General features: G+C 35.8%; 13 protein-coding genes across 23 annotated transcripts; 7 read left to right on the forward strand and 6 right to left on the reverse strand.

Moving 5' to 3' along the window:
* The first annotated feature begins 2,789 nt into the window (after positions 1-2,789).
* Positions 2,790-46,885, forward strand: LOC123682287 (slowpoke-binding protein). Of its 6 annotated transcripts, none has more exons than XM_045620840.1 (6): positions 2,790-3,093; positions 3,164-3,234; positions 37,006-37,191; positions 38,021-38,321; positions 39,688-40,166; positions 45,055-46,885. In XM_045620840.1, exons 1-6 carry the CDS (start codon positions 3,046-3,048, stop codon positions 45,158-45,160), a joined length of 1,191 nt encoding a protein of 396 aa, XP_045476796.1. In that variant the 5' UTR covers positions 2,790-3,045; the 3' UTR covers positions 45,161-46,885. The 6 variants fall into 6 exon arrangements, with proteins under 6 accessions (XP_045476796.1, XP_045476795.1, XP_045476794.1 ...); XM_045620839.1 differs by lacking the exons at positions 2,790-3,093; positions 3,164-3,234 and adding exons at positions 26,000-26,362; positions 41,887-41,932; XM_045620838.1 differs by lacking the exons at positions 2,790-3,093; positions 3,164-3,234 and adding exons at positions 26,000-26,362; positions 41,887-41,932 and having other exon boundaries at positions 46,625-46,885.
* On the reverse strand, positions 46,665-52,866 carry LOC123682289 (fibroblast growth factor 1-like). 2 transcript variants are annotated; one of them, XM_045620843.1, is made up of 4 exons: positions 52,711-52,866; positions 48,302-48,442; positions 47,667-47,770; positions 46,665-47,615 (listed from the first exon to the last, which is right to left on the reverse strand). In XM_045620843.1, the coding sequence occupies exons 2-4, from the start codon at positions 48,420-48,422 to the stop codon at positions 47,430-47,432; spliced, it is 411 nt and encodes a 136-aa protein (XP_045476799.1). In that variant the 5' UTR covers positions 48,423-48,442; positions 52,711-52,866; the 3' UTR covers positions 46,665-47,429. The 2 variants fall into 2 exon arrangements, with proteins under 2 accessions (XP_045476799.1, XP_045476798.1); XM_045620842.1 differs by lacking the exon at positions 52,711-52,866 and adding an exon at positions 49,113-49,339.
* LOC123682288 (fibroblast growth factor 1-like) lies at positions 50,184-52,616 on the reverse strand. Its single transcript, XM_045620841.1, has 4 exons — positions 52,260-52,616; positions 51,195-51,415; positions 50,718-50,824; positions 50,184-50,666 (listed from the first exon to the last, which is right to left on the reverse strand). The coding sequence occupies exons 1-4, from the start codon at positions 52,364-52,366 to the stop codon at positions 50,472-50,474; spliced, it is 630 nt and encodes a 209-aa protein (XP_045476797.1). The 5' UTR covers positions 52,367-52,616; the 3' UTR covers positions 50,184-50,471.
* A 191-nt stretch (positions 52,867-53,057) lies between the features above and the next one.
* On the reverse strand, positions 53,058-58,870 carry LOC123682264. Its single transcript, XM_045620802.1, has 14 exons — positions 58,513-58,870; positions 58,149-58,310; positions 57,590-58,030; positions 56,898-56,977; positions 56,741-56,843; positions 56,638-56,677; positions 56,557-56,579; positions 56,365-56,404; positions 56,270-56,310; positions 55,487-55,807; positions 54,718-54,829; positions 53,813-53,831; positions 53,406-53,467; positions 53,058-53,229 (listed from the first exon to the last, which is right to left on the reverse strand). Exons 1-14 carry the CDS (start codon positions 58,826-58,828, stop codon positions 53,184-53,186), a joined length of 1,806 nt encoding a protein of 601 aa, XP_045476758.1. The 5' UTR covers positions 58,829-58,870; the 3' UTR covers positions 53,058-53,183.
* A 1,061-nt stretch (positions 58,871-59,931) lies between these two features.
* On the reverse strand, positions 59,932-67,342 carry LOC123682265 (glyceraldehyde-3-phosphate dehydrogenase 1-like). 2 transcript variants are annotated; one of them, XM_045620803.1, is made up of 5 exons: positions 67,174-67,342; positions 66,615-66,856; positions 63,539-63,806; positions 61,649-61,879; positions 59,932-60,256 (listed from the first exon to the last, which is right to left on the reverse strand). In XM_045620803.1, exons 1-5 carry the CDS (start codon positions 67,223-67,225, stop codon positions 59,997-59,999), a joined length of 1,053 nt encoding a protein of 350 aa, XP_045476759.1. In that variant the 5' UTR covers positions 67,226-67,342; the 3' UTR covers positions 59,932-59,996. The 2 variants fall into 2 exon arrangements, with proteins under 2 accessions (XP_045476759.1, XP_045476760.1); XM_045620804.1 differs by lacking the exon at positions 67,174-67,342 and adding an exon at positions 66,946-67,103.
* Positions 67,343-67,750: 408 nt separating this feature from the next.
* Positions 67,751-68,568, forward strand: LOC123683516 (60S ribosomal protein L19-like). The gene has a single exon (XM_045622606.1). The coding sequence runs from the start codon at positions 67,860-67,862 to the stop codon at positions 68,436-68,438; it is 579 nt and encodes a 192-aa protein (XP_045478562.1). The 5' UTR covers positions 67,751-67,859; the 3' UTR covers positions 68,439-68,568.
* A 162-nt stretch (positions 68,569-68,730) lies between these two features.
* LOC123683514 (glyceraldehyde-3-phosphate dehydrogenase 2-like) lies at positions 68,731-71,198 on the reverse strand. Its single transcript, XM_045622605.1, has 6 exons — positions 71,075-71,198; positions 70,532-70,563; positions 70,179-70,420; positions 69,850-70,117; positions 69,225-69,455; positions 68,731-69,160 (listed from the first exon to the last, which is right to left on the reverse strand). Exons 2-6 carry the CDS (start codon positions 70,542-70,544, stop codon positions 68,901-68,903), a joined length of 1,014 nt encoding a protein of 337 aa, XP_045478561.1. The 5' UTR covers positions 70,545-70,563; positions 71,075-71,198; the 3' UTR covers positions 68,731-68,900.
* A 740-nt stretch (positions 71,199-71,938) lies between these two features.
* On the forward strand, positions 71,939-74,799 carry LOC123683513 (U3 small nucleolar RNA-associated protein 14 homolog A). The gene is made up of 2 exons (XM_045622604.1): positions 71,939-72,938; positions 73,305-74,799. The coding sequence occupies exons 1-2, from the start codon at positions 72,069-72,071 to the stop codon at positions 74,727-74,729; spliced, it is 2,295 nt and encodes a 764-aa protein (XP_045478560.1). The 5' UTR covers positions 71,939-72,068; the 3' UTR covers positions 74,730-74,799.
* A 660-nt stretch (positions 74,800-75,459) lies between these two features.
* Positions 75,460-102,444, forward strand: LOC123682020 (probable ribonuclease ZC3H12C). 3 transcript variants are annotated; one of them, XM_045620394.1, is made up of 4 exons: positions 75,460-75,803; positions 98,427-98,623; positions 99,412-100,249; positions 100,359-102,444. In XM_045620394.1, the coding sequence occupies exons 1-4, from the start codon at positions 75,579-75,581 to the stop codon at positions 100,977-100,979; spliced, it is 1,881 nt and encodes a 626-aa protein (XP_045476350.1). In that variant the 5' UTR covers positions 75,460-75,578; the 3' UTR covers positions 100,980-102,444. The 3 variants fall into 3 exon arrangements, with proteins under 3 accessions (XP_045476350.1, XP_045476352.1, XP_045476351.1); XM_045620396.1 differs by lacking the exon at positions 75,460-75,803 and adding an exon at positions 92,254-92,559; XM_045620395.1 differs by lacking the exon at positions 75,460-75,803 and adding an exon at positions 92,566-92,724.
* A 636-nt stretch (positions 102,445-103,080) lies between these two features.
* On the forward strand, positions 103,081-107,971 carry LOC123683462 (wiskott-Aldrich syndrome protein family member 2). Of its 2 annotated transcripts, none has more exons than XM_045622525.1 (3): positions 103,081-103,308; positions 104,549-104,938; positions 105,550-107,971. In XM_045622525.1, exons 2-3 carry the CDS (start codon positions 104,603-104,605, stop codon positions 106,810-106,812), a joined length of 1,599 nt encoding a protein of 532 aa, XP_045478481.1. In that variant the 5' UTR covers positions 103,081-103,308; positions 104,549-104,602; the 3' UTR covers positions 106,813-107,971. The 2 variants fall into 2 exon arrangements, with proteins under 2 accessions (XP_045478481.1, XP_045478482.1); XM_045622526.1 differs by lacking the exon at positions 103,081-103,308 and adding an exon at positions 103,478-103,754.
* Positions 107,972-108,497: 526 nt separating this feature from the next.
* On the reverse strand, positions 108,498-109,425 carry LOC123683463 (U6 snRNA-associated Sm-like protein LSm3). Its single transcript, XM_045622527.1, has 3 exons — positions 109,167-109,425; positions 109,002-109,109; positions 108,498-108,867 (listed from the first exon to the last, which is right to left on the reverse strand). The coding sequence occupies exons 1-3, from the start codon at positions 109,185-109,187 to the stop codon at positions 108,691-108,693; spliced, it is 306 nt and encodes a 101-aa protein (XP_045478483.1). The 5' UTR covers positions 109,188-109,425; the 3' UTR covers positions 108,498-108,690.
* Positions 109,426-109,542: 117 nt separating this feature from the next.
* On the forward strand, positions 109,543-115,097 carry LOC123683461. The gene is made up of 6 exons (XM_045622524.1): positions 109,543-111,702; positions 111,909-112,056; positions 112,111-112,359; positions 113,082-113,407; positions 114,425-114,703; positions 114,769-115,097. The coding sequence occupies exons 1-6, from the start codon at positions 110,009-110,011 to the stop codon at positions 114,827-114,829; spliced, it is 2,757 nt and encodes a 918-aa protein (XP_045478480.1). The 5' UTR covers positions 109,543-110,008; the 3' UTR covers positions 114,830-115,097.
* Positions 115,098-117,330: 2,233 nt separating this feature from the next.
* Positions 117,331-118,425, forward strand: LOC123682515 (40S ribosomal protein S26-like). The gene is made up of 3 exons (XM_045621161.1): positions 117,331-117,486; positions 117,663-117,840; positions 118,228-118,425. Exons 1-3 carry the CDS (start codon positions 117,484-117,486, stop codon positions 118,389-118,391), a joined length of 345 nt encoding a protein of 114 aa, XP_045477117.1. The 5' UTR covers positions 117,331-117,483; the 3' UTR covers positions 118,392-118,425.
* The last annotated feature ends 442 nt before the right edge of the window (positions 118,426-118,867 follow it).

Here is a 118,867-nt window from a genome sequence, read left to right on the forward strand (position 1 = left end):
TTGGGACGGAGGATAAACTGCCCAAGTTTCGGTCTTCGAATAACTCAGGTGTAAAGGTTAAGATAGCATTTTCCATTCACGACTAAAAGATCTAGGTCGGCTGTCGCATTGTTGCTCAGAGCTTGGAAATTCGATCCATAAATATTGAAGGTTGGAAACCCAGACACAACAAAGAGAAATACTCAACGCAAATTCAATCATGAAATTAACAAGGTAAAATTCCCCAGAGTAATAACACCAAGGAAGCAAAATGATTCATAAGTGTCATTGAAGTGATTATGTATTAGGATGAAAGAAAATCACTAACTTCACCGTGATAAATATTTTAAGTTATCGTGTAATATTACCTTAAGGATGAATAGGGAATTATGTTCATTACTCCCTCTTCCCTAATTGTGAAATATCCCTGAGTAATAACATCACGGAAGCAAAATGAACTGATTCATAATGTCATAAGTGTCATTGAAGTGTTGGGATGAAAGAAAATCATCAACTTTTACTTGTGAACCTCCAAAAATTGTACAACTAGTTGCAGTTATCTACTTTGATTACAACGATATGTATATACAATATTGGGGACTATAAATAGGGAAGGTTGGGACGGAGGATAAACTCGGTCTTCGAATAACTCAGGTGTAGATAATAGTTCAGATAGCATTTTCCATTCAGGACTAAAAGATCTAGGTCGGCTGTTGCATTGTTGCTTGAAGCTTGAAAATTCGATCCATAAATATTGAAGGTTGGAAACCCAGACATAACAAAAAGAAATACTCAACACAACATCAATCATGAAATTAACAAGGTGAGATTATAATATGATGATATTGTGTTTAATAGAGGTAGAATTATTGCCTACTGTGATGTTGGTATATTATATCGTGAAATCGGCAGCCATATTAATAGCATTTATCGTATCATCAATTATTATGATCCTTTCTATGTTTCTACTTTATTCATAATTATGGGGGACATAATATTGAAGCATATGGAAGAATTCTTCAGTTTGTAATAATACATTAGTTACCAATTCATTATACCATCATGGGAACCTAAGTATTAATGGGAATTATTTTCGATTAATAGCATTTTCAATTTTTTGACCATTTCCAAAATTGAAGGTTATTTCTTTGTTGTTTACCACAAGGTCCTATCTTTTGGCTTTATTGCTTCTAATTTCGTATGATTCAGCAGGTATGATTTCCAAGCTGTTCACTTGCACTCTTCACGTGATTCGGTGATTCTGCATATTATGTGATTGATTGAAACTTATCTGTTAACAAATACACTAGTGTTTGGCAAATTCCAGAACGCAATTGCAATTTTTTTCATCAGATTTTCAACTAAATGTCCTCTTGAGTCTCATCCTCCCAGCTCTGGCAGATCTGAGACATATCCACCAGCATTGATAATCTGCCGCTGAGGCTCATTGCTCTCAAATACCTATGGGGAGGCCTCCATTAGTGAAAGAACGTGCCGAGAGTGGTTTCGACGCTTCAAGAATGGTGATTTTGACGTCGAAGACCAGCATGGCGATGGAAGAGAAAAGGTTTTCGAAGATGCAGAATTGGAGGCATTACTTGATCAAGGCTCGTGTCAAACGCAACTAGAATTGGCAGGATCATTGGGCGTGACGCAACAAGCCATTTAAAAACGCATGAAAGTCATGGGAATGATTCAGAAACAAGGAAATCGAGTGCAGTACGAGATGAAGCCGAGAGATGTTGAACGGCGGTTGTTTGCTTGTGAAGAGCTGCTTGCAAGGAAAATACGGAAGGGATTTCTGCATTGCATTGTGACTATGGAAACATGGGTTCATTACGATAATCCTAAAACCAGAAAATCATGAGGATATCCCGGCCATGCTTCCACGTCGAAGGCCAAACCGAATATTCACGGTTCCAAGGTCATGCTCAGTATTTGGTTGGACCAGCTCGGCTTAGTGTATTATGAGTTCTTGAAACCGACTGAAAAAATCACAGGCATTGAAATACAAACGGCCGCAATACAACGAGAGACATGATAAAGTGATTTTGCAGCATGACAATGCTCGACCCCACGTTGTGAAAGTGGTCAAGACATACTTGGAAACATTGAAATAGGAAATCTTACCCACCCGCCATATTCTCCAGATATTGCTTCCTCGGACTATCACTTGTTCCGATCAATGGCACCCGGCCTGGTTGACCATCACTTCCGGTCTTAAAAAGAAGTAAAAAATTGGATTGATTCGTATGATGACCAGTTTTTTCAACGCGGGATTCGTACGCTGCCCGAAAGATGGGACAAAGTAGTGGCCAGCGATGGACAATACTTGGAATCATAAATGTATAACCAGTTTTTTACAATTAACCCCTCGAATTTCGGAAAAAAAACGGCGGAAGAAAAGTTGTACGTCTATGTAAAAAGTTTATATGGATGTTTTTAGTTTTTTTAATTTTTCCATCAATGTTCAAATGTTGTTACCTGAATAAGTCGATTTGCAAGCTCTGCTTTGTAGATACAAAGCAGAGCTTGCAAATCGTTTCGACAGATGTCGAAACAGAAAATTAACTTGAAGAAGCCTCAGCATCGGCGAAACAATTATGTACTTTTTTTTTAATTTCACAATTTTAGAATCACCTCTTATATTTTTCCTCCTGAAAAAAATCTCTATTATTACCCTCCAATTTTTCCTCCTTGCCATTTACATGTCCATTGTAGTATAACGCCGCATCAATGAAAAACCCTCAACCCCCCGCTGCCTACTGCGCTAGCGCAGCCACTTGTTTATCGACTGGAGCCAACTCCAAAAGCAACCACACTACACCAAAACTCCAAGCGTGACGGCAGTTTGTTGCGTGTCCTCCTCTTTTCATATCAGTTCCGGCTCGTATCCAACTGGGCAACTATTTGTTTAATGCGGCCCTTTACCAGCTAATTTTTCATCGAGTCAGGCAAACGGGAAATTGGCCGTCACCGACGCGTCCGTAGGTTTATGGCCGCTTTGACGCGAAAAAAAATAGTTTCCGTTGATATTTCGGCAAGATTCGAACATGAAAAGTGAAAATGAAAGTCCAACCAAAACAGACCGTGCACACGGATTCGAATTCGTGGGTGAGTTAGGATTTTTTTTTGGGTATTTTTGGATTGGGGTTTTTGATTTTTGTTTTCGTTTTTGTTTCAGCTTTTTGGAGGATGTGTGGTTTTTGGATTGGTGATTATTGGGTTGGCGCTTCTTCTGATCCGGAAGTGTAGGTGAGTGGAGAATTTGCGTGAATGGAATAGCAGTGGCGGATCATAGGATTGGGGGAATATATTAAAAAAAAATGAGAGAAGTATTAACGTTAAATCTAGAGCTTTTGAGTCATTGATGCGTCATTGGAGACCGCGAAAATGTATAATGGTGTATGAGGTTTCCAAAGGTGCAATGAGCGGTCAAAACTCCAGACTTCACGTCTATATTCTTGAAAATGTTTTCTCTGAAATATTATGTTTTTTTTGCTTTGTTTTGTGCTTCCTTTTCTTCCGCGGTTTTTTTTTTCGAAATTCGAGGCTTTATTGTAGGAAACTGTTATACATTTATGATTCAAAGTATTGTCCATCGCTGGCCTCTACTTCCTCCCATCTTTCGGGCAGCGTACGAATCCCGCGTTGAAAAAACTGGTCATCTTTTGTAGCGATCTACGAATCGATCCAATTTTTTACTTCTTCTTAAGACTGGAAGTGCAGGTCAGCCAGGCCGTGTGCCATTGATCGAAACAAGTGATAGTCCGAGGGAGCAACGTCTGGAGAATTAGGCGGATAGGCTAGGATATCTCATTTAACGTTTCCAAGTATGTCTTGACCACTTCCGCAACATGGAGTCGAGTATTGTCTTGCTGTAAAAATCACTTTATTTTGTCTCTCGTTGTATCGCGGCCCTTTGTGTTCCAATGCTCGTCTCAAACGCATTAATTGCGTTCGAAAACAATCGCCTGTGATTGTTCCAGTCGGTTTCAACGACTTATAATACACTAGGCCGAGCTGGTCCCACCAAATACTGAGCATGACCTTGGAACCGTGAATATTCGTTTTGGCCGTCGATGTGGAAGCATGGTCGGGATATCCCCATGGTTTTCTGCGCTTGGGGTTATCGTAATTAACCCATTTTCGTCTCAAGTCACAATGAGATACAGAATTCCATTCCGTCTTGGCCATGCAAGCAGCTGTTCACAGGCATAACCTACTAAACACAAACATCATTTCTATATTGGAAAACACTATACCTATAATAGGTATATACAAAATCTCAACCCAATCGTACTTATAATCATATATTTGGGTTTTTGTTTTCCAATATTCTTCTTGAACTTTCTATTATTTGGATAAAGTATAATCGTGGGTCTATAAATGGAAGAAATTCAACATTTAACTGATAAATATTTTCGGAACTATTTGAACGGTTTTACTGATATTCACTATTCAGCATTGACAGGCAGCTGATAAAAATGCATTATTTTTGAACCTAATATTAAAATCAACTGTAACAGTGGCGTGCGTAACTATACTGGTATTTCAATAGTTTTTCAAAACGGAAATCCTTGATATACCGATTAGTATATAACACTGAAGTACCTCCTCTCCTACAATAAATTATTCAGAAAAAAACAGGGTATCTATGAAGAAAACAGCAGTATTTTTATGAAGGTGGAGAAAAGTAGTTTTCTCATTTGCTGGTAGGTTTTAAACTTAAGAACTGCTGGAGAGATTTTTATGATATTTGTGGCATTCCGAATGGTAGATAAAATAACTATCAAAACGTTGGATAATCCACGAAAAAAAAAGGAAAACCATAAAGAGGCTACGCCGTTTGCTGGAAATTCTGATAATTCCAGGAACCAAGGCCAACTTTTTCAACCTAATGAAACCTTAACAACCGATGTCATTTTGCAGAATATAGATTGACTTCAGTTTGACAGACATTATGTTCTAACAGAAAAGTTGTTCTGAGTTGGAAAGAAGGTAAAATCATTATTTCGATAAAATATTCTTGGATTATGCGAAATTCAGAAGTCACATGTGTTAGAATTCAATATTATATAGCTCTATTTGTTAAAAAATGGGAGTCTATCGGGATTAGTTTTTTTTAATATCTCTGAGAGCCAAAAAACAGGTGGGTCTCTTCACCTAACGAGCCGCCAGTGTTCAATAGTCTAAATTCAGGTGTGGTTTAACTGAGTAATAGAGGAACTTCTATAGGGAATATTACAACTGAATGACATAATAAACCAACATGGGATTGGATGATTAAATAACACCTACATGAACAGACGTATGCAACGTTTATAGCACAGTCAAGGACTAATTTCAGGTTATAATTAAATTGAGTGAGAATGCTCAGCAAATTAATGCATTTGTCACGTTCACTAGGAGAAAGATTTCATATGTTAATTTTTTTAACAAGTACACGTGCGTGGTATATAATTTTCACTGATAAAACTTGTGGAATACATTTCAATTCATAGGATTTTTCATTAGATATGATACATTTCAAAATTGTTATAAAGACAACTCTGTGTGTTATTTTTTGACATTTCTTATGTCATTTGTGTTGAAGAGATCATGTCATTTAATTGATGAAAATATACACGTTTCAACAAAGTTAGGAAATTGTTGAATGATGAAAATGATTATAGGTTTATATTTTATACCAAATGTTACACTATTTTCGTTTCACTTGAGATTCGGCTTCGTTATAACCTTAATTTTAGAAAATGCCCCATATAAAAACATACCAGAGTCGTATCGTTCCAATAACTCAGAAGTTTCATAACTTTCCCTTTTTTTTCCTCTTATATCTCTTCCCTTCCAATTTCGTGAGATTTAGCACCCCTTCATTGCTTACTGTGTTGTTTTGTGCCTCTTCCTACGTAATAATCTTTTGTTTCGTTCAAGATACATAATTTCATATTTCAGGTTGTTCTTCTTTCAACAATTTTCATGTAAATATTACGCTAACAAACTCCCTAATCAAGAACTCATAAATTGTCAACCTTCAATTTCGTAAATTCAATTTCCATGTTCTATAGACGATCCTTCATCGAATAAGCTTTCGAACTATCGTAATCGACTAAAGTTAGATATTGCTCTCATAATCGAGCCGAAGCTTCAAAGCTCTTGTATTAGTACTTCAATTTCGCCCAAATCTTCATCGTATCCATCCAATCAGTCAGGCCGTGCTATATTGAATGAGCAATCAAAATGGGATATCCATGTGATGAATAATCAGGTTATACTTGATGTAAACGTGTTAATCACGACAATTAGCTCAACTAACCTGCAATCAGCGAGCTCTCTGTCATCTCCGATTCTAATATTTGCAATTTGTAACAACCCTCAACGTTTACCAAAAGATACGTTCATTCTCATGGTGTTTTCAGAGTTGACGTTTTGTGTGGAATCTGAACGTAGATTGGAATTTCGGATCTATGCATTCTCTCATTGCTAAAAACCAAGAAATCAAATTCAAGAAATTCTTTTGAGTATAAATCATGAAATTTGTGGTGACAAAAAGCAATTAGATATAATGTCTGTGTCCAGCCGGAATTGTCGTCACAATACTTAATATAAATGTACCAGCATTAATGTAACAATGGTCTTTCGTGGTAACGGGTGTTTTTTTCAAGGTATATAACTTTAAGTTGGCATAACTGTTCAAGATGGCGACCGATTTAACAGCTGTCAAGTGATTTGTTCTCAGTTTGGTTTGGCAATTCATCATGAATAGACTCACGCCTGAACAACTCTTGCAAATAGTGCAATTTCATTTCGAAAATAATGGTTCTGTGCGGAATACGTATTTTGTTAAGCGATGAAGCGCACTTCTGGTTGAATGGCTACGTCAACAAACAAAACTGCCGCATTTGGAGTGAAGCTAATCCTCAAGTGTATGTCGAAACACCGTTACATCCAGAAAAACTGACTGTTTGGTGCGCTTTATGGGCTGGTGGAATCATTGGTCCGTACTTCTTCAAAAACGATGATGGCCAGAACCTTACAGTCAATGGTGATCGGTATAGAGCCATGATTACTGACTGTTTCATTCCTGAATTCCCAACATGTCACACAGCTCGTGCCACAATCGATTCATTGACAGACACGTCTGGTGACCGCCTTATTTCACGTTTTGGACCTGTGAATTGGCCTCCAAAATCTTGTGATTCAACAACGCTAGACTACTTTTTGTTGGGCTATGTAAAGTCATTGGTCTATGCGGATAAGCCACAAACCCTTGACCATTTGGAAGACAACATTCGCCGTGTTATTGCCGATATACGGCCACAAATGTTGGAAAAAGTCATCGAAAATTGGACGTCCAGATTGGACTACATCCGAGCCAGCCGTGGTGGTCATATGCCAGAAATAATATTTAAAATGTAATGACACAAGATTATCTTACGGATAAATGAAATTAATGTCAATCGAATAATCCATCGTTGTTTTATTGCAGTTTAAAGTTCTATAGCTATAAAAAAACACCCTTTATTTACATCTTGTAATAATTTACAACAATCCTGAAATTTGGCATTGTCTAATATGCATTGAGTATTCTGTGCATCTTGGAATTACCCGAATTCTCAGGTAACATTGAAACAACAACATCCATAGAAAACTAATACTTTCACCAACTAAAAAAATTTCTATTTTCCTGTCAAATTTCACATGGATACAGAAAGTTTATCCAGTTGTCTAAAATATTGTGCTGGCTCTTTTAGTGGAATTCACAGTGTTTTTCATTCGAAATACCCAATTTCAAGGTTAGTCCTTCTTGTCTTAAACAAATGACCTTATTTTCGAATGCGATAGGAGAACGCTCATTATTCTTATTTTATTCATCGGATTTCCGCATACAAGTACAGTTTCAATTACAAAACAACAGCGAGTTGGTGTGTTGAATAATGTAGTAACGCTCTATGTATGATATTCGCAGATTATTCTGTACATGTAACAAATTGGCGAATGCGCGAAACTCACGATATGCAGTTTGTTCTTTTGGTTCTAAAATTAGATCCATTTCTCTCGTTTATATTGTGTCCTGAATAAATTGTAGGATATTTCAAGAGGAAAATGAACCCCAAGCGAGTAATCTCAAGAATAATATTTCTGAGAACTTGATGTTAGAGAATATAATATTTTAGCTACGTGATTTTTGACTGTTGCAATGGACACCATATATATTCGAAATATACCTACTGATGAGGTTTCATCATTAAACATCCCTGTTACGTTGTCAGAAAAACTAATCTATGCCAATGATATTGCTCTTGTGTTTCGTCATTCTGATTTCGGTGTTATTGAAAATACTTCAAATGAAGATTTAATATTTATGAAATTTTTTTTTCCTTGAGAGGCGTTTATGTCCTAATCCAAGCAAAACAGATCCAAATATCTTGGAGTTAAACTTGATTCTTCATTGAATTTCAAGGTCTACTTGGGAAATTTGCGTTTGAAATTGAAGACGAGGAATAATATCCTTCAAGAATTAGCTGGTTTTTCATGGGATGCTGATGGCAGCACTTTTCGTGAGGTAGCCTTTGTCTTGGTTTTTTCTGCTACTGAATACCTACTGTTAATAGTAAGTAAGTACTTATGTTCATAAAACATTTCTATGAAAATATTATCAGTGGAACCATTAGATCCACAACTTCACATTGGAAACTAGTACTATCACATATAAAGGGTGTTTTTTTTTGAGCTATAGAACTTTAAATTGCAATAAAACAACGATGGATTATTCGGTTGACATAAATTTTATTTATCCGCAAGATAATCTTGTGGCATTACATTTTAAATATGATTTCTGGCATATGACCGCCACGGCTGGCTCGGATGTAGTCCAATCTAGACGTCCAATTTTCGATGACTTTTTCCAACATTTGTGGCCGTATATCGGCAATAACACGGCGAATGTTGTCTTCCAAATGGTCAAGGGTTTGTGGCTTATCCGCATAGACCAATGACTTTACATAGCCCCACAGAAAGTAGTCTAGCGGTGTTAAATCACGAGATCTTAGAGGCCAATTCACAGGTCCAAAACGTGAAATTAGGCGGTCACCAAACGTGTCTTTCAATGAATCGATTGTGGCACGAGCTGTGTGACATGTTGTGCCGTATTGTTGGAACCACAGCTTCTGGACATCATGGTTGTTCAATTCAGGAATGAAAAAGTTAGTAATCATAGCTCTTTACCGATGATCATTGACTGTAACGATCTGGCCATCATCGTTTTTGAAGAATTACGGACCAATTATTCCACCAGCCCATAAAGCGCACCAAACAGTCAGTTTTTCTGGATGTAACGGTGTTTCGACATACACTTGAGGATTAGCTTCACTCCAAATGCGGCAGTTTTGTTTGTTGACGTAGCCATTCAACCAGAAGTGTGCTTCATCGCTAAACAAAATTCGCGCGATACGTATTCCGAACAGAATCATTATTTTCGAAATAAAATTGCACTATTTGCAAGCGTTGTTCAGGCGTGGGTCTATTTATGATGAATTACCAAACCAAACTGAGAATGAATCACTTGACAGCTGTTAAATCGGTCGCCATCTTGAACAGTTATGCCAACTTAAAGTTATATACCTCGAAAAAAACACCCGTTATTAGCTGTAGTGTTTGAAATTAACAATTTTCGTATTGCTCTTCCTCAAAAGAATATAAATACCATTAAACTCTGACACTGATAAAAGTTTCCGTCCATCAAGTTCCCAAGTAAGACTTTATCTCCAGAACTGTTCAGTTATATTCACTCCGTAAATAAGAAACGCAAAGAAAATTCAATTCTGAACTCAATTCCGCGTTCTTTTTGACATCTCCTTCTCTAATGACTTCATTATACATCTTTCCCTCGGTGCCCTGAAACTCCAACAACACGATTACAACATACAAACGCAGGCCAATCAGGACTAAATTGAACAGGAAATGTTTGTTTCCAACTTTCACCACTCCAGGACACAATCTGCATTGTCCCTATACGGCAAACCCTTCGGGCAAGAACTAAACTACACACAAACCTTGACCGACATTCTGCGATCTGCAAATGGGTCAAGAACTCCAGGAAGCTGGCCCTGGGGCTCAGCAGGAATATTGTTCAATTTACCCGGCGACCCAATCCTGAATTTTCCCGAGGGTTCGAGGCAGTTTTCCTGTCTGCCAGACTTACCCTTTTCTTCGGCTTTTCCGATAACGCGTTTTTCATCGTTCAGGAGGATCTGAGGGAAAATTTAACCCGGGAAATGGGCTGCATTCGAGTTTTCCTCGGGAAGTTCGAGCTGCAGTTATTCTTGAGTAGGTAATTACTATTATAACTTGGAAAGAACTGTGGTTAGAATCTACCAATATCCTTTTTTTTTTAATTTTAGGAATAGCTATTTTAGTTGATTCGAGTATTCTATGAGATGGGAGGAAATAATTATTATATACCTTTGTTTAAAGTCTAAAATTTAATATATCGTTTCAATAACTCAAAAGTTTTATAACTTTCACCCGTTTTTATCCCCTTAGTATTATTACTTTCAATTTCGTAAGATTTGAGACCCCTTTATTATATAAGGTGTACAACTTTGCTTCCGCCGTTTTGCAATAGATGGCTGTAGAGCGGTAAGTGGTAGTCGAAATAAATAGATCGTAGATGTCATACAATAAGCTTAGGTATTTGTAAACATAACGCCATCGAAATATAAGTCGATTTGTGTCTGCATCATGAAGTTATTTTCGATTAAACATGTCAGCTTACGATCCAAATTCTCGTTATTTGCGGGAGGTTTTAATTTTCTGCTTTAATATGAAGAAATCTGCGACTAAGGCTCATCGAATGTTCTCAAATATCTATAGTGAAAGAACGTGCCGAGAGTGGATTCAACGCTTCAAGAACGGTGATTTTGACGTGAAAGACCAACATGGTAGTGGAAGAGAGAAGGTTTTCGAAGATGCAAAATTGAAGGCATTACCTGATCAAGACTTGTGTCAAACGCAAAAAGAATTGGCAGGATCATTGGGAGTGATGCATCAAGCAATTTCAAAACGTCTGAAATTCATGGAAATGATTCAGAAACAAGGAAATTGGGTGCTGTACGAGTTGAAGCCGAGATATGTTGAACGTCATTTGTTTACTTGTGAACAGCTGCTTGCAAGGCAAAGATGGAAGGGATTTCTGCATTGCATTGTAACTGGAGACGAAAATGGGTTCATTACGATAATACCAAGACCAGAAAATCAAGGGATATCCCGGCCATGCTTCCACCTAGACGGCAAAACCGAATATTCCTGGTTATGTCCATTATTTGGTTGGACCAGCTCGGCGTAGTGTATTATGAGTTGTTGAAACCGACTTAAGCAATCACAGGCGATCGTTATCGAACGCAAATAATGCGTTTGAGCCGAGCATTGAAAGACAAACGGCCGAAATACAACGAGAGACATAACAAAGTGATTTTACAGCATGACAATGCTCGACTACATGTTGCTAAAATAGACAAGACTTACTAGGAAACGTTGAAATGGGAATCCCTACCCCACCCGCCGTATTCTCCAGACGTTGTTCCCTCGGACTATCACTTGTTTCCCAGTTTTCTACAATAAAGCCTCGAGTTTCGGTGGAAACAAAGTTGTACGCCTATGCATATTGTATTGTTTTTTGCCTCGTTGGAGATAATTCAATATTTCTGCGAATCCCATAAAAATATGACCATAACCAATTCCCAAATCAAGAACTTAAAAATTATCAACCTTCGATTTCTTCCATTCAATATCTGTGTTTTGCGGACGATGAACAATCATCGAATGAGCTTTCGAACTATAGTAAGTTACACATCGGTTTCCTAATTGAAACGAAGCTTTAAAGCTCTTTTATTAATACTTTAATTTCGCTCAAATTTTCGTTGTTCCTATCCATCTAATCAGTCAGGCTTTGCTATATTGTATGAGCCATCAAAATGTGATATCCACGTGATGAACAACCAGGTTAAATTTGGTGTGAACGTGTTAATCACGACAATAAACTCAGCTAACCTGGAATTAGCTAGCTCTTTGTCATCTCCAGGACAAAAACTGCAGGAAGCAGACCCAAGGGCTCAGCAGGAATATTGTCCAATTTACTCGTCGGCTACATCCTGAATTTTCCCCAGCTTTTCCGACAGTTTTTCTTTCCGCTCGACCAACTCTTTTCTTCGGCTCCTCTGATAATGCGTTTTTTCGTCATTCAGGCGGATCTGGGGAAGAATTCAGCCTGGGAAATGGGCTATATTCGAGTTTTCCTCGGGAGGTCGACGGTGCAGTTATTCCCGAGTATGAAGCGTTAGCGAGTTTTCCACCGAGCTCGTGAATGTAGAAGAAAGGGAAAACGATGAATTCCAATGGCTTTCGAATGTGTGGAAGTAAGAATTATGATGGATGAAATGGTCTGGGGTATTCACATTGCGCGGAAAATGATCATAAGCGAGCATTTGGCAAGAAAGGTTTTTGGGTCATTATTTCTGTTGATATCTTCTGGAATCGGTCGAGGAGAGAGATAATTCAGCATTTGTTTGTTTTATGGTTGTTGACTTCTAAGATATTACGTGTAAGCAATTTTTTTCAGTAGTAATATCCCTAGGACATTGATGACAGACGAGATGATTTTATGACAATCAAAAGCTGAGGACTGTTACCAAGGTACGAGCTTGAGAAATTTGTTGTAAAATTATAAGACATTTGTGAATGCCCGAATTTTTCGACAAAAAATTTATGACTTTATTAAAATTCAACTAAACGCTAGATTCGTTGCTGTTCTTTACTATAGATGAAAAGAGGCTGTCACGGACAAAAAAGTCAGTAAAGTTCACAAAATAATTTTGAATGAACGTAAAGTGAAGTTGATCGAGATAGGAGACGTTGTAAAGATATCATCTGAACGTGTCCATCATATGATATGGGCAAATAAGCGAGGTAAGCGGCTATATCTCATCAGGATCCACTCATCGTAGAGACTTGCGGTGAAAATTTTTACCACCAAAGTGTACAAGAAAACACACTGGAAAATGTTTTGAAGTTCATACCTCTACCGCTAGGGGGCGTAATAGCTACCGTCGAGTAGAAAAATGAATTTTACTCGAAAATGTTTCATATGAAGTTGAAGAAGAAATATCATCACTGTAATCCTTGGAAAATTCGATATCTTTTTGAATTGCCACTTTCGATTTTACGACATCAAATGAGGGTAGCTGAAACGGAGAAATCTGACTGATTGAAATGCCTCTAACTTCAGTTTGGCTCAACATTTTTGAGCAAATTAGATCTCGTCTGAAAGGTGCTGTTTCATCAAGTCAATGCGCCGTGTCACAAATAAATGAAAACAATGCAAAATTGGGCTTCGAATTGCTTCTGCATCCACCGTATTCGCCAGATCTGGACCCCAGCGACTTATTCCTGTTCTCAGACCTCAAAAGAATGCTCGTTGGAAAGATATTTGGTGCCAATGAAGAAGTAATCGCCAAAACTGAGGCCTATTTTAATGCGAAAGACAAATCGAAAATGTTGTAAGATCGCTATAATCGCTGTATCGCCCTCGAAGGTAACTATGTTGAATAATAAAATGGAATTTTTCCAAAAAAATGTGTTTTAATATGGTAGACCGGGGACTTTTCAATTGGCCTGTTATGTCCATGATAATTATAGTTTGACATAGTTTTTTTGGAAGAACATCGGATTTATTTATATCATGGACCGTGATAGCGACTTAGAAGTACTTACTCTTCCAGAAATAAGGAAGGTGGCAAAAAAGATTGATTGTCAGAAAATGTCGAATGTTTTATTCGCATTGAGAATAATCACTTTGCTGCCTTGGCAGGAAAAGTAATACACTGCTGATTGATATGTGTCTGCAAAATCAATATTTGCTGTCAATCGGAGAAAAAATTATTTTTTCAAAGTGAATTTTCACAATTTGAAAACGTTGTTCTGGCGTTGAACGATTCTTTAGGGATTGCCAAACCTTACTGAAACGAAATGTCAACACAGTTTGACAATCTCGACTTTCCAACCATAGACAACTACCATTGAAACTTTTCATGCATGTGAAAAAAACACTCTCGTTAGATTGTCGCCTGGGAAAGTATCGCTTTTACTACTAGACACACAAAGTAACATTTCCATAAAGCCACCATTTATCTGAGCAGTTTCTGGTCGTAAAATTCTTATCACTCGAAAAGTATTCTTAATCGGTCGCATGTATCACCTCATTTTCTTCAGCGCTTACAACCGAAATTTCTGCATACAATATTCGCACCCCGATAAAATTTAATAGCCACAATATCAACCGACGCACGACCCTTTGATCTCACATTCACTCTGGGTTTTTTTCGTGAAATCGTCGCATAAATTAGGATCGCGCGTTTTTTTAATCTGGAAGGTTGGCACTATGTATTTTCCAATGGAATTTCCATAAATTTTCCATCCCTTAGTGCCCCCCCTCCCCTCTACACCTGAAGCTCGCGATCCTGTTTGTTCGTCGATTTGGACGTTCATTCAACAATTCGACCTTCGGAAAGAATGAAATATCTGTTTATCACGTGATCCTGTAAGAGGTTTTGATTGGCGATGCGCATGGCATCCCTCGTATGTCGTGTCTTGCTGGTGACATGCACTAATTTTTTTTTTTCGTCATAGGGGAGCTTCTTTGTGGTGGGCGAAATATCGACTGATACGTCACTGTCGACACTGATGGAAAATATTGTTTTCTCTAATTCTGTGGTTATTCCGTTCATTCTTCCACATTTTGTAGAACAAAATCGTGCGAGAATATATCAGAAACGCACAGTTTTCATGGTTATATTTTATTATTCTGTGTTGGTACTCCGAACTTTCCGCCACGTCTTTAACTGTCAATTCATCAATTTGCCTTAAAGAAATCAGTTCTGCCAACCAACATTTTTCAATACAAAAATCACTAAATGATATTTAGGGAAATATTTCATTAATTTCAATGAAAATGCAATGAATTAGAGAAAATAATGTATAATACTCGTACAGAAGGCTCATTCTACCACTCGTTCATTCCAAAACTCGCCACTTCGTGGCTCGTTTTTGAATTTTGAACTCGTGGAAGAATATCAATGCCTTCTGCACTTGTATTATAAATAACTATTATGGGTCAGAATATTACTGTCTCTCTTAGGAATTCATCAAGATAAGTAGCTTGACATTTTAACCAACTACTTGACTTGAAAATCAAGCTCGTGAAAAATGACATACTTGAGCTTGACTTGACTTGATTTTAGATATTTATTGCTTGACTTGATCAAGCTACTTGATATTACTTGAGCTTGATATACATGCGTAGCAAGGCATATATTTCAGCAATCTCGTGGGCGATTAGACTGAATAAGGGGATTCTTCGAGCGCCGAGAGACTGAAGCATTCGCCAGTGTGACTTTATTAGTAGTTTTCTCACATTTCTATGAAATATATTAGTAGATTTTGGTAAATTCAGAAATATCCTTACAAATCTTTCTCAGCAGTTAAATGAGGATTTTTACTAGAACATTTGCTTATTTACATAGCCATCGAGTGAAAAATGTGCTTCGTCGCTGAAGAATATTAGATGGGAAAAATCGTCATCCAAACGTTGTTGTTCAAGCACCCAATCGCCAAATGTTCTACGTATTCCAAGTATTTCTTAAGTTCTTGAACTTTAAAAGCATGTAGATGCAAAATACGCCTCAGCGTGCAGTAAGAGAGGCTCAAATGTTGTGCGCGCCAAGGATTGGATAAATTTGGATCTTCTTCAACACTTTCACTCACGGCAGCAATATTTTCTGTCGAACGTGTTTTTTTATGATATAAGTAACAGATCCAGTCTCTTCGAATTTTTCCACCGTCTTACCAACTGTATTCGCATAATCTACCCGTAATGCACAAAACTACAGAATCATTATTTTCGTAGTAATTTTTACAAGTTCCACACGTTCAGCATTTAATGAACCATCAATATTGTCAAATGTCTAACATTCAACTTTACATATAACGCTTCAGATGACAGTTCTGTTCGACATGTCATTGAAAGATGGCTGTGAAATCCGAGGCGAATGGAAAATTTGCGTTTAATGAAAGTAGCGTTTGTGCATGCTAAAAGCCCACCCTTTTTCTGGAAAATCTGAATTCAAGTGCACCCAAACTGAATAACTATACGAAATTTCATCAAAATCGGTTGAGAATTGTAGAAGTTATGAACACGCACACCGACAGACAGACACAATACCAAATTTACTCGGGTTGGACTAATATGAATGAATTATGAAAACATCTATCTTCGCTAGACTCAGAAACAATTCCAGTATTCCCTCAAAATTAATTCACGTTGAATGTTGTGTGATTCGTCGACTGTCCACAGCTCAATAAGAGGCTGTAAGAGCTGACACTCAAAATTTAATTTACCTCGCGCTGAAAAGTAGGTACACAGCGGAATGGATTCATCAACAGCTCTATTGAATCAGTTCAATTCCAAACATTTTCTCGTTTGGAAAATAGCAGGAAGTATGCTGCAGTTGGTTCTTCAGTGTAAACTGAAGGGATAGCAATTAGAATTCAGCCTCATCCAATTTAACTTTGGAGTTTGGAAGCGTAGAGAGTTAGTTCTGCCTGCAGCTAGTCTCATGAAAAATGCGAAAACGTTAGTTAGGCTTCAACATTGCCGTACAAATGTGACTGCAATCATGAAAGCCTGAAAATTTAATACTTAGTTGCGTGTTTCACTTTTATATCACGAAATATCCTTACTTTCATGAAAAAGAACAATGCAAATCTCATTTGGTAGTGTACTATTTTAGTAGAATATCGTATACTCGTAAGGTGTAGTAAAAATAAAACCATTATTATTGAATGAAAAACAATTCTTTAATTACCTAAGGAAACGCTGTTTTGTTCGATAACTTGTTGCCATTTTGAAGGTAATACCTTTATGCCTCTCTCATAGAAGCCTTAGTCCTTATTGGAAATAAATTGAGACAGTCGATTTTCACAAGCCTATGCTCAAGCGAATTTTTCACCTATAAAATTGTTCGCCATGGACAGACACAGACGGAAATCACTTTGTGCCAGGTCCATACTATAAGATGGATGCTTAAGAACCTCACAACCAAGCTCCCGGAGCTTTTGGCTAGTCACTATCGATATGTGTGTGGCCTGGTGTTGTCCTGATGGAACACAATTCCTCTCCTATTGGCCAAAGCTGGACTGTTCTGGGCGATTGCTTCCTTCAGATGGTCCATTTGTTGACAGTACAGTTCCGAGTTAACAGTCGTGCCATAGGAGAGCAGCTCATAGTAGATAATTCCCTGCTAATCCCTCCAAACACACAGCAAAACCTTCCTGGAGGTCAATCCTAGCTTGACCACCGTTTTCGCTGGCTCACCGCGTTTCGACCACGACCGTTTTCACTTGACGTTGTCGTAAGTAATCCACTTTTCATCACCAATTGCTTCAAAAATGAGTCGATTTTGTTGCAATTCAGCAGCGATTCGCAGATGGAAATTCGGTCCATGAGGTTTTTTGGCGTTAACTCGTGTGGTACCCATATATCGAGCTTCTTCTTGAGACCAGCCTTATGCAAATGGTTCCAAACGGTGTTTTGTACAATCATTAGCTCTTGGGCAATCGAAACAGTGCTTAAATGAGGACGGACTCGACAATGTCCATGATTTTATCTTTGACATCAAAATTACCGGAACACAATCGACAAAACCAAAATTCCGTGTGATTGGCTGTCACTGCATAAAAAAAAACAAAAAAACAAGTTGCAGAATGGGCTTCTATTTCAACACGAATGAGAAATTCGACTTTTTTCAATATTCGAACTTTTACTTACTGATTGGAGTAAACAAAATTGTAGGATATGTTTCCATTGTATACTCCCACGGTAACAAATTTAGATCGCCATCCACTCTTGCAAAAAAAAGTTCTTGAACAGTTGCGAAATATTTCGCAATATTCAAGAAAGTATATAAAATACCGTTGCAAAATGAACACTGCTTTGAATAGTAAAAAAATATCACAGCCTAAGACAAAAACTAATTATTAAAGACTTAAAATTAACGTTTTTTACATTTTCAGCCGCCTGGCTTGCATTTTCGCCTTTATCGAAGAAAACTGTAAAATAATATAGTGTATTTTCTTTCTGCTAGTGTCCTTTTTTGACGTGCGCTCAAACTTAACTGAGTCAACTAATCACAAAATTGTCGGAAAAGATTTTGTAGTACGCCAACTAGTGGAACGCGATCGGACACAAGACACAATGCGAGAAACACATAAATGAAAGCTTCTATTGGAAGAATAATGTTTTTACTACACCTATTATTACTTATGAGAGAAATTATACAGAGAGATTTTTTTGAGTTTAATCAGTCAAAAATCTCGAAAAGGAAACATTATTCGTTAATCACAAATGTGCACTGACTTAGATAAAACAATTAAACAATTTCTAAAAGATGTTGAAGCGTGTTTCTTTTCGTGATCACATGACATAACCTACTGAAAACAAATGACATAAGAAACTTCAAAATATAAAAACAGTGTTGCCATTTTAAATTGTATTAGTCTTATTGGGAAAACCCTTCATAACAACAGACCTCAGTTTAAATCAAGGAAGGCTGTACATTCCAGAATTTAAACTGTGAAAATTTTAATTGAAGACGAAATTTTACCCAAGGTTAAGTCAAAGGTTCATCATTGAAAAAAATTAACCAAAAACCATCACTCATCTCCAACCTCCCAGAAGACGAAGCAAATTAAACCGAGATGATGAATATGTTTACTTACCCTTCAACATTTTAAAATAATCGCCTTCGTATTCTTCTTCACTACCTTGGGAACTTACTTAGGAAAACAATTTCCAAATCCTCTCCGCCTACATAGATGTGGTTCAATGAATAATTCCCAACGTAAAACATTTCCATAATGGCAGTTGTTGGCGCTTTCTACGCAAAGTTTCACGGTTAACGGTCCAGAAGGATGGATACATCGGCATTGAATTCTGACGAGGACGCATCCTCAGGGTGAAATTTCGTGATTAGGGTAGGCGCATTTCCTTCGGTTCGGAAAGTCCCGAACTTTTCTTTTGTTCGGGCAGATATACGAGCCTGTAGATTTGCTATAGTTTGTTCGGACATGGGGTCGTGGAAGGAGATCGATAGAAGAGAGAGAACCAAATTTAGGTCCTCAGAAACATCAAGGAATTTTGAGAAATTTGCTAGCCCTTTGAATTTTGAGCCGGGAAAAGTCTCAAATGATTAGGTTGGACTTATTAAAGTGTTCCAAGCGAATCCGGGTCTAATTTAGTTATACTGGGTTATCCATGTCGTGATCTGGATTTCACAACCCTGTTTTAATGTCATATGTCAAGCAGAACTGTCGTCCGAAACGTCATATTACCAACCTTTAAACGATACGTCTCAAAATTTGATAGCAGTCTGACCATTAGTTCGTGAGATATTGCGTTGTGAGTATAGCTTCTTTTGTTATTTGAAAAAAAAGGAAAATAAAGAATTTGTTGAAGCAAAATCTTGACTTGATGAAGAGTTTCTGGGTCTTCACCAGGAAAATCAACCATCATTGATTGGTATGCTGAGTTTAAACGTGGTGAAATGAGTACCGAAGATGGCGAACGCAGTGGAAGCCCAAAAGAGGCTGTCACCGACGAAAAAATCAAAAAAGTTTACAAAATAATTTTGAATGACCGTAAAGTGGAGTTGATCGAGATAGCAGACATTGTGAAGATATCATCTGAACGTGTACATCATATCATTCACGAATATTTGTACATGAGAAAGCTGTGTGCAAAATGGATGCCGCGCGAGCTCACAATCGATCAAAAGCATCAACGTGTTGATGATTTTGAACAGTGTTTGAAGCTTTTTAAGTGAAATAAACCTGAATTTTTGCGTCACAATGTGACAATGAGTCCACTCGACAGTTAGCTGAGTTGACTGCACACGATAAACCGAATCCAAAGCGAGAAAAAACATAACAGTCAGCTGGCAAGGTTATGACAACAGTATTCTGAGATGTACAAGGTATGATATTCATTCATTACCACCAAAAGGGCCAGTCCATCAACAGCGTTTATTATATAGCGTTATTGGATCGTTCGAAGGATTAAATCGTCAAAATACATCCTTCATTTGAAAAAAAAGTTGCTGTTTCATCAAGACAATGCGCCGTTTCACAAATCAATGAAAACAATGGCAAAATTGCATGAATTGGGCTTCGGATTGGTTCTGCATCCAACGTATTCGCCAGATCTGGCCTCAAAAGAATGCTCGTTGGAAAGAAATTTAGCGCCAATGAAGAAGTGATCGCCGAAACTGAGGCCCATTTTGAAGCGAACGACAAATCGTACTAGAAAAATGGTATCGAACAGTTGGAAGATCGCTATTATCGCTGTATCGCCCTCGAAGGAACTATGTTGAATAATAAAATCGAATTTCGCCAAAAAAATGTTTTTTACTATGGTAGACTGGGGACTTTTCAATTGGCCTATATTCTAAATGAAAGTCTGCTTTATTAAGATTCAATTTCGGAACCACACAATGGATAATCCTTTATCTGTCTTATTGAGTAACGAGGTACACTTCATGAATCTGGATACAGAATGTTGCAGGTCTTACAGCCCAATAAAACATATTATTAGATCATTGATGGGCATCATAAGCGTATCAGTTTATTGAAACGAACGTTTTACCTCAACTTTAAATCCTTCTGTCAAATTCCTCTCAAGTATTCATTAATTTTATTAAGAATAAAGTCGAAAAATTGATATCAAGGAACCCAGCGAATAACTTTCAAACAATAATGAATCTTATTTATAACCTAGTTATTGAATCAACTATTATTGACATAATTCATTTTTTTGGGCTCAATTGTAGTTCATTTTAAAATCCACCACAGAATTTAAACCAAAATCATAGAGTTAATCGGTGGATATAAGTTTTATACAGAGTGCTATGGAATTAATTAACTTCACATCGAAAATGTTAATATCGCGATGCGAGTGTTCGGAACATTTTTGATTGATGAATAACAGAACAAATGTTTAATCATCTCATAAAACGCTTTGAGGCGTATACGGTAATAATCAACTCCACGAGTGGAAAGTTATAATTTCCCCTATGAAATTCCAATCGGCGATATAACGAAATTTCGTATTCCCGATATTCCCAGAGGTTGCGCGAACTTTGCTCGCATAATCCATTTAACTTTACCATACCTCATCATGGAATTTTCAGGCTGACATTGAAGTTGAGTCACGTGATATGAGAAGCCCCTACGCTCGTTAACGTGAAAAGAATAACTTATTGCTATTATACACAGTAAATATTGATGAATAGGGGATATGGGAGGAACAAATTGGTCGACGTTTCTTTGTTATTATCTTTTTCTTTCTCACTACCTCGAAGAAAATCCGAGTTTTCAATCAATTTTAGATATACGTAAAATACTTTCACCCTTGAAAACTAGAAGAATTTTTTCAAGGACTAACAACAATAAAATTCGAAATTATTTTCAGGAGAATTCAAAACGCACTTTCAAGCCGCGCGGTGAATCATATAATTAGGAGTACCACAGGGGCCAGTCTTAGGGCCAATAATATCGATAGAGAAACAAATTGAGCAATTGGAAGCTTTCTATGAAGAAGCTTCGACACCATAAACATTGAAAGTTATCACGAGATTCATCGAGATTATTTCCTTGACAGCAGACAAGTACAAAATGAGAGAAGACTGGAAACGAAAACGCATATGAAATAATAAGTGAAAGTACTCTTGAAGGATTCGAATTTTCTCTCCTCGATAAAAAAATGGTTTCCAAGAAGAATCATACAATTTAAAATAATTAGCAGGCCAATTGAGAAGTCTACCATAGTAAAACACATTTTTTTGGAAAATTCGATTCTATTATTCAACATAGTTAACTTCGAGGATGATACAGCAATTATAGCGATCTTCCAACTTTTCGATACCATTTGTGTAGTACGATTTGTCTTTCGCTTCAAAATAGACCTCAGTTTCGGGGATTACAACTTTATTGACGCTAAATTTTTTTCCAGCGAGCATTCTTTTGAGGTCTGAGAACAGGAAAAAGTCGCTGGCGGTCAGATATGGCGAATACGGCGGATGAAGAAGCAATTCGAAGCCCAGTTCATGCAATTTTGCCATCGTTTTCATTGATTTGTGACACGGCGCATTGTCTTGATGATACAGCACCTGTTTTTTTCTTCAAATGGGGCTGTTTTTGAACGAATTCATCCTTTAATCGATCCAATAACGCTATATTATATATAATCGCTGTTAATGGTCTGGCCTTTTGGAGGTAATCAATGAATCTTATACCTTTCGTATCCCAGAACATAAATGCCATAACCTTGCCAGCTAACTGTTTTCTCGCTTTGGATTCGGTTCATCGTGTGCAGTCCACTCAGCTGACTGTCGATTGGACTCCGGAGTGAAATGATGGAGCCATGTTTCATGTATTGTCACATATCGACGCAAAATTCAGGTTTGTTGCACTTAAATAGCTTCAAACACTGCTCAAAATCATTAACACGTTGTTGCTTTTGATCGATTGTGAGCTCGCGCGGCACCAATTTTGCAAACAGCTTTCCCATGTAGAAATATTCGTGAATTATATGGTGTACGCATTCAGATGATCTTCACAATGCCTGCTATCTGGATCAACTTAACTTTACGGTCATTCAAAATTATTTTGTGATCTTTTTTGATGTTTTCACCGGTGACAGCCTCTTTTGGGCGTCCACTGCATTCGCCGTCTTCGGTGCTCATTTCACCTCGTTTAAACTTAGCATACCAAACAATGATAGTTGATTTTCCTGGTGCAGACCCCGGAAACTCTTCATCAAGCCAAGATTTTGCTTCAACTATATTTTTCCCCCTAAAATCAATATTTTATCAGCTCACGGAATTCTTTTTTTCCATCTTTTTTCAAATAAAAAAAGTTACTACACTCACAACGCAATATCTCACAAACTAATGGTCGGACTGCGGTCAAATTTTGACACGTATCGTTTGAAGGTTGGTACTAACTAAAAATCATATGAATTTAATACTAGCACCACCATCTGTGCATCAGACCGGGAACTTTTCAATTGGCCTAATATAATGGCAGCACTGTCTATTATTCAATTGTATTTGTGCGTAAAATTTATTCACTGTTTATTGTTCATCCTTGAAAATTTTAAAGTTTTTTTTTAAAGGACTAAAGACGATGAAATTCTCAATGATATTCAGAAGAATTTTAACGCACTTTCAAACCACCCGGTGAAACATATAATTAGAAGTACCACAGGGACCAGTTCTGGGGCCAATAATATACTATTCTCACTAAGTTTCGCATGAACAACTAAAAAATTAGAGATATTTTGGCAAAATGATAGCCAACTCTTCCAAGAGAACGTGCAGACAGAATAATCTAAGATTTCCGTTGAAAATATACCCCAAGTGATCGTAAACTGGTTGTATCTTATTTATGGGGCAAGCATGCCCCATCTGAGTTACCCCTTGAGAAATCGAAACTGAAAATGTGTAATCAACTGGATTCCTTCACTGCAGAGATTCGTGTCTAATCGAAGTTTTACTCTCTTCCCTTCCTATATTTCGCCCCACCGAGAGTAATGAGTCAAGGTTCAACTGAAAGAAATTGATATTGTTGCTTCCAGGATTTCAATCACTGCGATTGATTTTCACGTTCTTCCTCCGGGATTGGAACATGATTATTTGGTAATCGATATCCTGTATTTACAGGGTAAGATTTTATATAGGTTTCGTTGTAGAATACAATAGAATTCAGACAGATAGGAGATTTGAAATTTCGAATTTTTCAAGGCACCGCCAGTGGCATGCCAATTCTTTTTTCATCGGTAGCTTCAAGCTTGAAGAACAACCGACCTTAAAATTGTTTTGAGTGATCTCAAACTGAAGATGCGTGAGGTAGGAGTGGATATAACCGAACAAACTAAAATTAAATCAATCCAATCTACGAAGATTCCTGTGAAAAAACTCTCAGAAATTGCGTATCACATACAAATATAATTTTTCTTTGCATTTGTTAATTGATTGTAATAACAACTATTGAAATAATTAATATTGATATGGTTTGTTTTGCACCACTAGGCAATGAATATGAAATATGTATATAAGTATGTATTTTATATCGTTGTATATTTATTAAGCAGAATATATGTTCAGTCCACCACAAAATAAATACAATTCATGTTATGTTTATTATATTTTCACATTATTTCTATGCAGTATTTATCTTCAATTAACTTGATTTACGTTTTTTATTGGCATCATTGCTAGCCTAGCACACATAATCCTCACATATGTATAGCTAGAGATGCTTCGTGTTGATGTCAAACATTTTGAGGTAAAGACAGAAAATTATTGAGTGACATTCTTGGAATTCTTACAAAATTCGTAAGAACCAAGAAGAAAATCAGAACAATGAAATTGATCATCATTTTCACTTCAAATGATGCCAACTAACTTCGTAACAAGAAACAATATATTCATTCCATTTTACAGAAAAAAATTGGCTGGATTGACGAGTATACTGCAGTTTTTATGCCATGAATATATGTAGGTCGAACTGTCAGTTCCTATTTGCCATATTCCTACTGAAGCTCTGGTTCCTTTGTTCTTACCCTTCAATGTTGTCAAGTAAGCAGTATAAATGCTGTTCATAGCATTGATTGATTGACTGCTTTTATAGAGAACCAGCTCACCAGAAATTCCTGATAACTCGATGTGATAACATTTGATTTACGTTCTATTGAAACTTATATTGATTTTAAAACGGATTACGTTTCGAAGTGACCTAATAAAATTTAATAGGGACAAAATGGCGAATGCGCATTTTATGTTTTTTCCTATGGAACACTCTATGTCTTATTAATTTTATCAGATTATATGGCACAAATTAACCCAAGTTTGTTTTAGGCTTCATATGCTTAAAACTTACCGTTTTCGAGATATTTCGATTTCTCATAAATTGAAAGATCTTTGGAACAACCTGACTTGAAACCTGACTATGTTTCAGATCAGAACTCGATGTTCGAAAAACGTTTTTATTTGAGTGGTCTGTGACGATAATATAGGGGATATAACGATTTTTGGATGAAAATTTAATTTTTTCCCAAATTTCGAGTTCGAATTTCCTCAAAACTGTGAGGTCTATACGCAAAATTGGTGAGCGGTGCCAGAATTGACAATCCCTGATTAGCCGAAATTCGATCTCACCGGAAAAATTTTTCATCGAAAAATTTTCGTAAAATTTTCCATAGAAAATTGAAAAAAATTAAAAGTTCCTTCATGGGACTATTGTACCATTTCATTGATTGATTCGACTATGTAGATCACGAAAATATTTGCAGTTTGACGATTAGTACATACCTTTATCTAATCTAGTAACGAGACGTGAACCATTGGATGTTTTGTAATCAGCTTTATGTTTATTCAAAATGAATGGAGTATATTGTACCAAAAATTTGCATTCTAAATTAACAAAACCATTAGATAAATACGAATAAAAACAAGCTTTTTACATTTCATTTTCATTCTATTTTTAATCTCAACACTGTACACATAGAATATGACCTCAGAAAAACAATTCCAAAGCTTTTATAAACGAGAATAACTAACCAAATCGCAACCTCTCTTCGAAAAACATTACTAATGGATAGAGGCCAACAAAACAAACAAGTACATATTCACATGACCGTATATCAAGCTCTCCAATCTCGTTTGCAATCAAAAACGCTAAACCGCTTTTCCTAAACAGAAAAATGTAAAAGCACGCCGCTCTCACGGGATTCCACTAATCGATAATCCCTCTAACAGGGAATCCCCACAAAAGCAGAACTAATTACAATACAACGAATCACAGTAATTGCCCTAACAGGATGAAAAGAAAAAACCATACAACGCGCATCAGTTCATATGTTGTTCTTCAAGAAGAAGCACTCCGTGCGACCTCTAAGTGCGCCAATGTTCAACTTGTACCAATCGGTCAACAAGAAGGAGCAGGATGAGAAGGAATCCAACGTGATCGGCCACGACCGTTGGTACCAGGAGAGAACGTCGAGGTCCAGCCTGAGGAAGAAGAAGAGACCACCGAGGAGAGCACAGAGCGCTGCCGAATTTCCGTCGCAGACGTTGAACGCTGCGAATAGGAGGGCTGCGTTCAGGACTAGGAGTCAGAGTTCTGAGAATAAGGAGGCTGAGAGTGCGGTAGCTCCTTCGACGAAATCTACGCCTACTTTGACGGATTCTTTCGCGAAATTGTTGTTTGTCAAGAGGTATGTTCTGTATGTTGAGTAGAATAGGCTAGATGCCAGATTTTTAAATCTCCTTAAATGTAGAAATACGTCTACTGTTTCCAATAATACCTCATTTTGGCAATAAATTCATATTTTTAAGCTGGTATTGTTTTAATCTAACGCAAAAATGCTAATAGGTGTCATGGAGTCTACTTATGACGTAATAGCTATTTTGTGTAAGCAAAATCTTGATTTGATGAAGAGTTTCCGGGGTTTGCACCAGGAAAATCAACCATCATTGACTGGTATGCTAAGTTTAAACGTGGTGAAATGAGCACCGAAGACAGCGAATGCAGAGGACGCCCAAAAGAGGCTGTCACCGACAAAAAAATAAAAAATGTTCACTAAATAATTTTGAATGACCGTAGAGTGAAGTTGATCGCGATAGCAGACATTGTGAAGATATCATCTGAACGTGTACATCATATCATTCACGAATATTTGTACATGAGAAAGCTGTGTGCAAAATGGGTGCCGCGCGAGCTCACAATTGATCAAAGGCAACAACGTGTTAATGATTCTGAGCAGTGCTTGAAACTGTTTTAGTGCAATGAACCCGAATGAATGAAACATGACTCCATCATTTCACTCCGGAGTTCAATCGGCAGTCAGCTGAGTGGACTGCACACGATGAACCAAATCCAAAGCGAGGAAATACAAAACAGTCAGCTGGCAAGATTATGGCATCAATATTCTGAGATGCGCAAGGTATAATATTTATTGATTACCTCCAAAAGGGTCAGACCATTAGCAGTGATTATTAAATAGCGTTTTTGGATCGTTTGAAGGATGAAATCGTTAAAAAACTGCCCCATTTGAAGAAAAAAAGGTGCTGTTTCATCAAGACAATGCGCCATCTCACAAATCAATGAAACAATGGCAAAATTGCATGAATTGGGCTTCGAATTGCTTCTGCATCCACCGTATTCGCCAGCTCTGGTCCCAAGCGACTTTTTCCTGATCTCAGACTTCAAAAGAATGCTTGCTGGAAAGAAATTGAGCGTCAATGAAGAAGTGATCGTCGAAACTCAGGCCTATTTTGAAGCGACAGACAAATCGTTCCAAAAATGGTATCGAAAAGTTGGAAGATCGCTATAATCTCTGTATCGCCCTCGAAGGCGACTATGCTGAATAATAAAATCGAATTTTGCCAAAAAAATGTGTTTTACTATGGTAGACCGGGGACTTTTCAATTGGCCTGTGACAAACATTCAAATATAATCAACAGAAGAGTAGAAACATCACTTGGTTACCAGCAATAGAGCTACCAAAAACGAAACCTCTCAGAAATAGAGCTCTCCGAAGAAGAGAGTATCAGCATCAAGAGAGAACCGTCATTCATATCAGAGAAATCCAGCGTCTAGTTAGAATCCATGACCTGAAAACCTTTGAAGATGCTCACTGGTTATACCACAGCTGAAACTTGACTTTTCCATTTTTGACGTTATTGGCTCGGTTATTGGTAATACGAGTAAACTATTCAGAGTTCACAGTGATCTCAGAATTCTACTATTAAGTTGAAGCATCTACATACTGCGTTGCGCCTGCCAGCGTTCAATAAGGTGCCTGCTATGTCGTTTGTTTGTAATCTTGAGTTGAGTTATGCGGTACTGATGATCCCTAATAAGGGTGAAACCGGTATATCGCTACTCTCCCTTGATGACATGCATTCTCCTTGGTTTACTTTCGATTATGGTTCCTATGAAATAGCGTGGAAATCTTCTGTTTGACAATGGTTATGTTGATGGCATTTTTGTTGATACAATAACCAGATAGATAATTAATATCGTATGATATTACACACTTGGAAATCGTAATTATTTTTCTTTTTGTATTACCTTCATTCATTACCAAGTGCAGGTTTTTATATTATTTATTATCTACATTCTTCTGGAATCTTTTGAACCATTTCGACCACAATTATCTCATCTTCAGCATCTAAAGGTACCAGAAAAACAGCAGCAACAACCGCCAACACCAGAAAACAAAACGTACGCATAACAACGTTGCACGCTTGCCAACTTGCGAACAATTTCAATTAACCACATCTGAGGGAAATTAATTCTATCAGCGTAATGGAAAATGTGATTCAGCCACTTGGTGTAATTAGGTTAATGGAGGGGTGATGGACTCGGAGCTTTTTCACGTCAATTGAGGGCGGCACATTGCTTATTGGGCACAAAATAACGAGATCTCATCGGCGCTTATGACGTAAAGGAAAGCGAGAGAAGTGGCCAGATGGGGACGTCCCGGTTTCTTCATCCTCTTGTTTTAGACCCCGACCTTTGTTTCCGGAGGTGCTTCCGCTTCATATTCCGAGATTGATCGACGATTCACACCCTCGTATCTTGGAAGACGGGAGATCAGGGTACACATCGGTGGGAAGGAGGGGAACTGGATAAGTGTTTTGGTTCGTTATTCGAGTTTGGAAAGCTTTGGAATTGTTCTAGAGGAAGAATGGTTTTAAACATTATTTCTGTTCTTGAGAGAGCTCTACGTTTTCTTGATATCAGGAGGAGAGAAGTTCGTGCAGATCATTCAGAGTTTGTTAGGTGGCTTTAAGGTGATCTTCGTTGTTGGATTCTAGACCTGGTGGTGGATTGAAAATCTCATTGAAAGGGTTTTACAGGGTTTATTTATTGTTTTGAAAACAAAAATGCAAAGTTGTCTTTATTCTTCTTCAATAGTTGTAGTGAATTGAGATGAAATTAATTTATACATAATACTCCACTCGGTAAGAACCCTTAAAAATTCGATTTCATTCGTCAACACCTTGGTCAGCTTCTCCAACTTTTTAATTCCTTTTCTGTAGAAAAATTCATCGTTGCTTTCGAAAAAAACTTCAAATTCGTCAATGACTTTCTCATTAGCCTCAACTAATGTCTTGCCTTGGAGCTCCTCTTAACCGTTGTTGTCGATGGAGCAGATTCTGAATAACAGTTATTAAGCCACCATTTTGCTTAAACAGTATTTTTCCCCATCAAAAAACCGTGTTATATCAATACACCAAACTATTTTTCATGCACAGAGATCTTTGAAATATTGCCACTTGCACCTAATCTACTGTTACCTTGAGCTTCAATTGTAACAGCGAATATTTTTGGAAAGAAAGGTATTTAGAAGAAAAAATAAACTATAACTAGTTGTCATACATCCGACGTTCGTCCAGAAGTGCTGTCATACTAACAGAAGATTCAAGAAAAAGCAGATGGTAACTCCTTGAATTTTTTTCAATTATTATATTAACAAATCAGTGAAGTATTGTCCATGGAAGAAGGCTACAACACCTTAACTTGTGGTTCTTAAAATCGGAACAACTTTAGGATGTAGCATCAAGGAAGATAGTGCAGATCTTTGAGACTTTGCTGTCCAAAACGGTGTCATACTGTATAGATCTCAGTTGACAGCAAAGTCTCAAAGATGTGCACTAATTTCCTTGGTCACTTGGTGATACATCCTTCAGTTATTCCAGATTTAAAAACCACAAGATGAAAAAATACTAGTTGTTAGGCATTCTATTTCAATATGTTGAAATGAATGTAAAGAACAGCAATAGAAAGATGCAAAATATCAGATTTCCAAAAAGATATCGACAAATGAAAACTACTTCAATGCCTTCCACTTCAAAAATGTCATGCCAGAAGAGCAAAAACAAGCTAGTATTCTATTATTCAAATTCAAAAATATTTGTAGGGATCCAAAAAACACCTCACTTTAAAAGCACTTCTAGATGTTGATCAACTTTAATAGTTAAAGCTTTGAAATCTTTGGATGTTGCCTTGAACTACAAAGTATGCTGCTAGATCGTAGATTGGAACTAGATCATACAAATTGCAAATTGAAGTTGAGAAAGAACACTTCAAAAGGTTCAGAAAATATAGAATACATTCAAATATATGTTATATTATACACATATTAAAATATTATACGCAAATTTGAAATAAGATTTGATAATGCAGAATTTAGATTGTCAATTTGGAAATTTCAACTTGAAAAATAATATGTTCATGATGAAAAATAATCTATTGAAATCAGAGTCGAAATACCCTGTACTACCAACATGACCACTCATGTCACCCATTCAAAAACCTCCTAAAGTGTCCACAGAAGCTTTCACTTCGAGAATAACTGCACCAAGGAACACTGAACGTGCCACCGTGATAAATTACTCTCGATATCAACTTGTCTCCTAAGAAATTTCCCCTCATTCGTCTCTTTCGACAGACAAGGTTTGGAAATTAAATTACAGAGTAACCGAAATTGGAATTGAGTTAAGCGAGAAAGAAAAAACATATCTTGAAATAATAACTCTCTTCTTCTTTACTGTATCCCTCGAGTTGGAGAAGTTTGGATGGTTTCCATCCCGATGTCATTACAATAATGCAATTTGTTTGGAAGTGGCGTTGGTATTGGTTTTTAATTTCTTTTCTGGTTTGAATCTTTCGAGTTTGGTTTAAAGATGTGGGTGTGGGATGAGATACTGAAACTCAAAGTTGAGAGCCTCTATCGATTCCTTCGAAACTATTCGAGTTAAGTTAAATTTCGTACCAGAATACTAAAGACTGAAGAACTTGGTGTAAAAAAACTTGGAATGATCAAAGCCACACCCCTAAGGGATCTGTAGAAAGGCTTTGCTAACGGTCGAATTTCAAACGGCCTGAATGCCCATAAAACTCGGCATTTCATGGCGAAGAAGAGAATTGATTTCAGTCCAGTCTACAACTACAACATATGTGCAACACTTGCACCGACAACGAGAAGAGTGAAGATTTTCACATCTGTTCCCGAGACCGACGAAAAAGTACCTGCAACGACCCAAGTGGCCAGCGACGCTTAAAATCGATATGATCTAAAAATCATCTTCTTCACACATTTTTAGTGGGTTGGAAATAAATTGAATAAGTGTTATTATCCTATTCTTTTATTTTCGTAATTTCTCCTTGGCCGTTAACTACTTTAGTCACAGTATAAAGACCACAACCCACATTCATTAATTTGTCATAGAAAATTACTGATTGGATGAAATTGGATCCATCGATTTATGTTTGTAAAAATGAAAAACTTTTTTATGAAATTTGGGACTTTTCAAATTAATTCCGATGTCGAAATTGAAATCCACCCTTACACGGAATTGGGTGAAGCCTGAATCCAGAAAATCGTTGAATTAAATTAAATCTCAATTGGAAATCGATCCAATACCTTCCAAGCTGTGTGCCCACGCGATCTCTAAAGCACGTTCTGAACGATTATCGAATTGGAATGCGTTGTCCACAGTGAAACGCGCTCGGATATTGCTTTACCCCTTTTTTCATTCTATTTATAATTGAACCAAGAACGCAATATAGCTTTTTGCATAATATATTCCCTTTCTTAAAGCGAATTTACAATTCTGCGGCAAGAGTGAAATAAGATTTGATAAAGCGCAATTTGTGATTGTCAATTTCGAAATTTCAAATTGAAATAAGGTTATACTACCTTATAATATTGAAGTGAATGAATCTATTCGAATACCTACTGATAGAGGATACTCTAGACTCTCTAGAGTCTAGGTTGTTATGTGTCTATTGGAATAAATGAAAGAATACATGTTGTGTATGATAGTCAAACTACTTCAATACTTACGAAAACAGAGACATTTTGGGAGATATAGACAATAATAGTTGTTTTTTAAGAGTTTGTTTGAATATTAATACAAGACAAAAATTATTTTTCATAATCTGCTAGATAATTTCAGAATATTTATTTTTTAAATATGATTTCTGGCATATGTCCGCCGTGGCTACGAGTTACATAGTCCTAAAAGTAATAAACATAGATAGAGGGAGCATATGTCATTTTCAGTAAGCAAATTTTGTCCCCAACTTGAACTATCAAATTTGACATGAAGCGCGCTGAAATAAAAACATATAAGTGATACGATATTTCACTCAATTCGCGAGTTTCCCCACAAAGAACGCACTTCTTATGTCCCATAGTGATTCAACGTTTCATATCAACTCAAAATATATTGAAATAAATACCTTAATGTATCAGATATTCAGAAAACAAACTTCAAGCGCGCCAAACGACGTGAAACAACCGATGACACTAGGGGAGCAAAAGTTGACAAATCTTGGATTTCAGCAGGTAGATACAGAAAATAATAAATATTCTGCTTATTATAAATTCGACAATTAGGAAAAATATCGGATTCCAAATATTCAAATTTGCTTATTTAATCGGGAATCACTCAAATAAATATACTTCATTCAATATAATATACATTCATAACGATATAGTAAAATTGTGGATTTGAAAATGTATCACAATCCGACAACGTAATCTTACCATGTTTGGGACATGTAAAATTGCGTATACTTCTTCTACCTTAATGGATCAGTCCAATTTTTCATTACTTTTTCCAATTATTCTGGCTGTAGGTATATGACCAACACCATTCTCATGTTTTTTTCGATGTTTTTAGTTATGCTGGTATTGAAATGGGTTATAAATGGTATCACTTATTCAACTTTGTTCTGTTTAGAATATGAGATACCTATACCAAAAAAGTTAAATCAACTCGTATAAAAAACCAGTGATCTCGAAAATTCATCGCTCCCATTCATATAATTAAAATTCATTCTAGTAAATTCAGAATATCTAGTCAACATCCATCAAACGTTTGAATTGAAGTTGTTCTTCCAAGTCACCTCCCATACAAAACTCATGAGAACCCCTGAATGAAACATCCAGACCAGCCATGAGTAAACTTCAGGTGAAAACAGAAGCAGGAAAGGTCGTATCCCTATGGATGAAATAACGATGAAAACCTGGAGTATATCCCCCATACAAATAGAATTCATGCATTTACTTCACCTCCTGGAAAAACATGAAAGGGATATTCCATTTCTAGATGTTTAGCAAACAATGCGGGGCACAAGAAACTCTCGACCGAAGCTCTACTGGACACGAGATATTCCTATTTCGAAAATTAGGGAACGTGTCCTAAACAGACTTCCATTATAATGGAACTGGAAAAGTTGAGTAGATATGAATGCTGTATTATGTTTACGTTTACCACTAATTTCTGCTCCATGCAATACCCTGCTGCAGATTTATTAAAGCGAAGGAAGGGTTGGTTAAATAATCGAACTTTCTCTATTTCAGTACTAAATGAGTTCATAACAGTACAGAAAACAGTGCTGTAATGAACTCATTACAGCATTGTTTTCAGTAATAACTTACGTTTTGTGGTTGTCTACCCTGACTTCCGATCCTATCAAATTTCAACACACGTCAATTGTCAGTATAGTATAATTTGGATATACTGAAATGATTTGCAACATAATTCGCAATTTCTTTTAATTCTGGTGGTGTTAAATCGATTTCGTCAGACATAATTCACGAATTTATTGCGTAATTATGAAATATTTCAACATTTGTAACGTAAGATTCAGATTCAATTTCCGTAATCTGTCAATTTTGGTAACAGTCACACCAACTGCTGAAATACAGTACAAAAGTCACTAGATTGTATAATCTGAATTTTTCATTGAATTTCGACAATATTTCACAAAACTTGACTGAAATAGAGAAAACATCGTCGTAATACTCGTTGCAGAAGGCAATTCCAACACTCATGTTGTTGGAATAGGAGCCCATTCTGTAACTTGTTTTAGAATACACTATTAAAGTTCTCAAGCTCTTGAAAAAATACCCATTAGAACACACCTGTCGCATTATGGATTTAAAACATAAATGCATTATTCAATGCATGAATTTCCCTGACATGCATGTAGGTATCGATAAAAAATCATCCATTAATGATAGTCATTATTCCATGATTTCATATACATAAAACAGACTAGTTATTTCAAGGTCGACGAAAAAAATTGTCAGACATATGTTAACAAATTGACTTTCAATGTATTCCTTAAACCTCTATGTTCCATAGATCATGAAATGTCAAATTCTTATTCTTTATACTATTGGCTGTCGTCAGAGCCCTCTCCTAATTTATATTTTTCTCTCGTTGTCTATCGAATGTGCGGTAAGAGCAATAGCTTCTGTCGTCTACATCAATTTTTCATGGAGTTCCAATTTTAGACGTCTATTGATTGCATCGCTTTGTCCGTACACCAATACCAAACACACTTCGATGGCCGCATTGCCGAACACATTTCAAATTAGATTTTAGTTCGAAGGAAAGCACGTTCGGTTGCATCTTTTGTCACAGAATGGTTTTTTTTTTCGATATTCTGCTTCAATGTTCAATTTTTCTGATGACGATATCAACACGAAATTTTCACAAACGATGTAATGGCTATTCTATACAGGATGTTCCGGAATTGGAGATACAAACAAAAATTACAGATACCGTGTTAGAGAGTTCTTTTTTCAAGTTTTTTCTCATATACATACCTTTCCTTCACAAGATATTTAACTTTGATTCATTTCATTTTTTCTAACTACCAGTGGTCCACCAAGAAAATTTCTGGAGGAAAGATCTACACCCTGCAGATCTTTCCTCCGAAAATTTTCTTGGAAAACCACTGGAATTTAAAAAAAAAATAAAAGAGAAACTTTGGTCTAGAACACTTTTTGGTTTCTTGTAGTTTTGTCATCTGCTTACCGATTTCGAGAAAACATTCAATTCTCTAATCCAAATTATTATAAAGATCTAGTTAGTAAACTGTGATGAATAAATTTATTATAAGTTTTGATACTCATTTACTCAATATGTAGCGGAGATTACTAAATATTCGATAAACTAGTATAATCATAAAAAATAGGACTACAAAAAACAGCCTATATCTCGAAAAAAAGCGTTTTCAAGCCAATGTTATAGGACTTTTTTCTCAAAATTATCCAATATATCTCTCATTTTAATTTGAACATCCAATTTAGGAACTCCATGTATATATATACGAAATCTCAATCAAATCGCATAACCATGAAAATATTAGACATTTCTTTTTCAATATTCTCCTTGAATTTTCTATAATTCTGATCATGTGATCATCTTGAAATTCTGCAGGTAACTTAGAATTGTTATTTCACACCAACACACAACTCTGTCAGATCCATGATTTCGGAAATATTTGGTAATTTTTTCAATATTTTTCCTGAATTTTCTATGGTTCTGGTAATGAGATTAACATAAAATTTCCCACAAGTTTTCAAATTGTTATTCAATATCCAAATGCAAATTTCATCTCGATTATAATTATAATATGAAATTTTCAGTTTACCTTTCGGTATATGTAGATGATTTTGTTGGGAAATATGAGAGTTATTTGCCTAAAAATTATCACAAAATCGGATATTATACCGTAAAGATCTCAGAAGCTAAGAATCGAGTGAAATGTAGTTTCTGTAAAACTTCAAAAATCATGAAATATTAAGGGAACAACGGTATTAAATGAAAAAAAAAATTTCCTAATCGGTAAGAAATATTTTTTTCGACAATCTACGAAATAACTCACATTGGGGGCTGCATCACATATTATATTATAAGAGACACTCAATCTCTCGACAGAAAAGATCATCTCACAAACAGAAATAGGGGGAAGAATATTTGATTTTTTTGTTATCTCATTCTTCAGAGTGGGAATCGAAAAACATTCCATAAATAAATGTCGGTTGAATCCGTTCAGGCTTCACTATATTTATGTCTTTATATCCTCCAATCGATAGAAAAAGGATACCCTATATGTTTTTACAATGGCTCTCCGAAGAATATCCAACTGGATTCGAAACTGATCAGTTTTCAGAGAAGTTTGTAGTGAATTTATCATTTCTGCGATTTATTCGACTACGACATGTAGTCTGTACCATTTATAGAATTTATCAATATTGTCCATATGACTAAAACAGCAAAATTAATGAATTTCCGAATCTTCAAATATTCGGTAAATAAATTAGATATTTTAATAATTTTGTGGGAGGATATAAATTATATACAATATCTGCGAGTCATTATTAAATACCTGTTGATCTTAAAATAAAAAAATAAGGAAAACGCATAATGAACAAGCGCTCAAAAGCTCTTGAATTCACACTAGTGCTTTCCAATTTCTTTTTCGATATTAGGCTCGCCATCAACAGGAAACTTTGCACGAAGCTTGAAAATGTTATTCTATATAGGTATACACGAAAAATTTTAACTGTATCTTATCCTCAGAGTAATAAACATAGATAGAGCCCCCAACATGAACTATCAAATTTGACATGAAGCGCGCGGAAATGCAAACATATCAGTGACGATATTTCACTCGATTCGCGAGTTTCTCCACAAAGAATGCACTTCTCATGTTGCATAGTGATTCAACGTTTCATACCAACTCAAAATATATTGAAATGAATATTTATCTCGAATTTTTTTTGTTCTGCTTACGCGATCAATATAAGATTTCACACGAGGCTATAAATTGTCATTTCACATCCAATTGTAAATTTTCATCTCGATCGAATAATATGCTGTCTTAAAATTGAAAAGAGTCCAATTTATCATTTGAGAACATCCTGTGTGTTCAAAAAGCAAGTAGCTCAATAATAATCCCTGAAGAATTTCCCGCATCACTCATGAAACATTCATGGAAAAGTTTCGAAACTTCAGAATCTTAAATGAATTCTTTTTCCAGATCTTCGTCAACACAAAAACATGAATATAGCGCTCTGAAGACAGATGGCGGTTGTGAGAAATATAGACTGGAGAAACAAGCGAAAACCGGCACCTTCCTTGCCTGTAAGCAATACTTAGCTGATAATGACAGATACGAGCTGAATGGTCAATTGTGCAACCTAGGTTCAAGAGTAGATAAACATTGGTAAGTTGGAAAATTCATAGAAAATCTGTAACGTTTACAATAATATATCTTCCTACTTTCAAAACTCAATTCCATCGTTGAAATGATTTCCTCAGCTAGAAAATTTCCATATTGAGCCTTTCGCAGCGATTCCTTGCTCAATTACAATCTTCAGGTCGTCCAAGATGATGTTTGAAAATCTCGGCTTTAACTTTACAACACATATGAAACTTACAAGGTCTTAAATCTGGCGTCTAATGAAGCCGCTCTTGTGAAAAGATCATCTGGCCAGGTAAAATCTCCTAGAAAAAGGGACGTAAAAGACGAGCTATGAGTGCTATAGTACCATCTCAATGGAACCTGAATCAAGCTCAATCAAGCTCAACCAAGCTCTGAAGGAACTCCTCGGTTTTTGGACGTGAACTCTTCAGTATATATCACAATACAAGTCAGAATTCACGACCTCCTTAAGAATTAAGTTGATGCCTATAGATGAAGTACCCCATCAAACTTTTGATCTTTTAACTGGAGAAAAGTTATTTAGTGAAACTCCCGAGGATTGACAATTTCTCAAAAATAGCAACGTTGCTTGTTTCTTAATACAACCTGAAAGATAGAAGTGAACTCCCTCACTCATTCACAATATTTCAGTCTGAGTTGTTGAAAGATTTAATGATAAAAAATTATTAATTTCATTAACCAAAGAAAAAATTCAAATATTCAATGTATATAAAATAACACTGATAGTACTGGATGCTAGCTCATGTCCATCTGATACAGTTAAAATAGATGGTAGGGGCCAAACTATAAAAAGACACCTTCGACATGACAATGATGGTTCTTTTCCCAGGTTTACCGTCCAAGATAACGTACTTGGTGCTGAAAGACTTCTCGTCCTTCTACCATTGCCGTCCACATGTCCTATTCTACCGAACGAGAACAACAAGAGGAACCTATTGGAGTTGTTCAGAGGCCTTCAACATCCCTACATCCATCCAATTTTAGATATCGAATTCTGGGAAGCTGGAGCAGGTCTAGTTATGCCTTTGAACCCAGACGGTAGCTTGAGAGATCTCATATACGGCTCTCCTTGGCAAGAGGAGTACAGTGAAAAGTACCATGGTAGAGGGGAAGGTTTACCTCTGAAAACGGTTAGTTAGAGATTTGTAGAATTCAATGAAGATTATTTGGAGAAGCTCTGAATTTTTATAAGGTTTCCTTCCAGAACACCTATTCACTGTACGTTTCAATTTATTCAATTCTTATTTCATTGAGTTAGATGACAAAATATGATTTCAAATGGTTTCTGCAAGGTTGATGAAGGTGTTGTTCAACTGAGAGAACTATAACTTAAGCAGCTTTGAGAAACTCAATTTATAGTCAACAATGGATTCAACGTCTGCTTTGTTTACATTTCACCTTGATCAACCTCGTATTGAAGTTAACAGCAACTTTAGAAAGAATCGTAAATATTGAGATGTAGGAACATTTTATCAATTACTTCTGAAGGGTGTTTTTTTTAGCTATAGAACTTTAAATTGCAATAAAACAACGATGGATTATTCGATTGACATGAATTTTATTTATCCGCAAGATAATCTTGTGGCATTATATTTTAAATATGATTTGTGGTATAAGACCGCCACGGCTGGCTCGGATGTAGTCCAATCTGGACGTCCAATTTTCGATGACTTTTTCCAACATTTGTGGCCGTATAGCGGCAATAACACGGCGAATGTTGTATTCCAAATGATCAAGGGTTTGTGGCATATCCGCAGAGACCAATGACTTTACATAGCCCCACAGAAAGTAGTCTAGCGGTGTTAAATCACAAGATCTCGGAGGCTAATTTACAGGTCCAAAACGGGAAATTAGGCGGTCACCAAACGTGTCTTTCAATAAATCGATTGTGGCACGAGCTGTGTGGCATGCTGCGCCGTCTTGTTGGAACCACAGCTCCTGGACATCATGGTTGTTCAATTCAGGAATGAAAAAGTTAGTAATCATGGCTCTATACCAATCACCATTGACTGTAACGTTCTGGCCATCATCATTTTTGAAGAAGTACGGACCAATGATTCCACCAGCCTATAAAGCGCACCAAACAGTCAGTTTTTCTGGATGTAACGGTGTTTCGACATGCACTTGAAGATTAGCTTCACTCCAAATGCGGCAGTTTTGTTTGTTGACGTAGCCATTCAACCAGAAGTGCGCTTCATCGCTAAACAAAATAAAATGGACGTAGTGCGCGATACGTATTCCGCACAGAACCATTATTTTCGAAATAAAATTGCACTATTTGCAAGTGTTGTTTAGGCGTGAGTCTATTCATGATGAGTTGTCAAACCAAACTGAGAATAAATCATTTGACAGCTGTTAAATCTGTCTCCATCTTGAACAGTAATGCCAACTTAAAGTTATATACCTCGAAAAAAACACACTTTAGAAAGTAATTGAACTTCTATTCGTTGTTTTTATCAACACCTTGCAGCACACTGTTAACCTCTCTGTTTCCAGATACAATGCCTTGGTCGCCAGATTTTGGAGGGTCTCCTCTTCCTCCGAAACCGAGACTACCCCCCTTTCCATCACCTCCATTCTGGCAACGTAATAATCCAGAACGGAGTCGCCCGAATAGCAGGCCTGGAGAACACCCTCTTCGGCCTCCCTCCAAAACCTCCAAGTCCCTTCGAAACCATAGCCTTCGGCTACTTGCTCTACGAGATGGCCTCGGGCTACGAACTGACTGCACCTCCAACCGCCGCCCACCTCCAATTGGAGTTGGAGAGGTCGCCGAAGGTTGCAGAAACGATAGACCTGATTTTCCAGAATCCCAGGCCGCCCACGTTGGAGGAAGTGATATACAGCGAGCTGTTCAGGGGGGTGGAGCTCAGGGAGTTGAGAGGGGCTGCTATTATCCAGAATAGGCTGTCGCCGGAGGTTATTGAGCTGTTGGAGGTAGTGAGGAACCCTGTGCCTCCTTCGCCGGTGAGGCGGTAAGTCTGACTTTAACTCTTTTGATTTATGTTTTGATTTTGTTTGTTTGTGGAAATTCAATATGGTGATGGCTGGCACTGATTAGTGTTTGAGGATTGTTGTGTTGTTGAATGATTCAAATACAACTACTAAATCCAAGATTTCGAAGGACTCTTAATAAAACACAGAAAGTGATTTTCCTGCTAGGTTATATAAGTCAGTTTATTCAAGCTATCTTATCATCCAAATGATAACCTTGGCAGGCAATATACATATTGAGGATTTCGTAGAAGTTTTGCAAGACTGTATCATCGAACTGTAACTTTGGGGCTATGGGAGGGAGTTCTTTGATGATGGTATCGATGTTTGTCTGTTGCCCAATAATGGAAATATCGCTTACTAACACACCTCTTGAGAGATTTGAGGGAATTTCATTGCTGGCATCTACAAAATCGAATTGTAAGAGTTGAAGAATCACCTGGCAATAGTCATCACACTACTCCCACTCTCTTGAAAACAATTGGTGGACAACCTTGATCTTCTACTGGTGCATTCCTTCCTCCACCTTTTGGATTCAAATGAAAGCAATAAAGCCCCATAGGGATATACACATCTCATGGTACTGAGATACCTAGGTCAATTCAACACATTAGATACGAATGTTTTTCCAAATCTTGATATTCTAAAACTCATTTTTTCGATACTTTAGTCTATTGAGCCTCCCCTCAGAGCTATTCTCTCCATAACGTAATTTACAGCTCGTCTTCCAGTTCCAGAGTTCTAATGAACTCCAATATCTGGGATGACTTCAAGGAGGCTAATTCTTCACTTCTACAAGTTTCTTGTCCGGAGCAGATTTTGCGTTGGCTTGCCATGGCGAGGCATTCCGTCACCAGGTAATCCGGAATTTCTTCCTCCTTCCCTCAGAATCTGCACTCGTCATTTTCTGTTGGACCCATTCTCATGAGGTGTTTCCTAAGGCAGCAATGACCTGTGAGGAATCCAGCAGGTGTAGCATATTTTTACTAAGATACTTCTTGGATCTCGTAGAGTCAAAGTTTCGAGGAACTTTTTGTAGTGATCCAAACCAGGAAGATTTCGCCAGAGTATTACTCTTTCGTTTTCTTCCTTCTCCTGAAACTCTTTCTTGTAGATACATTTGTCATCGCCACAGAAAGGTTCCGGGCCGATGAAAAGAGTTCGTGCTCCTTTTCTGTCAAGTGTGTTGGCCTCGTCATTCCCTCTAATTCCCGAATGGCCGAGAACCCAGATTGAAAAGACCTTGTTATTCTTGGGTTCTCTTAGGAACTCCCATACCATCTTAGAATCGATGATATGTGAGTTCAGTGCTTTTCGATACTTAAAACTCCTTTTGTCTGAGGTGAGCATAGCTATAAACCAACAAGAGCAAGTAATTATCCCAGGGCTGTCTTCATCTGGAATTCAACCTCAACTAGTAAGATCTTCCAAGTCTACAAAAGTTGACTAATAAAAACTACTAACAACCTCTCCATAAACTGCCTTTGGAATTGGAAATCGACCAAAATAATGTTTGGATCATTAAATTATGAAAGATTAAGATATGAAGGGCATTTTATTGACACTGAAACAGAAAATCAATAATTCGAAAATGTTGAAGAGTTCTTCGAATCCAGCCGTCATGTTGAATCTCCCAATCAGATCAATCTTTTCCACTGATATAATTAGAATTAAATGACTTTACGTTTTGCATGCATTTAGTCGACTTTACGAAGATAGTCTAGCACCTTGGTTCTCGTGAAAATGGGTGAGATATTTTCGCAATCACCCGCTTTAAAAACAACTGCTTCAACCGATTAGGCCTAGTTCACATTAGCCTGCTACCCGGCTAGAAATTACCCCCACGCTTACAGCGATCATCCGTTAAACGTTGAGAGTTGGCCTGTTTCGAGATTAACGTGAAACTGGAGCTTGTTTGGGTAGACTTCAGGAGGATTTCTTACTTCAAGTTGGACAGCGGCCAATAAAGAAAAACGATATAATCGGAAAGTTTTGGAGTCTTGTGTTTGGAGATCGGAAGGAGAATTATTGCAGATGAATATTTCAGAGATGCCAATATTTATTTATGTCGCTGCCACGTGTTTGCTTCGGTTTTTCCACTTCACAAGAGATGAGAGGTGCTTTGAAGTATTGATCTCTAATCATCGATGTATTAGTTACAAGGAGATCGGTAGAAGGATGGGAAATATCATTAAGAAAATTCGCACCTTTGGTTTACTCTCATTAAAGTCTTTGATGAACATTGATCTCTAATCCCGCTGGAAAATTTCTCCAAGAAATATGATGTTTTTCAGTAAAAACAGGGCGAGAGATGGAAACTTGATCATTATTGAGTTCAAGCATAAAAAAATAACTTCAATTCCTGTTCAATGCAAGTTTTCAAAAATACGGTAAAATCTCCCAATATTTACCTATGATTCCGATATTCTTCCCTTTAATCGTAGTTTTTAGATCTGTTAAAGTTGGTATAATAAAGGGTATTTTTTTTAGAGCTATAGAACTTTAAATTGCAATAAAACAACGATGGATTATTCGATTGACATGAATTTTATTCATCCGGAAGATAATCTTGTGGCATTACATTTTAAATATGATTTCTGGCATATGACCATGGCTGGCTCGGATGTAGTCCAATCTGGACATCCAATTTTCGATGACTTTGTCCAACATTTGTGACCGTATATCGGCAATAACACGGAGAATGTTGTCTTCCAAGTGGTCAAGGGTTTGTGGCTTATCCGCATAGACCAATGACTTTACATGGCCTCACAGAAAGTAGTCTAGCGGTGTTAAATCACAAGATCTTGGAGGCCAATTCACAGGTCCAAAACGTGAATATAGGCCGTCACCAGACGTGTCTTTCAATAAATGGATTGTGGCACGGGCCGTGTGACATGTTGCGCCGTCTTGTTGAAACCACAGCTCCTGGACATCATGGTTGTTCAATTCCGGAATGAAAAAATTAGTAATCATGGCTCTATACCGATCACCATTGACTGTAACGTTCTGAACATAATCGTTTTTGAAGAAGTACGGACCAATGATTCCACCAGCCCATAAAGCGCACCAAACAGTCAGTTTTTGTGGATGTAACGGTGTTTCGACATACACTTGAGGATTAGCTCCACTCCAAATGAAGCAGTTTTGCTTGTTGACGTAGCCATTCAACCAGAAGTGCGCTTCATCGCTAATGTACGTAGTGCGCGATACGTATTCCGCACAGAACCATCATTTTCGAAATAAAATTGCACTATTTGCAAGCGTTGTTCAGACGTGAGTCTGTTCATGATGAATTGCCAAACCAAATTGAGAATAAATCACTTGACAGCTGTTAAATCGGTCGCCATCTCGAACAATAATGCCAACTTAAGGTTATATACCTCGAAAAAAAACACCCGTTAGTTTGTATCTCATCATTCAGAAAAGATGATCCAATATGCGTACAGCCAAATCTTCTCGTCGTTCTATTGGTTGTAGCTGTTTTACGATGCACATCTTGTAAGGTTGGAACTTCAAATCGATCCTAACTGCAATAAGCTTCGTAAATCGCTTGAACAAAAAGTCCTCCATATGGTATACCGATGGATCAATATTAGAAAGATTTTTGTATCGGGTATATGGGCCTAAAATGTGGATCTCTAGATACCTGGGAAGTGAGCCCTCTTTCTTGCAAATCGAGACACTAGCTGTCTATACTTGCGCCCAAAAGAAACCTTGAAGGGACGCGTATTTACATCACTACGAATATCCAGGCCACACTGAGATCCCTGGAATCATATAGCCAGGGGTCTCTACTGACATGGGAGTGCCGTAATACCGTGAAGCAACTGGCTACAGGGAATAAAGTAACTCTACTATGGGTACCGAGACATTGTGGTATTGAAGGAAACGAAAAAGCCGATGAACTTGCAAAAGGTGCATCAAGTTTAACACATGTTTGTCCTGAGCCCTTCTGTGGGCTTGGAAAAGATCAATATATGCAGCGGTCCAACAATGGGCGAAGGACAACAGAAAAACCCTCTGGGGAAACACTCCGGATCTTGCTCAGGCAAATAAATTTGTGGTGCTTTCACCTACCTATACCAGGAAGCTTCTGAAGCTACCACGAGCTGATCTTCGGGTAATGGTGGGAATACTGACAGAACACTGTCGGTACCAATACCTTTTGTACCGCATGGGTGAGTCAGCAGATGAGGTTTGCAGACTCTGTGGAAAGGAGGTAGAAAAAGCAAAACTCATAGTGTGCAAATGTCCGGGGCTAACTGGCCTAAGAACTATACTCATATGGAAAAGTCAGTTTTGGATACTCACGAAGTAATAGCCAAGGCTCCTAAAGATATCGTTGGTTTCGTTAACCATATCGACGGCCTCCCTGGTTTTGTATGAATAGGTAGAGTTAAGAACAATAAAGATCAAATTGGTCGTAGTTCGCGGAAAGCTAGCAGAGCCGCAACGACCCAGATTCAGTGAATAATAATAATAATTCTAACTCAATATTATTTCTCCAAAGTGATCAAAGATCAAGGCTTGTTTCACTCTGTTGATGTTTTAAAGTTATAGTCAATGTTCAGGCAAGTGGTATGGAAAGTGATGCTGTTCTGCAGTCCTAAACCATAAAACCTTCCAACTGAGGAATAAAAACTGGTTCATTCTAGCACGATAACATTCGCTAATCGCCTTTAAAAGCTTTGGAGCCTTATCACCTTCAAAGTGATTCTTGTACAGCAAAATGAGCAATTTTTTTGTTCCTCAAGTAATTTTGAATCATATCATTGCCTTTTCTCCTAGCTGTAGTAATTTAGCTCTGTATAGTCCTGCTTGCTATGTAGAACCCAATTCAACCAGTATTTAGAAATTATCTTCTTCTAGAAAAGATGTGATCGTGGTGATAGAGGAGAGGAGGTTAGAGGACATTCTAGAAGAAGACAACGAAGATAGTGATACAAATAGTAACGCTGACGCTGACGCTAGGTAGTGATAGAGAAAATGTAGCTCAGAGGGTTTAGCCAGTAGAGGTAGACAGCTTTTTTTAAGAAATGTACTTGTGGCCAAATTTTGGACCAAAGCAAATGTGTCCAAAGAAATTTTGAATGCTTGAATGGAAATTTTTCAATGTTTTATTGAATACAGCAATAAGAAGAATATTGAGATAAGGTTTAATTGTAAGTCGAATATTTTAAAAATATTCTCAATAGTATTTTCAAAGAAATGGTAACGTAATGAACTCTAAATTTAAATACTTGATAATGGATGAATTATATCGAATATACAGGGTGATTCATAAACATATGTCTTTACTTTGTGGGGAGTTTTCTTAGCCAAAAATAAAGATTGTTTGACATATGAATTTTACTCATCCCCTGTCAAGACAAGATAGAAAATGGTCAACTATTTTGATTTTTTTTTCTCATGGACTGATTATAACATCGGGACGAAATTTGGCAGAAATTATAACCTTTTTGAAATAGTTATAACCAAATTTTTACAACTTTCCACTCTACTTATGAGTTTTTGCCTCAAAACTTTTCGATGAATTGGAAACACCTTTTAGCTATCTTTCATTCATCACGAAATCAATAGTAAATCAAAGCTGATCTTTGGCTATGGAACTCGCTCATAAAGACATCTATTCATAAATCTCCCTGTATAATATTTTTGCATGCAAATTATAAATACACTCTCAATTTTTTCTAAGTCACCAAAACGAAATTTCTTTATGCATTATCAATAATTTTTTATAAATAAGCAGGGTATATATATAGAATCAATGCATCAATAATTGAACCCAAAAGATTTATGCTTGAAAAATTTCCGAAAATTCAGAAATTAATGAAACGGGTAATGAATTCATGTAAAATCCTTCGAATAAATATTTGACAAAGAATTTCTATATCTTAATTTTTGAACTGATTTCATTCCACGAATTGTAAACTGAAGCGAATAATTAAAAACAAATATTCTAGATGGCAATAAAATTTGAAACGATGTACGTATTTTAAAAACAATCAAGTGGTGTTATGATGTTGATTGATGTATAGAATAATTGGAGATTGATAGATTTAATCGAACTAATAGATATTTTTCAATGGCTAGACTTAGCAATATTTCCTGTACTATAGAAAAAGCCTGCGTCTAGCTGTCCTTTAGGACTTAACATGCAAGTATGCTAGCTCAAATTTAGCAAAAATGAGATATCTCAGAAATAAAAAATATTTTTCGTATCTTGTCTTCAGTTATGTTGGAGGCATCATAGAATGGATCACCACATTGCTCAAAGTGTGTGTCCACTCCTTTTCTTCATTTTAGTATGTTATAAGTGGGTTAAAAGATATTAATTTTGAGATATCTCTTTTTTGTCGATGCAAAAAGCTGAGAACATATCTTCACCGTCCTTATACAGAATAGTCAATTCAATTACTAAGACAATGTTTTCTCACAGATTGCAGGTACAGGTACATATGTTCAGGAGCAAAAAGAAATCCAAATATATTTGTCTATATTATTGAATAATAAATATAATAAATCTTTTCATTTCGACAATCAATGTTTCGAAATCTGATGACAATATAGAAACCATTGTTATTGTTAGTTATGGAAGAAGTAATCATTTGCCACATCATTGAGTCTTTCTGATATTCTCATTAAATATCGATTATTATTATTGTTAATTTTGCCCGATTTCAATAAAATGTCGAACTTTGAGATTTGTTTTACTTAAACCTATTGATAAGGTCTTTCTCCTCCAATAATATCATGGAATAAGGTAGGTATCTTTAAAAATATCTGAATAATATCTCAATTTAACATTTTTAAAACTTCTTCATATACAGACTGGTCCACGTAATATATAAAATACTGGTTCTGAGCCAACCTGTATTCAAATTTAACTAACTGGAACTTTAGCTTCAAGCGTATTAAAAACAAAAATAATAACTGTTCAGTTCTACAATTTTTCATGAAATCTTGCTAGTACTAGACAAAAGAATAAAATAATATTGAAACCTCAAAATACAATTCAATAAAGCTGATGTTTGCTGATTAAATTCAAGTTATATACTTGTATAAAATGAAACAATTTCGTACTGCATTTGTGTAACTATGAGTATAATAAATACTATAATAATTTCAGTTTTGCCAATAAGACTTCACTGTCTACGAGATATACATTCAACTTAAAAAAAATTGATTTCTAGTGAAGTAACAAAAATTTTCGGCATAGATATTCAACATTCAATTTAATTCCTTCAAAAATGTAGTCTTCTAGGTAAAAACCTCACAGCCTTCTGGCCATATCCTGTTTTTGGTCCTGGCTTTGGTTTACCATTCTTTTTGATACCCACGAACCAATCAGGGTACTTAACGGACTTATAAGCATTGTAGAGACCCTCTAGAGTCTCATGGAAGACTGAACCATCATGTGAGTGTTCTGACTGAAAGGAAAAAGCTCAGTAAATTTTATTGTTCAAAATCTTCGCACTCACTTCTCCGTAAAGTTGGCCTTCGTCGTCGAAACAAAGACAAAGATTACTTTCCATACCTTTTATCTGAACCAATCCCGGTCCTGCACTGACCAACTCCAAGAAACCTGTCAAAAAGAATGTTCAATATCAGATATATAAAACTCGTTACTTTTGTGAGTACCAGAAGCTCGGAAATGGTGCATTTTAGCAGAGATCTTGAAGGTTGAGAGATTCTACATTTGTTGTTGTTAAAAATGGGTAAAAACGAGTATGGTTTCTGATGAACAGAAATTCTGTGCAAGCAAAGCGATAGCTTGGTATGTATTACTCAAACAATGCTCCATCGATAACGAAGGTAAAAATAGCTCCAAGAAAATAAATTTGGCTCTAATAAAGAAGTGATTAGCAAGATTGAGGACTCTTTCGAAAGCAAAGACGTATCTTTCTACAGCAAAGGTATTGAAAACTTATGAGTAAAGTCGAATTTTCAAGAAAAAATGTTTTTACTGATTAGATCTGGGACTTATTGAGTAAAGTGTTCTGTCTCGTTCTTCAAATACTATTTCTGTGTCCTTACAAAACTTCAGATACCTACTTAATTTAGCTTATTTCTTTGATTTTTTGGTTGGAAAAGAAAAAGAATATAATTTACTCACATTCTGGATCTTCTTCTTCTTGTGATCCTTCCACCCTTCCACCATTTCTTATGGTCAAATGGTAGCCAGTTTCAGAGAACAATCTCATCTTTTGTCCATAGCCGTATGACTCACTGCTCATTCTTTATGTACCTATGTGACCTGGAAAGGTGAGACACTAATAGAGAACAGTAATAAAAAAATTTCCCAATGAAATAATTCATCAATATATGACTGAATCTTCACAATATTTACAAACATTTTCGCATTTCATTTGATTGAATTTCATCCTAAAATTCATTTAATTTTTTTATTCTTTTAGTCGTCGACTATCGATGTCAAGTTACAGAAAAGAGAATGATTCGAAAACAGATGAAAATTATCATATTGGTATGATCTTCTGAAATTTCAGTATTATATTAATTTATTTGAAATTGCAAATGTAATTCCTATGTTATCCTAATTAAAAATGGAATTTATGATGATTCTTTCGAAATCTCAACCTAAACAACCAGAAAGTTTTTGGCAGGACAAGTGTAGTTTTTAGAAATTTAACTGAAACTACTGGCAATTTTTTGTATCGACATATTCACAATTTTGCAACTATTTCGATATCAGTTTTTTTTCTGACGAAAGGAAAGTGAATAATTCAATGACAACACAATTTCTGCAACTGAAAATGACAATAATCATGACAATTTTAATTTAATAGGTAGGTACTTCAAAATGTTTTCATATGCGATTATCTGATGCTCAGATAGGGAAGATAAGTGGTTATCCTATGTCAAATAATTTATTATTGTCCGCACAGAGAGTATTTTATTCGACTTACCCATTCATAGAGTCACACGAACTTGCATCGTGAGTGCACTGATAGTATCTGAGCATTATTCTAAAATAACCGAGTAAAATAACAATGATTCCCTAAATCAATACATTTACTCAAACTTCCTCAGAGTGGTTCACTATTTCCACACGTCGGATTCCTAAATATTTATTTTGTGATAAAATTTTCCATTCTTGTCCCTGGTCGTGACTAATCCACTAATTTTCAGCCAATATTTCGATAACGATCGATCAGTTTAACATTTTATAGTTTGATCTGGGTAGATTACATCCCAGGAAACTCAATTTTCGCAAAATGACCTTAAAAACAAATGTTACATGCGTTACAAACTGAAGGAATTTCCGATAAGTATATTTTGATGGAGATCAATATAATATGTTCATTTCATTTTAAAGAGAAAAGTATTATGCCATTAACGATGAAACATATTAGATGTTTAAGGTCTCGAATCAATTGTTTAGCATTAGAATAGAATAGACCTTATATTTCATGTTACCCCAAAGAAAAATGACTGAAGGTATCAAATCACAGAATCTCGGTGGCCAATTGTGATCACCTTGGAAACTTTTCTTGCAAAATTACGATTGTTCCGTTGCTTGTGTGGCATGTAGCGGCGTCTTCTTGTATTTACTGAACTTTAAAGCCTTAAGAACTATATCTTTATACAAAATTTGACGAGGAATCGACAAACCTGAATTTTCGTCAGCACTGCGGACTACAACATCAATATTCTCAGTTGTTCTTGAACGACGTACCCAGTTCCGATTCTTCACATCACTAACTTGTCCCAACAAATTTTTTCACCAGTTTTACTTTTTCTGGCTGAGAAGGTCCTTCACCCAAAAGTGTTTCAATTTTGCTAACTGTGACTGCAAAATTTTCTCCATTTTGAATTTTGTCAATTTCAACTCGTTGTTGAATCGTGTATCGTTCCATTTTTAGTATTGGCGTAGGTATTACTTGTCAATTGGCAAAAGATGACAGCTGCTTAGATAGCGGGTTATTCAAAAGAAACCTCTTATTGGAACACTATTTAGTTTCAAAGCAGAAGAATAATAATTTGAAAACGTTTATGGCCACACTTTAACGGTATCTTAAAGCAAATTTTAGCTGTAGAATCTATTGGATAAACAACAGATTTGTTGATATTATTGAACCCTATAGGAAAATTTGATGTTAATCCTTAGAAAGTTTATTAAATTCAAACTTCATACAAAATTTAAACTCACAAATTATGTATAATAGGTATTTGTATAAAGTTATTCTGAAAATATTTTTGAATTTAGTAATACTGTTCACATCATAACTCATCCTCTGTTATATAAAAATAAATAAATGCATCAATCACTGCAATTTAGCCCTTCTTGGTAAAAATTGTATAGCTTTCTGCTTATAGCCAGTTTTTGGGTCACGTTTGAAATTTCCAGACTTCTTGATTCCAATATACCATCCAAGATGGGCATACTTTCTGGAAAGGTAAATATTGTACAATCCTTTCAAGGATTCGATGAAAATTGTATTCTCTTCCGTCATATCGAACTAAAACAGAATATTTCAAAATTGGTTTTTTTTTTATTGTATTTTACAAACTTCGGTATATAATCTTCCTTTTCGATCTATGCCAACGTAACCGTTTGTTGCGGAACCTTTGATGCGCACATGTCCTGGTTCACCTGCGTTTATCAATTCTAGATAGGCTACAAAAAAATTATATCGTAAAAAATGTTCATTTTCAAGAGAAAAATTCCACAATATATATCAAACAAAATTCATTCTCCATAAATTAATTTACGTTTAAACAAGGCCTCTTAAGCAATCTCTTAAAGTTTTTCACTTCATTGTGATGACGCATTTACATATCTGAAAATTCTGTTTGAACGTAAAAGTTATGCAGAGTTGAATGAATCGAAATGAATGAAAAAGTTTTCATTCAATTTGTACTTATTGTATTTGAATAAACTTATTCATTATTTTTATTTGTTTCAATACATTATTGAGAAAAAAATTTGTATCCTAAAAAATACGAAATTTCGTTCTAAAAACAGGATTGTTATTTTATTCTCTCACTGTGTAAATCGTCTTCGTCTTTTGTTCCATGAACTCCATGCTGGTGATAGATTCCTAAGAAATGGCCTGTTCTGCAAAATAACTGCATCTTTTGTCCATAAACAGGGTTTCCAAAATGAACATGTCTTAGGGAATCCCTCCAAGAAAATGAAGATGTTGAGGGAGGAGGCCATTCCAAACTCACAGATCGTTTTCCTTGAGGTCTGGCTGATGAGCAATAACTAGAAAGAAATAGCTAATTGTTCAGTTCCAATCAGATTCTTCAGTTTAATATTCATTATTGTCATTACTTATTAGATTTATTAATATCAGCAAGTACTGCTGCTTTCTTCAGCAAATATTCTTTAGAAAAATTGCTGCAGCCAAAAAAAAACAAAAAAGTTATCGTATCTGCCTCATATCCTACAAAGGATGAAACGCAAAATTTTCCACTATAAACTTATAATTTTCTATAAAATATCAATATTGGTATATTTCTAATATCATTGAATCATTCAATTCGAGAAATGATTTTAATTTTCTCCAATCTTATTAGTTCCATGACAGCAAATCACATCATCTAGAAGGCCATCACAATATACCTTATGGCAAAACTACCAAAAACTACAATTAGGTAATATTTGATAAGTATTTTCATTGAATGTGGATTGACTGCCACATATAAATTTGGAAAAATAGTCTTCAAGTTCTGAATACTCCTTTTCATCCTTAAATTCATTAATTTATTGTTCTATTGAAATTGAATTTCTAAGAAAAAGATACCAATCGGACAGCTATTAGAACCCAGCATTTTTCCTTAGTAAATTTACAAATCACAAGTTCCTCATGTTATTTAGTTGTAGAGCAACTCGGTACACTCTGTATGTAAAATCGTGATTCTAAAATAAAGTTGGCAATTATACTCCACTATCGCATAATTCAAAATCCAATATCAACCATGAAGCAACAAACATATGTTCCATTTCAATTTGAAATACAGCAGATCGATTACTGATATTTTTAAACCTATAAATATTCCTCCAACCCATACACTAAAAATAGGAAATTTTAGAAGAATATACTCACCAGTTTACTTGCCTTTTCGCTCTCAAACTAACAGAAGTGTCATCCAACTCATCACTTTCACTGTCACTGCTAGAAGAAGACAAATCCTCGTCGTTAGAACAACTCATGTTTTTAGCTTCACAACACTATAGGGTCTCCTCTAATTGAAGCACATGTGGCAATTTAGCTCACTTTATGTGAGAAAATGCTCTGCATACACGATATTCATACAAGGTAATATCAGAGCATATTATTCACTTCATTAACCAAGTTCATAAAGACAGCGTTGTTTACACAAACGAGACTTGGGCAAGTTTGAGTTTGGATGGATAAACATGAATGGCTTTAAAAATAGAACCAAAACTATTACGAGGGGAACATGCCGAGTCTTCTTAATTTAGTTCCTTCAGAAATGCCCATTCAATAATTCATCATAAGCGAGGCCAAAATGAAAACATAAGTCTAGACTTACCTCTTTTGAAGCGGGTTACATCACCGTGTTCATTTTCAAAAGGAGAGGACTGTTTGATATGTTTTGATGGTTGGATTTAACCTAGAAATGTAGGAAAGGGCCGGCCCACTCAGATCGATAATGTTGGAGACTGAGAGCTCAATCAAAGTGAGAATGAATGAAAATATTGTATCAAATTGATACCTCCTTCCTCTGGTGGGATGTGGTTAAGTACAGAAGCATGTTCAGTCCTTCTCAGTTTCCTGAACACGAGCGGAACTTGACGGATTGCTTTCCAGATCTGAAGGATTTGATTTATAGGCTTAAAACTTTTTTCAAATAGCGGTCTACCAGAAATTGATGTACAATTTAAATAAAAAAATATTTTATTGCATATAGTTTCCTTTTTTTCTACATAAAGATATATAATTATATATCCATAATATAATATTTTATTCTTAATACCTCATAACTAACTTCCTGGCACCTCCCTCTCAACGAGGTGGTAACTGTTCTATAGAATCACTAGATATGTCAGTTCTGCAAAAAAATTGAAAATAAGAAAAAATTCCCCATAATCTAGATCCTCAGGAATATAAACATATGACATCATACAAAATTTGAATTTTAAACAGAGAATTAAATTAGAGAAGAAGGATTTTAAAGTCGCTCATGAATTATGTACATATACTGCAACACCTGAAAAATGTCCTTACCTTCCAGTTTCTTCAGTAGCTAAATCGCTGTCATCGCTGTAACAATGAGCCTGTGAATCCTCCTGTAAATAAAAATTTGAAGAAAAGAAGTAATTGTTTCAATTCACACAATTTAAAGCTTTTGCTTTGTTTCCTTTTGAAAGTTTTAACATTTCATTTGCTGAAATTCAAATTTGAATATAACTGCTCCACGAAATCTAAGGATAATATTTTCCTCAAATCCTCAGAAATTGGCGAAATCTTAGTTTTTCACCCTGTATAAAATCAAATGCTGCAATCATAGATACAGACAATAAATAATAATAAATATTTTCAAATACTACGCTGCATTTACCTTCACATCCCCAACTTTAGTGGAGCAGTATATTCGAATAGTGGTTTGTTAAATTTCAATTATGTTGACTCACCTGTATACTGCCAGATTTCCTGCAAAAATATTGAACTGAATGAATAAAAAGGAATAATATTTCTCGATTTTTCAAATGATAAGTTTTTATTCAATGACAGAAAGACCTGTGTAAATCAACTTCTCATCTAGAAGAAAAAGTAGTGATTTTTTTCTATTTTCAGTTTAACAAACATCGAGCTGATACTACCTCAGCAGAATTTCTCAGTAAAGAGAACATGGAATTCCGAAATCTGTAGGCATCTATCAGTTTTACATTCGGCCAGTAGATAGAAAATCTAATGATATTTGGAAAAAATATCTTGGGCAGCATTCACAGTTCAACTGAGAAACAAAGTGCAAAAACTAAAATACTGAACAAGCTACAATCCAAAACATGGAAATCTGACTCAACTCAACAAAGTAATTCATCGAAATAAGTGAAGTTAAACCAGAAGAATTAACACAACAGGCAATGAAGAGGTAGTTTCCAATTCTCCTTAAGGCCAGTTTCAGAATCGAAAGTAATCTCTCCTTTTCCGTGAGAAGTCTCATTTTCAAAATGAAACCAGTTCCATAAACCAATTAAGGTTAAGAAAGCTTTGATGAAGTGTCCTTCATCATGTAGTTCGGATAGTGGTCCTTTATGGCAAGAAAAAGGATTCTTTTTGTTCACGCAGAAACATACAAAACATAACCTCACATAGATCTCAGAATAGCTAACTCTAGGAAACTCGGCCGTTACGAATAAAAGGAAGCTTTCACTAAAAGACGGTCAGATTATGTGTATGGAACCGGAGCCACTTTTAAGCTTTCTTTAAAGGCGCATTCTAACAAAGTGTTCTTTACCAAAAGCCGCCTTTTCGCATTGATTATGAAACTGGTCGTACTGTTTCTAAAATCCCCTACACTTCTCATCATACTCACCCAGAATCTAAGCTGTCTGCTTTCGTCGATCTCTGCGTCTTTGCTGGTATCGACACTGAGGATTCCAGCTCTGATAAGGAATCCCTCTTATCTGTACCTGTTGCACTAGCCTCTGAAAAGAAAGAACAACTTGTATTTCGGTCCAGAAGTAGTATCATCGGAAATAAAATGTGTCTTCTAATCACTAAAATCTTGAGGTATGTAGTGCCCACTAGTCCTAAGCTTAAAAAAGAGCTATTTTAACTTCATAAAAACGTGCTACTTTGGCCACCTTTTACTGAACCTTGCCTGAGACCTGATGATCTATCATGCCATCTTGACTTGGGCTTGATAATTATTTCGTATAAGATTTTAACGATGACTTAGGGAGTTTCAATAATATCTAGTAGTTACTGCAAGGATGATCCAACTCCATATTCACTCAGACATTTTATGCATTTTGTTTCTCGAAGTAAGAAATTTTGGGCACATTCTGCTGATCCTAACCTCCAACAGTGATTTTTGAAGCAACAGTATGACAGCCATGTTGAAGAAAACTATTGATATCTTCTATTGCAGCCATCAGCTTAGTTCTTTCACAACTAGCAACCAAAGTAAGGTTATAATAAGACTCATTCCGTATTTTAAGTCTTGAACAGCCTTGACAATCAACCTCAAAGCTTCTTTCAACCCCACCCAATTCCCATTCTCCCAAATAGTCAAGCTCAAACCTACCACATCTCCGTATAGTATTGATTTATCTTCCTCTCAACACAAACAAACTCCTCACCTGTGGCAGACCTCGACACCGATGGTCCAAACTTCACCTTGCCCTTGCTGTCGCTCGCCGTGGACTTCTCGGACATCTCCACAATGGGTGGTAGTCCCCTGGACTCTCCAGAAGTGCTACCCTTGATGATAGAGATGGACTCTTCCACCGCGGAGTAGGCCTGAATGTCTCCTCTGGAAGATCGAGACTGGGAGTCTGAGCTGAAGTACGTCCTTGGAGAGCTAGATTTAGGACTGGACGGGAGGGATTTCGGACTGGAATCTTCGGATTTTGGAGTAGAGGTCTTCGCTCTGCTGGTGTCATCCGTGAGGGAGTAGTAAGCTGGAAACAAATAACAATTATTGTTTGACAAAAAAAATTCAATAGGAAATGTTAATATGTGAAAAAAACCAAGAATTCAATGAAAGATCATATTGGACGTATCGCCGGTTCATCTTATTGTAGCATAGGCAACTGGGCACTTTGCAGATGCAGCAAATCATACCTGGATAATTTGAGATTTCGTATACAATAAATCCAGTCATCAGTTTTCCGTTTTTTTTTTAGAAAACTTTCTTCATGTTGCACACATTTGTACACATCTAATAGCTGTAGAAGTGAAATAAAGGTGGAGCGTTCTTAAAAGAAATACAGTATTACAGCAAAATACACAAGCAAAAAGGAAAAGTTGATGGTCACTTGTCTATCTCAATGCTGTAAGGCCTCTGTGAGAAGTCTCTCTTCTCTCTAATATTTTGTTTTTGCCTTTTTTCGATATTGAACAATTATAATAATAATACTCACTTTTACTACCACAACTGCACCACAATTTGCGTCTCTTCCCTCTGAAATACGAATTACATTTTAGAAAGAGACTGGAGTAAAATAAAACAACTTACTTCTCTCCCAGAATCTTCTCCAGCAACGTTGAAGATTTTCCTATAATATATTTAAAAATTTAACAGCCTCATTCAACAAAACATTGTGAATAAAAAACCATAACTATATTACAGTCAGATGTACAGCTACATCTTTACTTTCCTGATTTCCTCTTAACAATTTTATTGCAATTTTTTGTGACTCCTACTTACTTGAACCTCCTGATCTGGATTTGCTGAAATACCAAATAACAATTTCAATTCGGTTCGATAAAAATTAAAAAAAAAGCTTACCTAGATTCACTTCTCGCTGGCTTTCCGCAAGTACACCTCTCTGTTTAACGAAATCAGAAAAAAAATCAATAAGACAAAATATTTTCCATTTTTTTATACTTACTTCTCGCCATCCTACAGCAAATGATGCAGGAAGCCAACAGGAACCATAATAAGAGGACGATCAATAGAGCTATCAGTATCACCTTCAGCTTATGCCTTGTATACTGTAACATCAACTTGTAAGTGTGAAAATGTTAATTTTATTACAATCGACGTACCTCTATAAACGGATCTTCACTAACACCGGCCATTCTGTTGTAGCACTGCCTCTCATGAAGCAAGTCAACGTGCCTAACACCTACAAGCATTCATAATTAGATGTAATTAATTTCTCTATAGATTGTCCAGTCATTATACTCTCGTCTGTCAACATTTACAGGACAGACCAGAAAAAATAAGAATCTAAGCGAACAATAACTATAAAATGTTTGATTCTATTCTTATCTAGGAATCGCAGAAAAATCGTATTGTCAGAATTTTCGAAGAGTTCGAAGACTTCATTTACTTAAGGGTCTCTTGCTACTAAAAAAATTTGATATGAGAGATATGTCTCAATTTTATAGAGATTGGTACAAAGTAAAATGGAGAAAGTATCGAATGAAAAGAAATTGAAAAAGAGCAAGAAAGTGTAAAATCCATAAAAAGAAAAGGTGAACGAACCTTTCAATTCTAAGGTTACAAGAAGCAAGATGAGAAGGCTACCAGTCTACTTACTGGTTATCACGTATAACATAACAATTTTCCCTTCTAGTAGAAGCCCTTGTCCCTAAAGCAAAAAACTCAGACTTGAGACATCAACGTTGATGGAAAAACTCTGATAATCTATCTAACAACAAAAAGAGATCTCCATAAAACCAAAAAACCACAACAACTAAACCAAGCAGATAAAAGCCATGAAACTAAACCAAACCTTGACACTCCAACGTCTTGATGAGCCTTATCACCCCGCCAAAGGCCACGTAGGTCTTGTCATCATTGAACCTCGGCACCACCTCGTCCATCAACCAGGTGTACAGGTTGCTCCTGAAGATCGACAGACAATCTGCGTGGTTGCACTTGCAGTACAGGCAGCGGTAGCTCTGTACGAAAAACCTGATCAGGACGTAGGCTGATCTTCCAGAATTGACGTCGAAGAGGGGGCAGTTCTTGAAGGGCACTGCCAAAGCGTGGGGCTTCATCTTGCAGTCGAAAAACGGGACTGGTACCGCTACCTTCATGCATCTACCGCAGGTCTTCATATCGTCGCAGCACTTTAGACGTCGGTAAAGACGGATATTGCTGCATGGTACCTCCCCTTCGAGACATGCTGTTTTTGGGCGCATCGGAAGTCTTCTGGCGTCGTAGTTTTCCCCTGGAAATGGCAAGGTAAAAATGTTCATCCTTGAAAGAAAATTTTACCCGATGATGGTCAACGTGGAATCGGTCAGGTATGGAACCCTCAGATTATTATTCAATTATTGGTAACTTACAGTTTTGGGGTCTTGGTGGTGCCCAGCCTTGTCCTTCCGTCCTAAGGACTTCTTTGAGTTGGTTGTAATAACGGTTCAACCTCCTCATGCTCCTCCAATTGATGATTCCTGAGTAGTAAGAGAATCTAGCTATTGGCAAGATGAGAGAGTGGAAGTAGCCACCTGTAATCATTTGGTGAATTCAAGTCAGATTGTTGATAAGCTTGTATTTTCTGAACATGTATGGTGAAGATGAAATAAAATTAAAAAGGTTCTTTCAACAAGTTGCTGCTTCTATTGAGTGAATCATGATGTCTGGATAACTTTTGCTAGGAAAGAACAACGTCTAGGTCTTCCTATATTATATTGTACTACTCAGACTCACCAATAATATCCTCCATAGCGTATATACTCAGCTGCTTCTTCCTTCCATCAGGAAAAGAATGCATGGTGGTCAGTACCAGACTAAAATACTTAATCAAGTCTACAGAGAACTCATTGTCCAGCTCGTAGAGAACCCTTGGACAAGGTAGTAGCAGCTCCAAAAACATCCTGGAGTGCAGTAAAGATATACTGTCCGAGTCCCAGCATTGCTTGTTAAGGTCTGATTCTGTGAAAAGAGTGGTACCAACATTTGGAGCACGAAAAGTGCGACAGCTCGGAATCAATAAAATAAATAAGGGTAATAAAGTTTCGAACATAATGACATGTTCGATCGCTGTTTGAAACTGTTTGTCAATGTCATTTCGAGGCGCTTGATCCAAATTTGGATCGAAAATCAGAAATGTGGTGGCTTGAATTTTTCCCTGTTGGTCGTTGGGTGCAATTTTCCCTCATGCCTAGTGCAAATTTTTGTTACGATTAGTGCAAACCTTAGCTTTTCAAAGTCTAAACCATATTCTTGGAAATAATTACTGGTGTCGAAATAAGGTACCTTGAATTTTTACTACTTTGGGTGCAATTTTTCATCCTTTTCAGTGCAATTTTTTGATCGATCAATGCAAACCTCAGTTTTCAAAGTGCGATCTATATCTTTGCAAAGAACGACTTTGTTACGGAGAGTGCAATTTTTCATCAACTTTAGTGCAATTTTTTTCATTCGATCACTGCAAACCTATTCTATATGCTGTTTTCACGAAGTACAAATCTTCAGATGGATAGATTACTTGGTAGGAAAACCAGACTTTACTTCTCAAGAAATTGCAATAAGTTTAAGTTTCTCTAAAAAATGTGCAAATTGTTTTTATTGGTGCAAACTGGTTTTTCTCAATGTTGAAACTATTTTGTAGATAACTTCGAACCATTATTACGCGAAATACCATTTTTCGTTTCATGAACTGCAAATATTTGATTCCCAGAAAAGGAAGTGCAAATTTTTATTTCGATTGAGATGTCAAAAGTGCAGTATTTGAAATCATCAGTAGTGTTCAAATTTGTATCACCTCTAGTGCGATGTTTTGTATAGTGCAAATCATCCTTTCACAAAGTATTCGTCCTATAAAGTGCAAATTTTTATTTTGCGAAATACAAACTTGAATTTCGTAAAGCAAAAACTGTTTAGGACAGTGCATGTTTCCGAATTAGAAAATTTTTTCAATTAAGTGCAATTTTTCAACACATTCGGAACCAGTCTTTGTCTCGAATAGTGCTAATCTTAGACTTCAGAAAGAATTTAATTGAGCAGAGTAACAGAGTTGGAGAATTAATGAATGAATGTTAAATTTATATTTAAAATTTATTTTTTTTGTTTATTCTCTATTGCTAAACTGGGAAAATTCTTATTGCTGAACAAAAACAACAACTATTCAATGACATATATTTATTGAAGACTTCAAAGATCACATTGGAGGAACTTCATTGTTCTAGTCCTTAACTCTTGCTGTGGACATACTTGATCAAATCCACCACCCTACTGGAGTACCCGTATTCATTGTCATACCAAGAGATGAGCTTGACAAAGTTGTTGTTCAACGAAATACCAGCCTTGGCGTCAAAAATCGAGGAGTGTGTATCTCCCACGAAATCGGTAGAAACGACCTCATCCTCGGTGTAGCCTAGGATGCCCTTCAATGGTCCTTCCGACGCTTCCTTTACCACCCTCTTGATGTCATCGTAGGAGGCGCCTTTTCCTGTAGATATTCAGAGGATTGTAGGTCAGTTTGAAATTATTTCATCATTTATTATTTTATTAAGTGTACAACTTTGCTTCCGCCGTTTTGCAATAGATGGTTGTAGCGGTAAGGTAAGTGGTATTCGAAATAAACAGATCGTAGATGTCTTTCAATAAGCTTAGGTATTTCTAAACATAACGCCATCGAAATATTAGTCGATTTGTGTGTGCACCATGAAGTTATTTTCGATTAAACATGTCAGCTTACGAGAAAAATTCTCGTCATTAGCGGGAGGTTTTAATTTTCTGCTTTGATATGAAGAAATCTGCAGCTGAGGCTCTTCGAATGCTCTCAAATACCGATGGTGAAACCGCTATTAGTGAAAGAACGTGCCGAAAGTGGTTTCAACGGCGTTTGTTTGCTAGTGAACAGCTGCTTGCAAGGCAAAGACGGAAGGGATTTCTGCATCGCATTGTGACTGGAGACGAAGAATGGGTTCATTACGATCATCTCAAGCGCAGAAAATCATGGGGATATCCCGCCCATGCTTCCACGTCGAACGCCAAACCGAATATTCGCGGTTCCAAGGTCATGCTCAGTATTTGTTGGGATCAGCTCGGCGAGGTGTATTATGTGTTGTTAAAAACGACTGAAACAGTCACAGGCCATAATTATCAAACGCAATTAATGCGTTTGAAACGAGCATTGAGAGACAAACGGACGCAATACAACGAGAGACATGTTAAAGTGATTTTACAGCATGACAATGCTCGACCCCATGTTGCGAAAGTGGTCAAGACATACTTAGAAACGTTGAAATAGGAAGTCCTACCCATCCCACCGTAATCTCCAGACGATTCGTGGATCGCTTCAAAAGATGCTACGCGAGATTCGTATGCTGCCCGAAAGATGGCAGAAAGTAGTGGCCAGGGATGGGCAGTACTTTAAATCATAAAACTATAATTAGTTTTTTTTACAATAAAGCCTCGAATTTCGGAAAAAAATGACGGAAGCAAAGTTGTACGCCTATGTATGTAAAATTCTTAATTGCATTCCAATACATAAATGTGCAAGAAGAACATCTTGAAACCAACTGAATTTCATTAGAACCTCTCGACCGGTTTTAGAGAAATAAATAGTCAATTTAAAAAAAAAATCAAGTATCTCGAGCTACGAAGCAAACTGTACTCATTTTTTCATTCAGCATCACTTCCTGAAGTTTGTCGAACTTAGTGAACTAACACCCTGTATATCCAAACTATCTACGAGGTTTCTATAATGTAAATTTGAAAGATCATCTGATAAAGTAACGTGGAAATCAAAATAAAAAAATTGATCCCTTGAAAAATGCACTTGGTGAACTTGACCAAACTTGTCCGGGCGTGCCAGTTGAAAACTTGTCTAACTTACCGAGTCGACAAGTCAAGTCTACCACCGATACATCCGGCGTCGGCACTCTGAAGGCCATACCGGTCAACTTCCCTTCCAGGGACTTGATGACCTTGGTGACGGCCTTGGCGGCACCGGTGGCGGCGGGTATGATATTCTGAGCGGCGCCACGTCCATCACGCCACAACTTGCCGGAAGGACCGTCCACCGTCTTCTGTGTGGCGGTGGTCGAGTGGACGGTGGTCATCAGACCTGAAAAATTAGGACGAAGGTTCAAGGAGGATGGTAAGCGACAAATAATCAAACTAAGATGTTCCAATTCATAGAGGCAGCATAACTTCCTTCTTTCGAAACTTGATAAACAGATTGAAACTGAATACTTTCAAAACAAAATGTATGGTTTTAGGTTCAAAATCAGATTGTAAAAAATTTTCTGAATCAAATTTGAGAGTATGTATTAATGAAGTGAATATAGATTATGTCTCAGAGATTAAATATCTGGGTGTTGTATTGGATCCGCAATTGAGTTTTCTCTGCACATTGACTATATGTGCAGGAAATTAGGGAAGAATTCATTTTTTGATCGTATTTCTGCCTTTTTGTCGGAGTGGACCAGGAGACAGGTCTTCAATACAATCATTATGCCCCATTTTAATTATTGTTCTGCACTGCTGGTATCATGTACACAAGGAGATATAAGTAGACTTCAAGTTCAACAGAATAAATCCATGAGAATAATCCTAAGATATAGTAAGCTCACACCTTTAGTAGTCATGCATAATGAATTGAACTGGTTACCTGTGGAAAAAAATATCAAGAAGGCCAATCTAACCCTAATTTACAAGATAGAGCATGATCTTGTACCACGATATCTAAAAGATTTCTTAGGAAGAAGAGGAAATGTTTATGACTACAATATTAGGTCAGCAAAAAACTTCAATATCTGCACAGTGAGAACAACTTCTTTACAGAAGTCCTTGTTCTATGAGGGTGTTCGTTTGTATAATGGTCTCCCAGAGGAAATTAAGACGGCACCATCTTTGGGTGCATTCTGCGGAAGATTGAATGGCCACTTCAGAGAAATGTGAATGATTATATTATTGTTGTGTTGATTTTCTATTTTTTGTACTAGCCGGGTGCTAAATAAATTTTATTATTATAAAGGCCATTTTATGAATCGGAAATATTTAATTTGTCTTTTATGATATACCATGAGTTTTAGTTTTTGAAGATCAAATGGTTTTGGAGTGCGGAAGAAAACTCAGTGTCATAGGCAAGAATAACAAGGTCTGTTTGGTCTCGATTCCTAGTCACTCGAGAATTGAAGGAAATGAAGTGGCCAACAAACAAACTTGCCAGAGAAACTGAAAATCAGAAGGAGCCGAATCATTAGAGCGGGTAGGCCACCCCAAATCGCTTCTAATTGAAATAAGACGCTCTGGAAAGTGTTGCCTTACACCAATCGAAGCTCTTGCAGTATGTGCCGTTGCACAGTCTTGTTGGAACCAAGTGTTACCCAAGTCCATAACCCTTAGAGCTAGCTGGTGACCTTTTGTCAACAGGATTTTTGTTTGATTATTGAATTTTTTCATTTTACTTGTTTCAAATTCATTTTCCTCAAAGAACCGTTGACCAATAATTCCTCTTGAGTAAATTTCATACCACTGAATAGCGCTCATTTCTGAAACGGAAGTTATGCTGCCGCAGGTATTTCGAGACGTGATTGAATATGGAAAAAACCACGTCCCAAAATGCAACCCCTTTAAAGGTAACATCACCACGTGATATTCTCGTTATCTGTCAATATGTGCCCAGAGGAGGAGGGACAAAAATAATGTACGGTGTTGCCAGAACGATTGAATGATCAGTAAAAGTTAGGAAGCTTGGACATCTTTCTACTTTCGCTCTCACCTTCAACGATCTCGAAATTGTCGTGGATGACCTTGGCCAAGGGCGCGAGGCAGTTGGTGGTGCAGGAAGCGTTGGAGATGACGGGGGCGTTGGGGTCGTAGTCGTCCAGATTGACGCCGCAGACGTACATGGGCGCATCAGCGGATGGGGCCGAAATGATGACCTTTTTGGCGCCCCCGTCTATGTGGGCCGAAGCCTTGTCCGTTGTTGTGAAGACTCCCGTCGATTCAACCACATAGAGGGCGCCTACTTTTCCCCACGGTATTTGCTGAAAATACATTAGGGGATGGGGTTTAAATAAATCTATAGAGGAGTGAATTAAAAAAAAAACGGTCTTGAAAAAACCAAAAAAGTGTTGATGGATTTCCTTAGATCTCTTTCTCAGGGTCATAAACATAGATAAAATGGGCATATGTCATTTTCAGTAAGCAAAGGACCCCGCACGTTTAGTACGGAAAATGGCTTTCCGTGAATTTGGCTGAATTTTTGATATGTTGTAGTTCTTGATGAACTGATCAGAAAAGTCCTTAGCCACAAAGCTCAAAAATGGACAGTTTTCGAGATATAGAGCTTTGAAAATGGATATTTTGCAATTTTTGGGGTTTTTGCTCATCAATCGGGGAGCTCTCATTTCTGGTTCTGATGGAATTTGGATGTTCGGCGGCCAGAACCCGACTGAGAAATGATCTACCTTGGTTATATTAGGCACCGCCATCGATAATTTTTTATACACTGCTCCACATTGGCTATGAAATGAGATATAAAATCCAAGATCTTCCATACATCTTTTCAAGCCACAAGATGACGCCAGAATAATTCACATGACCGAAAAACGACATATTGTGAGATTTTTTTAAGACAGGCCATAATATCTGAATCCTCATATATCTGATGTCCAATAATATCAAATATGTTAGCCGAAATGTTCATAACCAGGCATCGCGAGCTGTAATGGGGGAAAATGGGAAAATCATAATCATATTTCCTCGGGGATAACAATTGTAATCACTATTGATCTCATTTACATATGATATGTGATTTGTTTCTCACAAATCTCGATAATCTGACAATGGGGTGCCAAGACATTTTCCTTGGAATGTCTCGAAATTGATGATAGCATCTCACAGACAAACGAATCCGTGAAAATGTCTGCAGTTTTGATGCAATATAGTACTATACGGGTAGAATATAGAAGTCCAAGTGTTGGAAGCTAACTATGAATGGAACATCCGATATTAACCCACGAATTCTTGAAAATAATTTTTTTTTCTATGAACTTTTTGAACTTCACACATACGAATGAATACTATCTAATAATATGATCGTTGGCTAAATGAATGAGTAGATCAATCAAAAACAATATAATAATGAGAGTGACATTCATAATAATAATAACAATAATGATAATAAACAAAAAACAATTTGAAATTATATTAGCAATCGCAAGAAATCATTTAGAATATTATGAATCGAATCGAGGGCAAAATTATCATTATTGTTATTATTATTATGAATGTTATTCTCATTATTATATTGTTTTTGATTGATATACTCGTTCATTTTGCCAACGATCATATTATTAGATAATTTTCATTCGTATGTGTGAAGTTCTTAAAGTTCATAGAAAAAAAAAATTATTTTCAAGAATTCGTGGGTTAATATCGGAAGTTCCATTCATAGTTAGCTTCCAACACTTCGACTTCTATATTCTACCCAGATAGTACTGTATTGTATCAAAACTGCAGACATTTTCACGGATTCGTTTGTCTGTGAGATGCTATCATCAATTTCGAGACATTCTGAGGAAAATGTCTTGGCACCCCATTGTCAGATTATCGAGATTTGTGAGAAACAAATCACATATCATATGTAAATGACATCAATAGTGATCACAATTGTTATCCCTGAGGATATATGATTATGATTTTCCCATTTTCCCCCATTACAGCTAGCGGTGCCTGGTTATGAACATTTTGGCTAACATATTTGATATTATTGGACATCAGATATATGAGGATTCAGTTATTATGGTCTCTCTTAAAAAAATCTCACAATATGTCGTTTCTCGGTCATGTGAATTATTCTGTGTGGCATGAAAAGATGTATGGAAGATCTTGGATTTTGTATCTCATTTCATAGCCAATGTGGAGCAGTGTATAAAAAATTATCGATGGCGGTGCCTAATATAACCAAGGTAGATCATTTCTCAGTCGGGTTCTGGCCGCCGAACATCCAAATTCCATCAAAACCATAAATGAGAGCTCCCCGATTGATGAGCAAAAACCCAAAAAATTGCAAAAAATCCATTTTCAAAGCTCCATATCTCGAAAACTGTCCATTTTTGAGCTTTGTGGCTACGGACTTTTCTGATCAGTTCATCAAGAACTACAACATATCAAAAATTCAGCCAAATTCACGGAAAGCCATTTCCCGTACTAAACGTGCGGGGTCCTTTGGTCCCCAATATGAACTATCAAATTTGACATGAAGCGCGCGGAATGAAAACATATCAGCGATACGATATTTCAATCAATTCGCGAGTTTCTACACAAAGAACTCACTGCTTATTCCCATAGTGAATCAACGTTTCATATCAACTCAAAATATATTAAAATAAATACCTAAATATATCAGAAATTAAGAAAGCAAACTTCAAGCGCGCCAAACGACGTGTAACAACTGATGACACTAGGAGAGCAAAAGTTGCCAAACCTTGGATTTCATCAGGTAGATACAGAAAATAATAAATATTCTGCTTATTATAAATTCGACAATTAGGAAAAATATCGGATTCCAAATATTCGAATTTGCATATTTAATCGGGAATCACTCAAATAGATATAATTCATTCAATCTAATATACATTCATAATGATATAGTAAAATTATGGATTTAAAAATATATCACAATCCGACAATGTACCTAATCTAACCATGTTAGGGACATGTAAAAATTGCGTGTACTTCCTCGACTTATGTTTATTACTCTATGATCTCTATAAACAGCATTAGTACCAACATAAAAAACTTAAATTTTCTATTAAATCGACATGGTGGCTAGACTATTGTCAACCTACCTTGGGGTCTTTCTCGTTGAAAATCGGAATCTTTCTCCCATTTATAACCAGGGCTTTGTCCTCGTGGCTAACGTCACCCTTAAACCTACCATGGGTCGAGTCGTACTTGAATAGATACTCCATATAAGCAGCATCTAAGAAAGGATCATTGACGCCTACGCATTCTGCTCCTCTTTCCATTGATGTTCTCAGCACCAAACGTCCAATACGTCCAAATCCATTGATACCAAATTTGGGTACTCCTAAAAATACAATCGGTATAATGGTATAAAAAGTAACCATAACTGGCGTATGTCAAACTGTCATCATTAGTATTCGTGTTGTTTTTTACCTCCCCCTGTACCTCCTCCACTACACTGACATTGCTTCTTGGACATACTGTAGTTATCAACAAATTTTTACAGCGCGAAAAGAATTAATAACCGGAGATAAATCAAACGAACAGCTCGCAAAATTTCGTGAAAACACTATTTGTAACCGTGGAAATTCAATTAAGCTGACAGTTCTGGTTTCCCTTTCGAAACAAAATTGAACAATTTTGGATAATAAAAATTCTCACCTCCTGCTCCTGCTCGTCCAGAACACTGGCAATGTTTTTTCGCTGCAGCCATTGATTCTCAAGAATGAATAGTTTTACACAAGAATTTAGAAGGTACTTTCCAAATAAAATTATTGTAAAAAGCAATTTAACAGATTGAATGATATGTCATCCCAATTTAAAAAAAATTACCATAGCTACCTAACATACGCACTTGATGATTCTTTATAATTCATTCCTCTAAGTATGAACTGTTAAATGCAAAAAATATGATCGAGAATTGGAAAATTCCAATAACTGATACTATTTATTCCTGAATAGCAGTTCCAAATTTTTTATTTCCTCTGTTCTTTGTTTTTCACAGGATTCGGATTTAAAATCCTTTGAACTGATGTTTTCTGATAATATACTAAGTACAACATTGAAATGGATTTATACGTTGATAATGGCAATTATAGTAGCTATTCAATTATTTGTAGAACAAGATCCAAATCTTCTGCAATCTTTCTTTCATTTATTACTAAAAATATTCGAAATATTGCTGTGATAAAACCACGATTTTGCTTCAGTTTGATCTCATATTCTATGTTTCTCCTTATTTCTATGACGACACGAGTCCTGTCATGCGCCATTGTGTTTTATAAGATTTCGAATATTTATTGTGCAATCGAAAGTAATTTTGTTAATTCCAACGGTTATCAATAAATATGAGTAATTTACGTTTGCAAAAACGTCTCACGGCAGCGATAAGAGGATGTGGAAAGAAAAAAGTTTGGTTGGATCCAAACGAAACCAGCGTCATTGCTAACGCGAATTCCAGAGCACAAATACGTGTCTTGATGAAAGACGGCTTCATTTTCTGCAAACCAACAAGAATCCACTCGAAATACAGAATACGCAAGGACAAAACTGCCAGACTAAAAGGACGTCACTGCGGTTTCGGTAAAAGGAAGGGAACCAGAAATGCCAGAACCCCAAAAAAAGAACTGTGGTCTAGAAGAATGCAAATCTTGCGTCGCCTACTCAGGAGATTCAGGGAAAACAAAAAAATCGACAAACACCTCTACATGAAACTGTATTTGAAAGTCAAAGGCAACGTTTTCAAGAACAAGAGAGTCTTGGCAGAGTTCATCTTCAAGAAATATTCTGAGAATGCACGTCTCAAGTCTTTGAAAGATGAGGCTGAAGCGCATAGAGCAAGGTTCCGTGAATCTAAAAGGAGAAGGCTTGAAAGGATTGCCGCTAAAAAGGAGGAACTCAAAATGCAGGAGGCAAATAATGCCTAATGGTAGCTTGAGTAACTTTGTTCAAATTTTTCTCAATTTATCCTTAGGAACCGTTTTTTTTTTGTTAAATGAGTCTATATAGTTTACGTTATTGTGAGTTGAGTTGTAATAAATAAATTAAAACATAGTTTATCTATAACCTCGATTCTTTAATGCAAATATTTCATTATTTAATCGGTTAGCTATAATGAAAAAGTTGCATCCGAAACAAGAAAAACTATGTATCAACCTTGAATGAAAGCCCTTCATATTAAATGAAATATAAGGAGTTCCTCAAAAATAAAACAAATTCTTAAATAGTTACATTTATTATGTTATCAGTGGATATATCTTAAATCGAAGTGAAAAAAAAAACAAAGATAAATAATTCGGAAAATATTTCACTTTCAACATGCACTACAAAAACTTTTCTCATCCAGATTTCTATAATGATTATAGAGAGTTATTCCACACAAATGCCGCTTATGCCTTAGTGTTGATGTGTTTGATGAGGTCAACAACTCTGCAAGAGTATCCATATTCGTTATCGTACCACGCGATAAGTTTAACAAAGTTGGGGTTGAGGGAAATTCCGGCTTTAGCGTCAAAGACTGATGAACAAGTGCATCCAATGAAGTCAGAAGACACAACGTCATCTTCGGTGTATCCCAAAATTCCTTTCATGGGTCCATCGGCAGCTTCTTTCACAGCTTTCTTGATTTCATCCATGGAAGCTCCCTTTTCTGTTGAAAAAATACATGTGGTTAGAGATTAATCACGAAAAAGATTGAAAATTATGTTGCTTACCAAGTCGACAGGTCAAATCCACAACGGAAACATCAGCAGTTGGCACACGGAAAGCCATACCAGTCAATTTTCCATCCAAGGACTTGATGACTTTGGTTACAGCCTTTGCAGCTCCAGTGGATGCTGGAATGATGTTTTGGGCAGCCCCACGTCCATCACGCCACAGTTTTCCTGATGGACCATCAACAGTTTTCTGTGTGGCAGTGGTTGCGTGAACTGTAGTCATTAAACCTGACAAAAGAATGGCATTATAATAAATGTTCAAATTTTACAGAATGGTGCATCATTTCAATCTAATACTTAGAATTTTCTGAAATAAAGCATTTTTCAATAAAAAGCGACTTATGAGATGAAGTGCCTGCAATATTAAGAAAAAAATCATTTCTCCAAAAAGGTTTAGATGAAAACTATTTTATTCGCTACAATCTAGCATTACACATTCGAAAGAGAATCATGATGTTTACTCAATTTCTACATATACGAATTTCTCAAAATTTAACTTATTTTTTTAGCCTTCAAAATTATTGGATCAAAAGCTTGAGCTATGAGGATCAAATTTTATATTAAATTTCATTCGAATAGCTCTTATATTTATTCATAAAAGAATAGAATAATTTTGAAATACCTTCAACAATTCCAAATTTATCATGGATGACCTTGGCCAATGGAGCCAAGCAGTTGGTGGTGCAGGAAGCATTTGAGATAACAGGAGCCTTGGGGTCATACTCATCGAGATTGACACCGCAGACATACATAGGGGCATCTGCAGATGGTGCAGAGATGATAACCTTAGCTGCACCTCCTTCAATATGAGCCTTGGCCTTCTCAATGGTGGTGAATACTCCAGTTGATTCTACAACATATTTGGCACCAACTTTGCCCCATGGAATGGCCTGCAATGAATTTTGTCATTGAAATCAAAATACATATTATGTATGTGATTTATTCACTTACTTTGGGATCCCTCTCACTGAAGATTGCAATCTTTTTTCCATCAATGATGAGGTTTTTATCATCATGGCTAACTTCTCCCTTGAAACGACCATGGGTGGAGTCATATTTGAAGAGATATTCCATGTAGGCTGCATCAAGGAAAGGATCATTTACACCAACACACTCTGCGCCTCTTTCCAAAGCAGCCCTTAGTACAAGACGACCAATACGTCCAAAACCATTGATACCAAATTTAGGAGCTCCTAATAACATTTTTCATTTATCAAATGACACAAATATTTATTAATAGTAAAGGATATTTACTGATAAGTATTATGATTTTTTATTAATTTTGAAATCACAAAAGTTCTCACCTGCGTCACCCATGTTGCTTCAAATACTCAACCTGGAAATTAAATAAAATTAGAATCCAAAACTCCCTCAAAGTCAAAGGCAATATTTCACCATATGCAATTTTTTTCGTAATTGAAGACCTCATCTCTATATAATCACTTCACGTTAGATAACAAATTAAATGAAATAGATAATGATTATTGATATGAGCACCCATCTGTATATTGAATAAACTTGTTCGTAAAATACGAGACAAGGTCAAAAAGGTCATGGAGATCTTTCACGGCAGCCGGCTTCTCGGAAAAAAGTTTAAATATACGCGATATTACGATTAGAAATCATGAAAAACTTCAACATTTAGAAGCAAAATATAAAGATATTCAATGGATTTCAATAAATTTCAATAAATTAAGTATTTGCTTTTCGTTTCAAGTCGGACATAATCGCGGAATAAAAATAATATGAAAATTAGACAAATACATAAACTACTCAAAATCAATGTGTTGGACAAATAAAAAATTCCATAATATTTCTTTTCAAATAATGAACAAAAATAACTTTACCTTTGAAAGATGAAAAAACTAAAACTCAGGCAACCTTAGCTAAAGCAGTCAATTCGCTTATGTGTCATTTGAAGGAGAGATTTGATATTAAAACTGAAAATCGATCACGTGATGTTGGGAAAGTCTTGCGCGTAGTGATATATAAAGCGCTTTTCACACTGATTCATGATGTTATCATGAGAAATTACGTGATCGACATCATGTGTACGCTTGAAAACACAGGAATAAGGGAAGTTTCAATAAACCAAATAAAAATATATTTAAATTTAATCTCTCTACCTCCAATGTATCGTCTCCTCATCGCCTCCTATCGAAATTTTTTTTAGCAATATTCCTTTTCGAGGACTAGTACGATCACAGGAAAAAAATATTCCAATTCTGAAATATTATTAAAATTCTGAGTTAAAATCCCAAATTGTACATAATTCGGAGATGAAAATTCAAATTATAAATCAGTTGTGTCAAAATGTGTCCGATCAGCTGTTGGGGGAATTACAGTCAAAACTCAAACATAAATAAACATTGCTCTAATCGGTTATTTCCACAAACCCATAGATATTCATTGTTCATTTCTCTATGCATAAACCTAAATCTATGGTTACAGGTTATCTCTTTTCGATGATTCCGGAAAACTGACCTTAACCACAGAATACTGTGATAGGAATGAGCACCAAATAATTGAAAAATTTTATTTCATCATAACTTCTTCAAATCTGACAAAAATTTTAAAACGAAAATAATAGAAATCATGAGAAGAAACTGTATTTTAAAAATAAATTTATGTTATAAAATTGCTAAGGACCATAGAGATATGTAAAAAATATATCTCTACTCTATGCTACCGTCATAACCTCATTAACCGTACGTAAATATAACATAACCTAGCCTATAATTTATTTCTCGTGCACACATTCGTGATTCGTATTTCGTAGTGTAGAAAGTTTGATATGAAAGTGATAGGTTATTAGTTCGTTGTTCTGTTCTGTAATCAAAAATGGCAATTGAAGATGAGGATTTTGTTCAATCAGATGATGACTTTGACGATAAAAAACATGAAAAATTGCTGGACAAAGTTTTGGGTCTCAATAAAGCTCAGCAGTTGAAGAAAGCATCCAGAACTGAACCAGCTTTGCAAATATCTGAATTTGATTTGGCTAAATCAGTGACAGGTAAAAAAGGTGTAATTCATGTTGATGATTTGGCAAATATTCTTCAGAAGAAAAAAACGCATACTGCCATCAAAAAGAAAGTTGACAGCACTAAACAAATATCCAGCACTCTTCCAAAGCCTCTAGAGAAACCAATAGCAGATCGAATCAATAGAACAGTAGCATATGAAAAAGCGAGAGTTGAGTTGGATCGATGGGAACCAATTATCACATCTAATCGAGTATCCACAGACTTACTGTTCCCTTTACCCACAAGAGACAAAGACAAATTAGATTTGACAAAAAAATGGACTTTAAAAACAACTTTCGATATTGAAATGGAAAAAAATAATCCTCAACTTGTAGAAGAAATTCATGTTGATAACCATCAGGAAACGGTGAAATTAACACTTGAAGAATTGAAGAAAATGAGAAGTGAACAAGCTAAACTTCGAGCTCATCAAGGTTATCAGGAAGCTAAAGCTAGAAGACAAAACAAAATAAAAAGTAAGAAATACCATAGAATTCAGAAAAAGGCCAAAATCAAGCAGCAGCTCAAAGAATTCGAAGAGCTGAAAAAAACTAAACCAGATGAAGCTTTAAAAAGGCTAGAGGAAATAGAAAGGATAAGAGCTCATGAGAGATTCAGTTTGAGGCATAAAAGCACTGGAAAATGGGCCAAGAATAAGCAGATTATTGCCAAGTATGATAAAGAGGTGAGTTATAGTCTATATAATTTTGAATCTAATCAATAACATTTATTGTAACTAGTAAGAGAGGCTATAATATGATTAAAGACTGGTCTTCATTGATAAAAATTCCTTCGATTCAAAATTGAGTTACTGTAATTCTCTTTCCACATTTCATTATTTAAATAATGATTGTTTCAATACACTGTAGCTTCTTCAGTTATTTTAAATGTGAATTCTGATCACTACTGTGTAGTTATTTGCATAAAAAAAATTATCATTATTATAATTCAAATATTCAATAACAGTATTTGAATGTAATCATAATTACAGCACTTTCCTTCATGAGATCAATTTTTGTTTTATATTTTTAATTCTTATGTTTTATTACAGAGTAGAGCAGAGTTAGCCCAACAATTACAATTGAGCAAAGAACTAACTCAAAAAATTAATAATGCTAGTGATTCAGAAGATGATTTTGTCCTTCAGAACGAAGAAGGTGGCCATAAAAATGGTATTTTGTGGTCAGACATAAATTTACAATCTGAACCCGAAGTTACTAACTACATAAACGATTTCATTAAATACTGTGTGAAGAAAGATACTCAATTGAATGAAAATAGCAGTGAAGACCTCAAGAAAGACAATTCAGTTGTTGATGATTCAGATCAAGAAAATACATCGACTGAAGAAGTCGATAATGGCTCTGTAGAAGAGGTAGAGAATATCTCGGAAGATAAAGTTGTAGAAGTATCAGAAAATAAAGTCAAAAAAATAAATAAGATAAAAAAAAATAATACTGAGAAGAAAATTGCTTCAGAACAGATCCAAATTGAAAGTAATAAAAAATCTAAAAAACGGAAAAGACTGTCTTTGGATACATCAGCTACTTCAGAATGGGATGTCGAACTTGTGGATGATAACATAGATGTTATTTTCGATGAATTGGAAAAAAAAATGAACGATAAATTGGTAAAAGAAGCAGATAGAATTAAAAAACAGGTTGATCCAATAAAATCTGTAAAAAAACAGAAAAAAACTGAAAGTGTTGAAAAAGAAAGTTTGCTAACTCTACCTATAGAAAGGAAAAGACCTCAATTAGATGAGCCATTATTGCAAACTTCGAATGAGGATCAAGTACCAGAAGGAGAACTATCTGATTTGAATAATATTCTGAAAAAAAAGAATTTGAAAGTTGCGAATAAAGAAGATACATCAAACAATAGTCAAAAAGTAAATAATAAAGAAAAAAAGCAAAAGATAGTTATTAGCAAACTAGATACTATCATTCCAGATTTTATAACTAATATGGATGAAGATGATGATAATCCAAATAATTTTGATATTTTGCAACAAGAACTGAAAGAAGAAGCTGCGGATTGTTTCCAAACTGATCTTGTCGAACAATTCGCCAAAGATAAAGCTGATACTATTCAAAAAGATAAACCGAAAGATGTTAATTTATTATTGCCTGGCTGGGGATGCTGGGGAGGTGTTGGAGTTGTACCAAGCAAAAGAAAACGAAAAAGGTTCATCGTGAAAGCCCCTAAAAAAGTTCCTAGGAGGGATGATAATAAGGGTTTTCTTATTATTAATGAAGACGCAGATAAAAAGGTTAAATCTCACATGGTTGATGAACTACCTTTTCCATTTCAGAGGGTCAAGGATTTTGAAGCTAGTATTAGGGCACCAGTTGGAAGATCCTTTGTTCCTGAGACAGCTTTTCGTAAATTGACCAAACCGGTTGTTAAAACTAAGTTGGGTGCTATTATCGAACCCATGGATAAAGAGGTTCTTCTTAAAAGACCCGATTTTTAATTTAGTTAATGTATATGTAGCTATAAAATTGTATATATTGAAAATAAAAAAATTAAATTGTAATAAATTATTTTTGTTTCATTAATGATCTTTTTTATGTTATCTCTGTCAACACAAATAGATTGAAATTAGTTTATTCATTAAAAACTTCCTTGTTATGCAAATTACTTCTAAGAAATAATAATAATAGTTAGAAGATGAGAACGTGAAAAGCATTGAAAATAAGTTGAACGCTTTTGAGCTCTTTCTCAAATTCATATTCATGTAAATTTTTCACAAAATACTAATTCAATCTTCTGAACATGAATTTTATTTTGAGAAAACGAAAAAATAAATTAATATTTGAGAGGTTCAATTGATTGAAATTCAAATTTTTATAAAAATTCTATAAAAAAATCAGTTTCCCAAAAAAAAAGGGTTGTCCATTAACTAATTTAACCCAGATATTCATACCCTGAACTTATCAATTCTGTTCGTCTACTATTTACACAACAAATAGGTGTACTTAATTGATTTGACTTCGAAATATTCATCAGTTCTTTCAACAACTATCCGTTTAAAATTCAATTAAAAAATTATAGATATTTGAGAAAAATGATAGTGCCCTGTTTTTTTGGAACTAACACCACCTAGGTGATGTTACAGAAGCGCGAAATAATTTTAAATAACTGTCAAGTGGTTCTTCCACACGAACAAAGAGGTCGTTGTGTTTCAAGGTGACGGACATGTCAAGTAAGATGTCAAAATCTGAGTGAATGAATGTATCCCATTGAATTAATTACAGAAAAATATTCGAGCTTGCTTTCACATTGTGTGAATAACAAAATGTAAGCATGGACAAAAGAAAAAATGTCAACAACGCAGCACGTAGGCACTGTGGTACTAAAAACATCCTGTGTTCCAATATTGAAATCTAATTTGGACCGAATAGCAGTGTTGTTTTCAGCAAAATTGAGTGAAAATAGTGCTTCGGACCATCACTGTGAAGATCAAAATGTTACTTTGTACGATGTTTATTCAATGGTGGCAAATACAGATCGAACAGTCAGTTCGGACTTCATAAGAAGACTTCAGGTGAGGCCATTCATTTTAAATAACTCCTTTAGTTAAGCACTACTGAATTTGGAACTCCATAGCGGATTTGACCCAATTTTCAAGTGAATAAAACTTTTACTTTTTAATAAATGTTTAAATGAGTAGATAGTTGGTAGAAGGAGGATGTTAGAGAGAGCCTCATTATATCTTGTGTCTACAAATCTAGTGTTAAAATGATAAGCTAAGCTGGAGGAGTAGGTCTCTATTCTTGTTGGATGAACTTCTATCTATAGCTTCAACACTAATAATTCCACATTTCCTAATACCTGTTCCACAATACAGAATTTTTATATTTACACTTCTAAATATCTTGGAAAGTTGTGAAATCTTATTTAAACATGTTTCATAAAAATAAGGAGCAAAAGACAGTCAATTTTATAATTAGAGAAGAATGTACCAAAATTTCTATAACGAAGAATTTTCATTGATATTGATTTTTTTTTGTTGATTATAAGCAATATATATTTCAGAATAATTAAACATGAATTAATTTCAATGATATCAATTTTTCTTATTAATTAAATATTTATTCATGGTAGTCGAGTTGATTACCATTGTGGTTGGTAGATTAGTGCTCGTATTATTATAATGAGCTTTCGATATTCAGAAATATTGGAGAAATCTGTGAGAAGTATTGCTATTGAACTTGATAAAATCTAGGAAATCTAATGATTTCATGAGTTAGATAGATTGTTAGTTATAAAAAAAGGATTAAAGATGCAATGTCTGAAATTTAAGTGACCAAACTATTTATCTTCAACCTCCCAATACATTCATTTGTAAAATTTTTGAGTAACTGAAGGCTGTAAAGAAAATTGGTCATCAATTTGGATATCCCATTATAACCCTACTATAATGGTAATTATGTAAGAATTCTAACTGTGGTAAAAATTACATATGGTTTTTTCTGATGCTGATTAAAAATTCATACTTCAATGCCATAATTTCAGAATTTTCAAATATGTATATTCAACTCCATTTGCATTGAAAATATGAAACTTTCAAAAGGTTGTATATTAGTTAATGGTTTTGCAATAGTAATTATCATATGACATTTCATGAAAATGTATATTAGATTCATCAACGATACATAATTGTCCTGATTGTGTAATTTATGTTTTATCAGAAGGGCATAACATATCTCTAAAATATATTCCCATATCTATAAGAAATCAAATGATGTGTGCAATGGAATTGTACTTTACAAGCGATAATTTTAATTTTTTTCCTATAAATAACATGAAATTCTAATGAAAACAGTTCATCCCGTTTTTAAACAAATAATGTATGCATGTTTTGAATCCTTCTCTAGATATGTTAAAAAGTAAGAGATAAGATATTCTTCCAACCTTAATATATTCATTGATATATGAAGTATTGGACCCTGGTTATTTTTAGATGTTTATTGATAAATATTATAAATATTTATATCATATCCAGTATTATATCCTCTTCAGTTCATATCTTACCGTGCTTACGTCACGACATACGTAAATTAGATAAACTGTCTCTGAGACTCCGATAAACCTTATCGAAGAAAATATTCTCCAATAAAGATAAATAAAATTTCAGTTAACGTAGGATGGAAAATTTTGATTGATCCGATTGACTTTGCTGTTGGAGGAATTAGTTCTCAAAAATCTTCATTTCATCAGTATTGAAACAATTGCTTCTGAAACTGCCGGAGGTAGTGAAGGCATTGTGAACACTTTCGGGATGAAGAATTTTGATGAAATTTAGTATGGGTATTTAGTAGATTGTCCCATACAAAATTCAGTTTCTAAAATCATAATAAACAAAATTTCAGCTTTTTTGGATATGTGATCACTTGAAATTTTTATATTTTGCGTCCTACTATTCTCATTTTGAACTAATTTGGTGTAGTTAGTCGAGTTGGTACATTGGAAGTATGGAGGGTAGAGATAAGGAGAATAATCTTCTCGTATCAAAACTGTCCGTTGAACTGACCTAAATTGGTGGCGCTAGTGTAGCTAGAGGGTGAATAACATAGGAAACGTCAAAAAGTACAGATAGAGAAAAAGCAAGAAGTAAACAAGGATGAAAGTGTGTTCGCCTTCTTGGGTTGGTTACTTTTTGACTATACTAGCGCCATTGTGGAGAATTTTTGAACCCTTATTTATCCTTTTCTGCTGGACACTCTCTCAACAGTTTCTCCATAAGAGATTATTCTCCTTATCTATACCCTCCATAAATTTCATGTTGAAACCTTAACCAGAACCATAGAATATTCAAGAAGAATATTGAGAAAAATTTACCGTGATCAGAAAACCTGTTGAGTTAAGATTTTGGGCGTGGTTGAACCATAGAAAATTCTAGTGTTGGTAAAGAAATAACCCTATATTTCTGTGATAAATGAGCGGATCGGGTTGAGATTTTATGTGTGTATCAAGAATAACTGTTTAAAGCTTCGTGTGAGATATTGTGTTGATAAAGTCATCATAATTATAAAAATAGAAAATTCAAGCTTAACGTTAATGCTTTTCTCCTTTTTTTCTCCCCGATAATTTTTGAAATTAGAAAAAAGAGAAAATAAGAACCGCTGCCGCGCTGAATTCCCAGTATTGCTTTTTTCATTTTATTTTGAATGCATGTTGCGACGGAGACCAAGAAAGGAGTTGTTGGTCGAGAACCAGCTCTTCGCTCGATGCGAGGACATATTTCATCGCCGTGTTTTTTTTCTTCTATTTTTACTCAACGAAATGTCACGGTATAATATTTCGATTCTATCGAAACAGGTGGATCTTCTGCCGCGACTGCCCGAAGAGTAACCGTTATACAAAGTCCTCGATTACCATAACTCCATTTGTTTACCTCTTTCTGCCTCGGAGTCATTCTATCTGGTTTTAGATCCTGTTCCGTGGTACTGAGAAGCCGGAATTGGACCGGCATCGAAAATGTACGCCGAAATTTGTAGGGCGACGGGCAAATCGAACAATACTGCGAATTTCGCACAACGTTTCACTATCCATATATTAGGTGTACAACTTTGCTTCCGCCGTTTTGCAATAGATGGCTGTAGCGATAAGTGGTAGTCGAAATAAATAGATCGTGGATGTCATACAATGAGCTTAGGCATTTATAAACATAACGCCATCGAAATATTAATCGATTTGTGTCTGCATCAGAAAGTTATTCTGGATTAAACATGTCAGCTCAAGAACCAAATTCTTGTCATTTGCGGGAGGTTTCAATTTTCTGCTTTAATATGAAGAAATCTGCGGCTGGGGCTCATCGAATGCTCTATAATACCTTTGGTGAGGCTGCTATTAGTAAAAGAACGTGCTGAGAGTGGTTTCAACGCTTCAAGAACGGTGAATTGACTTCGATAACGAGCATGGCAGTGGAAGAGAGGTTTGCGAAGATTCAGAATTGGAGGCATTACTTGATCAAGACTCGTGTCAAACTCAACAAGATTTGGCAGGATCATTTGGAGTGACGCAACAAGCCATTTCAAAACGCCTGAAAGTCATGGAAATGATTCAGAAACAAGGAAATTCGGTGCCGTATGAGTTGAAGCCGAGATATGTCGAACGGCGTTTGTTTGCTTGGGAACAGCTGCTTGCAAGGCAAAGACGGAAGGGATTTCTGCCTAGCATTATGACTGAAGACGAAAAAAGGGTGCTTTACGATAATCCCAAGTGCAGAAAATCTCGGCCATGCTTCCATGTCGTCGGCCAAACCGAATATTCATGGTTCCAAGGTCATGCTCAGTATTTGGTGAGAACAGCTCGGCGTAGTGTATTATGAGTTGTTTAAACCGACTGAAACAATCACAGGATATCGTTATCGAACGCAATTAATCCGTTTGAGCCGAGCATTGGAAGACAAACGGCCGCAATACAACAATAGTCATGATAAAGTGATTTTACAGAATAACAATGCTCGACCCCATGTTGCGGAAGTAGTCGAGACATACTTGGAAACGTTGAAATGAGAAGTCCTTTCCCACCCGCCGTATTCTTCAGACGATGCTCCCTCGGACTATCACTTGTTTTGATCAATGGCACACGGCCTGGCTGACCAGCACTTCTGATCTTATGAAGAAGTAAAAAATTGGATCGATTCGTGGATCGCTTCAAAAGATGACCAGTTTTTTCAACGCGGGATTCGTACACTGCCCGAAAGATGGGAGAAAATAGTGGCCAGCGATGAACGGTACTTTGAATCATAAATGTATTACCAGTGTTTTATAACAAAGGCTCGAATTTCGGAAAAAAAACGGCGGAAGCAAAGTTGTACGCCGTTGTATGTAAGGGCATCACGTTCAAACGTCTGCACCAAATTGGATAATTTTTTTTTTTATTGCGTTCATTACAGTCATGAGAAGGTTTTTACAACAAAATATTTTCGAAAAAATCATACCGAAAAGTAAAAAAAGGCTGCTTTTTCCTCCGACCGAGCGAATGTCAGATTATAATTTGACACTTCGAAGGGTGTATTTTGGGTTGCCTGACAGAATTTGCGAATCCGCAGTGAGCAGCTAGTTTCTTATAATTTTGTACAATATTTATATGTCAAATAAAGAAAATGTGAAAAATGCTGACGTGAGGTCTGAATTTTTTTTGGCGTTCGCTTGAATTCCATCAAAGCGTTTTTGGACGGCACTCACTTGATGGACATTTCTAAATAATAAATAAAGTTAAGAAAGCACTGATTGAATGACAAATGATGCCCAAATTTCGCGTAAGTATAGAGAAAAAACTGAACCAACTCGACAAGGACAAAAATTTCGACAATCAACTTTCTTGACACAATGGATATCAGTAAAAACCGATACTGAGTGTTCTTATTTCGATGTCGCTCGGTATAAAACGCGTGTTATTGAAAAACCCTGTATACCTACTTCGAATTAGATGCGACATCGATTTCTCGTTCATTTTCTCTCGGAACCAGTTCAAATGGAAATGAGTGTTTTGTTTCATTGATGAGACTGACTTTCTAACAGTCGGGTAGTTAAGTTGTTGCGATTAGACGGTTTCAGGACATCAAGATTGGTCCACATGTGTCTAATTAGCGTCTGAAATACCGTTATTATTGAAAACTAAAGGGTTTAGAATGGTCGTAATGGCAACTCTGTATTATATTTTGACATTTCTTATGTCATTTGTGTTCAGTAGATTATGCCAATTGATCATAGAAAGTAACACACTGTCAAAAAATAATACACACTGTTGTCATTATAAACATTTTAAAATGTATAATTTCCGTTGTAAAATTATATAAAAGACTCTTTAGTGCCAGAAATTCTATTTCGAAAATATTGATATGAATACCAACGAATGAACCAATTTAAAGAAAAAATACAGAGGTGATTCTCTGATCAAAATGCCTTACAGGGTATGTTTAAAGTTTTCGGTGGAACGCTATATTTTCTCTGAAATTGTCACAAAATTCATTTCAAAGGAACAGATTAAATGTTTTATATAATTTCATGTCATTCACAATCTAGGAAAGTATTAAATTACTAACCAAGGTAAACAGTGATGAATAACAAAAGTAGATAAATGAAACTTCAAACCCAGAGACATCAAATTATCCAAACAAGATTATTATTTATTATGTAATCTCCTCATTTAAGAAAATTGATATAAAGTAAACACACCAAACTGGTTTTCGCATAATTAAATTCAAGTATGTATTTTTGAGATGTACATATTAGCTCGTTTTCGCCTTGCAAGGTTCATGTACCTATTTCGTATTGTTTTCATGATTGTAAATTCGCTAGACGATTTTGTTGATGTGATCTTACATTGTTAACACTCAGTTTTGACACAACATAATCATGTCATCGTCTAACGCTCAATATTTAAGATTCATTACGTCTTAATTTGACAACTGACGTAGGTCAGTATTGGCTGAGACGTCTAAATCACTGGTGTGCCCACTTACTCTTGAAAAACCTTAACACCAAAGTAGCGTCTTTTGAAGGGACAAATCCTTCTCTTATTTTAATGGTATTAGTACCTTTTTTGTTGATTCCCGCAATTTTCTTATGGTGGCGCTCATGTCGTCTTTCTGACAATGTCGTTTTAAGGTTAAATCGAACTATTCTTAACTTTTTTTGTATAGAAAAGGGACCAATGCCTAGCCGAGTCGCCAGAATTATCCTTAACAAAATCTAATCAGTGAACACATCAGTATTTTAGACATCTTAGCATTGGTGAATTGAATAAAATATTTATTTTCTATGCTTGTACTTTCTTGACGGTTATTCTTTGTGAAATTGAATCAAATACTTAATGAAATAGATATTTTCGTAATTGTCATTCTTGCCTTGTTAGAAGAAAGAAAATACAGTCTATATCACTTTCACTGTCGTTCAAACATCCGGTTCATTCAAACGACAAACATGTCTATTTCGAAATTCGAAGTACGGATATTCCAGCTGTTAGATAAATCATTTCAAATCCTGATATTAACCGTCCGGTTATAGATATGTTTTTTTCATATAATTTTTTTTTTATTAATTACCCTATCGTTCATGTCAGGTTCTGGGAAAGAGTTGGAAACAGGTAAAACCTAATTAGGCCCTCGAGTTGTAATGTGGGGTTAACTTCGACAACCACAGACGGAAAAAAAAATGGCTGAAAGTAACATAGAAGTGGCAATTTCTAGTAGTTTTCCGACCACAGTTGGCATAATATGTTAATTTGTAAAAAGTAGCAATCGATAGAGTTTTTATGCATATGATTTGCGATGATTGCTCATTTGTTGTTTCAATTTTTTTTCTATTGATTGTTCATTTCGAGGGCGTGGCCACGACTAGAGTTACACTTACAGTTACTTTACACAATAGTTGTTCAAAAAGCTGTTTTAGAAACTTTTTCACCTTGCTGGAACCACATCTCTTCCAATTCCATATCATCAATTTCAGGACAAAAAACCTATAATCATTTGGCTATAGCAATAAGAATTGACGGTTTGAGTGAAACCTTCTTCATTCTCAAAGAAGTACCTGCCTATCACTCCACCAGATCAAATTGTACACCATACAGTGACTTAGGTGATGTAATGTTCTCTCAGCAGTTACAAGAGGATTTTTACTGTTCCATTTTGCTTGTTTACATAGCCAACTATTGGAAAATGTACTCAGTCGCTGAAGAAAATTCGATGTGAAAAATCTTCATCCAAACATTGTTGTTCAAGCAACCAATCGGCATTTATTTCTTCAGCTTTTGTCTCAACTGACCCTCAAAAGATAGGGATGCCAAATACGGCATAGCATGCCGTGAGAGAGGCCCAAATGTTGTGCGCGCCGAGTAATGAATAAATTTGAATCTCCTTCAATACTTTAACTTACAGCAGCAATATTTTCGGTGGAGCGTGCACATCGATGATGTAAGAGCCTTAAGACATCAGTAACAGATCCAGTATCTTCGAATTTTTTTACTGTTATGAATTGTACGCTCAGATGGACGATTATGTCGACCATAAGTCAAAAAGTTTTCAATCTGCCAATATTTTTGTTGCAGTCGACTAACCTTCGTTGTTACCAAGAAGGTACTTCGCATGACAGTGTAGCCAACCTCTTATAACTCGATATTTCCGCTTGTCCATGCTTCAAACTGTTTTGTTATTGCCCGGGCCAACCCTGCAATTAGCTTTAAAACATCGAGACGATGAAGGCAACGAAGGCGAATGTCGTAAAACTCGAATTGAACAGACGCCATTTACGTTTGAGGACACACCGAATTATTCCGAATTGAATACATAATGATATGTATGTATGTGTGTGACGCAATCTTGAATGGACACTTCCCATCGTTTATTATGTTTATTGTTGTTGGAATCGCTGGACCAAAACAAGATTAATAGGACCGTTCGAATTGTGCCTGTAAAACGATACGATATATTACATCGATTGATTTTCACGTGGCTCTGTTGATTGGAAAAGTTCCGTGAAGACTGGAAGAGGTGAGATTTGATTCCGGTTGAGGTCGCTGTTATCTTCTGGAGCACGTGATTGAACTAAACTTAAGATTATGGGTGTATGAGATAAATGAACGATTTGACATCGTCCTGCATAAAATTATTATCAATGTCAAGTGGAATTATCATTGTTTACAAGAGTAAGAAAAATATTGGCAGATCATCCTTGTTTTTGTTAGTATAATACACAATAATGTCAAAAATCTAACCTGTTGATTAAAACAAAAAACGTCAAATTGAATCTATTAGAGACCTGATATTCAAGACGAATCAGCGGACGTATAAGATCATAAGATAAACACAAAATGTCAAAATTATCGTTTATTAATTCCTCATATCGTAACCAAAAACACAAAGTAGTTCTGAAAGATTTAAGTTGGGTTATACGAAAAACAATATTGAATCTAATCTCAAAAATTTCGAAAAAGAAAAGCATACATTCCCATTTGATGTATTATTTGATTCGATAATGAAAAATGAGCAGATATCGAAAACGTAAATAAATTCGAAAATTGAAAACATTTATATCATCTCCTGCAAGCTGGGACTACTTTTCCTCATTATTATTCCTTTTTTAAAAGAAAAAAGGTTTCCCTGGAGGTTTAATTGCTATACTTCCACATTGAGGCACAAAATGATGTACTCGTAGTAATAGTTTTTGGGGTTATATGTTATATCACATATTATAGCTAACACGTCAGCCTCAAGGACATTTGCTTCTCGGAGTGTGACGTCATGATAGTTGAAGCGTTCTTGGAAAATGCAACATTTTGGCGCAATGGGCGTTAATAAAAACAATTTGGGTGGATTGTTTTGCAGGATTTGTTAAATACTAGATACCTAGTAGTAACTATCTTTGTTGAATTAGGTATCTCTTTTGATTCAGCGGGAAACCTTGGTTCAGGAGATTTATTGCGGAAATCTGTGCCGTGATCTTCATCTCGCGACTTGCATCTCCCTTTATTTGAATAACCAGTTATTTCTTCAATCTGCAACTTCGATTCTTCTGTATCGACATTGAAATTTCGAATTCCCACATTCGAATTTCTGTTTTCGAGTTGTCATATGACAAATGACATCTTAACCACAGACGCATATTCGATGGGTTTTCGGAATTTGCGATGAAAACACCGAAGGAGGAATTCCCTGATTGACATGGGTACCTCAAACCCACCTCCGCAAACGAAATAACATGTTGGGATTCAAGGTTCCGTCGCGAATCGTCTTTGTTCTTTACCGCGACATCAGGCCATCTGGCCGTATGATTCAACAAAGTACAAGACAATCGAGATAAAAGTGATCCATTTAAGGGACGTCCTGTATGTCGAAAGTCGTGTCTACATACTGGAAAAACGCGAGGAATGAGGTTATGGGTGATGTGTGATCGGAGGTCAAATAGAAGAATAAGATTAATAATTGATATTATTAATTAATAAGGTTCTATGGTCTCTAAACTTATGTGATTTGAAGCACGTAACAGGCCAATTGAAAAGTCCCCGGTCTACCATAGTAAAACACATTTTTTTTGGCAAAATTCTATCTTATTATTCAACATAGTTGCCTTCGAGGGCGATATAGCGATTATAGCGATATTCCAACTTTTCCATATCATTTTTGTAGTACGATTTGTCTTTCGCTTCAAAATAGGCCTTAGTTTCGGCGATAACTCCTTCATTGGCGCTAAATTTTTTCCTGCGAGCATTCTTTTGAGGTCTGAGAACAGGAAACAGTCGCTGGAGGCCAGATCTGTCGAATACGGTGGATGCGCATACGCTTGTCTTGATGAAACAGCACCTTTTTTTTCTTCAAATGGGGTCGTTTTTTAACGATTCCATCCTTTAAACTATTCAATAACGCTATATAATGGTCTAAATACTGATTCCATAACCTTGCCAGCTGACTGTTGTTTTTTCCTCGCTTTGGTTTCGGTTCATCGTGTGCAGTCCACTCAGCTGATTGTCGATTGGACTCCGGAGTGAAATGATGGAGCCATGTTTCATCCATTGTCACATATCGACGCCAAAATTCAGGTTTATTGAACTTAAACAGCTTCAAACACTGCTCAGAATCATAAACACGTTGTTGCTTTTCATCGATTGTGAGCTCGCGCGGCACCAATTTTGAAAACAGCATTCTCATGTACAAATATTCGTGAATGATATGATGTACACGTTCAGATGATATCTTCACAATGCCTGCTATCTGGATTAACTTCACTTTACGGTCATTCAAAATTTTTTTGTGAACTTTTTTCACAATTCAGGTTTATTGCACTGAAACAGCTTCAAACACTGCTCAGAATCATTAACACATTGTTGCTTTTGGTCAATTGTGAGCTCACGCGACACCCATTTTGCACACAGCTTTCTCATGTAAAAATATGCGTGAATGATATGATGTACACGTTCAGATGACATCTTCACAATGTCTGCTATCTCGATCAACTTCACTTTACAGTCATCCAAAATTATTTTGAGAATTTTTTTGATTTTTTCGTCGGTGACAGCCTCTTTTGGGCGTCCACTGCGTTCACCGTCTTCGGTGCTCATTTCACCAGTTTTAAACTTAGCATACCAATCAATGATGGTTGATTTTTCTAGTGCAGACCCCGGAAACTCTTCATCGAGCCAAGATTTTGCGTCAACTGTAGACCGGGGACTTTTCAATTGGCCTAATATTACTAGTTCCAACATTTTCAATGTCAGTCTTCAATATTTGGTATTTGTGACCACGGAAGTTTTTGGTTAACTGTTAAATATTTGGTTAAGGTTAACTGTAAAATATTACCAAATTGGAAAATAATTTTTTTGCAAGATATCGATATTTCCCAGAATTTCCGTCAGATATCTCTGAAATTTGACAGAGTTTTGACAGTATCACGCCATTTTCATCTTCTTACGGCATTCACAGACCAGAAAATTTTTTTTTATGTTGAAGCTTATTCACTTTATGGGAAACTCGACAAATTTCATAAAAAAATTTATTTACTTTCCGAAATCAAGTGTGGATAGGAGGATAATTTTCGTATATTTTGGTTCAATACGTGTAATAAAAACTCCTCTGGTGGGCTAAAATTTCTTTTGGAACGGTTTATTTCCTAGAATTCGAGCATACGAGGTTCCCCAAGGCCAGGCACTTGCACCCGCGCAATCCATCACGCCTAGTCCATCCTCGGAAACTACATATATGTAAGGAAAAATTCGAAACCGAGAATCCGATGACTCCGTCAACTAAATCATCCGGTGATTTCCACCTGACGAATTGGAAACCTTTTCCCAGCCTCGAGTCGTCGGTGAAAGAGCCGAGCCGTGGCGAAGAGAAAGAGGTGAGGACCGCCGTCAGCCTAGATCCGGGTCGACCACTACGTAGACGACGGCCACCTTGTTCTTGGCGAACGGTGGGTCTTTGAACCGTGGTCGTCAGACGGATGGAGATGCTCATGAATGGACGCCGGAGCCGCGGAGGCTGCAGCGGGTTGCGAGATCCATCTGCCTCGATTGCGAAATTTCACGTCTCAGACCTTCGTCGAGTGTGAGGATTCTTCGGCCGTAGATGCGTGTCCGGTTGAAAGGCTTGGAAGGAGCTTTATTGGTTTTTATTTAGGTATTATGTCGATATTGGGATGTGCGATATTTCGGTGATAAGATAGGAAGGAATCGAATCTTGTTCAACAACAGAGGTTAAGCCTAAAGTTGGACAATTTTATTCAAGTGGTATACGTAGTTAGATAAATTTTTAGATTTACTAATAAACTTCTGTTTCATTCGTTTATTTCATTAATTTATTGGGTACAAGAATCGACCCTTGTTGGACGCCCCGATCGATCAATACGTTTAGACATTTGTAATTTTTCCGGAAAACGGCCAACCTGAAGCTTCTATAAAGCCTGTTTGGTTATTGATTGAAAACACTTTACTCAATATTTTCCGGGCCCAATCAGTAAGAACAAGTTTATTGGTCAATATTATCGCTTTCTAGAGTGTTATACGTACTCCAACCGCTCCTCTAACTTTTCTATAGGAAGATTCGTCTTTGCTTTCGAAATAAGCTACAACTTCGGCAACCACTTCTTCATTAGAGTCAAATTCTGTCCCTGGACCATTTTTTTTTTGAAAGTTGTAAAAAGCCTTTAATCAATGATCTGGAGGATGAGCTGGATGGTCAAGAAGATGGAAGCGCAATTCGTTCAATTTGACCATTATTAAAGTTTAGGAGTGTCTGGCAGGGGGGATAGCAATGGATGAGGAGTTTTCCTAAGTTATCCCAAAGAAAATATAAAAAATTGAGCTTTAGACTTCAGCGAAATTAAGAGGGATTACCACCACGTGGTTTTTCGGGTATCAGTCAAACTTTGGTACCTTCTGGCGCTCCTGCGATGACCAAACTTTGTATGGTGTTGGAAGTTGCTCATTCACTTCATCTTCTTTCTCTTATCGAAGCAAATACTTAAGCGTCCTGTATGAATGATGAAAATTAGCGTAGAGAGGCCTCTTATACAGATTGAGATTCTCTGTTGACGTGAAATGAGAATGAAAAGATCAAGAATACATCATTTTAAACTATGACGGTTTATCATTGAGAACTATAAACGAACAGCTTTGCCAATGAGTTCTTCAGATTTTCGGAGATCATCAAGGATCGGTTCTGGGGTAGCTAGTTTTCTTATTTAGCTAGGAACCCCATAATTCGAAATTGGCAGGTTTAACAGTCTCTTTCATTCAATCAATTGTGGAGTCAAAATATTCACCCAATCAATTCAAAGTGAATTATAATTCCGCCGACGTTTTCTTCGTCTAGGCATCTTAAACAGATTTAAGTTTTCCTTTCGATGTTAAATTAAAACAATGAAAAGGCCAGGAATGAATCATCAGCTTACTATTGAAAACATCAAAAGCATTACTTTGCCCGATGAGTTTTTCCGATTTTCGGAGTTCATCAAGGGTCGTTTCTAGGGCCACTATTATTCTTATTTTCCACTTTATTGAGCTAGAAACCCCAAAATTCACAAGAACAAATAGTTGTAATTCAAAGTTTCATCATTTTCATCCAGTCCATCAACGACTCACGTCATTTCAAACCATAGAAAAAAATTCAAAACCGAATTACTCTTCCTTATAACGGTAATATTCGCAGCGAACTGCCGTCTGACGATATCAAAACGTGAACCTCGCGAAGACTCCCACCAGAAGGAATCGGTATGACCGTAGAAGGATTTGCCTTCGAACTGTTGAAAACGAATCACGTCGACTTCGTGGTAATCTTCTGTGGCGTTCCATGCCGGAACTCGGCACAGCGCTAATGAGGACGTGTTTGGACTTTGAGAGGACGGATAATGTGAAAAAATTGGACGTCCAATTAGCGATACAGTGGTCTGGCGCATAGAGTTTCACGGAAACGGTCTCGGTTGATAGGGTCGATTTGATGGAATTATATGCAGCAGCCAGGCTCGGCAAAATGAAACGAGGCTCCTTCTTTGTCGCTCTTTTACGTTGGACGTCCTCGGACAGAGATGTACTTGAGTGTTACTTTTTTCATATACATAAATGTTTTTCTTCTCAGGATAATAAATATAGCTAGAGAGAGCATATGTCATTTTCAGTAAGCAAATTTTGTCCTCAACATGAATTATCGAATTTGACATGAAGCGCGCGGAAATGTAAACATACCAGTGATACGATATTTCACTCAATTCGCGAGTTTCTCCATAAAGAACGCACTTCTTATGTCCCATAGTGAATCAACGTTTCATATTAAATCAATTTATATTGGAATAAATACCTGAATATATCAGAAATCCAGAAAACAAACTTCAAGCGCGCCAAACGACATGAAACAACCGATGACACTAGGAGAGCAAAAGTTGCCAAGCCTTGGATTTCATCAGGTAGATACAGAAAATAATGAATATTCTGCTCATTATAAATTCGACTATCAGGAAAATATCGGATTCCAAATATTCAAATTGGCATATTTAATCGGAAATCACTCAAATAAATATATTTCATTCAATATAATTACATTCATTATGATATAGTAAAATTGTGGTTTTAAAAACATATCACAATCCGACAACGTAATATAACCATGTTGGGACATGTAAAAATTGCGTATTCTCCCTCTATCTATGTTTTTCTCAAACGATTGATATAGCCACAGTGTCATCGTTTTGTATTTGTTGATTTTTTGCGAAAAAATCGGTTTATAGAGCTGAGAAGTACCGATATTATTAGCGTTTGCTACTAATATAGCACTAGAGCCCACGAATGCCAGACCTTCGTAATTTTATAAAAGTTGAAAGTTTTCCTGTGCATGTTCCCTACACAGGTGAAGACGACCAGCAACTATAGAGTTTGGGTTGTGGTTACTTTGGCAGGTAATAGGTAGTTGAGGTATTTTTGAAATATTTGTGAAAAAAAAAAACCTACCAAAAAAATTACAAAAAACTATAATTTCGTGTAAATCGTCGTAAGTATTAATTTATTTGGTGAATATTTTGATTTGACTCAAATCAAGCAATTGATACAATGAATGGGAATGCTAAGCCTTTCATTGCCGAATTTAGGGGTTTCTAACTAAAAAAAGAATACTAGTGCCCCTAGAACCGATCCTTGATGAACACCGAAAATCGCAATAACTCATTGACAAAGCTATTCCTTTAATGTTTTCAATGATAAACTGTCATAGTTTTAGGTGATGATGTATTCCTGACCTTTTCATTGTTTTAATTTCTCGTCAACAGGAGAATTTTAATTTGTATAACAAGCCTTGATAATTTTCATTATTCAAGCAGGACGCTTGATTCATTTGGTGAATATTTTGATTTGACCTCAATTCAATGTATTCATCATCACAAATTGTACAATATATTTAAACAATGGGAATGCTAAGCCTTCAAATTTAAAATTATTGGGGTTTTTAGCTTTATAAGAAAAATAGTGATCCGAGAACCGAACCTTGATGGACACCGAAAATTGAGCTAACTTGAAATCGACTGAACTCATCGGTCAAAGTTGTGTGTTACCTTGTGGTCTTGTGTGGCTACATCTTACCGACGTTTTTACAAAATCTAATTCTTGCATCATCCCAGTTAATCATGATGGTGTTCGTTCAAGGTCTGCTTCGATTCCTCAAGAGGTCGAAGCAGCGAAAGCTGTTTTCTAGAAGAAGGCGATTTTTATCTAGATAAAATTCCGGTAGGTAAATAGAGGTTAACAAAACATATTTTTTCGAAAAATTAGAAAACCCCTTCAGAAAACGGTAAAAACACGTTGATGAATAATAATAGTAATAATGAGAAGAATATTTCTACTTAGTTGGAATTGGAATAAAACACCAGATAAAACCTCTTCACATTTGAAAGGTTATCGAGTTTGTTCACAGAGTTTATAGTTTGTAGTGGGTAGTCAATTAAAATTCCATGACATTAGATTATCTCGTTGAAAGTACATATGAAGTATCTGAGATCGACTGAAGATATAACTTCTTTATTATTGTATGTTGCGGAGAGTATTGAGCTCAGTTTAGGAACAAAATCATGGTGAAAAGATGTTTTTTTTTTTTCAATATTACAATAAAAAATGATGAAAGGACTTATGTTAAGTCAGGAGTATTGAAGCTCTCGTTAATTCATCGTCAAATTGCACACTTGGAGACCACATCAGAACTGTTTATAGGTATATGTTGGCGCTCAAAGACTTTTCACTATTCTTTCGATATAGTGCTTCAATTGCCTATAGTTAAGACATTATTAATGTTGCAAAAATTGCCAACTCGTTTCTTTGCCGCTTGCAACGCCATCTTAGAAAAATGGCATCCAAATTCTTTTTTTGATAATATCTCCTTTCTGGTTTATTTCATGATAAAAACAGTGATATACAATATTAAACTAGAGAAAATTTCCTACAATTTATGTATCTATCCTTTTTTTTTTCGTAAAATCGATAGTTTCGGCGTAGGTGCGCTGCAAAGTATACTTCAATATGTGTTTTGGATAAAAAAAAAACTTATTTCCATACCACCTTGAGGTAGAGTAAACGGCGTGTTTTTGACGTGATTTTTTTTTTTTCAATTTTACCTTCAACCTCCAAAGAAGATCGATACCAAGCTTTAGCAAAGAACAAAAAAAAAATCTCATTATCTCCACCACACCCGCACCGATTTCATTCGTCGTAAAAATCGCGCCCGATTTGCATGTCTCCGCATCCGGCTTGCCCGACCCTTAAACGCCTAACAACATCCGGCCCCGATCTAGGCTACGCGACATGCACCTTTCCGAAAATCCTCGCCGTCTCCGACTCCGGCCGCCCGGAACGAACGCAGGCACCGCGTCGTATCGCTTTACTTTCACCCCTCTTTCACCGTCCCGAATTCGCGGATCCGGTTCAGCCGCTCGGCGCGGGCCCCACGGCGCGACCTGCCCGCCGGACCTGCCGTACGGCCCGGTCCGAGCGCGTGTGGCCGCCTTAGCCTCCGCGATTCGGTGCATTGGGCCACGGTCACAGAACGCGCGTCGTATCCTCGAGTGCATCCGGCTCGAGGGACCAAACCGAACGGGGGATCATCGACGACGACGGCCGGAGACCGTCAGTTTTTGGGCTCTCTTCTGCCGGCCAACGCGCTCTCTACGCTCCGTGCGGCTCGAATTTGGCGGGGTTATCTTGTGCGTGTTTACGTGAACCAGGATATGTTTCGGTAGGGATCTCTGTAGTCGTGCATCGAACGAACGAAATGAAGAAGGCATCAGGTTCCGGTTTACATCGATGATGACATGATTGTCGCTGGAGAGGTAATTAGCGTTTGCTTTCTGTGATCGTCGAAAAAAAAATTGTCCGGTGTTTTTTTTGAGATTTGGTTTGTGTTGTTTTGGTCGAGTGTCGCCGGAGTTAGCATGGTTAGTGTCCTGGTTGTTAGTCCACCTTGCGGCGAAGTGATCTATACGTCCGATATCGAGGTATTTCTTGTGCTTTTTGTTTTTGTTTCTTTTTTTTTTTTTTTGAAGTGTTTTTTTGTCTCGGCGAAAATGTTCATCGCGGCTCGGATACTTGTTGTGCGAGATCGCTGGTTGGTACAGGATGCGAGTTTATCTGCCGCACTCATCTTGAAAGTGAACAGTCACGGATGTACTCGAGAATCTCACGTTTCAAAGGATACGATTATGGGGTCAGGATTATTGTTGGCGCAAGAATAGTCCTTTGGGGGATTCCCCGGTTCGGTGATATTCGAAAGTTTGTTATTGAAAAAAGGGCTAAGTTATATAGTTTCTCTTGGATACCAACTCTATGTCTGGTGAAAATGATTTGAATGATATTTTTCGAGTTCCCAATGGAGTTGAAGTTTCTACAATTTTGTACAAACCTTCAACAACGTTTGTACAACAAATATGTCATCAACAGAAACAAAAAGTTTCTCAGTAACAATATGGTTGTCGAAACGTATGTAAATTTTCCGTGGGTAACAGTGTAGTTATTTCTCTCTATTTGAATATTATTCTAAACTCTTTTCGTTCAATATGGAAGTATTTATTTCACCTCACTTTTCGTAGTTTTCTCTTTGAATTAAGTTTGGTCGAAATTTGCACCAATTATACATCCATTATCTTATTAAACTGAGGTTCGAGCTCAAGGACTATTTTGATGAGTGACAGATCAAGTGAAAATTGAAGTGTGTAATGCGTTGTGTTATCTAGAAAAAAAAAACACATAATCTAAAAACAGGAATGCCGCTACACATAGGATATCTATTTCTTCACAAAGTATTATTGGCGCAAGAATTGGTCCTTGTGGGATTCCTAAAGAGAACAGTGAAATTCTAGTTGATCCTGTTGAAAGTCTTGACATATGGAACTGACACAGCTAGAACTTTGAATCAATTTATAATTTAGGGGATGAATTAGCCATGTCTATGATCCTCTGAAAGGTTTTCAAGGATGTATTTTTCCAAAATCACGTTTTTCAATAGATCAATGTCGAAAATGTTTACATGAGTAACCTTGGAGTTGCCCTTCACTGGTCAAATGTTAAATGAATGCTGTTCAGATCTTCTGTGTCATATACGTAAATCAATTCGTAAACAACCAGAAACCAGAATGTTATGGGAACAAATTTAGTTTTTATGCCATCATTATTCATTTTTGATATTGCATTGAAAGCCAGGTTCCTTTGGAAGCTTACACATCAGAATATCATTTTGAATTAGTTACAACTAGATTTCAGCATTGTTTTCTATTCTATGGTCATTTTATTCTATAGCGCCATCACGGAAAAAAAGAGAACTACCGAGAATGTAGTGCTTAAGTGTCCAGGGTAAGATGTCTAAAAACCTGGTGTATGGAGTGATTAGCTTTTGTTTTGCCAATTCTGAGAATATTAGATAAGCTTCTGATTGGCTGGGATCAGGTTTTAATTGATGTATCCTGCCAAAATCAAAGGAAAAAAGATCGAAATGAAAGGTATGACATTGCGGCGCCGCCACGAAATAAAACTAATATGTTCAATTTGGTCGAATGTCATTCCATTCAAAAATTGACGAGTGCATTCACCATGTTTTTAGACATATTAGCCCAGGGTTATCTTAAACAAAATCCAATCAGTTGGCTCATTTTAAACATCTTAATTGCAGCCCTACAAAACAATCGCGAGATTCCCTGAAATTGAAAACGTCAAAATTCTATGACGGTATTCACAAAGCTTCACAACGACCAACTCATTGATTGTTGTTTAAATTCTATGGTTCTAAAGTTGAACACAAATAAGATTTGATCCATGCAATCCTTGCCACAAGAAGTTCTGTGAAACCCGCTTTCTACTAACTTATCAAATTTATTCATAGATCGCGCATTTTAAAAACCATACAGTCTCGCGACAACTTTTCGTGCTACCTGTCAAAAACGACTTATCGTAATCGAACAATGCAAAATCAATGATTCAGTGTTCCTGCGTCACTATTTTCTGCGATACCCCGCCGAGCATAGGTTCTGTAATTTTATGATAATCTATTAACCGGACCTACTTTCAAATCTGTGCTCTTGTATTTCTGAATCAGCGCGGATTTATTTATGAACAAGGTTAGGCGGAACGGACAGATCGAAATATACAGGAATCGCTTATGTTCAGGAAGTCCATCGTGAAGTTGAAAAAAGTTTTGGGGTCAACCTCACGAGACTGTGCCAGGAATGTTTGTTTGATGTTTTGACAGAAATTAAACGTTTTTTTTTCCATACAACTTTGACCGATGAGTTCAGTCGATTTAAAGTTAACTCAATTTTCGGTGTTCATCAAGGTTCGGTTCTGGGGCCACTAGTCTCCTTTTTAAGTTAGAAACCCGTAAATTCGACAATGAAAGAGTTAGCATTCCTATTCATTCAAAAAATTGTCTGATCTAAGACTAATCAAAATATTTCCGAATAAATTAAGCGTCCTGCATGAATGAGGAAAATGATCGTAGGGAGGCTTCTTATACAGATTAAATTTCTCCTGTTGACGTGAAATAAGAACAATGAAAAGATCAGGAATACAACATAATCTTAAACTATGGCGGTTTATCATTGAAAACATCAAACAAATAGCTTTGCCAATGAGTTCTTTCAATTTTTGGTGTTCATCAAGGATCGGTTCTGGGGCCACTAGTATTCTTATTTAGCTAGAAACCCCAAAATTCGACAATGGAAGACTTGGCATTGCTACTCATTCAATAAATTGTCTGATCTAAGAATAATCAAAATATTTACCGAATAAATTAAGCGTCCTGCATGAATGATGAAAATGATAGTAGGGAGGCTTCTTATACAGATAAAATTTCTACTGTTGACGTGAAATAGGAACAATGAAAAGATCAGGAATACATCATCATCTCAAACTATGACGGTTTATCATTGAAAACATTAAACAAATGGCTTTGCCAACGAGTTCTTTCAATTCTCGGTGTTCATCAAGGATCAATTCTAGGGCCACTAGTATTCTTATTTAGCTAGAAACCCCAAAATTCGACATTGGAGGGCTTGGAATTTACATTCATTCAATCAATTGTATAATTTATTATGCCACATTCACACTGTCAAATAGCCCCTTGGATTAAGATTGAATTTAATGCGCATCTATTATCGACGAGACAACCAAATACCTTCTCTTTTACTTTTTTTTACTACAACTCGCTGCTAGTGAATGGGAATATCCGCGATTGAGCCTGTGCCGTCGACCAATAAATCAGAATGTGTAATTGAAGCTGGTAAATATTTTCTTCTTCCAATTTAATTATAGTCCCGAGGAATGCGGTGACGTATCGCCTATATGGAAACCGATGTTTTCGACTCGAAGCTATCATTGTTCAATTGCAAGTCGATTCACATTCACGGTTGCGAATCATTTATAACGATAAAAATGAAAACGATCGATTATCCTTCGACGATTACACCTGTTCGAACTGCTTCTCCTAATTAAACGAATAGTAATTGTAGTAATAAACTTGGTAGAGAGTTCAAGTAGTTGTGTAGGTAATTGGTATTTGAAGGTGTTTATTGATCGTAGATTATCCTTGATTAGAATTTTTTTAAGGAATTAAGAGGAAAATACCTGCATATTCTCATTTCAGAGCCCGTAAAAAGGACTCCGTTGGTACAAGAGTTTTATCCCCGTTTAATCAATCCTAATGAGTCGACTCTTCTCTTGCTCAGAAGAGGGCGCTAAACGCTAAATAATTCTCGGCAGAACGGCACCTCTAGGAACATGAACCCAACCAATATACGAATATACGGCTTAATTACAATGTCCGGTTTCGAGGTGTATATGGCAGGGACGGCAGAGTTGCCATAATGATGAATTCATCAGTGGTCCCAGGATGAAATACAGCAATCCCCGGTGAGAGGGCGCACCATAAAATTTGACTGTGTACGCCTCATCAAACTAGGTTCTCCCATGAACTAGAGAAAATTCGGGAACAATATCGATAAAACTGAATATTTCGACGACAACAGATCCGATACGCTCTATTAGTGATGACGTCGCACACCGCCATTTTGTGTTCTTCTGTCAGTGTTCGGAATCCAAACAAACAAATTGTCATTTAAATTAGTACGTTGTTGTTGAAGAAATTGGCTTATTTTGATAAATGAGATTATTTAAGGAACGATTTTACTATTAATTGATAGACAGAAGGCACGAGATTAATGCCAGTAGGTGCGAACTTGAAGTTCTACTAATAAACACGGCTTTTTACAAAATCTGGGGAATGATACAGGATTCAAACTTACTGGTATCAACCTCGTTCCTTCTGTCTATCAATTAATACTGACATCGTTCCTCAAATACTCTTATTTATGAAAATAAGCCAATTCCTTCAACGACACCGTACTAATTTGAATGACAATTTCTTTGTTTGGATTCCGAACACTGACAGGAGAACCTAAAATGGCGGTGTGTGACGTCACACTAATAGAGCGTATTGAGATTTCTTGTATAATTAATTTTTTTATGGTTCTGATGATGAGATTAACATGAAATTTTGCACGAAGTATTTAACAGCAAGAATAAACAATTAAACTGATATCTGTGAGGTGCGGTTCCTTAAGATTTACTTATCAACTTCTCCGTGCCTCGTACATCATTAATAACCTCTGAATTAGATATCAATCTCTATGCTCATTGAAAAATTACCATTCGAAGTCAAACAATCAATTCGCACCCCATATTTATGAACCAGCAGTTGCAGTAACTAACTTGTTCGAAAGAAGAAAAAAAAGATAATTGTAGTGTAATTACATATGACAACATCGCGCAGAATAAATGACGGAATAATTGAAATGCTAATTGAAAGTAATACAGTAAGACTGTTCATATATATTATTCTCGGTTTTGTCATGTTCTGTGTAACAACAATATCTGGTCGAGAAACGTGTGGGATGAGTTCATAGACTAGGATAACTGTAAAATAAGTTTCTGGACTATATAGTTTATCACATACCTATAGAGGTATGTAGAGGTAACTCTTCTTGCTCGAGTTCATATGGATCGGTTATAACTGTTCATCTCTAATGCTGTGATAATACCTTCATCGTATATCGCCATGAACTGGCAGGGTTCAATAAATCTTGCACACTGTAACTTGCCAGGCATTTATAGATGTTGCTAATCATGGGCAGTAATTATGACGTAGTAGGTTGGATTGCGTTCGTTGTTATTTCCCTCAAGGATTAAACATAAGAACAAATATTTCAAAGATACAAAGAGTACAATAGATAGGTTGAAATTTTGACCAACTCTTCACAATGGCCACAACATACCTAATAATAGATTTCATCACGAGTCGATAATGGAAGTCATTATTCCCGAGTAAATTACCGAGGTAATAATAGCTATTATCGCGTGTAATAATACCATACTTTACTAATTTTTCAATATTTTATTCGTCAATAATATTAATATCAGTAAAAATGCAATTATTCCATTTACCTGAGAACTTTAATGTCTGTAGGAAGCAGGGAATAATGACTATTATTCCCTAAGGGAAATATATGGTAGTACTTGGTATGATATTCATGTTAATCTAAAGGTTTAAAACCTCCTGGTTTTTTTTCAGAAATAAGATCATTAATTCCGGAGTAACTTTATCTCTGTATTACTTGCATACCAAAAAATTAATTTTCCATTTTTTTTTTTTCAGAAATACGTTGACGACATCTGCAGGGAAGGTTACACTGGAGCAGTAGCAGGGGAAGATTCAAGTTATGACTCGGACTATGAAGCAGACGCTCCAGCTAAGCACCAGGATGTCTCAAGGACCACAAGCGACACCCTGGCAGCTGAATATGCTGACTATATTCAGACTTCGCCAGATTCAGATCCTGGCTACATAGCAAGGTAATTATTTCATATTTATTCCTTAGTATTATCGTTAAATTAAAGACCTAAATCAATATACATATTTGATTAATTTGAGAACTAAGGATAGCCTCTCTTTTTGCATTTGGGTGATTCATCCATAATGTTGAATATCGTTTTTATATACTTATACATATTTTCTCTGATTATAAATATTTTATTCATTCTGGATGAAAGAAACTAGCTACTGGAGACTCGATTAATATTCATATGAAATTTCATTAATTTTTCTATTCGGTTTTTCCATGAAGCATCAATTATATATTCGATCGTCTGACACAACAAACTATCAGAAAATTTTGCGGTTTTAAGAGAAATCACGTTAATAATATATAGATACAACTTCAGACTGGGGATTCCCCGAACCAAAACAAACAGGGATTCCCCGAATGAAAACTAACAGGGACTCCCCAGGTAGAAGATGGTTTAATTGCATTAGGAATTCCAAAATTTGGCCTAGGGGCTCACAAAGATACATCACTTTCAAATTTAAAACATTTTCGTCAGTATTCAAAATACCCCATTTCAATTTGAAAGGTTTTGCAGACTCCTTCTAATTTAATATAAATGAAGAGAGGACATTTTGCTGAAGTTCATCGTTTAGGTTATGTTAGGTTAGCTCACTTTATAGCTTATAATAAATCACTTCCCTTCAATTTTAAAATAAACTTGATTTGAATGTGTATAAATTAACAAAACGATCTCATCAATTAATTATAAAATATTCCAGATTCAATCCATTTAAAATAATTTCTTCTTCTTTTCAGGGTAGAGTTCGCTCTCAAACTAGGCTATACGGAGAAACAAGTACAGGCTGCTCTTCAGAAACTTGGGTCAGCTCCTGCCCAAAATGAACTACTGGCGGAGCTGATCAAGCTGGGTGCCCAGAAGGGTGGATCATGCGACAGCAGTCCCTCCGAGAGCCAACTGGATATATCAGAACAGGTGGATGTAACGTTGAATGCTCAAACGCTTCGTCCCATAGTGATAGATGGCAGTAATGTCGCCATGAGCCATGGGAACAAGGAGGTGTTTTCCTGTAGAGGCATAAAGATATGTGTGGATTGGTTCAAGGCCAGAGGACACAAAGATATCACCGTCTTTGTGCCTAAATGGCGGAAGGAAGGACCCAGGCCTGATAATCCAATCAGCGAGCAGGAGATCTTAGCGGAGTTGGAGAAGGAGAGATTGCTGGTTTTCACTCCTTCGAGGTTGGTTGGCGGAAAGAGAATGGTTTGTTATGACGACAGATATATCCTACGATTAGCAGCAGCGAACGATGGAGTGGTGGTCAGTAATGATAACTATAGGGACCTGTGTCAAGAAAGTACCGAGTTTAGGAAAGTTGTGGAAGAGAGAATATTGATGTACTCTTTTGTCAACGATAGATTTATGCCTCCAGATGATCCGTTGGGCAGATCCGGTCCCACTCTCGATAATTTCCTACGTACACAGCCTCGTAAAGGTGATCCACCTCCACCTTGTCCTTACGGAAAGAAATGTACATATGGCAACAAGTGCAAGTACCATCATCCCGAAAGGGGACCTTTACCGCATAAAACTGTGACTGAGAGGCTTTCCGAACATGCACAACGTCATTTGCAGGTAATTAACTTCTCAAATAATTATAGTGAATAATATAGAACACCAAATTTAATACTAACCTAACCTCAACGATATTATGTACTAGAAGTAACTTTGTTTCTTGTTGCAGGCTAGAGAAGGGGATGTAAGAAAGACGCCTCTGGGCAGAACAAGGTCGAATGTACCCCCTCCGAAAGAAATCCAACATCCGATAGTCTCCAAAAGCCAGAGCGTAGATAACGTAGGAGCATCATATCAAAACATGCAGTCCCAAGAAAACCTACACAGGAAGCTGCAAAGACAGTTGACCTTGAACCCCAACTCCGATCCTCGTCTCATAAATCGTAGATACATGCCAGTTCAACCCTCCAACAGCAACCCCTTGCAAGGCACTCTTCCTAACCCTTTCTTGAGTCCAACGAGTTGGGACATGCATCAACACGTCACTAGGATCGCATCGGCGCCAGATTCCTACAGAAACTGGCCCCAGACCCAAACCGTACCCCACAGACCTATGCACAGGTTGTCGAGTTGTTCAGATCCTCAACTGAACATTTGGCCCGCCCAGTGGGCGGGGCAACCTTCGGTATCGTCCCACTCTCTGTTAGAAGAGACGAGACGCAAGATGCATTATCACCTGGCAGCTATATTTCCAGAGGAGCAAGTAACGCAAGCAATGCAATTGTACCCCGAAGAGACGAATCCTCAAAAGATTTGCGCAGCTATTTTATCGATATTTCATAAAACATAGAGAAATGTAGTTGAAATAATTCCTTTACGGCAATTTGTTTGAAAGCGAGTTGTTGATAGTATTCATCGTTTTAGGAAGTACCTATTACATTAGATGATTGTTAGTTCTGTACATTTGTGTTACTCAAATGCATTTGAGCTGTAAATCGGGATATTCGGTGTCGCTGTGATAGGAATTCGAAACTATACATATGTTGTAATCATCACTATTGAATGTCCCCGTGTGTTGAATTTTTTTACACATTTATTCATGTTTGATGAATATTGTTACTGACTGCGTGATTGAGTGGACTCATTTTTATAATTTTTTTCGTTTGATATTAGCCATTTTATTGGATTGTTAGAATTAATTGATCTGATGCTTCCAGCTATCCGTTTCTATTGAAATGGAATGTTGATGAGTTTGTGACAATATTCAATTGAATTTCAAGTGTGCAATTTTTTCGCGAAGGTGCTAAAATTGTTGACAGGAATTCCAATTCATCCTTCTTTGGAATTTCTTCATTAATGAAATTTTATATAATCAGCAATGCAATCAGCTAACTTATATATCATTGTTCTGCTGTTATTACATTTGTATTATTTTTACAGTTATAGTTGGTCGAACCAAGTAAGTCTTAGTTTAAGTAATTTTGATTTATATACATGAGAATATTAGTTCGATATTAACTTCATATTGAAGATGTAACACAATAGCTTCTTATTGTAGTTTGATGTACTAACTAATTTTTGCTTTATAAATAATCGCAAAGTTGATACTATGTATCTCTGGTAAATTGTTCCAATTTTTTTATAGTATAGTATATTACGAAAATTAAAATTATCAAAAATCAAATTTATCTCTAATTTCGAAAGAAGGTGATAAGGTATACCCACAATATTTAAGAAATCACAAAATTTGTGTTTTGGTTTTTCCCAAAAAATGTTATATGTTGAATAAAAATAGTAGTCACCTATTGATATAAAATTAGTGCCAATACGGTTGAAAATTATATTACTGTTGGTGTAAACACTCGATTTCTTGTTGAATCTGCCTAGTTCTCGACCTTGTAAATCTTTGAAAAGATTTATATCATAAAACACAAATTCAATACAGCATGTGCAAATTTATCTATTTAAGACTTGAAATATTAATTATTTCATCGAAGCTTGTTCAAGTCATCACTATAAATATAGCTTTTTCGGAATGGCAGTTCATCAAGTGGAAATTGTGTACTTTTGGTGTTTCAATTTGTGAAAAAACTTATTCTATCTCATGAAAGTAAAATAATTCTTATTAAAAGAATGTGTAGTTTGAATATAATATTCAGAAAACAGTGAAAGTACAGTTTTAGATATGTTGAAAAAGTAGCAGTTCATGTTTAAATGTAGTTAATGTTTCAAAGTATATTAGTATTTTTTATGTTTGTTAACCCAGAATGCTTCCTATTTATTTTAAACTATTAAACATTTAATGATTATGAGAATTATTTTTTTCTTCAGAGTCCTTAATTTGTTTTATTTGATAAGCCACATTTTTTCTTCAGAGCCGAATAATTATAAAGAGTAAGTTCATACCTTTAATTTCTTGCTGTTCACTTCGCACTTAGGCAAAGTAGCAGGTAATCCTGCTCAATTTTTTTTCAATGAAAAGTGACCAATTTTGGTAAAGTGATCGGAACTTTTCATTTGTAAGTGCTCTTCCATTCAATGTAATTCATCGAAGAGTCGAAATTTGAAAAAACTTAATTTTCATCTTTGTAAAACTCATTATCCTAACTATGGTAACTACGTAGTATTTTTCATTGCTTCTATATATTTCATCTTCAAGATATTGCAGGCATTTCAATAATCCATCTACAGAATATTACCAAATAAGTGCAAAAGTTTTCAGGGGACTAGGGGTGAATCTTCGTTGAGTATTAAATGGGGTTCTTCATGCAAACAAAAGCTCTCAGGTCTTTCCTTCGAAAGTTATGCGCCTCCAAAAATGAGAAAACAAAGTTAATGAGATTGAACGAAATTGAAAAAGTAATTCTCATTTAAAAATAGTTTTCAAGCGCTCAAATACGCGGGTGGCAGTTTTAAATTAGAGCACTCTGTAATATAAACATGGGCGTACTCGCTTTGAATTTTTCTTTACCGTGACGCGCGTAGGGTCCTGTAATTTTTACACCAAACTCCGTTGGTAACACTGGAATTCCTAGAAGTGTTGGCTGCGAATGCGAATGTTTTTTGATATAAAATATTGTATTGTATTTCTTATAAGAAATTAAAATTATTATGTGAATGTGATAAGATGTGTCATAATGCCAGACGTCAATTCAAGCTTCTGTTGTGAGATTTTACAGGTAATAATTCCTTTTTCCTTGCTAATTAACAAATGAATTGCCCTTTCTCTTGACATTTAAAGGTGAATTGACGTATTGCAAATACATCATGTTGATATTAATATTTCAAAGGAACTCCCTGAGAATTAGTCATGTTTTTTATCCGTTTGATCGATAAAATCTCATTCTTATAACTTTAGTATTAAATTTTTTTCCCATTTTCGCTAGTTCAAGAAGCCTTGTACTAACGGCATCGTACTTTAATTCAAGAATTTGTTGAAACAATTCTACTTAATTAGATTAAGAGCTTCACTCTTTCAGTCCACCTCTTGTTTGAATGACATCAAAAGGTGGGATTCAGATTTATAAGGCGCCAATGAAGCTTAAGGAAATCTAGAATATTTACCTTTCTCTTTGAAAGCTTGAATAGCTGTATTTCATTTATATTGCTTAAGTGGCTACCCACAGTAAGTAATTTTTCATTAAATTAATAATCATCTAAGTCATTTGGTCCATGAAATGAAAAAAATATATGTCGCTTCCAAAATAAATAGAGGATAGTTTCATTATGAACTTCCTGTAAGTTCCACTTAACATAATTCCCCAGATGATAGTCATTAACTTTTATTTATATTTCACTTGGATGATCTAATTGTTTGTTATATTACAAGTAATAATTGATAAATTTGGTTTATTATTAGATCATTTCTAATTACCACCAGAGAATGAAATTGTGCTTGGTTTATTGCGTGGTTATTGCTCTATTCCATTATTAAATTTTTTATTGATGTCTCATCAATAACTGATTGATAAAGAATAAGGTTAGCATTCTTTTGATATGGTTAAATTCGCGATAAATCTTGAATGCTTCATATAGTGCTTATCTGGATGAATCATGGAGCAAGCCACTGTTATCAGCTACAAACTCATGAAAATACCTTCAATCTTTAATGCTGAACTTGTGGTTGTGAGAGGTAATCTCATCACTTTAAAATAATTTAATATTACAGACACAATTTTGTATATTTAAGATGAAGGTTTGAATGAGTTTTTAATCTTAGATTGCCTCAAATTTCAACAAGATCTTGACTAGAGAATGTCCTTTGAAGTATAAGAAGAAATGCATTTGAATTGAAGCTCAATATCAATATACTTAAATATGAAACTTTTGCTATACTTTATTGTTGTTTTACATAAGCAATTTGTTGATATGGTCAGTTTAGACCATGGTATTTGTAATAATCTATTAATGTTTTTGCAGGAAGATCAAAATGTCTAATATATAAGCCCTAATCTCCAGAAGTAATATTCCAAAATGCCTCTTCCAAAGAGGGTGATCGAACCTGTTCACGTAACCAGGGGTACCCTCCCTGAAGATTTCCCCTTGCCTTCTGAACTAGAGGCTGTTACTAATGGAACTTTAGCTAACACTGTTCGTCAATTATCTTCTCTCTCGAAGCATGCAGAGGACTTGTTCGGCGAATTGGCCAGAGATGCTCAGCAGCTCAACGATCGATCAAATTCTCTTCAGGCAAGGATAGATAGGTTGGCCATCAAGGTGACGCAATTGGACAGTAATGTGGAGGAAGTATCCCTGCAAGACATTCACATGAGAAAAGCGTTCAAGAGTGCTATACTATTTGATCAACAGGTAAAAATAATATGCATATTCTGTATTCATGTAGGAAATGATACAAAATCTGTCTTTACTTTATACCACTCGTTAGTTTTCCATTTCTTCTTTTGTAACTTTGATGTTCTCCCAAATACACAAATAAACTAGTACTTCACTCAATGAATTCTAGGTCTAACTAGTCAAAACACTTAAAAAATTCGACTTTATCGGTCAATATAGTCATCTTCAACATTGATACTCTACCCTAACTTTTCAATATCTTTTCTTCAACCCCCAGTTCAGGCTCTTATACAGGGTGACCAATATAAAGGAGTGCAGCCGATTATTCCCGTAAGCATGAATGTTGAGACAGGTCATATATTATTATACCCGTCAAAGGAGGCGCTTTACCAGAAGATAACTTCAATAAATAATCTAAATGATAAAATATTTTTCAAACCCATTTTGAGGAATCGACTGAGAATATTACCAATCTCTTCAAACAGGCTTTTTGAATTATCAATTACAGTAATCTTTATCTTTTTATGCCTGTAACTTTTTATCTTTCAATATGTCAGTGTTACCAATATAGAATAAACACAAATTATCAACTTCTTAAAACTACATTGAAAAAAACCCTCTTTCAGATATTTTCAAGAGCGACAATGCCGACAGCAATGTTGGAGACTTACAAGGCTTGCGACAAACCGCCCCCCTTGGACAAACTGAACTGTTACAGAGACGACGGCAAAGACGGCCTTAAATTCTACACTGATCCTAATTACTTCTTCGAGTTATGGAGGCAAGAGATGCTCATCGATACCGAAAGGATGATGCACGACAGAGGAAAGAAACCTCACAGACCTCGTACTGCCGGCAGCGAAGGTAACAGACACAAGAAAGGTGTAAGACGGCCGCACAATACGAGGGAGAGACAGAAACAAATCGCCATGGGACACGGAGAGTATATCATGCCCCAAAACAGCATCTATCGGACTCCTCAGCCAGTCCAACAGATGCCATTGACTGAAGAAATAATTCAGGAACAGAGGCCACCGAGACCGAACTCTATCGAGATACGTAGGTCATATCAACAGGAAACAGTGACCGACGGTTTACCGTCTCCGATATATCCGCGCTACGATGAGAACCCTTACCAGCAGGGTATGTACGGACAGGGCCCGTTGAGTTCTGAATCGTTGTATCAGAGCGGCACACCGACTAGATCGATTAAGGTCAGGCCTAGTCAACCGCCACCGGCTCCTCCAAGTAACAGCAGTACACCTTCGGCTAACACTCCAACGAGAAGTAATCGAAGTATGCCTACTGGCAGGGACACACTCCCCCCTCCTCCGCCGCCTCCTGAGACCACGATGTCACCCCCCAACGGCATTCCACCCCACCTGGCAAGATCGCAGAGCCAATCCAGATCCAACAGTCCCCACTCCCATCAAGGTACACCTGAACCTAACCAAGACTTACCCCCTCCACCTCCGATTCCTAAGCAAGCATCCCCACCAAAGGCTCAAACGCCAGTTCAGGCCTCCCCACCACCTCCCCCACCTCCAATGCCTCTGAGCATAATGACAAATGGGGCAGTGAATCTGCCGTTGGTGAATGGCGATCTTGCTAAGATCCTGACCCAATCGCCCCCAAAGTTGAATCCGGTGAAAGATCGACCCATGCCGAAACAACTTCCACCCTTGGACAATCCGAGAAACGATCTGCTGAAGGCTATTCGAGACGGTATCAAGCTGAGAAAAGTGGAAAAGATCGAACAAAAGGAAGTTGAGCGCCACGACGTCGCTAGTATTTTGGCGCGAAGGGTTGCTGTGGAGTTCAGCGATTCGGAGTCTGGTAGCGATTCAGAAGACAGCGAAGGATGGGGCGACAATGAAACATCTGCGTGACATAAACGAAAGGCTAGCATGTCTAGCCAAGTTTACTGATGAAGGAACAGTTACAACGAATGAACAGGGGATAAAAAGAGGAGTGTCTTGGGTGCCAAAATGAGTTTTCAAAAAAAAAGATTTCGAAACGAATAAAGACGACTAATTACATCAAGAGTTTATAAACACGCCTCTGGAATATTTTTAATTGAAACGATCCGAAATAAAGCATTTGACACGAGTACCCAAGTCTGCTGGCAAGCTATTAAGATTACTCCAAAGAAAATGACTATGAAATCAAAATAAACGTTTTTAGTAGTTTTGTAGACATGCATACTTTGCAATAGCTGCTGCATTCGGTGAATGTTGCGGTTGATGAATATTTAAAAAAAAAAAACATGTGTAGTATATAAAAATTATTTATTATCGATTCCCATTTTACTAACAAGCCATATTCACTGACCACAGCTGAGAATGAAGTTATCGACATTTATTTATTGTTTATATTCGTGGAAACCCTTTACATGATTTCTAACGTTCCAGGCAAATATCGGTTTTTATAGAGTACAATATTTTCATACTTTTGTATATAGTGTACTAGACTTTGTTGTTGAGTTTTCCATTTTATTCTACTTTGTTCATATTTTATTGACTTCAAAATTATATAGTGTAATGTGCAAATTAAATCAATGCTTATATGTCTGTTTTTGGAACATTATGTATATTTATAGCCTGCTGTAATGCCAAAAGTCAGTATTAGAAAAAAAATAACTAATACTTATGTAATGTATCTGTGAGATTTTTATAATTTTGGTGTGAAAATGCTGTATATATTATGACTTTCAAAAATCTCCTCTTTCAATGAAGAAAGTTAAAACGTACTTTCCATTTTTTCTATTATACCAAAAAAACACTTCCAGACTAATTTTATGGAGTGAATTCTTTTGGTGTTCCCATTAAACAAATTTAATAAATTAAAAGTAATAACGAAACCCAAGTACAATAAACAAATTATCAGGTGTATTGTGCAACGTGTAATTTTATTGAATTAGTGTCATTTACTCTGAATTCTGGTAATTGAAATTGTTGAAATTTGTACTATCCACAGTAATACTCATTTTAATATCTGTTATGATTTGTAAAATATTTAGTGGGAATAATAAATATTGAATTAAATAGATATTATCTTTTATTATAATACAATAAACTTATCATCCTCGGTTTAATGTAATATTTTGCATAATTTTTTGCTTTCAAGTATACTAAAGGTAGACTTGGTTGAATACAGTTTTTCATCCCTGATTTCAAAATGCATTTTAGGCTATTCTGAACTACTTTGGTTTCATGTCTGTCTGTGTGTCCGCAAATTTTCGTAAAAACTTTGATTTCTACAGTTCCCTGATTCTAATGAAATTACCAACTTCAGTTTTGCCAGAAACTTGCATACCATTAGTCTGATATTCAGATTTGATCATAACCCCAATTTTATGGACATTTCCTTTGGAAATTCAGTTTTTGCGACTAAAACTAATAGAACTATAAGACCGAAAATAACATATCAGAGGACTAGTTTTTGTAGGAGCAAAGGATAAGAAACAGTCTCAAACCCTTCGCAAAATATTTTGGAGTAAAATCAAATTACCAAGATATCCTGACCTGATACCAATCAGAAGGCTCCACACATATTTGAAATTAATGAAAATCAGTTTTTAAAGTGAAAAAAATACGTTTACTTAGTAATGAATCGGATTTCACATATAATCTTCATTACATTGAATTTTTCTTTTTTCAATTAGTGAAAACTATACATGCAGCTGTTGAAATCATAATGAGTTATATCAACCTATTTTACAATTTACTGTAATAATTCACTTAGCCTATGGTTCCAACACTAAAAAATTATGAGGTCCTCATTGGTGGTGAAACTAAAATAACTCCATCACCACGGACAAACATCATAGGAATATTACGTTTAGTTGTACGGTAAACTTCTTCATAAGTCTCCTCGTCTATTTCAACTGTGGTAATGGTTTCTTCAGCATCACTAAGTATCATATTCATATGCTGATCATAAGCCTATAAAAGGATAAATTGTGTTAGGGAAAAACCATTAATGAATTTGTAATAACCGCACTGTAATCCACGGAAACTTGTGTTTATTGAACATTCTGAAAGTTTATTCCAATTATAAATTATGCAACATAACGTACGTGTAGCCTGCCTCTTAATTCACGATCATTTCTCATTTTCACATAAATTCTTTCATCCAAACTTAGTCTGACTAGATCTAATGGTTCTTTCACAGTTATGGATGGTATCTAAAAGTAACTTGTTAAAGTAATAGGATTTGTAATTTGTTTTCATTGCATTCTTACATTTTCATAATCATCTGCCATAGCTACACAAATTGTTTTATTTCAAATTATGGTGAAAAAGAGAAAAAGATCAACTAGATTATAAAAAATTCAAATATGAAATAATCAATCACAAATCATAACCTATAAATCTCTACATTTGCCCTACTACAATTTCGTACGTTGAGTTTGATCTAACAATAATGAAATTTAAAAGGGATTTTAAGGATCTTCCACCCTTTTCATAATAATAAATGAAAAAATTGTTGTACATCAATAAGCCTAAATAAATCGTAAATAGATTTCGGACTAGAATGATAAAAATTAAATGACTCATTTCTAATTCAATAATTTCTTTCGAATAGTTAAACGGGAATCTTAAAATCAGTTTTATCCAGTTTCTATCGAATACGATTGAATTGTTTTAACGTTTGATGCGTTTTAAATTCAAATTATCCTTGATAATACTCAGAAATACGTAATATTTTCCATTTTCCTTATCTGAATGAAAACGCCTTATTTCTTAAAGTAACGTATGTCGTTTCCTGTTTGGAAATTCCCAGGGTTGTATAAATCTGTTGTATCTTGTTTCTACGTATTGATTCCGCTAACATTTGAGTTAATTCATTTGTTTCAATTGACCATTAAGATTCCAATTAGAGATTGTTGAAAGTAGAACGCAAACTGAATGTTTGAATCTATATTCCTTAACAACAATTGATTGATTTATTTTATTCTACTTGGTTATAGATAAAAGGAAAATTCTTATAGACAGACCAGTATTTGAAGGAAGTTCAGTATTAAATATATTTTGAGAGCCTTGTTTGAAGAAAAATATACAGCATGGATGGAAAGACCTTAAGATGGACATTGGGAGTAATGTTACAAACACTGGACCATATATAGAAACAGTTCGTTCATTACACCAAACAGTTACAGCTCTGAGAACTGCCTTAGAAGAGAGTAAAAAAGAAATTCTCCATCTCAAAACAAAAGTTTGGCCGATTGATACTATTGAACAATCCTTAACTGCTCTTGCCATAGAAAATCATGCTCTCCGAAGAAAACTACTAGAAGGTAATGATTCTGCGGGAAAACCACCTGAAGAAAAAGTTGTTTTGACTAAACCAAGTAACAATGAAGTTAATACTGTCCCTCCTTTAGAGACAACAACAAATCTTGATAATTTACAAGCAAATTCTGAAGTATGTACCCCAGAGTTAGAAGTAGGAGATTCTCTTGAAGAAAACAAAAAGGCACAATCAATTAGAGAAACTGCATCTTCTGCAGAAAAAGATGATAGTTCCTCTACTCAACTTAAATCTGAATTTGTGAATAATAAACATATATTGGAAGATAAAGATAATGTAGAGAAGTCTGTCTTCAAAACAGATGAAAAAGAATTTAACAAAAATTCTAATTCTATTTATAGAGACACAGATGTGACTCGAGAGGAACCTGAAACTGTTTCTTTGAAGATTGATTCTCAAAAGCAATCTCTTATAAATATTGATGCTAAAGAAAAAATTAAGCCTAGCTTAGTGAATATTGCATTATCTCCTTCCTCTGAAATCACCAAAATTAATGGAAAAAAGAACAAAAAGAAGTTGAATAAAGTTAAGGAGGTTTATTTTGCTGATAATTTACAAAAAAGTGGTTTGAATTCAGTGAATGAAACAAAAAAGGCCAAAAGGGAAAAACGATTGAGTAAAAAACAATTAAAATTGTCAACAGTCCCAGGACTCAGAAGTGTTCACAAAAATAAAATAAGGGCCTCTGTTCATATAAGAGCAAAAACATTTGATGATAATAAAAATTCAAAATCTTTAGATAGTCTTACTATTGTTAAAACTCCTCTAAGGGAGTTGACATTTTCAAAATCCGCACAGTTTTTCAATTTGAATAGTAAGATAACTTGTGAAATAACTAATAACATTTTAAATATGTCAGATGATAAAAATATGAATTCAAACAATACATTTCCAACTGAAGAAGAAAACAATTTTACTGATAAAGTTGAAGATAAATGCCAAAATGACGCAGAACAGGAGCCAGAAGTGGATGATATTGAATTGATATTCACAACAGATGATACAAAGGAGTCAGATTTCAAGGAGCAACTGGTTTCAATCGATTCAATTGAAAGGCAAAATAATGCTAGTGGTGTTAAGTTGCTAGCTCCTGATAATGATCAAAGTTTAGACATTTCTGATAGAGAATTGGATGATGATGTTTTTGGTGGTTCATTTGAACAGGAAAATCAAGAATGCAATTTGCAAGTTTTTCAATTGGAAAGAGATAATTCCCAGTTGTACAATTCAAAGTCCGACAATTCAATTAATCAAGAAGACAAGAGTTTGAGAAGTTATTATTCATATCAGGATTCAAGTTTTGAAAATAAATCAATGGAAAAAGATGAGAGTTTTGATAGATTCGAAGAAAGGATCAGAATTGTGGAAACTGATATTTCGAAAGTTGGTATTCAGGAAATTGAATATGCAGGGATCAGAAGGAATACATGCCCCAATCCTATGCAATACAGGCCCCTCCTACACAGGTTAGATATTATGGATATCACTCCAACTACTTTTCCGAAAATGTTTTTGAAAATTTAGCAATTATTGGTTGGCCATGGGGTTATAATCTTTAAAGATTTTTTTTAGACAAATAGTAACTTCTAAAGACAAAATGGTTGTTAATCTATTTGCCTATTTATTTTTGTTCTTCTGTATGTATTCTCTTTAAAGTTTATTGTTTAAGCAGAGAAGCAATCAATAAGGGTCTTAACGTTAAGAAGAGTAGGCCAATTTTGGCACATTCCAATGCGATAAGGAAAGAATCTGGTGCACAAACTGATATTTCTGCTCTTCCTGGGTCTGCTTGGAGGTCTGAAAGTAGCTTAGCCAATAAGGTAAAGTTCAAAATAATTGTTATCCGAACATTTTGAAATCTTCATAATTTTCAGGCCCATCTGGGTGAGAACTTCACTACTTTACCATCAAAATTCCCTCTTCCTGGATCTCGTTTGAAATTGTCTGAAAAGAACACAGTCGAAGCACGAAGAGTTCTGTTATCAGACATCGGTTTCACCAGCATGGTGCCTGAATTGTCAAGATCCGCCGACCATCTATGTCCCACTGCCCTCAAACCGCCTGTAACCACTTACGGTCAATTTTTGAGAACCCCAGAACTCTATTCTCCAGCAGCCTATACTGTAAGAATCGTGTTGGAAGAGCCTTGCATGATAGTTTGCTGAATGCAATGTACACACTGTTAACACACTGATAATCGTTCATGATTTCTGTTCAGTTTGCTTTGTACCCTGCACTGGCCCCTTAGTGTTCGTGTGTTGCAGATTCGATCTGAAATGCAGTAAAGACTGATTTGCTTTTCAGTTTAATATATCATCTTTTAACTGCTGTAAATAGAGTATCGATGATATTAAATAGCCTACCGTTTCAATTGGTAAGTATTGATGTATATTATGTATATATGGCATCCATAAATAATTTACATAGAGATTTATTTCGTTATATTATTCTTCTGTGGAGGTATTTTTGAAAATTTTGCTTCATTTTGGAACTAAACTTCTTCAATACCTCCATATTTTCGAGCTATTTTATAATCACCCAATCGAATCTTAACCTAACTTAACCTAAATACATCAGAAATTGTATATTTAATGCAAAAACTCAGATAAATCACCTTCTGCAATGTTTTAATTTGCATGGAATACTTGTAAATGATAATAAATAATGGCTATTTGACATTATGAAGAATATTTACCTATTTATTCACATTTTGTCCTTTAATCAATGTTCCCCGTAGAGCAGCCCTTTTGAACACCACACCGATTATTGAAAACCCTCCATTTAAACTTTTCTTTTCTCCGGATCTAAGTAAGAAAGTAGGGCTAGAAATTTCTTGCAATTCTAGAGTCAACGTTTCACATGGACTACAACCACTGCCACCCCAAGTGACGGAAGTCAGTCACATTCCCGTTACAGCATTAATCCCCTCACTCCACCAATTCAGACAAGAAGGTGCTCGGCACCCGTTTCTCCATCAAGAAGGGGCACACTCAAGAGCACTTCCTCCAGAGTTCGTTTCGCAAATGGATCCCTCCCGGAACTGAGAGGAGATTGGACTCAAATGACAGCTGACAGCGGTGACTCAACGGACAGTCTGGTTGAAGAAGCAGAAAATTATTTGAGAAGATCGATCGACTGTATATTGGGTACTTCAATGAAAAATGATTATAGGTGAGTTGAATGAACACTCGCAATCTTTTTCTGTGATTTTTCCTTGAATTACTGTGGAGGATTTTTGTTACCAATAACCAATGGTTTGTGCCTACTCAGTAGAAATTGAAATTACAATTTGTAGATGATTTTATTGGTATATTTGCTTTACTGTGTTTGTTGTAGTCTTTTGACCAATTGTTCAATAGAAGAAAACCACCAATCATTACATCTGTAGATTATTCTTGAAAAAAACCCCATTTCGCTTTTCGGGGACATACAGTGCAGATGTAAATGACCGATCGAATGAAATGGTGGCTTATGAAATCCGAGTAAAATATCCTGGATGTTACCACCCGATTGTTCAATAGCTCTTTCAGCTTTCTGCGCCATTCTCTGTACCATTGGTATATGAGATGAATTTAGGCAGTTGATATTTTCAATATGATTTTTAGGAATCGCTAAGAAGTGATAGTTTACGGCTGGTTGGATGTTCCAAAAAATTACCATTTCTGTGTCTTGATAGACGATATTTGCTGGCTCAAGACCTGAAATTATTCTGCAGAATATGCAGCTGTTGACAGACATTTGACAGAATAATGATAGGGGTTTTTGATATTCAAGTGACAGAATACAGAAGAATTGTGTTTATTGCAGGCATTGTATGGAGAATACATAAAGCATACCTTAACTCTATGTTCCTAACTTTTGATACAAATTTTTTCGAAGCTTGGTGTTAACAAGAAAAAAGTGGTAAATTCAGAATATAATCTAAAAATTTAGCAAAGTGAGCATTGTTTTGAGAGTTTCAATGTTCATCAGCGCCATCTAGCAAGGATCTGGTATGTTATCTAGAAACACTTCTATTGAGAATAAGTTAGGTTAGCAGAATTTCTACTACCTGCAATCTAGTGACAAAGATTAGAAGGCATCTCAATTCCAAATTAATAACCATCTTCCTGTTGTTTCTCTAACTATTTTGACTAACTCCTAACTATTACTTTTGTGATTTGTTTTTCCCTTCATTTTCGCATCTAGCGATTCGAGAAGGAATATTCTTCGAAGAGCATCTGCACCTGAATCCACAAGCGATAATACTCCCCCCCAGGGCTGGCAACCTTTCCTGCCTAGACAGCCCAGAGACTTGAAACCAGATCATTGGGTCAAAGTCATAACCCCGGAGGGTAAAGTCAAAGGAGGCAGGGTGCGATACATAGGACCTGTAGCAGCGCAGATTGAGATATTTGTTGGCGTTCAGTTGGCAGTCCCAGAAGGGCATTCTGACGGTACTTACAATACAAGGAGATACTTCCAATGGTAGGTTCATTTGTCTGATTTTGAAATGATGTAACAGTTTTTCAATTGATTTATATGCTTCACAGTGAACCGTACCATGGAATATTTGTTCCATTCAAGAAGGTCATCATGGGATGGAGACCTTAAAGTAATCATATACGTAAGTAGTTATTATGTGAAGGGAGACGTTGTTCATTATTTCAGGAAATCTAATTATATGTACCTGCAGACCTATCCTAAAAATGTGCCATATTAAACTGAAAAGTTTTGATGTGTTTATTCGTCTCTTAGCATCATATTTTATATTTTTGTTAATTTTGTATTCTTTCTGAACTAAAAATGAAAATCATTATTTACTTATCTAGTTTTTATATCAAAGCTTTTCAGTAGTGAAAAATGGGAAAAACAGGACTACAACGAGCTTGATTTTCATTATTTTTTTATATTTGAGGAAGTAGTCCCGTTGTTCTTCATTTGATTTCTTTGAGAAACAGGGTTATCAACTATATTTAAATTGTTCTGGATATATGTATAGGCTATTTTTATTATCATTTTCCTGAAGAGTGTACTTTCTTGAAACATCTATATCTTCTATAGTGTTTTCTATTGATGTATCATGACTTAAATAACTTCATTTCTTTTAATAAACAACACATTCAAACAATTATTGATGTAATATCTGGCTAAGTCTTTACCAATTGATATGAAATTAAAAAAAAAATACATTCAATCCTGAAGCATCAAATACACTTGTTCTTTTCAAAAAAAATTATTGAATAATTTCATAAACTGGAATGAATAACCATTGTAGGTATTAAATTGAATTTTTACCAAGCTTGCCTAAATCAGTATGTTTGTATTCTCTCATAGTTAGTGAGGAATATTCACAAATAATAATATGCACAATTTTCTCGTTTACTCTAAATAAAATTCTACTATTAACTTCAAGGATGTTTCTGAAATTTTTATTTCGTTCGCCGACATTCTTTTGGGATTCGAACTGATATTTGAATGAATTTACATTTATTTTGATAGGTTAGGGTGCTGTTGATATGTTATGAAGTTGTTTCTGTAATCTAAACAGAAATATTAACGATAAAATCCGAAAAATCAAAGAACCACTTGTAAGATAAACGTATGTATGTATATTATTTCATCATAATGTAGAATGAGATATCTGAGTAAAGAGCAAAAAGAAATGTCTGATTTTTTCATTTTCACTTCCTCATCTTAATAAGGTTTGCATTATTTTAAATTCAATGAATGTTTTTTTTAATAGTTTTCTTTTGGATCAATTTGCAAGTAATTAAAGGTTAAAATGAATAATGGGAAATTCAAGGAAAATTTTTTGTCATATATTAAAAAAAAAAAGGTTTTTTTATTACAATTTCACCTGAAAGTGTTAATTATCCAGTTAATATAACTGAATTATTAAAAGATCAATACATCAAAATTTTTTAGGTAATGTAAAAAAAATAGTGTAGAAAAGAAGAAAAATAGAAAAAAAAATAAAAACAGAATAGCGTCAGTATAGGAAAATAGGATAGTTATGTTCAGTAAAAAGTAAATTGAGCTGGAAATGATGAAAAGATAGGAAGTTCCTGAGAAATAAATCAAAAGTAGAAAGCAGAAGAGAAAAGAAAATTAAGTTTAAGAAAAAAGACTAGTTTCACAATTTTTTTCTGAACAATCAATTATTGATAATTCAGTTATAATTATTTTGAATATGATCAGTGGCCATATACTGGGAAGTCTGCATACCATCCGAAAGAACCATGATCACCTTTATGGGCTCCAAAGTCAACGGCGTCATGGTGGTCATGGCCTCCTGCTTGTCTTTGTGGTCTTATGTTATCAGCTGCTGGATCTTGATCATTGTAATCCAATGGTGTGGTTCTTGCAAATATGGATGTAACACTGAGGAATACTATCAGTAATCGAAAATACTGCAAAGAAAAACGCAAAATGAATAAGCTTTCATTTGAATACATAAAATCTGCTGAATCATATTTTTTGAGCGATTATATTTCACATTATTAAAAGAATACAATTTTTCTTGAACAAAAGATTGAACAGTTGTGATTCCCTTTTCATAAAAAAAGATATATGAAATTTTATATGGTTGTTTTGCCGAATACTTGAATATAAATGAGTAGAGAAAATTGATTTTTGAAAAAAAAATTTTCAATATAAGAGATCAATTTTTCAAACTTACCATTTTAAGAGTTGTTAACGGAACTGTACCTGGTGTCTTACTTCGAATAGATAATGATTTTATCCGTTATTTATACGAAATGAGATCTTTCCCTATTGAGTGACAATAACTTTCTTTAATTTAAAACCGCAAAATTTCGCTTCAAGTATATATTCATCATTGAAGCGGAACATTTCTAATTTCCCCAAATCCTTTTCGCTCTAGTGAAGTGGAAAATTGTCAAGCAAGAAAATTGAGCAAAATAATTTGTTAATTTATTTATATTCAAATGCATATATGATTTTCCAGAGAGGTTCAACATTATGAGCATGCGTAAACGTATAGGTTTTTAGAGAGTATATTTAATTTCGTTTGCAAGTTGAATAATTTGCGAAAATATTTTTTTTTGTCATACGAACATTTCATCTGATTTTCTTTCAGTAAAACCACTGATATTCACAAATCTATTATTGTAAGATACGTCGAAGTTGAGTCCAAGAAAAAGAACGTCTGTGATCTATATTTCTCTGACTATCAGAAAATGCCATATTGTTCTCTCTTTTATAGATGTTCTACACTTGTAACGTTGCGGATATAGTGGTTCAAAATGGTAAGTATTTGTTACGTTTTTTGTAAATAATTCTAAATCAGTTTGTTTCGTGATTTTTCGAAACATATATTGGAATAATATGCTACCAAGCATCTCGATTTTTTTTTACTCAATTTGTAACTTAACCTATTCAAACCTCATGGTCTGATTATATTACGATATTTTTTATGTTTTAGACTTGCAAAAGGCGTAATGGAGGAAGGTCCAAACATGGACGTGGTCATGTTAAGCCCGTCCGTTGCACCAACTGTGCAAGATGCGTCCCTAAAGACAAGGCAATCAAAAAATTCGTAATTAGGAATATCGTCGAAGCTGCCGCTGTCAGAGATATCACCGAGGCTTCGGTGTATAACCGTAAGTGTATTTTAGTAGCAGTTTGCAAAATTCACAAGAAATCTCTTTGCATTTTTTGTATAATAGCGACAAAAACATTTTAACCTTAATAATTTTTGAGCTTGCATATCTTTGACACAATGTGCTCAAAACGAAAAGCACTTGAATATTTCATGCTCAATTGTTGAAGCAATACAGATATGTCGTACTTATTTAGAAGCTCTTTTTCTAGCATGTGTTAATATTGTGTTTCTTCTTTTAATTACCTAGATTTTAACTCGATTCTGTGCTTGCAATCTGTCGTTTTATCATCATTTATTGACTGGATAAAGGAATACTGTTATTAAATTCAACTCGTTTGTATTTTAACACACATGCCATATACATTCAACTTTTATTCTTTTTCAGAATACACATTGCCCAAACTTTATGCCAAGTTGCACTACTGTGTGTCTTGCGCCATCCACAGCAAAGTAGTAAGAAATAGATCTAAGAAAGATAGGAGGATCAGAACACCCCCACAGAGGAACTTCCCTGGTAGAGACCAGAGGACCCAACCTCAGAGGAAATGAGCATTTTCTGTATTGAATAAAAAATATAGTTAAACCAGATTTTTTTAATTATTCCCTTTATAGGACTCTAAATTTTTTCATCCTCATTATATTTGTGCTTCAATGATAGTTTACCTTTGTGGATTAATTGGGTCTACAGTAGTTTCAGCTTTCGAATGAATCTAATTATCTTAATCTTTCAATTTGTCAGTTTTGTAATCTGATTTACAACAATGCAATAATATGTAGGAAGGAGTTGATTCAAAAGTTTATTTTCTAGACTTTCTTGAATGCATTCGTGAATAATGACCTGTATATTTGTTTTAATGAGTCAATTTTATTAAACTGGCAGTCTTCCTGGCATTTGAAACTGATATTTTGTTTACCATTTTCTACAATGATGTTAATAAATTCTTTGTTTTAATGCTGTAGGTTGTCGATGAATTTTGAAATAACTATTCAATTATTGCAAATGATCAAACTTTTATGATTATCAG

This window comes from Harmonia axyridis, chromosome 6, assembly GCF_914767665.1.
Source record: "Harmonia axyridis chromosome 6, icHarAxyr1.1, whole genome shotgun sequence".
NCBI classification, from domain to species: domain Eukaryota; kingdom Metazoa; phylum Arthropoda; class Insecta; order Coleoptera; family Coccinellidae; genus Harmonia; species Harmonia axyridis.

Bases quoted from the DNA above. Each gene is read 5' to 3' on its own strand.
- LOC123682287 (XM_045620835.1), top strand. From the start codon at position 26,004: ATGTTGTTCTTCAAGAAGAAGCACTCCGTGCGACCTCTAAGTGCGCCA. The intron at 26,363-37,005 runs GTATGTTCTGTA...TTCTTTTTCCAG, and splicing joins AAATTGTTGTTTGTCAAGAG to ATCTTCGTCAACACAAAAAC. The intron at 40,167-45,054 runs GTAAGTCTGACT...ATCTTCTTCTAG, and splicing joins CCTCCTTCGCCGGTGAGGCG to AAAAGATGTGATCGTGGTGA.
- LOC123682289 (XM_045620843.1), bottom strand. From the start codon at position 48,422: ATGAGCAGTGAGTCATACGGCTATGGACAAAAGATGAGATTGTTCTCT. The intron at 47,771-48,301 runs GTGAGTAAATTA...TCTTTTTGACAG, and splicing joins AGAAGAAGAAGATCCAGAAT to GTTTCTTGGAGTTGGTCAGT. The intron at 47,616-47,666 runs GTGAGTGCGAAG...TTTTCCTTTCAG, and splicing joins AAGGCCAACTTTACGGAGAA to TCAGAACACTCACATGATGG.
- LOC123682288 (XM_045620841.1), bottom strand. From the start codon at position 52,366: ATGAGTTGTTCTAACGACGAGGATTTGTCTTCTTCTAGCAGTGACAGT. The intron at 51,416-52,259 runs GTGAGTATATTC...ATTTCTTTCTAG, and splicing joins GCGAAAAGGCAAGTAAACTG to TTATTGCTCATCAGCCAGAC. The intron at 50,667-50,717 runs GTTTGTAAAATA...ATTCTGTTTTAG, and splicing joins AAGGAAGATTATATACCGAA to TTCGATATGACGGAAGAGAA.
- LOC123682264 (XM_045620802.1), bottom strand. From the start codon at position 58,828: ATGTTCGAAACTTTATTACCCTTATTTATTTTATTGATTCCGAGCTGT. The intron at 56,405-56,556 runs GTAAGTAGGAGT...AATATATTATAG, and splicing joins ATCCAGATCAGGAGGTTCAA to GAAAATCTTCAACGTTGCTG. The intron at 54,830-55,486 runs GTGAGGAGTTTG...CTTTCTTTTCAG, and splicing joins GGTGTCGAGGTCTGCCACAG to AGGCTAGTGCAACAGGTACA.
- LOC123682265 (XM_045620803.1), bottom strand. From the start codon at position 67,225: ATGGCTGCAGCGAAAAAACATTGCCAGTGTTCTGGACGAGCAGGAGCA. The intron at 61,880-63,538 runs GTGAGAGCGAAA...CTAATTTTTCAG, and splicing joins CAATTTCGAGATCGTTGAAG to GTCTGATGACCACCGTCCAC. The intron at 60,257-61,648 runs GTAAGTTAGACA...GAATATCTACAG, and splicing joins AGACTTGACTTGTCGACTCG to GAAAAGGCGCCTCCTACGAT.
- LOC123683516 (XM_045622606.1), top strand. From the start codon at position 67,860: ATGAGTAATTTACGTTTGCAAAAACGTCTCACGGCAGCGATAAGAGGA.
- LOC123683514 (XM_045622605.1), bottom strand. The intron at 70,118-70,178 runs GTAAGTGAATAA...AATTCATTGCAG, and splicing joins TCAGTGAGAGGGATCCCAAA to GCCATTCCATGGGGCAAAGT. The intron at 69,456-69,849 runs GTATTTCAAAAT...TTCTTTTGTCAG, and splicing joins TAAATTTGGAATTGTTGAAG to GTTTAATGACTACAGTTCAC.
- LOC123683513 (XM_045622604.1), top strand. From the start codon at position 72,069: ATGGCAATTGAAGATGAGGATTTTGTTCAATCAGATGATGACTTTGAC. The intron at 72,939-73,304 runs GTGAGTTATAGT...GTTTTATTACAG, and splicing joins TTGCCAAGTATGATAAAGAG to AGTAGAGCAGAGTTAGCCCA.
- LOC123682020 (XM_045620394.1), top strand. From the start codon at position 75,579: ATGTCAACAACGCAGCACGTAGGCACTGTGGTACTAAAAACATCCTGT. The intron at 75,804-98,426 runs GTGAGGCCATTC...TTTTTTTTTCAG, and splicing joins ACTTCATAAGAAGACTTCAG to AAATACGTTGACGACATCTG. The intron at 100,250-100,358 runs GTAATTAACTTC...TTCTTGTTGCAG, and splicing joins ATGCACAACGTCATTTGCAG to GCTAGAGAAGGGGATGTAAG.
- LOC123683462 (XM_045622525.1), top strand. From the start codon at position 104,603: ATGCCTCTTCCAAAGAGGGTGATCGAACCTGTTCACGTAACCAGGGGT. The intron at 104,939-105,549 runs GTAAAAATAATA...ACCCTCTTTCAG, and splicing joins CTATACTATTTGATCAACAG to ATATTTTCAAGAGCGACAAT.
- LOC123683463 (XM_045622527.1), bottom strand. From the start codon at position 109,187: ATGGCAGATGATTATGAAAAT. The intron at 109,110-109,166 runs GTAAGAATGCAA...AGTTACTTTTAG, and splicing joins TGGCAGATGATTATGAAAAT to ATACCATCCATAACTGTGAA. The intron at 108,868-109,001 runs GTACGTTATGTT...ATCCTTTTATAG, and splicing joins AATTAAGAGGCAGGCTACAC to GCTTATGATCAGCATATGAA.
- LOC123683461 (XM_045622524.1), top strand. From the start codon at position 110,009: ATGGACATTGGGAGTAATGTTACAAACACTGGACCATATATAGAAACA. The intron at 112,057-112,110 runs GTAAAGTTCAAA...CATAATTTTCAG, and splicing joins AAAGTAGCTTAGCCAATAAG to GCCCATCTGGGTGAGAACTT. The intron at 114,704-114,768 runs GTAGGTTCATTT...TATGCTTCACAG, and splicing joins ACAAGGAGATACTTCCAATG to TGAACCGTACCATGGAATAT.
- LOC123682515 (XM_045621161.1), top strand. The intron at 117,841-118,227 runs GTAAGTGTATTT...ATTCTTTTTCAG, and splicing joins CGAGGCTTCGGTGTATAACC to AATACACATTGCCCAAACTT.